Source organism: Papilio machaon, chromosome 7, assembly GCF_912999745.1.
Source record: "Papilio machaon chromosome 7, ilPapMach1.1, whole genome shotgun sequence".
NCBI lineage: Eukaryota > Metazoa > Arthropoda > Insecta > Lepidoptera > Papilionidae > Papilio > Papilio machaon.
In genome coordinates, this window is record NC_059992.1 from 2,557,387 (window position 1) to 2,679,282 (window position 121,896).

Sequence of the window (121,896 nt, forward strand, 5' to 3'; positions counted from 1 at the left end):
CCTTTAAATTTCTTTAGTGTTGAAATTTTAAGAAGCGTTCTTTTTTTAAATTTCATGGCGCAAGGCCATTTTGACAAGTTTGAAAGTTAATGAAATTCAAATCAACATTCGCAAGTAGTTTCATGATAAGGAATAAAAAAATATTAAAACTTTTAAGTGAACGTTTTTAGAAACATAAGTTAGAAGTATTTTAATTAATTAAAAGTTTTAAATTAATCCGGCATTGTGCAACCATGTTTTGATTTAATCGAACAAGTTTTAAATTATAGAAAGCCATTGTTTGGTTTCACTTTTAAGAATTTTGGTTAACTTCGTAATGTGGTTGCAAAATGGGGACGTGCAAAGTTATCAAAAATATCTAAATAAGACACGAAAATAATAAAATCTATATAAGACTGACTACAAGCTAAAATAGTATTAGGCTATGTTCCTCTCGTATACATTATATTAAAAGTCTCCTTTAAATCGGTTCAACCGTTTCAGAGATTACTCAAAACGAACACGGACAGACAGTCTGACAGTCATAAAAAACCTCTCATTTTATACCTACTTATCTCATTACGGTAATATACTCGTAAAAGCTTTTGTATTTTTTACTACTGACTAATATCCTTACGTAAGAATGCCAAGAAATAATGATTGGGTACTAAGGATGGAGCTTGAGGAAAATTACCTGTTCATTAACAGTCTTTTAGAAAAACAAGGATGAAATCTATCTAGTATATTATATAAATAAATATAAAAAAACAACCCTTTGTCGTGGATCTTCGTTTCGAGGGCACTCCCCTGGTTGCCTCAGCCAGTGTCATTATTCTCGGCGTTGAGATATCGAATGATGTTTAGTTTCGCGATCATTTGGAAGACAAGGCTAAGCTGGTTTCCAAAAAACTGGGTGTGCTGGGCAGAACGAAGCTTAAGCTGTATAAGGCGCAAGTTCAACCCCACATGGAATACTGCTCGCATCTCTGGGCTGGAGCACCCAAGTACCAGGTTCTTCCATTTGACCGCATACAACGAAGAACGATTCGAATCGTGAATGACCGAACTCTTACTGATCGGCTCGACACTCTGGCGTTGCGTTAGTCGCATCGGTATTTTTTGTACCGAATCTACCACGTAGAGTGCTCAGAACAATTGTTTGGAACAATTCCTGCCGCCGAGTTCCGGACGAGACGACGGACCGCCAGGTTCCATCTACACCATCTCGACGGCTGGCAATCCACAGCCGTGCAGTTTTCGCGAAGCTTTCTACCTCGTACAGCCGCGTTGTGGAATGATCTGTCCTCGGCGGTATTTTCAAACCGCTACGACTTAGGGTCCTTCAAGAAGCGAGCCTATCACCATCTCAAAGGCCGACAACATATCTGCGATTATTCTGGTATTGCAGCTGTCCATGGGTGTCGAGGTACACCTTGGTGTTCCCGCTGCGCGTTTGTCCCCTTCTTTTGTATAAAAAAAATTAATAAATAAACACACAAATTTAAGGTTGCTTCTGTTTGTATTAAAAAGACTGCTCTACATACGTTCACACGTCTATTATAATTAATAAAAAAGTAAGAGATAATTCTCAACATTACTGTAGAAATCAGGAATTATATTAAATTGTAACAATTTTATCAAGTTTCTTCAAAAACATTCCAGGAAAAAGTAGCTGGAAACCTGTAATTGTATCTATCGTTTAACCACACATAATACAAACTATACTAATATTAGTACAATAATATACTAGTAGTAGTTTTAAATAAATATCGTATCCAACAAGAAATAATAAAATAAAACAGTGTTTTATAATGTTTAAATATTTTCAGATATGTTGACGGGACTGTTGACTTTGGATCACTGAAATATTATAATAACTGAAATATTCTTATAACAATTATGAATTGAATTAACTCCTCGAAACTTATTAAACTTAATGTAATATCAATAAAGTATTTTAAAACTTTCGTAGTTTTTAAGGGTAAATAGAAAAGATAAAGAAAATTATTATTCTAACAAATAGAGCAGACATTCCATTTTATAGATTGGCAACTGCATTGTTGCGGTGCAGCTTTATTCTTGTCTTGTTTACTTGTATAGTATTGTGTTGTTCTTTAAAGGAGGCTTTAAAGATAAATTAGGAATTAAAATTTGTGGATATTAAAAGAATTCTTTACTATTGACATGATAACGTGTTATAAATCGATGATGGCCGCCTGCATGCACGATTATTTTATTTGTGACTGAGTAGTCACTGTTTGTCTTGAAGAGGTATTTACAGCTTGGCCTGGCTTGAGGTGACCGGGCACAGATGGCGCTTAGTCTAAACCTCATATAAGAGTAAGGTAAGCACGAAAAAGTATCACTTATTGTCACGTTCCGCCTGAACCGAACGTGAAAGCGAGAGCGTTGAACAAGCGATAGAGAGACACGATCGGCCTAAGCGATCGGTTTTTGACGCATCTATAATGAACCTAATGCCTTTAATGTTTTCTTAAGATAACACGTAAAATTTTCATCCGTAAATCGACTTTACGGACATTTTTTTAGACACAATGCGAGTTAAACACTTATAGAACATATCGTTTGAAAATAAAACTATTGGAAACCTGAAAAACCTTATTTCTCCTCTCATATAATGAAGGTCGTATGATTTACTGAGCTACAATTCATTCCGACAGTGAGGTTGGAGACAATATTGGTGCTAAGGTATAATATAAATTAACCGATGTATTTCTAAAATGCATTATTAGATTAGAGTAAAAATGAAGGATATTTAGTGGATTAAAAAAACAGATTACGATAGTATCATGCGCTCATATTTTCACTGAACTTTGAACTTATTGTTAATACTTATACAAAAACATTTTTAACTCTCTTCGCTTCAATAAAACAGAAAAAGCAATAAGTGTTAGCGCAGTGGAATTTCACGATTAGATTGGAGACAAAAGAATAAATTGTTATTACAAGTTGTATTTTCATTTTAATATGTAATTAAAGTAGAAAGCGGCTCCTTGGATCTCATGTCGGTACTTAAATGTATAAGTAATATGTTTTTTTGATATTATTCCAGTCATAATAGTTTAATATTGAACACAGTAATAAATAGAAACATTATACTCGTAAATGTTATTAAAGACCGGTTAAGCAGCTTTTCTTTTAAACGAGAGTCAATGGGAAACTCTACTAATGTCGATGTCAAAAGAATTTTCTAATTAAGAACATAAAATTCTCCTGAGTCTAAGTTCATTTGATTTTGCAAACGTATGTATTTATTTCACGGAAAAGGCAAAATATGTTCAAATAAATGAAAAAAAATTCCAGCATGCTTTGCTATCTATATATATAAAAGAAAGTCGTGTTAGTTACACTATTTATAACTCAAGAACGGCTGAATCGATTTGACTGAAAATTGGTGGGCAGATAGCTTAGAACCAGGAAAAGGACAGGATAATTTTTACCCCGTTTTCTATTTTTTATTCCGCGCGGACGGAGTCGCGTTTAAAAGCTAGTATAATATATTTCTGAACTATATTATGAAACCATTTTAATGTATATTACAAAAAAAAACTTACCTTCAAACTATTATGAACTACTTACCATGAAATTTTATAGTTGTGTTGGCGTAATATAAAATATGATTTTGACTACCCTATACCCTAATTAATCTATAAAACAAAGAGTGCAAAGTCTGATTGCATGCTTATAATCTTTTTATAACAACTCAACGTAAAATTAATCGGAAATTATTTATAAGTTATTTTTAAAGTCTATTAGACGTGTAAAATTGTCAAAGACCACGTTAGATCGAGTCTGTTTCTACTTAAAAGAAAGACGTTCTTTCATTAATCACCGCTTTGCTATTAGCTCGATTTCAAATGTAATAAATTTCCTAGTTTTCTCCCTCTCCCTCTGTGTATCAGTCCCTCATTACTGACGATCGTGGTCAGCATCTGTAGGGTCGCATCTGAAGCGGATGATATGCCCCCACCGGCCTTCAAAGTCTATCTTGACGAAGGAACAGTTTTCATTATACAAATCCCGTATTAGAGCGACGAGGTGCTCTGAAACTCCCATTTCTAGTAGCACATACCACAATTTGTTCCATTGTATGCAGTCAAAGGCCTTTGCGTAGTCAACAAAGCATAGTACTACAGGGCAGTTGAATTCTCTGCTCTTTTCAATCATTTGGCGGACGTTCAGTATTTGTTCCCGCGTTCCTCTGCCCTTTACGAAACCTGCCTGATCTTGGGGTATTTGTCGGCTTAAGAAGTAGTTACGTTTATTAGTCACATGGAGGAGGATTTTACTAGTTATCATGCACTAGTTCAATTTGCTTGCAAGAAGCTCATTACTGTTTCGCAGTAAAGTACGCGGTACAAAGTTATATGACAGCAATGTTTCTTGGAAGATATAATAATATTCTAGCATTCAAACTGCTGTAATTGGTAAAAGTTTGTAAGTTTGTTATCAAGATGTACGCTAAATGTTTCTTGTATTTGATTTTTTGTTTACTTTTTCTTGTATTTTTATGTACCAAAGTAAATATCTTACTTATATTATAAATGCGAAAGTTTAGATGGATGGATGGATGTTTGTTAGCAGGTATCTCCAGAACTGAGAATTCAGAAAACTGAGAATTGAACAGAAACTTCGAACAATATCACAAAAATAAAAGAAAAACACAAAAATCAATCAAAATTAATTTGAACACAATTACTTTTGTATACAAATATTAGGTCCTTACATATGAAATTGGCGTTTTTCGTACTGGCCACTTTAATCACGAATTTCTCCTCTTTGGTAAGGAATTCCAAATTCAAATTTGTACAGCTATAGACTCATGTATTTGTGGTTCGATGGCCGTCATTCATTTGTTTTTTTTCTTCTGTTTTTTTCTGTTTGCGTCACTCATTTTACAAAATGGAAAACTTAAAATATCGCATTGTTTACGAGTACGAGTTCCGCCGTGGCACTAGTGCTGCGGAAACGACTCGAAGGGTGAATGATGTGTATAGCGGGCGTGTTGTAAAAGAAAACACAGTTCGTTTTTGGTTCCAACGTTTTCGTTCTGGAAATTTCGATCTGCAGAACAAGCCCCGTGGACGGCCTGAGACTCAAGTTGATAATGAAGAGTTGAAGGCTATTGTGGAAGCGGATCCATCGCAAACCACGTCCGAGTTAGCTGCAGGCTGCGATGTTAGTGATAAAACTGTTTTAATTCACTTGAAGCAAATTGGGAAGATTAAAAAGCTTGAAAGGTGGGTACCTCACGAATTGACTGAAGCAAACCGGCAAACGCGCGTCGACTGTTGCGTTACATTACTAAACCGGCACAATAATGAAGGTATTTTAAACCGAATCATTACCTGTGATGAAAAATGGGTTCTTTACGATAATCTGAAGCGCTCAGCGCAATGGTTGGATCCTGGCCAGCCAGCCAAATCCTGCCCCAAGCGAAAATTAACGACAAAAAAGTTACTTGTAAGCGTTTGGTGGACTAGTGCCGGTATTGTTCATTACAGTTTTCTCAAATCTGGCCAGACTATTACGGCTGATGTCTATTGTCAGCAATTGCAAACCATGATGGAAAAGCTAGCGGCTAAACAACCTAGGCTGGTCAATCGCTCCACGCCACTGCTGCTTCACGACAACGCTAGACCACACACTGCGCAACAGACGGCTACTAAATTAGAAGAGCTTCAATTGGAAAGTCTAAGACATCCTCCGTACTCCCCGGACCTTGCTCCAACAGATTACCATTTTTTTCGAAATTTGGATAACTTCTTGCAAGGGAAAAAATTCAACTCCGATGGGGCAGTCCAAATCGCCTTCAAAGATTTTATTGATTCCCGTACGACTGGTTTTTTAGTAAAGGGATCAATGAACTACCTATGAGATGGCAAAAGTGCATAGAAAATAATGGTTCATACTTTGATTAATTAAATATATTATATTAAAAAATATTCGACTTTTTGTTACTCCCATACAAAACGCCAATTTCATATGTAAGGACCTAATATTATAAATGCGGATATGCTAATGATCAACGGATCTCGCTGAAATTTGGCATAGATGTAGATCATAGTTTATAAAAACACATAGGCTACTTATTAAGTTTTTTTTTAATTCTGCGCGGACGGACTCGCAGGCAACAGCTATTCTATTATGTATTAAAAGTTTTAAGGTAAACGACATAATAGGGTGTTATTAAAGTCGTAAACCAATTTGATTATTAAATATTGCCAGTACCAGTTTCACAATGGTAGACGCCAGTAACAACATTAGTTGCACGAATTGGCCAGTTCGCTCGGTAAAATACCACGACCACACAGAAGACAGGCGGGAAGTGGAAGTAGTTCCGCGTTTCATCTGATGACTGTGGTGCCGGAGGCCTAATTTTAGTGCTATTTCCCTTCCTACCCTTTTCTAATAAGGAAAGGATGGGAAGGGGAGGTGTATTTGTTGGAGGACGAGATGCATAGGAAAGTTAAATATTCTCTTTTGTGCGTCTCCTCCTTCGTCAATTAAGGGTAGGCAACGCATCTGCAATTGCGAATGTCTGTGGGCAGCGGTCGCTTCGTCATTTCGGCGAATTTATGCAGTCGCTTGCTCTTAACAATTTTAGCAGCCAATAATTTTAATAAGAAAATATGTAATATGAAATTATCAGTTTAATCAAAGATAACTGAACTGAAGGAATTTCATTACATTCTTTTAGATCTTATTGGAATTTCGGTCTCGATGAAATTCGACGGAACATTATAAAAATGTCTAGCGAACGTTTCGATGCGACATTATTGTATAATTATTTTTTTTTTTGATTCCGCTTAGCTATAAAATACTCTTTTATGAATATAGTTTCGTACTTATTGTCCTATAGCTTATGATGTTTTTACATTTCAGCAGGTGATTAGTGAAAGTAATAATATGCGAGTAGGAAAACAGCGGAAATTTTAATTATGAAAAAATCGTATGTAAATATAAATCGATAATCTAAAAAATACATTGGTACATGGCAGGACATGAACCCAGGACCTACAGATTACTAGTGCTTAACCCCTGAGCCATCAACGCTCTTTAAAACTGCTCGCCTTGCTCAAAAGTTATAAAGTATTAATAGTTTTAACATTAAAAGTCTTCCAAGTTTTCAAAGTGAATTTATTTTAAGAACGCCCCTCGCTTTAAACTTGCATTTTGGGTTAATCAGTCCGGAAATTGCTTTATGTTCCAGATTTAAGGTAACCGAAGGAATGTTTTAAAGAATGTTACAAGGAGTACAGCCTTTAATGAGGTCTTACAGTTTGACAGTCACGACATTTGGAGGATATTCTGTCCCCTGTTAAAAGATAATAATAATTCTGTAAGATTGTATTCTTAACTAGCGGTCGCCTGCGACTTCGTCGGTGCAGAATTAAAGTGCGTGCATCAGCTACCTTCCTGCAAAGTCCTGTCAATATCGGTCCAGCCGTTACGGAGATTACCCGGAACACACGCAGCCATGAGACATGCAGACAGTCGTAATTTTTTTTTTATGAGCAGCACAAATATATTATGTGTATGGAATATGATTTTTTTTATATTATATACAATATATAGTTGTTAAAATTAATGTCAACTATCAGTTATTTGTATACATTCAATTTCAAGTTTTGTGAATATACGACAAAAATGACATTTACCGTGATTTAGATAAAAGTATATTTAAAAATACATTGTTTCTACAGCCTATTTAAGTTGAAATATGTATACTCTTTTGTTCATTAAATTAACAATCGAAACGCGTAACTCAAAATCTACGAAATAAAATAAAATTCTTCGCTACAACATATTGCTTTGAAAGTCAGTATAGCGTGTTTATTGACAAATTATTAGATAGGAATGTGACGTCATGACTCCACATCCACGCCTTAGCGCTAGGAGAATGTAATGAAATTCCTCGTAAAACTTCTATGAACTTCACTTTATTAATACTACATATCTAAATATATAAATATCATCTGCAAATTTTCTACGTTTTCTATTCTGTGTATAAAAATATTTAGGGTGGACATTTTAACCACATTTAGAGCAAATGAACTCTAAATCTAATATATAAAATTCTCGTGTCACAGTTTTCGTTTCCATACTCCTCCGAAACGGCTTGACCGATTCTCATGAAATTTTGTGAGCATATTCAGTAGGTCTGAGAATCGGCCAACATCTACTTTTCATTTTTTTTTTTACTGCGCGCGGACGGAGTCGCGGGCGACAGCTAGTCTATATATATAAAAGAAAGTCGTGTTAGTTACACTATTTACAACTAAAGATCGGTCGAACTGATTTAGCTGAAAATTGATGCGGAGGTAGCTTAGAACTAGGAGACGGGCATAGGAACATTTTTATCTTGTTGTGTGCATTTTTTTATTCCGCGCGGACGGAGTCGCGGGTAAAAGCTAGTAGTGGATATAGTCAACTTTACTTGATTTCTGTGAGACCTAGAATCGTTTATCATCAAGTAAACTATCTATTTGCAGTAGTATTTTTGAAAATATATAATCAAAATTAAATTAATATTTAAAATTGATCTAAGCTTTAAAATTGTATATTGAAGTAAGAAGATATCATTTTGCGTAAGGAAATAGTTTTCAGAAATGTAATTTATTTATTTTCTGCGACAGACGTTTGAAGCGCTTTATTAACCAGTCATATAAATGTGTAATGAATATTACAATAAACATAAGGAAGTTGTGTGCAATTAAATTACTGTTAATACAAATAAATTAAAAAAGTGAACGGGAGAAAAAGACGGTGACGCGGCTCGCCACCCGTCAGGTTCCATCTCCCGAAATGGCGAAAAGTGGATTGCGGAGGTTCATTTGTCCACACTAAATGGAGGTCCGTGATCTTTGTCTACCATTCTGGGTTACAGGCGTGAGTTGTGGGTGTAAAAAAATGAGGTAACATTATTCTTATATACATCTGAAACTATGCTATCTTAAATATTATTCACCATATTAAGAAACTTAATAGGAAATAAATTTTTAAAACAAACTTTAAATTTCTTTTTAAACTTAGTAAATCACAAATATAACAAATCAAAAATTTTAGACATTTTATATTAGATCTTTATATGTTACTTCAACTTAAAACCCAACTTCTGCAGTTCATATAATCCTATAAATTACTACCTGTCACCCGCGACTCCGTCCGCGCGCAGTTAAAAAAAAAATTAAAAATAGATGATGGCCGATTCTCAGACCTACTGAATATGCTCACAAAATTTCATGAGAATCGGTCAAGCCGTTTCGGAGAAGTACGGGAACGAAAACTGTGACACGATAATTTTATATATTAGATGTGACAATTTTAATTACCTTGTTATTGGTAATTGCTAATAATTTTACAACGTTAGCAATCATTAAAGAAAAAAATTTTATGACAAAAAGGTGTTTTATTACACCATAAAACACGAATTTTCACTATATTTTCAAAATATATAATAAAAAATGTAAGTCACGCTAATAATTACATTTTTGGTAATTGGCAGCTTATATAAGGCTCTTTAAGATTTCTTAGTGTCATCAAATCGACATAATTGTTAGTAAAATGGGCCATAAACCTCGATATAAGAGCTTATTAACTTTCTTTTGTTATTTTAGAATGAAACTCAAGCACAGGGTTCGAGATCATATTGTATTATACTTTTTTAAAGGTAAAATAAACTTATTTCTTTGTCGAAAATTTGAACCTCATAATATTGATGAAGGTGTGTATGGATTGTTCGAAATAGGATATAGATAAGAATTCAGATATGCTGATGGAAATGTATAGATAAAGTGTGCGTAATGTCCCAAACATTCATAGGCAAAAGGTAGATAGTGATAAATTTCGAGATGAAATCTATATATATATAAAAGAAAGTCGTGTTAGTTACACCATTTATAACTCAAGAACGGCTAAATCGATTTGACTGAAAATTGGTGGGCAGGTAGCTTAGAACCAGGAAACGGGCATAGGATAATTTTTACCCCGTTTTCTATTTTTTATTACGCGTGGACGGAGTCGCGGGTAAAAGCTAGTATTAAATAAATATACAATTATGAGTAAACTAGCTATCGCCCGCGACTCCGTCCGCGCGGAATTTAAAAAAAACTTATTAAGTAAATAGCCTATTATGTTCTTCCAGACTATGTTTTATATCTGTGCCAAATTTCATTAAGATACGTTGAGATGTTCCGGAGGAACAAACATCCATCTAAACATTCAGATTTATAATATTAGTAAGATTAATAAAATTTATCCGGCACCTAAAAATATCAGTCCATTGAAAATCGATTAAAAAAATATATTTGTGATTTATACTCAGCTAAATAACATTGAAATCAACTGCACGGTTAAATTAATTTGAAAGAGCAAACTGGCGATTGAATGCATTCCATTGATATAGAATGAATGCAAAAATATTTTAATTCAATTGCTAGATTTATTGGAAATTTTTGCTTGTTAAAATTTTTGATTGTGATTTATTTAATATTTTTTCTTTCACCTCTCAAGGAAATTGTGAAGAAGGATTTTAGCTAAACATTACTGATCTGCTAAACATAACATTATGTCAAAAGTCCTGGGAACAAAAAAATATTTTCTTATGACATGGAAAAAATATAAAATGACAAAAATTACAACTCACAGCTTACCTTATTATTCACAACTAATAATTAAAAAAAAACTAAAATTTATACATGTGAAATACATTTTCTTACAGTTTTCAATCCAAAAATAAAATAACAAAAAAAACCATTGATTCTTTTTTTATTATTTTCAACTAAAACTACTTTAAATTAATATATTATTATGAGCAAATTTATTTCATACTACTTTATAATTTCAAACTTTACGCCGAGAAACGTATAAATTTGTCGTTGTTATGTATGTATGTTATATATGTATATATATCGCAGCTCTTGAAACTAATTAGACTTTCATACTTCCCTTTGGGCATAATTTTCCAGTCAAGTATTTCGTATCCTCACAAATTAAACTACGAACTAAATGACCAGGAATACTCTACATTAATAAGAACATTTTAAATATTTATAATTACTATAATCTAAAAGAGACAAATATAACTTAAAGTTCATGTAAAATAATTTAACAAATATTCATCATCAGCTCACTATATGTCCCCACTGAGGTGCTCCGAGCCTACCCCAAGTTAGGGGTGACTAGGCCATAGTCAACCACGCTGGCCAAGTGCGGGTTGGTTGACTTCACACATATCATTGAATTTCTTCTCAGATATGTGCGGGTTGCATCATGATGTTTTCCTTCACCGCAAGAACGTCAGATAAATGTACATATGTAAATCGAAAATCACATTGGTATATGGAGGGATTCGAACCCAGGACCTGCAGATTTAATTTTTTTTAAATGGTTACACAAATAAATTAATAAAGAAAATGAAAACTCTATAATTCAGTCAAACTTAATAACACTTAATTCACTCGTACTAATAATTATTTTAATTATCCACAACAGTGACAGTTTTCGATTACACAAACTGTAACACTAGATCTATTGTTGATTTACAATAATACTGGAACCATTACCTTTGATGTAGTTAACTGTGACGTATAGTAATGAAAAACCGTTGCCAATTCAATAGAGAGCAGTTATTTCGCAATATTGATTTTCTTTTGAACTCGTTCTATGCAAATTTAAAGACTACAGAAATGAATACGTAAAGTAACTTCGCAATCACAGATGTACTGTTTTTATTATTAAATAGGATCAGAAAAATATTAGTGAATATAGGTATGAAATACAATATAAACATTTCGGGCTTTACGTTACGTAAGTAATAAGTTTACAGTATTAAGTATGGATACCGTCATTAAAATTTATTTCAGAAACTATGTAAAGTTTCCTAAAAAAACTTGAAATTATATCAAATAAAAAAAATCCTACAAAATTTTAATTTAAAAGTTAATGGATTTGATTACCCCTTTTGTGGTTTCTTTCAATGTCAGACTGAGCTTAAGAAACTTCAATCAATCTCAAAGTTCTTTGAAAGTAGATTGATTGAACATTAGAGATTTCAATTAAGTTTTTGTACATAGGAAATAATTTTAATTGAACTAGGTTTAATTTTATAAAGTACTTTTATAATTACAGACAAGAAGCATTCAAATACCTACGATTAAAGACCACAATTAAACCTTAAAGGAGTCTGAAGGGTTGTGAGTAATAAACATCACAAAACAATATCTTGATAGAAATTTTCATAAAGTTGTATCTCGGTGATTATTATTTTCATGAAGAATTGTTATGTTAACGTTCATTAAATTAAAAATTTATTTAAATTAAATTTTTGCACATTCAAAATTGTATAAAGACTGCCTAGAATTCTGTAGGAACTTTATTTGCACGAAAATAGAATTAAACAAGCAAGTTGGCGCAACGCCATCCACCTGCGAACAGCAAAGCACAAAATAAACAAGCTCGGTAAAGCTAAACAGCTACAGAATGGAGTAAGGAATTCAGAAAAACTTTCTTTGTGCTTATATTTAATCATTTCATTCTTACGTCTCTTTATTAAAATAATTAATTGTTTTGTATTTCACCACGTAAAACTCTAACCATTATTGATTTCTGATACCAAAATCTCTGTATAATATCGTCATCCTTGTCATCTTTAACAAAAAAAGATAAAAATATAATTTGGAGAGATTTTTGTCTAAGAAACCTGCGGTTACTGCCTCTAATGATAGCTCAGAAAGTAATTTAAGGTAAATTGTTAGTAGTATGTTTTAAAGTAAATTATCGTAAAATCAATCTACACTAAGAGGATTTATAAGAAAAGATTAATCGAATGTGATAGTCATTTACTATATGGCAAATTGATAAATAGATAATGTGCCAAATATTTTGTTAGAAGAAATACATTAAATTTATAGACCCAAGAATTTTAAAGACCATATGATTAGGATACTCCATAAAAAGATGATCAAGCATTTTAGGTTACAGAAAGTCGTGCAAAACATTATCCACAATGGGCTCTATTTAGAAATGTAATTTAATTGGATAATCTAAAGCAATAGAAGAAAATATTTAGAACCATACACTAATAGAAAGTGAAGCTATCATTGCGTATTTACATCTCAGTCGAGTCTATTTGTTTTGGCTGAATGAGTCGTTGCAGTAAGCAAACAGAGGGGTACTCAAATCCCAGCCTGGATTTCTTTACATTCACAAGAAACGAATACACTACGGTACATTATTTTAACTTAAATAAACTAATATCTTATTCGACCGGTTAAGATACTTTTTAATATATTCGATGAAGTAAAAGTAAATTCCTTATTAAAAATCTAAACTGTAAAGCTTCGTAATATATATTTATTAATGTTTTTCACAAAATGTAATTGTTACACGAGAATAAAAATTTTGTATTGCAAATTAATGAAGTGTAATATTTTTCGAATACAAGTATAATTATGGTTAATTGTTTCCGTTTTAATATGAACCGAACACAACACATAACAAGGTAAGCCTCAATTAATTCACATGGTTGTTCTAATTAATATAATTTAAAAAAAAAAGATGTGAATTGTACAATGATCGTAGGTCAAGTGACATGAGTAGACAGATTTGTATGAAGAATCTTCAAGCGCCTGATGCGGGTGACGGCAATGTTCCCACGATGGTGTTTTGGCGTAATATTTGCGCAGGCGTTAAGTCTGAACAATGGTGCTTCGTAAGGGTACTAACAATCGATTTTATTAGATAAAAAAATTATTATTGCTTGATGACTGTTGAGGTTGATAAAAAGGAAAAAAATAAATAACATGATTTTGATTTTAACTTCCTCTTTTGATATAGAAATAGGTCAAAGTCTAACAACAATGCGGTCTAGGTCGCACGGGTCTACAGCGTAACCCTTTGAAGACATTAATCATGTAATGAATACGCGAAGCATAGGCGAGGGTACTAAAAGGGACAAGTACTACAAACATAATACACGTATAAAGAAGTTGTTTACGTGAAAATTTAAGTATGCAAAACAAACATGCACACTAACTAGTATACTACAAACACATCTCACTTTTTTCTAATAACAGAGATAAAAAACTATGAAAAATGTTTGACCAATGAAAAATTAAACTATAACATTCTTTCGATTGGCAAAGTTATATGGCCAAAAATACAAAAAGCTTCCCATAAACATCTACAACACCTTATTGTTTTTGTCGTTACATATAATTAGTGTTACAGATGCGTCACAAAAGAGAGGGTATAACGAAAAAAATATTTCCTTTGCCTATAGAACCTTTCGTTCATAGAGTTCATATGTTTCTCCCATCATTTTTTTATTTGACAAGGGTGGAAAGCGCTGTAATTTGATCTAGAAATGTACTGTACTAGAAATATACACTGTAGTGTTTGTGTCTATGGAATAGATACAATTCACTGTCTCATGTACCACACTGGAGGGGACAGCTGTCTCTGGGTAGTTGAGTGACGAACGCGGTACGAAGCGGACGTGCGCCTGCGCTCCAGTGTGGTAGTGGTGAGCCAGTGTCTGTCCTTAATCATCTTTAGGGACCCTATGGTCCTACATACACCATAACTATTCACAGAATATAGAGGGACTTACGTACCTTGTACGCTACTAAGGTATAAGCGTTTCAAACGACGTTTCAACGTGATATAATTCGAAATCCTAGATCGATGTTGAAAGCGCAAATGTAGCTGTTAAATGTCACAAAGGGAAGGAGATATTTTATTGAAAGCTTCAATAAAATATAGAACATTTGAGTTTTACATAAAATTATTAATAGTAATTTCTTACTTTTTTACGTTTATAATAGTTTTATTCGAAACGCTTTGACGAAAAATAACAAAATTAACAAAAATTTATGACGTATGAATTTACACTCTTATTTAAGCATTTTTATTTCTATACTCTCAAAAAAGAATAAGAGGGAACTAACATGTTTTTATACATGTGTTTGGACAATGGAAATCCACAGTAAGATGGATGAAAGAAGATTTTATCTTGTTTTTAAATAAGAAATTGTTGAAACCAAGCATATATTCTTAACAACGTATCATCAAATGGTGCTTCCGTTCCAGATGCCTTTGTTCGTATAAAATGGCCCGTTTTGACGCAGATGGAGCGTTGCATTTTCGCGTCAATTCACTGACTGACCTATTTATATATAACTGCTTTTATCCTAATTTTGTTTTCTGCAAACTCTACTCTAGTAATAAATACGTGATGTCACATAGACAGGAGCGAGCGGAGGAAGAGCGTCGGTGGGTGACTTGCAATCTGCAGGTCCTGGGTTCGAATTCCGCCATGTACCAATGTGTTTTTTGATTTTCGATTTGCATATGTACATTATCCTGCGTTCTTACAGTGACTCCTATGAAAACTACTTTATAACGTCCATCTTTGCCTAATCAACTAATACTTACATTACGTTAACATAATATCGATCCTGATTTTATTTGCACCTATAGAAAAAAAAATAACAAATAGCAAAAATTTATTTTAAATTTAATTTTGAAATAATTTCTCTAGCAAAAATGAATTTTAAATTTAATTTTGAAATAATATATCACATTATTTCGAGAAATTATTTTAATCCAAATTCAAACACCCTTTATTAATTCCAGTCATAACATATTACGGCTTCAATATAAAATTTCACTAAGATGAAAATTTTAAAAATATGTTTACTTCGTTAAAAACCTAGCTACGCGATTTGAAAGCTTTCTATTCAATCTTAATTAACTTGGCTTTGAACTTTGTGACTTCGAAACAACATTAAAATAAAAAAAGTAAAAATAGGGTTTCGCATTTATAATAATGCCTTTTATTTTAAAAGTATTGTCAAATCACTTTGAATAAGCCTGTGTAAGTGACTTTGTCTGAAGCCATTATGCCTAGCTTGACTGTATGATCGTGACTGATTTCAAATTAAACTTAAACTTTTGTTCTTTATTGTCTTTTAGTGTGTAACCTACACAAAAATATTTCGTCATCCCTCCCATATTAAACAAAAATGAGACAAGAAAATGTTTCATCAGTGATAACTATAATGATAATAATATGTATAACTTCGAAGCTTTGAAATAAGAAAAATTAAAAACATTCTCTGAAGGTAGAAAATATCGTTATAGTATTTGATACCGATGTATGAAAGAGCAATTTGTTGACTCTCCGTTAAAAGCAGTTTCCGAAAATAAAAATATAACTTCTATTAAGGAATTACTTAACTCTATATTATAAAAGACTAATGTCAATTTACTATACATGAAAGAGGAAAACAAGCAATTAAATTGTAACTGGTCAGTCGACAGGCGTTTAATCTTCAACGCTCGAATCGGTACTTTGCCTTAATGAAGTCCGATTTATATATCCGCCGCAATGCGGTTTTTGATATTACACAAAAAACAACTTTATCAAAATCTATCAACATTTTTTTATCGAAATTATAAAAAAAAGTAAATATAAGGCAATACTTTGTTAATTAATTACTCAAAATATATAACTCAACTACGACCCCGTATTTGTTAGTTTGAAATGATCGTAGACGGAGACCGTTTAAGAAATATATAGCATTAATTTATAAACTACCAGACAAGATCTAAAAATTGTAATTTATTATTTAAATTTGTTACCATTGCTCAACTTCTTGGTTAGTCAGATAACAGGGAAAATAATGTCTAAAAGTAACTTTAATTTGATGACTTAAATCAACGAATATAAAATTACCTGGCAAACATTTCCAAAGACTTTGTGTTCTAATAGTTACAATGAAATTCTGTAAAGTATATAATATGGCTCTATTATCTTTAGGATAGAATTTTAATGCTTAATTCAATCCATTTTCTATCAACGCAAGACACGTAACGAATTACCTGCCTTTTACTGTAGACGGACCGTGCATTCGATCAAAGCTTTATCATCCTTCATTTTACTGAAAATGGTTCAAACAATTTACCCGCATCCATCCTCTATCCAAATTTAATATAAGCATCTTTAAGATAACAGAAAATCGTAGTCAATGTAATAATTTACATATTTATGGAATATTTAACTTCAAAAAATAATTTAATAGAATTAAGGTCAGAAATTGAGAAGAAATTCAATGGTATGTGTGAAGTCAACCAACCCGCACTGGGCCAGCGTGGTTGACTATGGCCTAGTCACCCCTAACTTGGGGTAGGCTCCGAGCCCCTCGGTGGGGACGTATAGTGAGCTGATGATGATGATGATGGTCAGAAATTTATACAAATATTTCCATTCAAGTAAAATTACCCATCGCATTTTTCTATAGCACCGATAGACTCTTGACTTTCATATATATGAAAGTCAAGAGTTTTTATAAAACACAGCTCTTTTAGTATAAAAGATTATCTTTTGGTTCCTTTCTCTACTAAGAAGTAGCGTTAACCTGCAAGTACCTATATGTTTTTTGTTTTTTTTACCCAAACACATAATAGCATTATCCAATATTTTTATTTTATAGAGTATTTTTCGTGAAAATATAGTAGAATAGTTATAAAGCATGCGAGATCTCAATAATTCATCGCGGTAGGATGACTATATGTCACAATCCCTATTCTGTTCGTTCCGCATGAATTATTAAATGCAGAATATTCGATGCATCTTTGTTACATATTAGTTGCATGTAAATGCATTTCCGTACAATGTTATTCAAATTTATCCTAACAATATGTTGTAAAGACATAATAATGTCGGATATTATAGCGACATAGTTTGAAATAATTACATTGTCTTATAAAAAACTTATAAAAATTTGTGATAACCATCTGATTGATAACGATGACTGTTAAAGACATTTTGTCATCAGAAGTAATATGGCAATGGAATTTCAGGGTAATAACATATACTTACTATCTAAGCGAAAGAAGTGTTTTTTCTTTGTTTATACATTTTACAATTAAGTAAATTTTATATTATTACCATCACGTAACCAAAACATCGTACATCATCGTTTTACGTGGCGTCGCACGGCTGACTTTGTTTTTGAAATCACATCAATTCTGTGACTGAAAAAATGTACGCTCTCGTACTCGCCTCGTCGTCTCACCATATTTTAAATAATTGTATTTTTGAGCTATCATTATATAAAATATTAGTAAAACTATTTTAATCAATTTCACAAATATTGTCTTACACATGATTGCTTAAAAAATAAAAAAATGTTACATAATTCCGATGTAGACAGTTTTAACTGTAAACACACCACAGTCAAATATAAAACAATAATGCTTGGTTTCAAGTCCATTCCATTTAGTTTATATTCCATCTGATATAATAAAACGTTTTGCATTCCACTAGTACACATTCCAAATTCCAGTAGTCATCTAGTTCCTTCTAAACAACAAAGTCCGTTCCCTGTCTTAAATTCTTACCAATTCTCTTTTATCAGCACTTCTGTTGGTTTGCATACGTGGCAACAGCGAATCGTTATTATTTAATATATAAAACGGCTGCGAACGTGTAGAGGCGGTTGCGATACGTGACTAACATTTCTACACATGATCGGTTCCGTCATCAATTTTTTATATTACTTTTGAAAGGGACTGCTCGCATAATCGACTTATGATTATTTTATTTCAAACTGGTGTTTTACAAACTCCCTATTTTTTTTTTCATTATTAATTTATTATTTTCATTTATTTATAACACACGTTGTTAGCTTTAGGATAAAACTATACAAAATAATTTGACTGCAGGACCAAAAAAAAAAAGAAAAAATATTAAATTGATCTTAAAAAACGTTTTTATCATTAAATATTTGAGAATTCCAAAATTAAAACTGACAAACCGAACTCGAAACATAATAATTTAATGTTTTTCTGATTAATATTTAATTTAATATTTAAAAATATGTGTTAACCTAAATTTCTTCATATTTATTTAATAAGTTAAAAAGAAATTTTAATAACTAGTCTTACAAGAACTTCATAAGTAAGGACGGTTTAAGTGGCCGAAGGTACGCTGTACAAAATTCAACATAATTCCGAGCACGTACTTCAAAAGCTGTTGTGAACTATCTCATAATATGAGCTTAGTTTAAGAGGAAGCTTATAAATTAAAAAATTTATCTAAAGTATACCTTTTAATAAACAATGTTTTTAAAACTGTATACATAGATTAAATGACAATTCAATATGCAAGAGGAAACTTTTATTTTTTATCATAAAATTTCCAAACCAATCTGATGTTATTTTTGTACCTACAAGTTATTTACTAAATTTATTTTTCATTCATGTAATGACATATTTTAACCCTTTTCTTTATAAAGTTATAACAATAGGACAACTACGACATTAAAATATCCTCGCTGCACTAAAAAAGGTCAGATTTTACTAAACTAATTAGATATACTAAATGGTAGCACTAAAACGTTTTCGTAAGAGTCACTTACATCATAAAAATGTATTTTTGAAATAAGCTTAATTCTATTAAAAACTTAATTGGATTCTTTAACAACGTTTAATTTCTTAGCAAAAGATAATTTGTGGTAATTTACAAAATACGGTGTACATTTAATTTATTTATGTACTAATGTTTGCTTATTTCTTTATTATTATTTTTTATTTTATTTGTTAACGAGCAAAAGATCATAGGGATTTTTCGTATCACATATTTCAGATTTCATTTAAAAGAAGAAAATTTAATAAAGCCGCAAATAAATATTTAACAATGGGCATTTTGAAATTTTTGTTCATATTAAAAATTCGAAAGTCACGTACTTGTGCGAGGTAGCATTAAATAATTAAAGCCGAAATTCCATTCAGTAAATTCACTTCTCCGTATTTTATTTAATAAATCTCTCCTTACTCTACATTCAGCAAAATAACTAAGGCATGAACTTAAAACTATTCAGAACTGCCTAAGAAGCTGTACAAAACAAACGTTGAAAAAAATTTTACTCGCGAAAATGTTCTACGTTCAAAGGGTCTATCACGAATATTTGCGATATACGTTTTCGTGATGTCATCCACAAAATATATAAAAAATTGTATGAGATTAGTTGTATGTACTTTGCGCTGTACGAATCTAATACAAATTTTGTCGATAACGTTACGAATACCTTCTCGCAAATTTTCGTGCTTGGCCTCCAGTTCTTAGGATTCTTACGTCTTTACTTTTATGTAGTTAACGGGCGTTTAACTCTTAAAGTGTAAAGTAAAATCTAGCAACGATGTATACAATATTTTTGTACATGTGTTATATATACCTCTCACAATATCTTTTTGTACAAAAGTGATGGCAGTGAAAACGGTTTATTTAATTAGGATAGAATGACTTGCAAAATGTAATTATCTTACTAATGTTATAAATGCGAATGTTTAGATGGATGGATCGAGGGATGTTTGATGGTATCACGGGAACGGCTCAACGGATCTTGATTAAATTTGCCACATGTAGAATATAATCTGAAAGAATACATAGGCTACTTATTACATTTTTTTAATTCCGCACGGACGAAGAAACTAGTTGTTTATAAATTAATTACCGTATTAAATAGAGTAACTAAGTGCTAGTAATTTACAACTTCACTTGAACTAATCGAAACTCGATCAATCTTCTGAACATTTCTAAGAAACGAATAGCTTGATTGAAACTATATTATAATTAATAGAGTTTCTTTAATGCTTTAATAAGCATTGAAACAAAATATTGTTTTATTTCTAGCAAAGTGACATAATTATAAATAGGTAAAGACATAAAGATATCGTGTTACGATTTTACACGTAACAGAAAGTCTTTTTCAATCTGCATTTTATAATAAAACTAGCTGTCGCCCGCGACTCAGTCCGCGCGCAGTTAAAAAAAAACTTAATAGCGGTATGAATTTTTTCTCGCCTTTTAAACCTTCCCTAGACCTCCACGAACATTTCAAGACTAAGATAAGAGAAATCCGTTCAGCCCTTCTCGAGTTTTAGTGAGACTAACGAACAGCAATTCATTTTTATATATATACTAGCTTTTACCCGCGACTCCGTCCGCGCGGAATAAAAAATAGAAAACGGCGTAAAAATTATCCTATGTCCGTTTCCTGGTTCTAAGCTACCTGCCCACCAATTTTCAGTCAAATCGATTCAGCCGTTCTTGAGTTATAAATAGTGTAACTAACACGACTTTCTTTTATATACATAGATATATATTAGGGTGATTCAAAAAAAAATTTTTTTTTTTTTTTTTAACCGATACCCTCTCAAATGTTTCTATTTGATATAAAAAAAAATTTCACCAAACCCGAGCCCTATAGCTCAACTCTAAGGGGTCGCTACTGTTTTTTTATTTTCCCATTTAATTAACATGGGAAAAATAGTTTTTTGTTTTAAATTGAATTTACACATAATTAACGCAATTTTTTATAAAAAACGATTTTATATTCTTAAAGTAGAGTCTTCGAGCTTTCCAAAACTCTATTCAAATTTCGAAATTTAGTGATTTTTAAATAGCTGTAATTAGTCTTTATGTAAAGATAATTGTACTTTGTAATATAATATATATTAATATATATTATAATATATATTATATAATATATATTTATAATATTATATATATATATATATATATATATATATATATATATATATATATATATATATTATATTATATATATATATATATATATATATATATATATATATATATATATATATATAAATTAATAAATTCATGACGTCAAAGAGAGTTACATCTTAAGCTTACTAAAAAATACGTTCTGCACTATGCATCTACATTTTACTACGTACATAAATAATTCCATTTAATAAACTAAGAACATATTAAGCCTTTTAAATCTAAAAAGCCATTTTCCTTCTTCAACACCTGGCTAACAATTTGTTTTTGTAAACTGTGAGTTGCATCCATATTGTAAGACGCTACATATTCTGCGACTCTTTTGTCAACGCGAAACGAAAATTAAATATGTGTGTGAGCAATGTATGTGTTTGTTGTATTCTTTAACAATGGCTTTCTACTACATAAAAACTTCTACAAAAACACAATACACATTTAGATTAGGTTTCTTAAATAATATTAAATATCTGAAATTCCAACGTAGTAGGTGCTTTATGAAGCAACAGCAGAAATTCTTAAAATATTTTCGGTTTGGTTTTGTTCACAACATTTTTCATTATCGAGTTCTTGGTAAACCGACGTTTTAAATTGCAATTAATGGTTTCGTCACCGAGTGAAATTCATTCGCTATCGCCTGACCTCTGAGCTACCAATGCGTCAGTTTTAATAATGTCCATTATTTTTAATTGTTTAGAAATGCAATTTTACTGTACGCAATTTTTTATTGTTGTATTATGAATAAATACATTAATTACATACCGGAATCAGTTAAATTTCAGAATTATCTTACTTCTTACTAACATTATAAATGCGAATGTTTAGTTGGATGGATGGATGTTTGTTACAAGGTATCTCTAGAACTGCTCTGAATGGATCTCACTGAAATTTTGTATAGATGTAGAACATAGTCTGGACACATAGGCTATGAAATAACAAAAACAAATAAATAAATCGGAATATTTTTTCTATTATTGCCTATGTATAGCCTATTCAACAAATAATCAACGTTTACACTAACACTAAAACTAATTATAGGTTAATATCTTGAAATTCTATATTTATAACTATATTTATTTTTGTAACCGCAATCAACGCAAGTTCACATAAAATAACATAAGTAAGTTTTTTTTTTAATCTGAGTAGCCGTCTACTCCGTATTCGCGGGCAACAGCTACATTATATATTTTTTTATTTTTAATTGTTCTATTCATCGCGAAACAAATTAAAATACTCCTTACATAGCGCAAGTTTTTGCGTAATTAATATTTTGATTTAATAATATAATGTTGGAGAAAATCGTATTTTATTCAAGACCGCAAACGTTAAACATTGTTAAATGTAAAAATATTCATTAATTTCAAAAACAGTTCACATTTTTCAAACTCCACTTCATTCTGTTTACAAAGCCGTCTATTAATATAAAAATAGAACGAAACAAAATCTCTTTCTTAAATCTCACAGTGCGTGTTTATTTCTTATATGAGTATAAATATGAAAAAAATGGTTCACAAAATTTTAATGAAGAAACCGTATTTTGTATACACAATACCAAAATGGTACGGAATATTAAAAAGCGAGAAACGCTTGTAATTTTTTTGTAGAGTTTGTTGAATATTAAACTTCTTCACTTTGCACGTACGTGACTTTTAAAACATACATATCACCGGCAAATTGTTTATGTCGCCCGTTTGTAATTTAACTAAGCAAGCTAAAAAAAATCAGCAAAGTGTATATCCAACGAACGAAATGTTATATTCCGCAGTTTGTAAAAGTGACACTTCATTGGCTGTAATTTTCTGTACATCCAATAAAAAAATCGGGAACTGGCTGGCACTTATGACATCAATAAAATGTCACCTTTATAAATTGTTGAAATATAACACATATGTTTATGAATGAAATCATCCAATACCGAGCCTTTACTATTTTTATAGGCAATTTACAAATGGGCGTTGTTCACGATTTGCCGGTGACATATACAAGGACTCTTAGTGTAAAGTAGGTTGTTTGCAAGTTGCTCGCTCCTTTACGCTATAGTTTAAGCGCCATCACTTTAAAGTTACGTTTGAAAATCTTTATCACAAGAAAAATAAAAAAGCGACCTTATTTCAATTTAAATATTTCCTACCGAGAAAACCTCTCAACGTTCATAAAATAGTGTTTTTCGTATTATGTATTTCGTTTGTTATTTTTAATTAATTTAGTGAGAATTATTTACCTGTAGTTTTTCTTTGTGTATTATTGAAAACTTACGTAACTATTTAATATTAATAAAAGGTTTGGAAAGTTGAAACTAACTGAAAATACTCGTATATTTGAGAGTGAAATGAATGTCAATTAAAATCAGTGTTTGATTCGCTCCAAACTCACTATGCATTTGCTATGCCTTTGGACTGGACTGTAATAAAACTTTGACAGGTTATTCAATGTAAAAAAAATTAAAACCCAATCTTTTAATAAATCTTCTTCCTTGCACTTATTATTTGACATTATTTTAATATATAGTCTTTAGACATTGGAAGGTAGCTTGCAGCTAGTAGTTAATACAAATGAAATATACAAAAGATTGAGAAGTATTCTCAAATAATACGATCACTTCTTGTAGAACATTGAACATATATTGCAACAAAGACAGAAATTGCTATTCCTCGACGAAGAAAGACCCGGCCATAAGGTTTTATAGTAGCTATTTATTTCCTCGCATTTGGAAAATTAGAAACTGGGAACACGTTCAAGATAAAGTACTAAAAGAAAATTTAAAACTTGAATTTATATTTTAAAATATATTTAAAACATGAAAATTAATATTAACAAACGATATGAATCCCATTTAACTAACTATAGGTAACAACCCAATAAACAATAAGGTAACTAGGACAAGAACATACTAGAGTAAATTTCCATTGCATCGGATTTCGTCTATGGTTCAGATCAAAATAGAGCAGCAGAAATTTGAACCAGCCTTTCTACTTCTCGACAGCGCACTTTGATTTTAGCTATTTGCAAACTAAACCTACATTTTCGTAGCCATCAAACGGGAAGTTTTAACGAATGTATCTTACGGATTTTAATTTATGTTTCCCTAAGTACCCTTATCATCATAGATGTAGATAACAAACATCGAAAGAAATACGGAAAAAGGCTAAAAAAGAATTAGCCTTTACTGATATGAAACCAAAATCCTCTACAAGTGCTTGCTTTTTGTATAGAGAGTTAACGTTTTTAATTAGTTTAAATAAACTGTTCTAATAATGATTTTGTCAAGATTAAATTGGCAACAAAACTACAATTCTAATCAACCTTCTTTCTTCTCGATTTTTTCATTTTAAATACAAATTAAAAGTTGTTCAAAAGCACTCCGTTTTACACAGTTACTTTATCTGAAAGATTGTTTCAATAGCACAACTACGAAGCCATCGTTTAATTCTCATTTACTCTAAGCTATTTCAGAAGAGCCTTTTTGCTATTGTTGCGGGCTGATTGTTCGTCGGTCTTGTAGAAAGGAAATTGATATCTGTTGTGAAAGTGGAGTACGACGTTAATCTGTAACAGTATTTGATAGCTGTTTCATGTTCAATGAAATGGCTCGTTAGCTAATAATATTTTAGTTATTATTGTTTTGACCATTTTCATATTTAACTGTCGGATTATCTTAAAATTATAATGCTAAAGCTAATCTGAAAATGATCAAGTTACATATCTATACTTAGTTAAACGTAGACTAGAATTAAAATACGTCTGACAAACGGCATAAAAATCCGTTAAGAAGACCATGCTTAAAAGCCGATACGAAAAAGAAAAAAAATCCATGTGCCACAAATCGTAACCATACAAAGTATCGCTCCCTTTAACTATCATAGTAAACAGTAGTTACAATGAAATTAAAACTTACATTTTATATTTACATTATAAGGCGGCAAACGAGCAAGCGGCCACCTGACTTCACCGAGATACGAGTAGCTAAACGACCGCTTCTTTGAAGTTTTTTTTTTTGTGGCGACTACAAACTGCGGTTCGTGTATGGTGAACGTCAACTGCAGATGGTGCAAAATCGACCGCTTGTAGCCGAATGCTTAAAGCATTCCGTGTATGGAGTATCTTAGATTTCCTCTTAGAAATGGATACTCCATTGTCAAATATTCACAGAAGATATCTAGCGGAGCGAACGCCATTGTCAAAGTATTAATTGATTGGATCAAACAGAAATTGTACGAGTAGTTTAGCAAATTACAACCGGAGATTATAAGATTTATTCGAAACACACATTCTTCGTAATTAAATATAAACTTTAACACTGGGGCGTCTTTCAACTTGTTACACATGAGGTATAGCTATGAAATTTTTTATCACAAAATTATTTATCAATTAACTAACTTTTACCCGCGACTCCGTCCGCGCGGAATAAAAAAAATGCACACAAGATAAAAAAGTTCCTATGTCCGTCGTCCGTCTCCTAGTTCTAAGCTACCACCCCATCAATTTTCAACTAAATCAGTTCGACCGATCTTGAGTTATAAATAGTGTAACTAACACGACTTTCTTTTAAATATATAGATAGATAAATACAAAAGTATGTATGATATTAAGATTATAAAACAGAATTTAAAATTAAATCTTATCTTAACAATAAAGGACTTTAAGTGCCTCACATAGAGCTATTAAATGGTTACTAAGTGTCTCCATAATATAGACTTAGGGAATCTGCACTGAGGGAATATTTAAATATACATAAGTTACTTTTAAATGCAACAGTCAGATTATATTAATTTCATTTTAATACATTTGTGTGTTTTAGTGTACAAATGTTTTCATTAGTCCCGCTTTGCTAGAAAATTGTTTCTTCTATTTATCCAAGGAACGTTTATATCTCGTGCGGATGTGTAAGGAAATGCAAGTTCAGATCCCGGCCGCCCCCTGTTTGCTCACTGCGACGACTCATTCAGTCAGAACAAACAATACCGGTGCACGAACAAATCAGCGATTCAAGCGCTTTAAACCTAATAATAATTTTTACTTGTATTAAATTATTGCATTTATTATTTCGTGTTGTACTAATTATAGTTTCAGGTCTTTTTGCTGGATTTTAAACGTTGGAATTTGCGAATAAACTTTAGCAATATCTTGAAATGAAACGTTCACTGCAAGTGGTTAAATATGTGTAAAAATGTCCTTAAATGATGAAGTAATAAATAATCCAATATATCTTTGTAGATAGTGTAATGAATGATTTTTTTCATTTAATTTTATCTAATTATAATTATGCTTAATATAGTATAGATAAACATGAAACTTTATGTATAACAATTTATTTTACATGCGGGCATCGCACAGAAAATATCAGTATTTCGACAATTTATATCTTAAAATAAAACTCTGCGCTAGTAGTATAGAACTGTATTTATGAAATTAAAATTCATTATTCTGAAATATTTACTAAATAGCCGCTTTTTTCGCATATATTTAAAGCAGCTTAAAGCGCTCGAAGTGATAAAAGCATTGACGGGTGAGAGGCGCCAGACTGTCGACTAGCGCGGTTGTCTTTGGCACAGATATACGCTACGTGCGCCATAGCTACTGCCCGGGAACTTGCAATGCAGGCGAATTAATATTACAATTGATACTATTGAAATGCTAATTTTGCATGTATGCTAAGAAATACTTACCTTATTGAAGCGCCTATAGCCTAATGGTTAATGGTACGAACATCTGATCAGAACGAGGGTACGAATCCCGCTGTTCGAATATTGTGAACCACAATATTTTTTATTTGGAATGATTACAAGAAATGTTACCAACTTTCAAATAATCTTGTATAAAAATTTTAATTTTGTATTTTCCTATGTTTGTAACGAATAAAGTAAAAAACAACTACGTTGATTTAATGAACATTTTTTATTTTTACCATTAGTATCCTTGATTAACAAAGGCTTCCAGCTACCATATTTAGTGTTGAAATAAAATGTTTTCAAAAATTATTGAATTAAATAACTGTCTACATGTGCAAAGACGGAACGGATCCCAAGAATTCTTACAAAAATTCCCTGCTACATTGAGTGTAATTCTAGTAACATTAGTTATAACTTACAAAAATAAACAACAGCAGAATTAAATTCATAGACTTTCTTCGAAGACTTTAATAATTAATTTAAACCATTCCCAATAAATGCTTATAATGATTATTACCAAAACACTCGCTTGAAATTTATACAATAAGCCTAAAATTCATTCGACGACCCCTTAGTCATTACTTGCTTTTCAACGAAAATTTTAGTATAGAAAGGTAATGAGCTGTTACGACGTTCTAACTCATTTATAAGCCATTATTAATATTATATTTGAGATCAGTAACTTACCAAAAACATTCATATAAAATCATTGTTTAATAACATTAATACAAAACAACATTAAACAACACAATAATAAACATCTACAAGAAGTTAAAATTTGGAGATGATGTATTGCCTACTACTTTTACGACAAAAAAATAGGCCAAAAGCAAATTCATTCCATGCATTATATGTGAAACAAGCAAATTGTACTTTGTATTTCAAATATGAAAAGACAAAATAATGACCAAAAGCTGTGTCATTTTTAGCACTCGTTTTAAAATGACAAACACCACACGAAAGGAAAATTAAAAATTTTCGTATAATTTCGAAACGGACAGTCCCTCTTTTTACTGAGATTTTGTCGTTTTAAAAACTAAACCTTTGATTCTGGAATCCTTAATTAGTTTTTTCGTCAGTTCAAACAAAATATTCATCAGGTAAAAGAATGTAATTTAAAACAAATTCGACGAAAAATCGTGTAAAAATATTTTGATGTTCTTATTTTTTTAAATTACATTTAAAGGAGTAAAATTTAAATAACGTACCGTACGTTCATAAGTTTTCCTTCTATTCATTTTGATTTAACAATTTGGAAAATGTGAATCACACGTCACGTGATTCACATTATTTGTAGAAGTGTCATAAGAGCACAGTCAGTCACATTATTTTTTAAAATAAATAACTTGTTTCATTTCTTAGGATAGCTTTGTCGAATATTCAGACCGTAAAAATTAATTATTAGGTACAGTCAGAGCATTTCGCGGTGTTTTACTAACAGAAAAATTGCCTTGCTTCATGCAAGGAGAAAAACTCTGTCCCTTCTCACAAAATTAATCAACGCATAACAGTAAAAGCAATTCGTCCTCTACCTCTGACCAATCTGTTTTCCTACAAATACATTTCAAAGCTGTGACTATTGATTATTGTTTCTGTGTCGTCCTCTCTGTTCTCAAGAAACGGTCAAACGACTGTCGCTATTTAGGTAGACGTCAGCCACAGTGGTAGACGTGAGCAACAACATTTGTTGAACTAATTGGCCGTCTCGTCTGGTTAACACAGAAGACAGGAATTAAATGCAAGCAGTTCACCGTTTCCTCCTTACCCTTTCCACCCTTTTCTTATATGGAAATAATGGGAAGAGGAAGTGGATTTGATTGAGGACGCATAGGAAGTGAATATCCATTTACTGTGCGTCCCCTCCTCCGTCGATTAAACGCAGACAACGCATCTGTAATTGCGGATATCTTCTTATAAGAAATAAAAAATGGTGAGTTCCCAGATTCCTCGATAGTATATCTTGTTAGTTGAGCTTGTCATTATAAAGTACTATGTCCGTCATTCAAGCGGTGCATTTCAAAATAATTTCGTACAATATCCTGGTGAATAACCTGTTTAAAAGATTGATCATAAGCTAACAACGGTATGGCTGCAAGCCAAACAATGACTTTAGGCGCTAGTTCTACTCCAACGCTAAAGGAGAGAATTATTTACAAGTCTGCACCGAAAAAAAAGTTTTTAAATAAAAGCAATTAATAATTGAATTCCAGTTCATATTCATTTTTTTTAATATTCACTTCATTTTTAATGTACTACGATTCGTTCTAAAAATTAAAAAAAAAATTGGATACATCTCAACTTACTAAAAAAAAGATTTGTGAAAAATATAAATAAATAAAAATCCCAACCCTTTTATGTAGGCAAAAATATTTTTTACATAACTTATATACAACATATTTTATATTTTATTTAAATATTTACTGAAATAAAAAAAAAAGTTGCCGTAACAGACCCAATTCACTGACCGTTAAAAAAAACAACTGTACAGAAAATAAAAAATCAAGCTTATTTATTTTTTTATATATCCTGTGACTCTTTACGAAGAATTCTGAAGCGACAAGTTATAGCCTAATATCGATAGATTGAGTAATTTTCATGTGATGACGCAAAAATAAATCGAAACATTTTCGATGTAAAATGATTTATTTTGATTAATGATTATAACGCTATTCTAAACCACAGAGAACGTTTACACTGACCTAAATACAATAAAAGAGCCAATCGAATAGTTTAATAAAATATTATCTATTTTGTATTGTTAGGTAAAACGTAGGTAAATACGTGAACATTATAAATAATGTCATCAGAAAATTGTTAAATTATTTTTTCGTAATAAATGTATGTTTTTTGGTATTTGGAATTAAAAATTATTCGAAATTAGAGTTGATATTCTTGATTGCGTTCTCGAGTTGTTCTTAATTATAATGTTTGTGTAAACACTCCCTAATTTTGTGAAGGCAAACAGACAGTAATGATTTTACGTATGATAATATTTTTGGACATTTTAGAAAATGATGTGGCTTTTAAGTTATCCTTGTTATTGCGTGATTTGTTTTGGGGTTTGTGCACAAAAAACACTTAGTTATGTTTTTTTGTCTGTACTCTAAAAATCAGAAAGGTTAGGGCGTAATCCGACTCGGTCAGCGGACATTGATGCAATTGGTATAAAATAAATTGGTATAAAGTATATGTTAATTAACATTATATAAATTTGTTTTATTTGAGATCCATGGACAGTTTGAATCCAAAAATGTTTATTCGTCCGTATTAAAATAGTGCAAACATCTAGCAGTTAATCAACATTATAAATGACAAAATAAATAGAGAGAACGTATTGGGGGAATACGTTATCGAAAACAACATAGGTAAATAGACATAGAGATGCACATATTAGATTGAAACTATCCAGATTTTGAAATTTATAATTTTTTGGTGCATAACGGAAGATACTTTTATTTCGTTATACAACTATAAACTACAGTAATACGTTAGTAATTCCATCTATAGATAGTTTTTATATCTTATTATTCACAATTGAAACATATTTTACCAAAAAAATAGTGTTATTTCGTTTTTAATGTACGCCGCATTATATTCCATAAAAGACATCAAAAATCACTGAAAAGAAAATTATGGTAATACAACAAGACACATTAGAGGCATTTTGCGTTCACGAGACATTACAGACAATATTTTATGCATAAATATTTGGCATGTGAGCACAACGAAATCATCAAAAGAAAGAATAAAGAATTTTATTATTGGATCTCACAAAATATTACTAAATTTATTTATTATTTCAAACTTTAATCTATAATCTAAAAAGACGAATGAGTAATTTAATTTTTATTATATATATACACAAGTAAACAACATACATAAGTTAGCAACGTAGATAACAAAAAAATATTAATAAATTTCTTTCAATTAAAGAATTTATTTGAAATCGTTTCAGTAGTTTTTTTTTTTTAATTGTTATACGTCTCATATCAATTTAAGTATACATTGAAGTATTGCTTTAAATGAGACAAAAGTTAAATTGTAAATAATAATATTATAATAATAAAGAATTCTACGGATTATATTAAAGCATGTGGAATATTTGTTTGTAATATAAAATATAAATAGAGTAATTTAGCTACGCGCAGCTCTTATCCTCTCGGGTGCGGGCGTGCAGCAAACTATTGTTTTTCATTTTTAATCCCGTACAAAGTAAACATGTATTTTCACCAAACTATGCTTAAATAATGTAATTCAAATCGTAATATTCATGAAGGATGTACAATTGAAACTTTAGTAAAAATGCTAATAATAAACAATAATAATAGTAATAAGAATAACAATAAAAGTTCGTTTTAAAAAAGAAGGTCGAGAATATATTTTATAAAGCCATTTTTAAACTTTTATTTCCAGCTAACGTTTCCCGCAAAATAGCCCAAGTTACTGGTGCATACATCAACTACCTTACAGTCGAGTCCCCTCAAAACCGATCTAGCCTTTTCGAACACTAACGCTTGAGAATAGACAGAGAAACATTTATGAAATTGGATTTTCATTATAAGTAACGGAAAAACATCTCGAGTAATTATTTTTCGCTATTACACACATACACACCAACTTTTTTATGTATAGATTAAAATTTAAAAACTAAAATTACATACCTGCATATTTTCATCAATTTTTACTTCGACAAGAAAGAAATGTAAATAACAGCACACATTATTGCTTTCTAAAAAAAAAATCACAAAGATTTTCATTAGCTTTGTAAAAAATTAATATACGTATTTTAATTTAAAAACAGAACTCTATTTACACAGAAGAGACCAGTCAAATAGCAGTCGAATCGACTACGGTTATAAAAGTACACCTGACCCATTTCAAAACCGGAGATAACTAGTATTTTGCGAAATACATATTTAGCTGCAAAAACACGAAACACAGTTTAGCTCATTCGTGTTTAGATTTGATATACTTTGTTTGAACAGCGCAATTTTTAATTGTAAAACTAAAACATCTATAAGATTCATATAGGTGTTTCGCTGGTGGAATCTCTCACGGTAAAAAAAAACAATCTAAAGAAGTAATATTTTTTCGAAACTTTTGGATACACTTCTAAAAATATAGCCTTTACTTATCCTCCACAAATATATTCTTTCCTTAAACATCTTTGACTAACGTTTCTTTGACCAAAATAATATGAGATACGTAAATAAAATTGAGCAATATGAGATACGAATGTTTATTTTGTCTATGAGATTTCTCTTTGTAAATATCAAACCGTGTTTGGCCTTAGTAAAACCTTTCAATCTTTTGTACCACAAGGACGTTAGTCTCTTCAAGTTAAGCTAGAATTATTGTAATTAAATTTTGACAACTCTGGAAGTAAAATATGGATGAATTTGTGTTTAAGGTTTAAGCTTATAATTTTACTGAGTACAAAAACATACTGTCATATCATTTTACCCCTGCATACATGGACAGGCTGTAAGCCGTTGTATTTTGTGCTTATTTGATTTTCGCCATTTTGACGTTGATGATCGCTGTTGGTTGCGGATTCTAACTAATAATAAAGATAGAATAAATTGTCAGTAACGTCAGAATAAAACAAATGCTGTCGTTTCCAAGCAACAACCTATACACATAATAGATCTGAGTGTTTTTCCCAGACTGATAGAAGAGTAATGTCTTTCACGGGTACGTAATTGGTTTTCACGAACGTGGAGATTTAAAAGATCATATTTATGTTCCATTATGACAGTTTGACAGAGTAGGCAGTCGCGCTTATTTTTTTTTTAATAATTTACTAAGCAATTGTTTTGTCAGTGTAAACCAACGGTAATGCTACAATTTCGGAAGTGCAATTTGTATTACAGTAACTACATCCCTTTGTAACAGACAATATTCGGTCCATTTACGTTGGTTATTTGAACTGGTTGGCTCGGTGTACCAGGCTGCAAGCGGACCGATACAATTTTCATGAAAATGCACGTGAAATCAGCGACCTGTTTAAATTTATTGCTCAATCCGTGTACAGAATTCCATCAAATCATTTCTACATTATTTCTCCTTTTAAAACACGATATAATCATTTTAATTATGCGTCTATCTCGATAACATTAGGTTTAATTACAGAAAACCTGACCTAGTCTCGCTTTTATTGGTGTCAAATTTTGAAATGCCGTAGCGGCTATTTCTCCGCACTATTTCACAATAAATAAAATTCAATTTTTCAAAAAACATTCTTAAAATATTATATACTAGCTTTTACCCGTGACTCCATCCGCGCGGAATAAAAAAAAATGCACACAAGATAAAAAAAGTTCCTATGTCCGTCTCCTAGTTCTAAGCTACCTCCCCATTAATTTTCAGCTAAATCAGTTCGACCGATCTTGAGTTATAAATAGTGTAACTAACACGACTTTCTTTTATATATATAGACTAGCTTTTACCCGCGACTCCGTCCGCGCGGAACAAAAAATAGAAAACGGGGTAAAAATTATCCTATGTCCGTTTCCTGGTTCTAAGCTACCTGCCCACCAATTTTCAGTCAAATCGATTCAGCCGATCTTGAGTTATAAATAGTGTAACTAACACGACTTTCTTTTATATATATAGATTTATATGAAAACATATATTTCAAAGCATGTCGGAATGAGGTAGTTAGACCCGGTATGCCTTGTTTATCTTCTCCGTATAAAGGTTCAAATATTTACGACAAATAACTATTTATACGTTTAAGTTATTCTATTTGAAATAGCAAATGCTTAGGCACACATTGAATCTTTGCAGTCAATTCTCGTATTTCTTGTTTGCATTCCTATGCCATCTGCGTCCCTACTTTACTTCATTTCGCATGTTTATTTTTCATAAAACACACTTATACACTAGTGACTATGATAAAAATAACAGTTCATTTTGTATACTCAAATGTAATCTTACTGTTACTTATCTTACTTCTTATTAATACTATAAATACGAATGTTTGTATGGATGGATAGATGGATGTTTATTTGAAGGTATCTCCAGAACGACTCAATGGATCTCGATGAAATTTGGCATAGATGTAGATCATAGTCTGGAAGAACACATAGGCCTATAATGTTTTTTTTAATCCCGCGCGGACGGAGTTGCGGGCGACAGCTAGTGTTGACATACATATTATATTTCTCAATATCTGTTCTCACATAAAAAAAAAAACTTATTTATATAAAACCTCTTTGTACATCTGAAACGTAATATTAATCACTACATATCTTTGGAAAACGTTTAGTTATATCAGATCGTGAGTTTACACTGCCGAAACACCTGTTTAAAAACATACTTATCCTTGTTTATTTTAAAAGAAATAAGAGGTATGATAATACGATTAACGATAAATACGATAAACTCATGGTAAGATTTTCTCTCATCTTCTCTTTTAAATTAACAGATGTTGAAAGTTCAAGTATTCTTTATATTATTGTAGAATAAAGTGTCGTGTCGTATTTTAGTCTGTGAAATTTCATCCATTATCTAAAACTGGCCGAATTTAATGTTATAAATCTAAAATTCTATATTAGCGAAATGATAACAATAAAATAATACAATGGCCTATAATTCATTTCACTTAAAAACCGCAATCGGTAAAACAGCACAGAGATAAATTGTTGTCCTTTATTCACATCCACAGTTATTTAAACGCAAAACGTGACTATGAAATTGATTGTTATTTATTTTGAGCCACGTTGTTTAGTCTAAAGCCATTTTTCAAATGTGAACTAAAAACTACCTCTGATTGCTCTATGTTCATTTGGACGCTTCCCTCCTCTTAAAAATAACACAGAATTCAATACAAATAAAATAAAGTATTGTAATTCTTCAGATTTATCACTGAAGAATCGTTATGGTTCAGGGGCTTACGTGTTGTAATTTTAAATAGCTCTCCTATACCTCGTCCTATAAAACTGCTCATCATGTACTTATTTCTCATATAACATTTAATGTATGTAACATATTATAAATAGTATAAAATTAACTTCCAAACAAGCTACTTCCGCTAAAAGCCTTTGTATATATTTTCAAAGTCACGTAGTCGTACATGCAACGTGAAACAAGCTGGGAAAATTTTACTAGGGTTACGAGCTTTTTATTATTCTTAAAGCGAAAACTTGTCTTCAAACCTTATATGTAGGATAAGATTACCTTATACACATCTTAATGTATCTCATAAATAATTACAACTAGAAATTTAAACAATATGGTCACTCTTATAACACAGTGGGACAGGCAGAGATAAGATACGAGATCTGAAAATACTAAATTGCAGTAAAACGTTTATCATTTTCATATGGAACAATTTTTCCCTTGTTTGATTTCTTTGCATCGAACGAAATGGCGTATTCTGTTAAGAAAGCAACTTTTAACTATTATATACGTCCATAATCTGTAATCATTTCGAAAAAAAGTGCCGCGTTGTGTAATCCTCCGTCCTTGGCAGTATTTCCAAGCAGTTACGACTTAGGAGCCTTCAAGAAAAGAGTATACTCCTCAGCGTCGGATCTAATAATTTTAGGCGATCCGCTGCTCATTTGCCTCCTTCCTTTAGCGTAAAAATTGTTGAAGTCGTCAAGATAATAAAACTATTTATACATCTCTACCTATAGACTAAAAGCATAACAAAAAACTTGGCAGATACTTTTCAAAATATGGTTTTATTGAAGAATTTTAATATTTTAAAGTATATTTTTATAAGTGTAGTGAAACGTAAAAAATATATTCGTATAGTAAAAAACGATTGTGAATTACATATCGCATGAGTTGAACATCAAAAGTATGACCCGATTTTCGTTCGTAGAATTTTAAACAGGCTACTCATTTTTGTATGTTTTAAATCATAAAGATAAAAAGCGCAATAAAACAACTGGCCTTAATTAAATACAAAAATAATTAATTTTATACTAGAGTGTACGCGCTTTGAAAATAATTCTTTTTGGAACAATTAAAATTATATTTCATCAAAACAAAATTCATAATTTATTTTGCCGTGGTAAAAAAATTATAATAATGAAATAAAACAATAATCATATATAATACAAGCTGAAATTTTTGTAATTTAAATCTTGTTAATATTAGAAATGCGAAAGTTTACATGCATGGATGTATGTTTGTTATACGATGATCATTATTACGGATGTTATTTTGTAATAATTTGTTTACATTTTTTGGTTCATCCAATACAGTTATACAAAACCAAGCTTCATTAAAATTTAATTAAGTGAACTAAAAAATGAATTATAAGTTAGAAAATCAAAGAAGTTTTTTTTATTTATTGACAAAAAAATTCAATTCAGTTGACAGATCAATTTTAATTGGGTCATTGATATCACGAAAACTTATCTATGCGCAGAAACGAATTATTATATTTTAAGAAGAAGAGTCTGTTGACATGATTTTTACTTAACAAACGATACACTTGAATTACTTTTTTATCAATCTTATGTTTTTTTAAAAATTCTCTTATTTCCTTTAATAAGCAGTCAGAAAAATAATCTTTAGACATTTTATTTAAGGATTTCTTAAATAATATAGTCGCTTTAATGCTATGCACTTAACTGCCGAAAATGTAGATCAAATAAAGGCCAAATTTGATAGCACAGACGCTTTGTTCGCCGTTATAAAAGAAATGGGACATAGATCCCAAAATTAAGACTTAAATAAAAATTAGGATAACATAAAGTAAATTTAATATACTGCAAATATTCGTACACTGTCAACTTACATGCGGTAACCATAAACGTATAACCTAGTATAAAAAATCTATTAACTACTGTTCAAAGATAGACGAAAATATTTATTTATATAAATATTTCACCAATCTGCGGTTAGAAAAAATGTCTGAAGAAGAAGAATGAAGAAAGTTTTTTTTTTAACACAAAAAATGATTAAACCAAAAACAATAATAACACATACTTAACTGAATAATTAAACTTGATATTAAGTTATTTATGTCCACATTGTTTATTTACTTTTGTTTACCTTTACTTATTATTGGTACAAATTGCTTGCAGTATGTCAACAAGCCTAAATGAATACAATAACCTCGGATAACGATTTCGATCTACATAATTTGGTTGCTTAACTAATATAGCACAGGCAATAACTATAAAAATTGATAGCATATTGGCTGCATGACACGAAATTGCTTGAGCATAAAATGTGGGTCAATTTTGTGACTTTGCCGTTAAGTTATTTATGCACTGATCAATAACTTGATAACGAATGTATCACATGTAAACATAAACCTAAGACAGGTGTAATATTAAATTATTCAAAGTTTCGTGAGACATTATTATTAACTAATATAGAAAACGGGTAAAACAATCACGTACATTTGTTCGGTGTCGGTACCGACTAGTTTCGAGCTAGACCCTTCATCAGGGTGAGTGGGAATGGTATTATCGCTCACTGAACACTCGAGCCGCCGATGAGCTCGAAACTAGTCGGTACCGACACCGGACAAATGTACATGAGTGTTTGAGCCATTTTCTATATTAGTTAAGGTGTGAGATGTATGGTAGTAGTTTAAACCAACATACTTAAGTTGTGTATGAGAATAATTAAGATTTTTATTATCAAAATACACGAGTAGTCTAGTGTGTGCTTCAATATTATAATTTAATTTTTAGCAATAGATATTATCTGTGTGGTTTCCGCTTACTTAAGTCTTCAGTGTTCAAGTAATAAAGTCACAAAGTCACGTAGACTGATTATCAACGTGTTGTCAAAGACCTAAAGAAACCAAGGTATGTTGTAGTAGAAAAGTTCGGTAAATTAAATTTATAAAGACAGCTAATGTAAGGAAATGCAGAGTTTAATTTGTTTCATTTGTGTAAAATGTCATTGAATTGCTTGCTCTTTCTTCGAGTAAAGAAACTTTCTTTAATCCAACAGGTTACCTAAGTCTAAAGAATAAACTTTTGTTTCAATTTCGCTTTGTGTAATATTTAACAATAAAAGAGAATCAAATAGAATGAGCTCGACTTTTACTATTTTATTTACTTTCTAAGTCATCTTTGTACTTTGAAAAAAGAAAGAAAATACAAAGAGTAAATGTTATAGAGAGAACACACAAAGTATTTTAGTGCGGTCTAATTGTGATATATTTAATGGTCCATTTATTTTTAATTGTCCTCTTCTAGTATCTGCTTAGTACCAGCTAACAGTGGTACATCCCGCAACAACAATATTTGTTGGGTGCAGGAATGGACAGGGTCGACCGGTGAAATATCACGACCACATAGAAGACAAGCGTGAAGTGGAAGCAATTCCACGTTTCGTCTCATAAGTGTGGTACCGGACGCCTAATTTGTGTCCTATTTCCCTTCCCACCCTTTTCTAATAAGAAAAAGGTGGAAAGTGGATATTGCGGAAGAGAGGACGCATAGGAAGAAGAAATATCATCTGTATATGCGTCCCCTTCTCCGTTGATTAAAGGTAGGCAGGTCATCTGCATTTTCGGATGTCTATGGGCAACGGTCGTCTCGCTATTTAGTTGAATCCAGGTGGCCGTCTGCTTTTTTACCACTGTTTAATATAAAAAACGTAATAAGATTGCTTATGCTTACTTATTAGTTTTCCATTGTCTCGGCAGTGGTACCACAACTACCTACAACTACCAACAATTACCTACAACCTTTTACTTTGATTATTTTTCCATCTTCTGGGTCAATAACAAACAATCATGCTATTATGTTGACCTATACGATCGGAAAGTTGTTGTTGAGTTAAGCTCATAAATCTATGGCAGATCGTTTTCTAGACGCTTACGTGGGTTTTTGTTTCAAATTGTAAAGAAAAAGTGTCTTTACCAACGAAACTTACACTGTGCTGTGATATTTTTTTTACTTTCCGTGGCATCGTACATAGACCGGTTTTAATTAACCTTAAATTTATTAATTAATGTTATAAATGTGAATGTTTGGATGTATGGATGAATGGATATTTGTTACAAGGTATCTCCCGAACGGCTCCACGGATCTTCCTGAAATTTGGCATGGATGTTAAACATAGTCTGAAAAAACACAAAGGCTACTTATTTTTTAATTTTGCGCGGAAGAAGTCGCGGGCGACAGCTATATATTCATAAAACTAAAGAAAAGCACAGTAAAATTACAATTGCAGGAAACTTAAGTGTTTAATAAAATGCAAATGAAGTTGTGGAAATAACCGCACACGTCGCGTTCAATTCAACTTAGTACTTGCACATTTATTAAAGATTCTCTCACGTCTCGCACTCGAGTTGAGAGCTATTTGCCAATAAATTACTATGCAAATGCGTTCACGTTGAAAATTCGCTTGATATATGAGATATGATGCGGAAACGAATTGGGACTGTTACGTCATTTCGCTACGATAAATATATTCTGCTTGTCGTCAGCTTATGCTGGTACTCGATCCTAGTGTAAGTTAGAGTGAGTGATTAGACAATCACGCTGGCCCAGTGCCTATATCATTCACACATCTTTGAATTTCTTGGCAGTTACAATTTGAATCACGATTTTTCACTAATCGTAATAATTATATTTGCAAAAAATACTTTTAATTGTTTTTAACTTGTGTTGTGACTGCTACTTATGTCGTTTTCAAGGATTATTTTTTTAGAAAATCTCTATCCACCACGTATAAAAAGAGAGGAGAAATTAAGTATTAAAATTTTCTTCTAAGCTTAAAGCTTAAATAATATGAATATAAATATTTGCAAAGAAGGTCACATATCCTTTACATATCACCAAGTGTGTTATTAAGTGGCAATTAAGTGCAGATAATCATTTAATCCAATATAAATACACAAAATATTTTATACTATCGTAAAATAAACCCTTACTATACCTCTACAATGAGAGCTAATCAAATAAGTTATGGCTATTAAATGCAAATATATGATAAAATCAGAATTAAAATTATAAACAAGATTTTCGAATCCTGTGTCGTACGTAATCGGATTCAAGAGTTCCTGTCATTGGAGCAATTTCCAGTCTTCCCTCTCTTGTGCCATCCTTTTTACCTCAGAGTTCATGGTTGAGTCAATAATTAAGATAAATTACCAGAGTATAAGGTGAAAGTACCTTAAGAAATTGTACCTTATTCAATAGTACGGTACAATTTCTTTTGCAATTAAACCATTTATTTATCTTTATCAATATAAATCAGTGTGAACATATTCTAAGATAAAAGAGTTTTCTAGTTCAATACGCTATCTACGTGAAACTTTATAATGCTGTGGATTTTAACTATCTATAGTTCGAAAATCCTTGTTTCGTTATGGATAAGTCTTTAAAGCCCCTATCGCCAGTTATTGCCTGGGATATAGAACGAAGCCTAGTTACGTAAGAGTTGAACTTATTGTAAACAAAAGCAAACAGCGTGTATTTATGTAAGTTCGTTCCAATTTTTCACACATCAGCATAGATTTTGAAGAAAGATACAAAAATTTAGTATTATTTTAATTGTAAAACTTCTTTCCATGTAAATATTATTTAAACAATAGACACAATTTTTGCAAAATATAATATTTAAGGATTAATGACGCGCCACAGTGCCCGCAAATTCCTTATTCATCATTTGGAATCTGTCTACAAGACATTTGAAAAGAAGCTTACTGTTTAACAAAAATAATTATTTTGATAGCAAAAAAGAAGACGAAATTCTAAGTAAAAATTCCCATTTTCGGGTAAAAATAAACATGTACACGAAAAAAAAATTAAAGGATTTTTCCTAGTCAATTAGAGAGAAGATGCTCTATATTACATTGAGACTATACCTTGTCGTGTCAATAAAGAAGAATCGGTGTTTCCGGCAAACTAATCTAATAACAAAGGGGACAGTGCAACCTTAATTAATTCCCTGAACGTTGAACTGCTTCTTTGCTTAAACCAGTTTATGAATCCCGGTATTTAATTAGTTATATTAAAATATATGAGAACTTAAAATTAGTAGCTCTAAATACAGACAGAAATTATAAAACATTATTAAACCGTAGAATTTCACTGTTTTAATATATATTGGAACCGCTGTATTAACAAAGCGTGTAAAAGGGATTACAATCCTTACTAATATAATACGAAATTAAGTTAGTAAGGTTGATTGTCTGTCTGTCTGTCACGCTTTCACTTCAAAACTACTGAACTGTTTTAAACGAAATATGTTACACTACAACAACAAATGCTAAAACTATCCGGACATTTTCTGTTAACTGTAAGTTAGTCATGATTAACTTTCCAATGACGTTATTTTGTCTCTTACCCAGTTTGGAATTGTGTAACGAACACACTATACTAGATAACAATATTGTCTTGCTATGACAAAATAATCAATTAGACTACGCGAGAAATTGCGACAGTAAGGTTTGTACTGTTTATTGTTGTACGTATGAGTCAAGAGACACTTATGTTCATACAGACACTAGATGAGAGACACAAGAGACACTTCGATGTGAACACTAAGTGTATAGTGTATAGTTTCGAAGTTCAATTATACCATTATGGTCCTAACTTCCCGGTAGTGGGCAGAGGTCGTCGACAGTACCTACGCCGCCATCCCGTTCTATCCTGGGTTCTGCGCTTGGTTCCAAGCCGTGTTTGACCGTGCGTTATCGTATTAGCTGCTACTGATCGCCACCACGTCTATTTCAGCCAGCCACATTAAGTAATTGGTTTATCTTAAAGCGAACTTGATAATCTTAATATATATAAATCTCGTGTCACAATGTTTGTCCTCAATGGACTCCTAAACCACTTAACCGATTATAATAAAATTCGCACACCATGTGCAGTTCGATCCAACTTGAGAGATAGGATAGTTTAAATCTCAAATTATAGTCGCAATTTTAATTTATTGCTAATTATTTGTCTGTTATTATTTGACAGTCACAATTATCTGTTAACTCCAAATGATTCTAACAGATGTCGATACCTTTCGACTGGGTTGAGTAAGTAATCAATAGATGGCACTGCTATGGTAAATCTACGAACCGCGCGAACGGAGTTGCGGGCGACAGCTGGTATTATTCTAAAATTGATTGTTGTTATACGCATTTCAACGTAAATAGCAACCATGTAGCCTTAAATAACGCCCCCGCAGTCATTTCAGCGAGAAAGCTCTATCAAATGAACGACCTTACATTACGAACATGTGGATTGATGACGTCATATGTAAGCCTCTTTGTTTTTCCACAATTCTTTATTATTTGAAATTAACACAAATTTACTTCACTTTTAGAACAATTTAGACTGTTATGATGTTTAAATAGATTTTTGGATTATACGCTTGTTAGTGCGTATTATATTTATACATTACTAGTCTTCGCCCGCGACTCCGTACGCATAGAACTAAAAAAAAGATAATCGTAGCCTATGTGTTCTTCCAGACTATGTTATATTGTTGTGCCAAATTTCATCAAGATCCGTTGAACTGTTCCGGAGATACCTTCAAACAAACATCCATCCATCCATCCATCTAAACATTCACATTTATAATATTTGATTTGTAAAGAACACATGGCCAAGAATAAATAAATTATTTTAATAACTTTTTCGGTAAAATAAATAACGTACGCAATTACGTAGGACTTAGATGATAAGTTCTATGAAATAGTCGGATCAAACGAATTGAATTTCAATTTGGTTTCTTACAAATACAATTAACTAGTCACAATATCATTGAGCATATCAATTGTTTTTATTCTCGATATTATGGAACGGGATTTACATTCGCAGTTACGAAATAAAGTACATCGTTTTATTACAACTATGAACGTTTAAAAAAGACATAAAATGAGCAACGCAAAATGCAAAAAGACACAAAGCGTGAGGAGCTCACAAATAAAAAGATGGCGCTGAATTGATGTGCACTTCAATACTGACCTTTTCCTGTGCCGGAGGTGACGCAACCAGCTAAAATCACCGAAGCAAATGGACCGAATATTTTCGGCTTTCAAAGAATTTTTTGATTTAAGAATATAGTTTCTATTTTATGTACTTATTAGCTGTTGCCGGCGACTCTGTCTGCGCAAAAATAAAATAAAAACTTAATTAGTAGCCTATGTGTTCTTCCAGATTATGGTCTATCTGTGCCAAATTTAATCAATATACGTTAAACCTATCTAGAGATACCTTCTAACAAACGTCCATCCACGTAAACATTCGTATTTATAATATTAGTAAGATCTCTACTAATTCTATTTTTATAGCAAAGCAGTAGGCAACTTTATTTTAAGTGGCGGCTGAACTTTAGAAAGATTGATGATGCAGGAAGATTTCATACCATTCGTTTCTATCTTTGAAGTGATGGTACTTATCCGATGGAAGTAATGCTTTTTAATCTTGAAAGTAAGAAAATAATTCATGTCCGATAAGTACGTAGCTTTTTGTCCGAGATAGTGACAAAACGAAACGTATGCAGTATTTTCCAACCAATAATTCTTTAGTACGCGTACATATTGATGACGATAAAGTAGCTAAAAAAACAATGTAATTAATTACAAGTACTACAAGTTCATAAAATAAAAGCAAACTACAAGGACCACTACGAAGTAGTTTATTTACGTTTCAACCATTACTAGAACTTTTACATGTATTCAGGTTCCAAACACTACATAACTTTGTTGTTTCATTCTGTTTACGGGTTTCAAATATACCTTTTAGTGAACTTTTAACACAAACTAAAATAGTGAGACAGTAGAATACGGACGAATAGATACCAAAGAGTAAGTATAGTAGTACCAAAGAGTAAGTAAGTATATAGTGGTAGTAGTAAATAAGATCTCCTTTTTGTTTGCGTAAATTTATTAAATGTTTCTTTTTTTACAGAAAAGGCGGAAAACTTTAACCGCTCAAGAGAGCTTCATAAACACAATTTTATATAAGTTAAACTTTTTTTTATATCTTTATTGTAGAAGATTTTGCATAGCTTTTAAACTATTGTTGTGAAGAAAGCGCTTATGATTTTTTAATATTTCAGCATATTACCGCTAAGTAATACAATATAATTAATTACATTTCAAAGTTAATTATGTAAAAATAAAAAAATTCCGTGTTCATTCCAGGGCTGTGTTACTTTATTAAAATAAATCTTGCATAAATTGCTGGCTTCAATTTCAATTCTTTGTTCGATTTTCAGTCTTTGTTTGTTTTATAATTTTGATAAGAGATTTTCCTCATGATACATTCATCTACAAAACTACTAATTCTAAAAAAATCCATTCTAATATTTCTCAAAACCTAACTCGGTTGATTTGCAAAAATGTAGCGAGAAGCACAGTACTATATCATTTTAAATGACGGCATATTCAAAGTTTTCCACGAAAATTTATATCTTTTAATGCTATGAAATATATGATAAAATTATTTGATACCGACGATAGATAATCCTATAAAAAATCGCATTTTCCATTCCTCTTTCTTTCGGACATTAATCTCAAGAAATTTTTATGATTCAAATGTCTTACTTGCTTTTTATTTACTACTAGCTGTTGCCCGCAATTCCGTCCGCGCGGAATTTGAAAAAAAAACATAATAAGTAGCCTATGTGTTCTTCCAGACTATGTTATATAATATATATGTGCCAAATTTCATTCGTTCCGGAGATACCTTCAAACAAACATCCATCCATCTAAACATTCCCATTTATAATATTAGTAAGATAATCAAAGGTTTTGTAAAATTTATTTTTAACATCACCTAGAAATATTTTCTGATGAGATTTCGAAAGCTCCTAGAAGCTGACATAGTTATGCTAAAACGATTTTATAAAAGAAAATATACACAAAATATTCCTCTTATGCGTCCCTCTCACCATCAAATCCACTTCCCATTCCCATCCTTTCCTTATAAGAAAACAATGGGAAGGGGAAGTTAGGTAAAGTAGGTGTACTATGTTTGGTACAGTGAAAGCGATTGAACTAATAGTTATTTAAGAAAGTCAGAAGCCCTTTAGATATATAAACCTATGTTTAAATTGGAGCTTGTGTTTTGTATTTAAATTAATCTTAACAAACAACCTTTCAAACGTTAAAGTCAAAAACACTTGCGAATTAATCTTCAACACCAACAATCTTCCCTTTATATCGTCGAATGTTCTTAAACAAAACTTGGTTTCGTTGTTCGACAAACAAGCGAATTAATTCTGGTTCATTACATTAATTCAACATAAGCTAATACAGAATCAGCTTACGAAACGTTCGTTATTTGCCAGAACTTGATAAAATCGTGATTGCGCTTATATTTGTGTCGTCATTTGCACATATTTATTTGAATTGTGAGTACACGCATTTTAATAATTAAAAATTAAAGCAAAGTAATTAACAAAAAGGACTGACTTTACCCCAAGAAAAATAAATAAATATTTATTTGTAGTTACTTAACAAACACAAATTGCCGTGCTCATAAAAATTATTACATTAAAATTTCACTACATTTATAACGAAGAGTACGTCCTGAATCTGCCAACAAATAATATAAATAGATAAAAGGAGTAAGGAAATCGAAACAATAAATTTTACAACTGCCAGATTTTTCTGGACTTTCAGTTTATAAGTGCTCATTTAGCTATATTTCCCTGAAACCCTTTAACAGTGATAAGAAAACAAAAAAATGTAATGGCTGAAATACATTTTCCACAGGAATTTCATTATTCTCTGACTGCTTATTGATATGGAAGGCGGTTCTGTGGCACGCTTTATTAAGACATCGTAAAATGTGAGGCACATTCTTGAACGCGACAATATGTAGGCCATTCCAGTGGCTCCAGTACAGAGAAATGGCTTCCGAATTTACACGGAATGCTTTAAATGAGAAATATTAATTATAATAAATATGTAGTTCTTATCTATTTTTATTTCTTGGTAAATTTAGGAATTATTTTTTTATGCAATATTTCGCGTAAACCATCACAACCAGGCGAAATAATTTTCCAGAAAATCGTAGCCCAAAAACATGTTTTAGGTCCTTAGATCCTTTCTACAATGCACAAAAAAAAATATCGTGTTTCAATGCGAAACCAATGCCATCTGGTTATTTAGTGGATTAAAAACTTTATTTCTCCTTTATTCAAGTTTAACATGATCGTTCATATAATGAAATGTCTTAAAAATGAAAGTAACATTAAAACAGTTAAAGACAATGAAAACCCTAATTTCTAAATAAAATACAGAAATAGCTTGCGCGCAAATACCAGCGTACCCACAAATAAAGATTATCATCATTAGAGCTTCGATTCAAAAGCTTTAAGCCATTAACAGGACGGAAGCTACGCACGTGGCGCGCCGACACTTATCCAGTGGAAGCGCACTTAGCACGGATACGTTTGCATTTGAAGCAATATCGGATATTGCGAACCGTTTCAAACGCTACAACCCAGTCCAAGTAGAATATCGTATTTGCGTATTTCGAAATTAGTTGTGAAATTTTTGTCTATGGAGCAACATCCATTTGTTAAAAAAAAAAAACTACGATATGTACTATGTATCCATAATTCTGATTTAGTTGACAAAGAATTCCTAACTAGTAGTAAAAATATTTACTCTCCTAGTAAATTTTAATAGTGGTATCAGAATAAATAATTCAAAAGTTCACTTTCGGATTCTGAAATACATACACAAAATCTTATTCTATTATCGTATATCTTATTCTATTTAAAAAAAAAAAAAAACATACGCTTTTGTGCAGTGGAATCTCATGTGTAGATCCAAGTAATTAAAGCAACAAGATATTTTTATAGAAGTAACTCTGGCACGGTTAATTAAAAGAGCAATGTTATAATAGTAAGTGTCGCTGGTGTTTCACTATCTACTTTGGAATTCTCCCCTCGCCTGTTGACCGTAATACCTTCAAGCAGCGTTTACATTGCGAAGTAGGCCATGTTTGAAGTGCTGCAAATATTTCCATGCTTTTTTTCATACGATTTTCTTCTGTCTTCTTTTATTTTAATTCTGTTTTACTCTGTAAGTAGCACCTCACTTCACTCTTGCTATCAGGCGATGATTGCAAGGAGTGGTTGACTAGTAAATATTCTTCCAAGGGAAATACGTATTAACATGTGCTCCAATTTATAATGAAATACTAACAAGTGCTCTCTGTGTATCAATTTTACTTTTTTTTTCTCGATTCTAGTAAAGTGTAGCAGTCGATCCCTTCTTCCTGACAATACCCATGCCTACCTTTTAGCTTTTTTTAAGACTTAAACGAGCAAGCAGCTATCTGATTTTATCAAAATATCGAAATAATAAAAAAAGTCATGAAAATTGACCAAAAGTAAAAATAATATTCACAGATTAAAAGTTGGGATTTGAATTATCAAATCCTTTTTCACTAAAAAGTATACATTTTTAAAAGTTTCAAACGAAAATGTTACAACATAATGTATTTATTTGACATGTATATATCGAAACGACCGGTATAATTTCAACAAGCGTTACGTTCATATTCCCTTGTGGCTGAAAGCGCTGCAAGCTATTGTTTTTCGTTTTAAATCCCTTACTAACACTACTGTAAATAGATAACCAATTTTAATGTACCAAAAACAACGAAGTGTTAATATTTTTGTACATTTCAATTATAACAATTGTAAAAGGTTTTATTTCAGTTTATGATTTTATTATTTCGTTCGCCATATTCGGATCGCAGTATACAATCACCGGTAAAAATGTTGCTAGATTTTCGATGATCAGTTAATGCTGTCAGCAACGACTATCTAAACAGTTCTGTAATGACGGCTTTGATTCTTCTTCCAGTAAAACGTTTTGTAAAGTGGCAGCAAAGGCCAGATTTATTTATTTTAATTGTATTAGATCTCAATAAGTTGGTATTGTAACAATTGTAGAAAGACTGGCCAGAGAGAATATTCAACACGCATATAAAAAAAAAATTATTACGTTACGATAATTATGACGCAACTACGAACGTTCCTATTTTTTATCCATTACCACCGTTTGTGGTCATTGTCAATACTGTTTATATATTTTAATGACTGATTCTCAATTTATTTATTTATTATTATAGTACATACAGTGCAATTAATTCTTCATAAAATGTTAATCGGATTAGACATGATATATGCTACCTTCCTAACGTATCCACATTTTATAATCAGTTGAAGTCAAAATATCTTATTGTTTCATATTTCTTCCCTTGTTATCATATAATTCCATTGCTGAAACACTCGTACGGAAAAAGACAGTTCAACAATATAGGTACTCACCGATTACAATCTGACAAACTTCACAAACACATACGAACACTGACTTCCCGTAAGTCATTTCGTATATTTGCTCTGCTTGCTTTAATGGAACAAACTTTGATATTCTAATATCTGCAATTACACCTGGCGTCGGTTTCAATCTGCGTTAATTTAGGCAAGGAAATTGTCAGCGGAACTAATTACGTTCATCTAATAAACCTCTTCGATATACTTTACTATACGAAGTATAAGCTGGGAATCTTGAAGTTAAGATATTCATCTCTTTCACTAAAATTATGTCTAGTACACATAGGTCTAGCTAAAGTTATATACATTAAGAAATAAAGTATTACCAAAAATATATTCGTATAAAGAATAAAACCTCGTTAAATATAGAACCAGTTAACAAAACCGATCTTAAGCCCAACAAAAACTTAAATTTTTTAAGATCTGCTGTTCAATGTTTGTTCAGGGAACCGATTTATTCAAATTGACATATAATATTCGATGTAACAAAAATCTAGAGCTAAGTATTGAATATAACTATTGTTAACATTTTGTAATTGATTAGACCGTTTTTAAAAGATTTTTTTTAAGTAGTGGGATGACGCGATAAAATGTTATTCTATTGATTACGATACGATCTATCACTTTGTGTACTTAAACAACAAATTGAATCGATAATATTAAAAGGATTTTGAGTAAGCATTTGGTGTATTTGAATTGCTTATAGATTCCTTTTACTTATACGTAAAAGGATTGTAAATTTCCGCCAAGAACGTCGTTAGTTTTAATGATACACAACACCACTTTTACCTTCACATTTGCGAAGTATATAAGAGTACTTACGTAGCAACACTCGAAATATTGTTTGCTTTTTCATACAAATACTAGCGAAACAAAAACTATTTTTAGGGTCTCGGGTTCTAAATCTTTGAAGACTTTAAGACTACCGGTTTCTCACAACATCCATCTTATACATCATAACCGCAAACATTTTACATTTTTTTACTGGATGGTTAAAAAAAATTAACTTTTAAATTCAAATTAAAGTATTGTTTGCTTGGGTTTATTTAAGTATCCTAGATAGGAGATTTAAGTTCCTTTTCTATCATTTGAAGAACTAGATAAAGTGTGAGGAAACGTTTCTTTCTCCATTAAAATTATCAAACAGATCTCGCTACCTCTGAATTGTTATTATGGTCCGGGAGCCAGCGACAGATTTTCATGATCAATCCCCTCCCAATCGAAAATTCGGAATATTTTTATAATGAAATAAAAGTTTGTTTTTTTCTATTACTCTATGGTTTTCATCCGATGTTGGCAACTTTGACAGTCAGTTAGACGTTATTTTAAATCTTGTCATTCGCATATCAAATAACAAATCTAAACAGCTGTTTTGTGGATTACTTATTTACTTCTAAAAACATTTTGCTGTCTAGAGGTAAAACTTACTAATTTCATATAATCATGGACACCGATGATTACAACGAAATAACATCGCAGTTAGACGCAAGAGAAATATTGCGCTATCTTAATCATTTAGGAATACACAACATAAGCGGAGAAGTTTTAAAATACTTCATAACAGGTATTATATTAAATTACAACTAGTTAATTCAGTCTGGTTAGGTTTTTATTAACAAATACTAATGATTTCAGATTTAAAGAAACTAATAAAATACGACTTGCAACACAAATATGAAAATGAAAACACAAGAAGTCCATTGAACCTGGGAACTGAAAGGTTACACAGTGCTAGTACATTTTCGTCCAGAGCCAGATCAAGAGCCACAACCAGTGATATAATATGTTGTGCTAAACAAAGCCAAAGACCGAAAAAACTTCTAGACCTTCGCAACATACACTCAGCGCCTAATTTATTTCATGCAAAAGAGAAAGTCACACTGTCAAAAAAAGCATGCACATGCGAGCGAGAAGTGAAGAAATCTGACATTTTATCTAAAGACTCAAAAACTACACCATCAATCAACAGTAATTGTAAGTTTTCACATTTAAATATCTTTTTGACAGTAATAAATATTGTTTTTAAATTATAATGTAATTACATCACATTATATACAACACAAGAGTCTATTTTTCAGTTATTAGAAAACCAAAAGAGCCTGTAAAAAGAAAACACGACCCAGTTACTTTGTATCATTATTATTCATCATTATGGGAAAAATATAAACCAAATGTACCTGGAGAGAACAATTGGTCAGAACTGAGGTGGAGTATAAGACAGAAAATGGCAGGAAGTGCTGCCTCACAGTCTAGCAGAGTAAGTTAGATATATAACATATACATGCTTAAAAATATTACCTCTTGTCCTTCGGATAAAAATAGCATTTCTTTTAACTTAATTTTTCTCCATAAAAAAGCATCAACAATGTTCTTTTTGACTAAAACAAACCAGAGCTGTGTTGTATTAGAGTAGTCTATTAACCTTTAAATATTAACTTTAGTGCCATTGACTAGCTCGGTAAGTTCGCTCAGACAGAAGTTAATTACGGATCAACTCTTTTTTTAATTATATTAAGTCCCAGTAAATTCCTCTGTGAATTCAATTTAGTTATGTAAAATTTACAAGTACTTATCATGTTTCTGTATTGCACTTAAATAATATAACTTTTCATTTCAGATTTCTGTCCCCACGAGACCACTTATCCATAATAAGAAATTGAAGTGACAATCCTGCTTGTTGGTGAATTCATACATTCCCTTTCAAATGGCCTTAAATATGTAACTATTAGTAGTTCACTAGTTAATGTGATTTTAAAAAAACTGTTAGATATAATTAATTTAAATATAAAGGACTAGCTTTTACCCGCGACTCCGTCCGCACGGAATAAAAAAATGCACACAAAATAAAAAAGTTCCTATGTCCGTCTCCTAGTTCTAATCTACCTCCCCATCAATTTTCAGCTAAATCAGTTTGACCGATCTTGAGTTATAAATAGTGTAACTAACATGACTTTCTTTTATATATATAGATAACTAGTGACATAACTAAATATAATCTACAAAATTTAGTGAAAAAGGCACATGCTTAAATTAGGCTCATATTTAGAATAGCATATAGTTGTAAATATTATTAAGTGACAAAATGCCTTGCATAAAATTAAAATTAATAATCCATTTTGGTTAATTTTTATAATGTAACTTTATAGGCATCTATCTTAGAAATAATATAATGCTAAACTCTCAAACAATCCTCAGGTAAAATCATTTCCATCCATTTAACCATAAGATAAACATATCGACGCTGTAAAGCGTAAACGCTGTAACCCCGAAAGTATGAACTTTACAGGAGAGCCAAAAAATAATAACTCGTGAGCTGATACGCCTACAAGCATGCGGTATTTAGCAATGTTGTGTAGTTTGTGCTAACGTTTGTGTTTACGCTTTCCAGCGTCGATATGTTCTATTTTGATTTATCATTTATATTAAAGGAAATAAAACAATTTATTGATGTACTGTTTTAATTAAAACTTAATATTGATATTACCTATGCACATTTACATTTTAAAGAATTTAAACTTGACTTAATTTGAATTCTCTCTGTTGTTCCATTGTTATAGAGTTAAGATGATGCAAGATTCTCTCTTCTATCCTCTCCGCGGCAGCTAGAGTCAGTACTAATGTATCATGTTTTAACATTGAGTACACATTCAGTCCATAAACAGGCATTATGTTGACATGCGGAAGAGAATCAGTTGCCACTGTTATGTTTCTTGGAGCTATGTCAGTACTGAAATTTAAGAAAATTCTGATAGAAAAATGCACATTGTTATTACAACTAGTAGTGTAATCTTTGAAAGAAGGTAAAAAAATATTATTATTCAAGCATACACAATCATATTAATTGAAATACTTACTCATCAATTATTAGTACAGAAGGTCCCCAATTTCTATTTTCAATCAAATCTGCCAGATAATTTGGTTCATCAGTTGGTAGTTCTAAATTATTAACAACATGCAGATCATCTTGTGCAAGTTTGGCTGACAACATTGATGTCAGACCTTGGATTCTCAAGTGAAATGGCAGCATGAAGAAGTGTGTTTTACCAGATCGTGGTCCGTGGACTACTCCGCCGCCGCGCCACAGCGGTGAACGTATAGAGCCGTGTCGAGCACGGCCTAACCCTTTCTGTGGCCAAGGCTTCCTTCCACCACCTCGCACTTCAGCTCTGGTTTTCGTATGCGCCCACGACACCCATCTATACTTCGTTTGCCATACAAAGTTACGGTGAATAATATCTATTCGAGGGATTGCCGCATACACTGAAGGATGCAACTCGAATAAGCCTAATTTCTTTTCTTCTACAGTATCTAAGTTTTCGATCCATACCTCACGAGGTTTTGTGTACACAGGAGGATACTTCCATTCTTTCTGGGTTACATTTAAAGAATTCGAAGTCGTAACTGCAGTCGAATAACATGAAGAAATAACCTTAACTTGCGGCCTTATGGACAAATTGAGCCTCTTAAAGGCATTAATTAATAGAGAAGTCATGATGTTTACTTCATTAAGCAAACTTAGAATTTATTAATATTCAAGAAATTTCAAATCTGAAAATTATATCAATAATTGACATAACGTAAAACATAACCTACAATAACTTATGACAGATGACAGGCTCAGTTTTTTATTACTTAAAGACAAGGAAATTGTACCTATCGGCTACAATTTTTAAGGAGAAAAATATATGTTAGAAAATAAAACATTTCATTCACTAATTTATTCAGCTAAATTAATAAGATAAATTTTACAAAAACTTCATAAACTGTTATTCTTCATAAGTATTCTAACGTTCAATAAACAGAATGTCACAAAGAATAGGTGGATAGTTTAAGATTTCAATATGTTTTGTGGCGGTATTTCAGCCGATTGCAATGGAAGCAGGAATCGATTCCTTTCCTCTTCTTCAATCTTTAGAAACCATGTCACATTATGACACCCATGGGATGTGCTATTCTTTTATAAACTGCTACTAAGCGAGCTGTTTTGGTGTTTAGACGTCCCATAAGGTCATTACTTCGACATCATTCGGACACGATAGTTCTCGCTTATTTGATATCCTGTGCCTAGTGTTTACTTTATGCCCATTTCATTTATTTGGGACAATAATGCTATGTTACATCATTATGTCATTTCTTACTCTTGAAAATGAATGAAAATGGGGTGGGTCAAAGATGTATTCCGATTCGATACTATAATTTAGTCGTAGCTTTTACAGTTGAAACGGAAACTCCATTCAAGAACAGAACCTACATACCTACCGTAAAGTAAAAGTCCCTTGATCTACTACATGGAGTATTCAGTTTTAGGAGGCTTACTTAACTGCATGTTGTTTACCACTCCACTAAAAAGAAGCGAAAGTCAAATATGAGTTTCTCGATATCTTGCTTCACCTATATACACATAAATACAATAAACAATAAGATTAACAATAACCAAAAACGATCGAGTCCATTATTGGGTTGTGTAGTTAAATAATATGAGAGATTTACACTTTTATCTCCTCTTATCAGTTGATAAATAAATAAGACTATTATGTATGTTATTTACACAAGTTGATAAGACTTACAATTCGAAATTACTTCCAATTCACAACACATTCAAGCGGTCCTTTCATTTTAACGTTGGTTGCTAAAGGTGAATCATGTCGACCGCGTACAAAAATAACCCTGCTGTGGCGAATTTCGTAGAATATTTAAGAATACCATCGGTACAACCGAACATCGATTACGGTAAGAGTATTTTAAAAATGCAGTAGTCCAAACGCTCACCTTGCATAGGTCACCGACCCCTAAAGTCGTGAAACACAAATAATAAACATTTCTCGTTGTTTATTAGGTTGGAATTGAATTTTATTACTAAGTAGGATTGCATACATTTTTTTTAGTTTTATCATATAGTTGAATAAAAAATATTTCATAAGTACTCGAAACTTTTAGAAACTAAAAATTGTATTGTTAACGAAGCTTGCAAAACATTAAATTTAATATCAACTAATTTAAATGGGCTAAATTAAAGTCTTAACAATATTTTTTAATAACAATTTTTTGTATCTTTTATTCTCTACCTCCAAAACCGAAAGAAATATAATTAAAAAACAACATATGATTTAATCTATTTTAATTAGGTATTATAAGACATAAAGTATTCGTGAAAAAGATTACCAGCTGGTACTTAACATTAGGCGTACCTACGTATTCCTCAAGGGCATTGGCCCAGTTATCAAGAAACATTGCGATGCAAATAACGCCATCTACCTTTGTCAACAGTCATGTGGCTCGATCTTACTAATATTATAAACTAGCTTTTACCCGCGACTCCGTCCGCGCGGAATAAAAAAATAGAAAACGGGATAAAAATTATCCTATGTCCGTTTCCTGGTTCTAAGCTACCTGCCCACCAATTTTCAGTCAAATCGATTTAGCCGTTCTTGAGTTATAAATAGTGTAACTAACACGACTTTCTTTTATATATATAGATGCGAATGTAAGGATGGATGGAGGGATGATTTTTGAAGGTATCTCCGGAACGGCTCAACGGATCTTGATGAAATTTGACATATATGTAGAGCATAATCTGGAAGAACACATAGGCTACTACGTGTTTTTTTAGTTCCGCGCGGTTATCACGTTGTTTTTATTTTAAAAAAAAGTTTAATTAATGTAGCGAGATGTATATCTCCAACAAACACGATGTTGCTGCACAACTGTGTAGTTAGTTGTAACTGCATTCCGGGCAGCTATTTAAATATCAGAATAAACTTTAAAAAAACTAATTATCGAGCATAAGTAAATTATGTAAGCTAATTAAATGTACTTAAATACATTTCTGATATTTACATAACCGGTGATATTTATAAATGAAAACAATATACCAATGCAGTAAAGTAAAATACATAGGATTGTTTACAAATTATTTGAGTACGCTAGGCTTTAAGCTGTATTTTTAACGTAATACAATAGACTACGACTAGTGGCTACGAGTTTAAAAACGATTAGGGTTCAATAACTTCGACTTGTATCTTATTTAAACCGAAACACCTGCGTAAAAATTGTAAAAACTGAAGAAACTACATTTCGTATAAATGTTTGACAGTGGAAGCCCACAATAACACAGTGATACAAACAGATAGCAAGAAAGCATTGTAGATTGAGATAACTAATTTTCTTAACGTTATCGTAGTTACTTTGATAATGTGAAAGGAAATACATGTATTTATTTTATGAGTTTGGATTATAATTATATTTAAATTACGATAGGTTCGTAGCGTTATCAGAATTTGCTTTAGATATGTATGGTATTTGTATGATCCCTCTATTTATTTTTTTCTCACATTTTTGGAACTTATATGTTATAACAGTATTTTGGTGTACAGCTAGTTTATACATTATATCTAGGGTTACCAGAACTCATAATGTCTCTTCTATTTAAATCTTTTAATTATATATATATATATATATATATATAAGAGAATCTTGGTAAAAGCTTCGTATTTTTTTAAGAGCATCGGCTTGTTGGAAGTAGTCTTTACATTTCTGATGCAACGCTATTGGAATCTAAGAAAAGAACAAGGGTAAAATGCGGCCTTCCCTGTCAACTTTAATAACCAATATACTATGTAGCAGTATTAAATAACTGCTATATCCATCCGGTATATAACAAGGATACGGCACATTTGATTTCATTCTGTTCAATGGATGTCGCGCCATGCAACTACGAACGCACGTTCGCTAACTGCTTCCCGTAGTTATGGATGAATAGCCTGCAACCTTAATAATTTACAATTGTCCCTATCAATTGTAAAGACTTAACAACCTAGATGCTCTTAAACTAAACTGAAGTACCTGAAGAAAGGAAACCGTAATTTACATTATATGTATGCAAAAAAATTAAGTTGTAAAATAATAATAACTGAACAAATTCTGAAGACAAAAGTTTTATTTAATGCCACGTAGGGTTGCCAGGTCGCCAAACCTACTAGACGGACATTTGGGTACAAAGGTCGGGCACCCTTTATTATTTAGGATTTTGTCTCAGTATTAATAGTTACACTCTCGTTTGGGAAATGTAAAAAGCCTACCTATGTCCGGCTTTATCCGGACGCCTGGCAACGCTAATCCCACGCATACACTTTTAGGTGTTTAAAAATGGGTGTCTCAGCACGACGAACTAACACGACTTTTGTTGCAGATGAATGCGTAAACTTCCTAAAGCGACAGGCTAATGAAATAGGTTTGGATTTCAAAGTGTACGAAGTGGTGCCTCAGAAACCAATCGTGGTGTTAACATGGAAGGGGAAGGAGCCTACCTTGCCTGCTATACTGTTAAACTCTCACATGGACGTAGTTCCCGTGTTCGAAGTACGTATGAAACATGACAATTTAGGTTAGGTTAGCCCAATCTTGCCTTTACAGTAAAATTAAGATGAAGTAGCATTTTAGAGGGGAATAATTTGTTATTTTTGACGTATTATACTAAGGTTTATAATATATACTTAATATACTTTTAAAAACTTACGACATATTTTTTTAGGTACTGATAATATTTTGAGTTTTAAGGAAACATGTGCTGATGTATAATTTTTTTTTTAGAAAAATAACTCCATTTTTGTTTACAATTTGGCAGTGGTTCACTGTAATACTATTCGATTTCAGAACAGTTGGACTTATCCACCCTTTAGCGGACACATCGATGAAGAAGGGAAAATATTCGCCCGCGGCTCACAAGATATGAAGTGTGTCGGTATTCAATATCTGGAAGCAATTAGAAAAATAAAACAAGCTGGCTTGCAACTGAAGAGAACTCTACATATTTCTTTCGTGCCAGGTATATCACCTTTTTTATTCATTTAATTACAATAAAAAGAGCGGGTAGTTACAAAGAAAAAAAAACAACATTTTTATTATATTATATTATATTTGTATTATAACTTTTACAGATGAGGAGATCGGTGGTCATGACGGCATGGAAAAATTCGTTTTGACTGATGAATTCAAAGCATTGAACATAGGTTTTGCCTTGGATGAAGGCATGGCCAATCCCACTGATGAATTCATAATATTCAATGGCGAGAGAAGCATTTGGCGTACGTAATTTGCATAACAATAATTTGGTGCATTAGCATAACACCATGTGGCTTTAATACGCTCCGGCTACGGTGCATACAAACTCTACACACAGCCAAAATATTGCAAAGATAATTAATTTTCATATACTAGTATCTTCTCTAAAATAAATTCACTGTTTATGTAGGAAATTTGAATATGTACATTTATTTAAGATGGTGATTTACGTTTTAATTGCATAAGTAAACCTTCTTCCGACGAAAATGTAGGTACAGTCAGGGCCTTTCGCGGTGTTCCACTTACAGAATTGCCTTGTTCCTTGCAACGAGACAAACTGAGTCCCTTCTCACAAAATAACTGATTAGGTAGAAGTGACTTGCGTTAACGGCATAATAGTAAAAACAATTAGTTGTGTACTACTAACCGATCTACTTTTTCGTACTGCCACATTTAAAAGCTGCGTACTGTTCGTTATTGTTTCCACATCGCCATCTCAATGCATATGAAATCCCAACGACTGTCTCTTTTAAGGTGGAATACCGCCAGATATCCCACTAGTATATTTTAGTTTACATTAGCCATTCTTACTGATCATGCCCTCTGTCAAGTTCTCTCAAACTGTCTTAACATCTCAGTTTTATGTTAATTTAAAAAACTTTAATCTAAAAACATGTTTTGTGTTAATGTTTTGGACTGTGCCAACTCATGTCTAAATATATCTTTAAATTATAAAAATACATTATTAGAAAACATTAGTTGTATGGAATTACAAAATAGAGTTTTTAAAATATCGTTAAGTGTTATAACTCAATTTGCAGAAATGCATATTCACTGCACCGGGCAACCTGGACATGGGTCTTTATTGATACCAAATACAGCCGGAGAAAAGGTATAACATTTTATAATCATCATCATCAGCTCACTATACATCCCAAGTTGGGGGTGACTAGGCCATAGCCAACAACGCTGGCCCAGTGATGGTTGGTTGACTTCACACATATCTTTGAATTTCTTCTCAGATATGTGCATTTCTTTTCAGGTTACATCACGATGTTTTCCTTTCCCGTAAGAACGTCGCATAAATGTACATATGTAAATCGAGAATTAATTTTATAATAACCTAACCTAATCTTCCGCTTCTACTGAATAAATACCAGTAAATGACTGGAATGAAATGAATGGAAAAATAATTATTTCTTTCAGTTACGATACATAATCGACAAATTTATGGATATGAGGGAGGAACAGAAAAAAATACTGGAAAGTGACAATAAACTGACTATTGGTGATGTTACTACTATAAATCTAACCCAAATTTCGGTAAGTGTAATACTTGATAGCTACTTTCAATAGAGTTTAGGAACAGAAATAAATTTTTTACTGAAATTTCCTTTTTCATAATTATTTCCAGGGCGGCGTTCAGTCGAATGTAGTGCCTGAAAAACTGACGGTGGTCTTTGATATCCGATTAGCTGTCACTGTTGACCATGAAGAATTCGAAAATAAGGTATTCCTGGGAGAATTTTATGCATTTTACGAAGCCAGTTTTTTTGACCTATATTCCTCCAAATAAAAACCTACAATATTTTCAATCGAAATATGAAATAGCCGCTATGCAGTGCCGGGTTTGGCGACCACCCACGACACACTATAGATAAAGGCGCCACAGGTCTGTGAATTACCATAACCCTATTCATAATCCCCCCCCCCCTCCCAAAACATGGTAAATATGGTGCCAATCGTTTCTACAATATTTAAAGAGATAGAGACAAATAGAAACTAAAGTATGTATGTACAAGAAAACGGATTATTTAGAAATGGGATAACATAAAGTTTGCTTTTTTTGGCTTAAAAAAAAACTCAATATTACAGGTAACTAAATGGTGCAAAGAAGCAGGTGATGGTGTAACATTTGAGTTTGAACAGAAAAATCCAAACGTCGAATGTACTAAATTGGATAACTCAAATCCTTATTGGGTCGCTTTCAAAGGAGTCTGCGATGAATTGTAAGGCTTTTATTCTATGTATTTTTAACAAAGTAAAAAACCGCATACTACCGCATTACCTGTATAAAATATATTGTAATCCAATTCTATTTGAAAAAAAGTGATAATATTTTTAGAGGCACTCATTACTACCTATGATTAGTTTATTAGTTCTAGTCTTAGTCTGTCCTTAGTCTTAGTTATTAGTTAGTTAGTCTATTAATTCTTTTTTCACTTCAGGGGCCTCAAGTTAGACTGCAGAATATTCCCAGGAGGTACTGACAGTAGATATGTGCGCCGTGTTGGCATTCCCGCTATAGGATTCTCACCAATGAACAACACACCAGTACTTCTCCATGATCACGATGAATTTTTGCGCGCAGATATTTATTTGAGGGGAATCGAGATATATGAGAAATTAATACCCGCAGTTGCTAATGTTTGAACAATGAAATACTATTTACATTATGTACACTTGTTATCCCATATTATATTTATAAATACATACATTTAAAGTCCTAAAAAGTTTTGTTTGTTCTGCCAACATTGAACGTCCCAATTTTTGAACTTTTATTTTGAAAATGCTGAAATTAATTAGCAGTGTGAATGTAATGGATAGGTTATATTAGAATTAAGTACAAAGGAATTACTAAATCATAAATAAAAACAGTTTTTAATATTTTATTTCATTGTTCTTTTAATACATTTTTGGCTTTGAAGCACGATATCATCGTTTTACGCCCTCAGGCGCTCCTCAGAGACGCCATCGTGCAATGCAGATTTTAATTTTCACGTCCATGGAAAACTTGACGTTATACTTGTTACAAAATTACTATTAATATCCAGATTTAAAAAATACTGAAACTAGTTTTTTGGTTTCAAATCATATCGAAAAATATGGAGTTTGAAAAATCAAAATCTCTAAACTCGCTAGGGAAGCGTAGAATTTCTGTAGTGTACTATCGAATACTCCACATTACTCGTATTATATGACTCCAAATGGAAATGGGCCAATTAATTAGTTATCTTAACCCCATTTTATACCCATCTCGTTAGCAGTCGCAAACTTGTAACGTTTTTCCCACCACCAAACTGTTATACACCTCACTGGAAAATAACATTTATTTTCACTGCCACAAAGTTCAATTTATAATTATATACATTTATTAATAAAAGACTGCAGTCGTGGCTGCGCTACTAGTTAAAATACACACCTTGCATACAAAAATTAAAATTTAATAAAACATATTTAATTTCAGTTTGATGTACAGTCGCGGAAATACGCGGTGTTCCACTTGTCCTCCGCCTCTTCTTACAACCAAGTAAGTAGCAGTAAGTTACGCAAACGACACATTTAAAAGCTGCGTCCTATTGGCTATTGTTCATCGCTGTCTCTATGTTTACAAAATGTTCAAACGACTCTAGTTTAAAAGTGGAACACCACCAGATTCCCCAATTGTACATATATAAGAAAATAATACTTAACTAACTTCACAATGTATTAAAATTATTATTTTGTTACTCACCGATATGAAATCCAGTCAATTTGTGAGATGTTCAGATCATTCTGAGGCAAAATTATGATTTGTTGCCATTCTTCGATAAATTTTACGCGGCATTAGGTGATCGATCAATCTGAGAAACTAAGGATAAAACACGATAAACAAATTAAAAAAAAAACGAAAAAAAAATCAAAAATCATTGTATTTTTATCATATTGTTTTCTATTCGTGCATAGAACAGATTGTTATTAAAATTGTGGTATTCTTAGAATGCCAGAGGTTTGTGCATAAAAAATACACATAAAAAATTAAGTTTAATGCATTGTAAAACTCCTTTCTCGCTTGTGTTATCAGTCATTTGTCACTATAGCAGTTAATGTGTTAATGAAAGTAATTTGCATGAACTATAGACCGACAAGGCTATCTGAACCGGTGAGGGTAAGTCAAACTAAATTATGAGAGCTCACTAGTGCCCCCCTGTCCCCTTGTACTTTAGCTGTCCTATCATTGTCATATGTCCTAAGTATCTCCCGACAGATCCCAGCCTCTCATCTGTTCAGATATCCTTGTATGACTTTGTGTTTTATGTCACATTTAAAGATTTTGACATTTCTGACTTTTAATAGCGGTTTAAATATATTTGACATACTACCTTCAAAGTGTTCCATATTTCTATTGACAATATGAATCCCACACTCATATGCCTTATGAGTTTTCTCTGAATAAAATAAAATAATACGATTTGAAAATAAGTTCTCTATCAATTCCATTTCACATTTTTTTATTATTTCATAAAATTTACATAAATTTTAATATGAAATAAGTTTGAAGTGAAATAATTACCAATATTCATATTCCGTTTATATTTTCTTCTGTATTTAAAATATAATAGACATATTTCTTGATACAAGGCTCAGTGAACCTTGATTGCAAACTATTGCGATGTCTACTCCTTTCTTTTGTAGTGCTTGTTTTAATATGTTACAGTTATTAATTCCTTACCGAGCTTCATCTAGAGGGAATCTCGTCATAAATTCTCTTTTGATGCCAGGTTTTCGGAAAGCACGATATTTACATATCTCGCATGTAATAAATCGGTTTCTCCGTTTCTTTGGTGCATCGCTTTGTTCTCGCATTTTGATGCATATATATCAAGCAAATTAATATTAATTTTTCTTAAAAAACTATTTAAATCTTCAATATTTGAATAGCAAAGAACCTGTCAATGTCTAACAATGCCAAAACCCAAAATCAAAGAGTATAAGGTAAATATAGTGTAGTAACATCCAAAAGTCGAGCGTACGCGCATAACAACAAAAACTATGAATATGAACTAGTGAGAATCGGTCTTCTATTAAATTCAATCGAACAAGCAATAAACATAAACACTTTTGGCTAGAAATATTAAGTTATTTAGTAAGGTTGTAGACATAAAAAGATATAGAAATAAACAGCTTTATTTTTAAATAATCACGAAATTTTCGATTTCAAGTTCCATAGGAACCAAAAATCTAAATTATTCTTCACCGATTTTAGTCAACTATCTCTAGTGAATTTTTAAACTTTTATCCTTAAATCTGAATATGTGCCTTAAACAGATAGACTTATTTCCTAAACTACACCTACTCGTTAGTATCACTTGACTATACTTACTTATGTACTCTTTGATAAAACTGACAAAGTTAAAGAAATAGAAATCTGGTTTATAGGGTTTATAAGATGAAAATGTAAGTAAACAACAAGTAAAACTTGCGAAAACTCTTGAAAAATGGATAATGTTTGTAGAATTTGTCTGAAAGGGGGGCTCCTCTCCTCTATTTTTGTGGATAATTACTCAGTACCTTTACGAGAAATGATAGAATATTGTAGTAATGTTAAGGTAAGTGGAACTCATATTTAATTTCAAATTGTATTAATTGGCATATGAACAAACTAAAATGGATTTTAAATTAATTTTAACAGTGGTTTGTAACAGTGGTTGCGGCAGCAGATCCTTCACTATTTTAGTGAAGTCGAGTAGCCACTTGCTCTCTTGCCACCTTACAAAAAAGGAATATATGCATTTTTGAATAATTCTGTATTACATCTTTTATTAATTGCAGATATGTGATAATGATGGTTTACCAGAGCAAATTTGCAGCAACTGTGTGTACAAATTAGGAGTTGCTTATCATTTCAAACATTTATGTGAAAGTTCAGATATTCGTTTAAGGGAATACCATGGAATGCAAATAGTCAGTAGGTGGGTATTTGTTAAATACTTACATATTTAGGAGACTGATATGAAAAATTCTATCTTCTTTTTCTAATTTATTTAATACTTTCACAGAACTAATGATATTGGCATAATGACAGATTCACTGGACAGTTTTGTACGTATCTATAAATATTTACTCTCATATACATAATTTTTATTTAATATCTGTGTTAAATAGTTTACATGATGTATATTTTTGCAGACAAAAAACTGTTCTACATTGAAAAGAATGGGTAATGATAGAGTGACTAAATGGTACGTAAACTAAAATTAAAATGCTTTTGTAATTTTCTCAGATTTTAATGTTAGATTTATAGTGTCTTAATTGCTGTACTTGTCAAACATAATGTTTAAACATTTTACAAACTCTCTTGTAAAAGTCAAAATATTTTTTTTCATTTCACAAAATATTAAATTGTATTTCAGGTCCCATGATGTTGCTGTTATGACAGATCCATTTGTATGTATATAAGAATATATTTATTTGATTGTTAATTATGTTGTACATAATTTACTTACTTTACTATTTTTTAGACACCTCGTACTACATTAATTAAAAAATGGTACGTAAAAAACCTTTCAATATTTTTGGAGATTTTCAAATGGTGTATTATGAATATTTTTCAATCAATTTACTTTACTCGAATTTTGGATTTGTTGTATCTTAATAAATTGTTCATAAAAATATAGCCTAAGGAAAATTGAGGTTTCTAATACTTTGAAGGGGATAATTTGAATAGAAAAAAATATATGAATACAATTATGAACTTGTTTATGCATAAATTAATGTTTTATTTCACAGCAAATGCAAACTAAGTCAGAAAAAAAGTAGATCAAATTACAATAGGAAACCAGAATCGGAAAAAAAGAAGCGTGGTCCTAAACCAAAACCGAAGCAAAGTCACACTTGCCAAGAGTGTCAGAAAGAATTCCGATGCAATGCCCAACTGGAAATGCACATGAGGTAATAGAGTCTAATTTATACTTATCTTAATCTTCTTAATATATATAAATCTCGTGTCACACTGTTTGTCCTCAATGGACTCCTAAACCACTTAACCGATTATAATAAAATTCGCACACCATGCAGTTTGATCCAACTTGAGAGATAGGATAGTTTAAATCTCAAATTATAGTCGCAATTTTAATTTATTGCTAATTATTTGTCTGTTATTATTTGACAGTCACAATTATCTGTTAACTCCAAATGATTCTAACAGATGTCGATACCTTTCGACTGGGTTGAGTAAGTAATCAATAGATGGCGCTGCTATGGTAAATCTACGAACGTGTCATATAAGCTTATTAACTGCGCGCGGACGGAGTGGCGGGCGACAGCTAGTAATATTATAAATGCGAAAGTTTAGAATGGATATTTGTGTGTTATGGGGATGGGATGATCTTGATGAAATTTGGCAGATGTCAAACATAATCTGGAAGAACACATATGCTAAAAACTTAATAAGTAGCATATGTGGTCTTCTAGACTATGTTCTTATTAAGTTTCTTGTACAGTGTTTTAACTTATTTAATTTATTATAGCTTAATAAGTAGAACGGATGACCAAATTCGTCGACCTTCAAAATATTACAGGTCTTTCCACCCCCTATCACAGGGTCTTCAGTGAACCATTAAGAGGCTGAATCACTGAAATAGACTATTCAAGGGATAAAGAATTTTGTTTATCTTTTCGATGCAAAGCTTATATATGATTATATGATTAATTTCCAGGACACACACTGGTGAACAACCATACGTGTGTATGTACTGCCCGCGTGGCTTTTCACAGAAACATAACCTCACAATACACTTACGAACACACACCGGTGAGAAGCCATTTAAGTGCACAGTGTGCAGGTATTTCTAAATCTGTTTGATTCAAAATTTATAAACATCATTGTTTTTTTTTTTTCTACACAGATATCAATTTTTGCAGTCTCACAGAGATAAAACTTAATTTTTTCTTTTACAGTAAAAAATTCTCTGCGCAAAGTAATCTTCAGACACATCTTAAAATTCACACGGGCCAAAAAGATCATGTAAGTTTTTTTTTTATTTGCTTGTTCATATTGACTGGCGCGCTCGCTACAGTATCAAATATATCAACTTATGTAGGAATTTTCACATCTTATCGGCGACAGAGGTCGCTATTTACTCCCGATATTAAGTAAGACTAACGGATAATGTGAACACGCGGCCGTCACTCCAATATGAACAAGTTAAGTTAACTATGAATTTAAGACAATAAAAAAATACTTTTCTTCGGAATAAACAATTCCAATTTTTTTAATTCTATTTCTTAAATTGTCTTTTAGAATTTTAGTAGATAGTTGTCCACATCATTTCGTGAACAGTCAGTTCTTATATTAGTAAAGTTATTTCACAAAATCGTAAGATTTCAGTTGTAATAAAAAATATGTATTACGTTACATTGTTTTTGCAGCAATGTTCATTGTGTGATAAATCATTTATAACATCTAGTGAACTGACTCGACATATGAGCAAACATAAAGGTGTCAAAGACTTCAAATGTGATGAGTGTGAAGCTGCTTACGTGCACAGCAGAGATCTTGTGAGTGTCCAAAAATATCTTATTTCAATATAGTATATTTAAATCATTATCAGAGATAACAAAAAAAATGATTAACACTTTCAGTGTCACCAACATCTGAGGTCATTATTACATGAAAACTATAGTAGCATTGAATGTGTTGTTTTTATTAAGTGCTATTGGTCATTGGTGTCTAGCTTTTTTTTTAACTCTAACATCATTTTCAGAAACTGCACAAAATGAAAAAACATGCCAACATATCACAAAATTCTATGCAGAACGAAGTTTACAATAACAGCAATCATATTGACATAATAGGACTTGATGATGGAAGAGAAAAGCATTTAAAGAATGACAAAGACATCAATATCTACACCGGCCACACAATCGGTGTGAAAAATGAACCAAACCATAGTTTCTTGGATCTTGAAAAGGAAATATTTCATACATTCCCTAATTAGTACTGGAAATAATATAATGTAATACTATAGTGCACCAATTGGAATATATGTTACTGCACCAATCCTTACTTATCTTACTAATATTATAAATGTGAATGTTTAGATGGATAGATGGATGTTTGTTAAAAGTATATCCAGAACTAAAGCATGGATCTCGTTTAAATCTATATATATAAAAGAAAGTCGTGTTAGTTACACTTTTTATAACTCAAGAACGGCTGAATCGATTTGACTGAAAATTGGTGGGCAGGTAGCTTAGAACCTGGAAACGGACATAGGATAATTTTTACCCCGTTTTCTATTTTTTAGTCCGCGCGGACGGAGTCGCGGGCAAAAGCTAGTTTGATATAGATGTAGAACAGTTTTGAAGAACACAAGGCTACTAATTAAGTTTTTTTTTAAATTCCTCGTGGATGGAGTTGCAGGCGACAGCTATATTATAAATGCAAAAGTGCAAAACTATCTATCTCGCTTTCACGCCATAACTACTGAATAGATTAATATGAAATTTGGTACAGATAGTCTAAAGCCAGAGAAAAGACAAAGAATTACAGTTGGAAGCTTGAAACTTATTTTTTTGGCTATAGTTAATAAAAGTTTAACCCTCAAGGGTGCAAAGTAACAATAGGGAATAGGGGATGTGAAAGTTTGTATGGGAATATGTAAGGTTTATGTGAGTGTTTTCTAAGTTAAATATGTTTTCTTGTAATATTAAAAATGTTACCCGAAGACAGTATTTGACAGATGAAATCGCTAACACAGCTATTGTAATATATGTTATTGCACCAAACCAATGCAGCACTGGCTACGCTGCACATTGTGCTTGGAACAAGTGAGTCCTACCTACATTAAAAGCAATTTGACTAGTTCTATGCTTTGTCATACAAATTAGTACTGTGTACTACTTAATTTATCTTGTTAGGCAGTTAGCTTATTTTTACATATTATGTGTGGAAGAATATTGTAACAATTAATAATTAAATAAATACCAGACACCATGCGCTATTTTCACTATATCTGTATTGCTATAAAGTGCAGGTCGCCCCCGCCTGTCCCACACAGGGGTTGAACTGGATTAGGATTTGTTAATGGAGATGAGATGGCGAGGGGTTGGCAGGACTGGGTACAGGTGAATTATAAAATGCTTTATACCAAACAGCGATAGTGTCTACCATACTGGCTCAGATAGCTTGATGTATTATACATTTAACAGCTGAACTGACGCCTATGAAGTATTGAATTAATTATGCAAAAAAAATAAATTTCGTATTTAATGGAAGGGTATGATAGTGTCGGAACGTACACACTTTACGAACAATTGGTCTTGTTATGAAATTAATGGTTTACTTTTTGAATTTATTAAAGTTGTTTTGGTTTTCTATCGCACAATTAACTGTAAAAAAATATTACACACCACATAATTATTATGTTTGTCAACCTTGATTTTTGGTTTAAGGGTTTTCTCTGTTTGAAGAATATAAGAGGAATAGTGAGATTTTTTCCTTTGGGCTAATATGCCATTAAATTTGCATGTTACCACATTGTCTTTGCATATTATAGACCTTAAAGTTGAAATAAATATCAGGAATTGATTTTTTCCAGATTTGCAGGAAACAATTCATAATTAAATAATTCTAAAACATATTATCTAGACTTTATTGACTAATAACATGTTTACATTGCCACTGAACATATAAATTAAGCATTTACTGAATCTTCAATTTTATATTTCATTAAATCTAACATTTACCTGATTGGCACCCAGGGTTCAAAAACATCTGCCAATTTTTTTCTCTCTGAAACAAAATACTTACAACTGTGCATTTAAATAAAACCTTGCAGAAGTGAGTTTTTGTGATAATATGTGTAATCTTAGTACTCATCAATATAGAGAAACATTGCAATAATTCATATCTGTAACCGAGGGGTAGGCAGACCATGGACCTCCATTTAGTGCAGTCCCGACACACCAAGCCATTACATACAATTATTTATAAAAATCTTAGGGATTCAAAATTAGTGTAACAGACCTATACTACTAATTGACACTGTCTTTAAGAACTAGTAGACATCTATTGAATATTCATTTAACTTACCTGGAGTAGGGAAATCTTCAGGATGTAACTCAATGTAATGGCGATAGACAGCGTCCTTTTCAGCAAAATAAGCATCTCGTTTGTTTTGCACGTAATTTAAAAGCGCACACCAACCGGCCACTCCAACGACATGTTTTTGAATACCTAAAAATTCAATGAAATATTTTTTCTGTTATATAATCATTTTTCATCGATCAAAAATTCCACAGAAATGCTTTAGTTTGTTATTGTTATGTAATAAATTACCGCTAAAGACTGGACGTCTTGTGCCAAAATTGATCATAACTCCCGTCCCAATTCCAAAAGGAACTCCAATAATATATGGCCAGTATTGGTTTAAAAAGGGTTTCTTCCTATCTTCATCTCCTAATTTAAGAAGATCTATCGCAGACAAATGTGCAGACATTTTATGCGCACAATATTTTCACCACTTTCAGTAGAGATAAAATTCGATCGAAAAATAATAAGAAAGGCGACAAGTTTATGAAATCACAATGACAGATGACATAATCAAAATTGTCAAATTGTAAACACAGATTAAATATAGATAAATGAATAGATGTTGCAAAAACTGTTCTCTATTTTCAAATGTTTTTTTAGCATTACATTTATGGCCTAGTTACAAGCCACTTAAATAGGCTTGTAACTAGGCCTAACCGGAGCTGAAGACAGTCGCCGTGGCCGATATCGGCCGGGATTACATCATCAACTAGGCCATAAAGTTTTCAAATAAAAAAACTGTCAAAACTTTTTTTTCCCGGATGTCAAGCTCAGCTGTCAGTGTCAGTTTGCTTTAAACTTTATAATGCAAGCGTGGTTTTGATTGTTTTGCTGGAGGTTATTAAAGTATTTTATCATAATATAATTAAGAAATCAACTTAGTAATAAGTGAAACAAGATTAATAAGTGGTCATAGTATTTTGTTACATTTTAGAAGACAAAATGGTGAGTGCAATGGTCTTTAAAATAAATGCATGCACAGTAAAGAGAACTAAACAGGGTATTTATTATTATTTTGAAAATTATGTGGTTTCAGGGGAAGCAGCGCAAGACAAGAAAAATAGTAGAAAAAAGATTCGCCAAAATGAAAAAGATTATTAGTCCGAGCGATCCACGAATTAAAGCTAAAGATCGTGCCGAACCCAAAAAGAAGAAAGCAATCGATCCTCATGAAATGAAAATCCGCGAAGTGCCTCAAACTAGCTCTGCTTTGTTTTTCCAATATAATACACAGTTAGGCCCACCTTACCACATACTTATTGATACTAATTTTATTAACTTTTCAATAAAAAACAAATTAGACATAATACAGAATATGATGGATTGTCTATATGCTAAATGTATTCCATACATAACAGACTGTGTCTTAGGTGAATTGGAAAAATTGGGTAGAAAGTACAGAGTTGCACTAAGGATCATAAAAGACCCACGCTTTGAAAGGATAGCCTGCCTCCATAAAGGAACATATGCAGATGACTGCATTGTGCAAAGAGTCACGCAGCACAAATGTTACATAGTAGCTACTAATGATAAAGATTTAAAACGAAGAATAAGGAAAATCCCTGGAGTACCAATCATGTATGTTGCAGAACATAAGTTCACTATAGAAAGAATGCCAGATGCTTATGGAGCTCCTAAAGGAGCCATTTAGCATTTTCATTATTAAAAACTTATAAAGAATTTTTTACTTTTATTCACCATGAAAACCAACTTGATTTTATTTTTGAAAAAGATATTGTTGAAATAAAACTAAAAATAAAAAATCACACATTATACAATGCTTTATTTTCATTACATAATATTCTTACAATAACACAATACCTAGTATACTTGACATTATAATCAAATTGATCCATGTACTTTAATTATATCTTAAACATGTTAACATTGAAATGGCAATCATTTTATTCACTTGATAAAATACAAGATGGATATTATTGTTCATTAGACATTTGTTATGATTATCACAACACAGTCACCATGTGAGATTGTCTTTACAAAGCTCGATTGAAAGCTCGGCAGAGGCAATACTAGATGGTGTTGTTGTGCGAGCCTGGAGAGCCAACTACATCGATTATTTCACCGAGAGGCTTTGTGTCCGCTTCAGTCGACATATTACAAATTGACGGCGGGATTGTCAAAGTCTGAAATACAGAGTTAATTTAACATTACATTAAATTCTATTATAATTTTTACGTAACAACAACTGGTACAATGTGTCTAGTGTTGAATGTGTTATAATAAAATCAATATTTATTTATTTATTAACTCATTGCTAATGCAAATTATGCAAATTTACATCGCAAGGGCGGCCTTATCGCTATAAGCGATTATATTTTTTTTTTTTAGTCTTGGTCATAATTCAAAACAATGGCTGAACTTGTCAAATAAAAAAAAAGACAGTAAAAATTTGTAAAAAGAACTAATTTTACCTTGCCAGGATTGAGAGCTTCATACTGATGTCTTAGTGCCTGCAGTTCAAACTCATATGAAGTCAATGCATTCTTGAGGTCCAAAGCTAAAGCAAGGTCTGAGCGCAGCTCATTGAAATGTTTGCATATGGCCTCCGTTGGTGTTGGGGCAATATCTGAAATGTATAACTTCATTAAATAACGAATTTATCAAAGACTAACTGGTTTACAATTTGTTCATGTTACATTAAAAAATAAGAATCAGTAGCCTAAGGGAATCGACACTGTTCTCTGTTCTAAATGTCATCCTATTTCGTACAGCTATTCTGAAGTTAATAAACACAATTCTCTGGTCAAGGTTATGGGAGTATCCTGGACGAAGGCAGCACAAAACCGTTCACATGTCTGCAGTATCAAGATGATGATCCATAAAACTATTCATCCGTATTACGTATACGTATTTATAATATAAGAAAAGTAAGATAGTAACAATTTTAATCCTTTTATATTATATTTATATCAAAGTATTTGAAACATAAATACCGATATTCATGAGTCGCAACTCCTGCTCAATGGCCTTGGTCTTCCTCTGTCCTACACCAGGAGGCAGCTTCATGCGCTGTGAGCGCAGCCACACTCCAGTGCCGCGAGCCTCCGGGAACTTTATACCGGACCATTCTACTGTCTGAATTATTTTGAAACAAAAAAAATATTACACATAATTTTTAACATTGGACTGCTTCAGTAGTTAAATATTTCTGCAACTTTGTTTTTTCCTCCACTAAAGATAAATGTGACAAGCTAACAATATTGGTGGTCATTTTGGTGGATAAAAATAACATTGTACTTAAAGGAAATCTTTACATTGAAAATATTTAAGTCAGGTACATTAAAAGAAAGCTTACTACAGTTTCAATAGCTCGCATTGGTCTTTGTTGTGCGGCCAGTTTCTTCTTGTGAAGTTTTCTATCATGTCTCCTAGCAATGCTAGACGACACAGTAGATGGTGTGTTCATTCCATCATTTGTTACAGCCGTTTGGTTAGCCGCAGCACTGTTCCCATCCGCTCTTGATATCAGCTTTTGTAGGTCTTGTGTCTTTCTTTCTCTTTCACGTTTTCTGGCTTCGATTTTTTTAAGTTCAGCCAGTAGTGTTTGTTCTTCTTCTATCTGTGATAAAAAAAATCATTTGTTAAGTTCACAACTGGAACAAATAATTACTTATTTTTAATTTTTTTAGTGATGATTTCAAATTACCTGTTCTTTTGTCCTGTCAAACAATCTCCGTAACTGTTCTTTTCTCTTCCTCTCGTGTTCTGCATCATAATGATACACCCGTTTCTCTCCATTAACCATAGTCACCGTGTTTGACCATGGATTCGTTTTTACCTATGAGTTAAAACAGATTCAAAATTTTAAGACTTGATTGCTTACTGTATATATTTATTCTTTATCTTATTCTTTCAAGTTATCTTTATCTTATTTTATTCTTTCAAGTCTAATCAATTATTTTAATTTTAGAACATGTTGAAAGTATAAAAATCATAAAGTTTTGTTTCAGTAACATAGATAAAGCAATTAAAAAATTATTTTTTTAATAAACCTTGCTTAAAATGCCGCATATGTTGTAGTAGCGCTCCTTTAAGTCTTCCACACTTCTATCCCTAAAAGCAGCTCGATCCCATCTGTCATGGATAACAATGAAACGGAGATCAAAGCGCTGACACAGATCCATCAAGTGGTCTGTCTCTGCCTGACTCCAATCTTCAGATTTTAAGTATTGATTGTATTCAGACTCTGAATAAGATGGTATTGAAACTTGCTGAAAGAAAATAGGAGCCATAATAAGTACTACAATTAAGATAAGCTCGACTTAAAAGTAACTTCATATCTAAAATTTTAAAAGAATAATATTGGATAAAAACATTTAGTACTAACCTTATTAAATTGTGCAAATGGATATTCCTTACTTTCATCTGTTTTTCTTTTCCAATGATAGAAGACTGCATTATCTTTACGAGCTGGATTGGTAAATGGGGCCCATACCCATTTCCTCACTTTTCTCATACCAAGCTTTGCTTTTGTTTGTTTATATGCTTTGCCTTAAATAACACATAGTTGAGTTCATAAAATATTTAAATTAGTAAAACTAGCAATTAATAACTACAATTATATTAATAGAATGTTTTCCAATTTAAGATGGATGAAAGTACTTTTTTATACAATCCTTTTTTTTTACGGCAAACGAGCAAATGTCCACCTGGATTCGCCGCAATAGTGAGGCGACCGTTGCCCATAGATATCCACGAATGCAGATGCGTTGCCTACCTTTAATTAACGGAGAAGGGAACACACAGAAAGAGGATATTTCTCCTACTACTACTACTATTGCTGGATCCCAAATGTTTGATTGACCTAATTTGATATGGACCCATTCAAATTTGGATACTAGTACCTAATTACATTTTAAGTATTGCATATATGGTGCTAACTTACCTGTATCAGTTGGTAAAAGAGGAGGCAAATCCTTGTTATCATTATAGAGTAATGCAAAAACTTCCCGATGCATTCCTTCGGGTCTACGAGCAGCTTTGGCCGTCACATACTTCTTTTTTATTTTATCACCATGTAAAATGCTATCTCTGGTGATTTCTGCAGTCCCAGGCTGTTCAATATCTAATATATCGAGAATATCAGCCATTTTTGTTTATAATTTAATAATACTAGCTGGTAAATACTTCTTAATATTTTTTTAAATTTGAAAACTTTACGCTATTATGTGTATCATTTATAGCCAATTCATTTTACGACACCAAATTATCCGTCCGTATCCAATACGCTGAATTGACAATTGACAATTGACATAACAACAATGACATTGACTATTGCATTTGCTTGGCTTGTCCTTTGGCATTTGGCAGTGACAGTTTGAGGGAAAAACTGTGTTACCAGGAGTCAAATAAAATGCTGCAAGAAAGAATTGGTAATTCCACGTAGGGTAGGGCGCATAAAAATTTAACATTTGGTCAAATTATGAAAAGCCTTCGAAACAATGTTCTTGTAACGCCAACAACAATAATATTAAAAAAAAATCGTTGCCGTAACATTGACATTGTTGATTGGCGGATGTTGGAGATCGTGGCGCCCTCATGACAGGGATTATTTTTTGTTAGTTATGAATTGGGTCCGTGGTTAAGTAGTTATTATCTATCTATATACTAGCTTTTACCCGCGACTCCGTCCGCGCGGAATAAAAAAAAAGAAAAGAAAACGGGGTAAAAATTATCCTATGTCCGTTTCCTGGTTCTAAGCTACCTACCCACCAATTTTCAGTCAAATCGATTCAGCCGTTCTTGAGTTATAAATAGTGTAACTAACACGACTTTCTTTTATATATATAGATATATATCTATATATATAAAAGAAAGAAGTACTAGTAAGTAGTACTTTCGAGATAATTAAGCCGATGGAACGAATATTTTCAGGGATAATAATTTTTTATTCACTTATGAATTTTCTAACTCAGTATTTGACCTTTTTTGCACTAGAAAATTTCACTAAAGATTAACACTCATATAGAAAGTTAACTTATGTGTTCAATAAAAAAGAAATATTCTATGTAATATACTGGGTCGTGGTATTCAATTGAGATGAAACGACGCCGTCTGAGAAAAATAGCCTTGGAAATTTACTAGTATCTATTACGAGAGGGCTCCCCGATCTGTTCGAGAAGCCATCTTGACCCGGCCATTGTAGATTCTCAAGCCACTGTAACTGACCTAAAATAACATTCTTCAAAGGAAAATTCGAATAGTACTTTGTGCATTCTAATATTGGATATACGTGGCTCTTGAATATTTGCACATAATAATAAGTAGTATGCAAATATCTTGCATTTTAAAAATAATTTTTTTCATTGTATTTCAAATAAAAAATACTAATTAAATCTTTATTTTTAATAATATTATTAGTCGCATCTTTAAAAATTATCCAAACGTAGTCATATCACGTAGAACAGCACTAAGAGCTTCGGGGCTGGATCTTGGTGCCTGTAACAAACAAAAAAGTATTTAAACTTTACCGATTGTGGACTTCATTGTTTTATAATCTCACTAAGTATAACTAAGTATATTATAAAGTGGCACCAAATGAACTGCCTCCAAACAGCAATTAACGAATTAAATATTCGTTTTTATAGATTATTTGACAAACAAGTTTGATTCGACAAAACTTGCAGGATACAATGCAAGAAAGGCAAAGTTGATTGTTCTCTTGTGTCGGCGGTCAAGAGTCAGTATGGGTCACAGAGCAATAAGCAAGTAATATTTGTAAACATGTTTCGGTATCAAACTTACGCTGTGACTTCCTGTATTGATCCAGAAGAATCTGAAGTTTCCATGAGCTTTGTAATATCCTTCGAGACGGTCGTTCTCCCAGATGGGACGACGAGGGGAGTTTTTATATTGTTTAGCTCCCGCCCATTGAAGTCTATCAACCCATAGTATTTGCCCTGTAATATATGGAAATAAGGTTTGCAATATAAAACAATTTTATTTTGATTTAGAACTTTCAATATAATGTTAACTGTTTTACCTGGAGTGGAACAGATTAAATCAGCATTTCCATTGTATTTCGTAAGAATAATGTCTGTCTCGTTAAGTAGTTTTTCAACTGAAATTGAAACAAAAGAATATATAAGTGAATACTACGGGACAGAATTGGTCTATAGAAAAATGTTAAGTTCAACTATCAACTGTCGTATTTTCCCTCTTTAAACCACTTTATGGAACGCTATGCTTCCTTAGTACTTAGGTATATTGATAGTAAGTTTTTTTGAAATTTAAAAGTAGAACATTGCAGGTTCGTTTAAACAAACATAGATACTTACTACCGTCAGTGACTGGTTTCATAAAGTCACCGTTTTGAGCGTTAAAGACTGCATTTGATGATGCTTGCCAGCGGACTTTTTCGGGAATTTTAAGGGCCTGCTTGACTCTGGTATTCATTAATATATGCGTGTCCCATTCATCGCTTTCGCGGCGAGACCGAAGAGGTGAGTCTCGTATCATCATTTCTCTTGCAACCTCTATAAAATAAAGATATTACACTTAGAAAAAATTAAGTATGTCTCAGAAAATCAATAGCAAAAGGGAAAGTAATTTAAATACAAAATATGTATTTGCGTACCATAAGCACTCTTTTTTGTATCAGGAAGTGATACATTTCTTGGCGCTAGAATATCGTAAAAATCAACACTAGTTGTGGCGGCAAACACCGCACGTTGCGTCTGCGCCCATTGGTTCGTAGATTCGACATAGGATCCTTCGTTGAAAAGCCTCTCAGCTTTTCTAGCAGCTGCTTGGATACTCTCGTAGCCATCTTGGTCAACCAGACCAGCAGCTAACAGTAACGGGCCCCAAGTTAATGTTGCATCGACTGGAGATATCCATGCGTTACCCATAGCTATGCCGCGAAGATTTGACTTCAATGTGCCCTCTTTTTCTGCCTATAATGTTCATTGAAAGCTTTGAAACCGACATAACAATAAAGTAAGTAACTAACTAAAATATTTATGATGCAATTTGGGTTCAAATATGTATTAAGATTTATTAGGATTTTTTCCGATTTTCAACAGCTACATCGATCCTTCTTAAAGTATGTTCAGTAGTCGACTTAATAACAGAGTCGTGTAGAATGAATGATTTTTCTATCATTGTATTTACCTTATGCATTTCAATACCAATGTCAATTGCCATTTTGCCTCCATACGACTGGCCATAGATGTATACGGGAACTCCTTCGAATTCTCGATGGGATTCATAGAATCCTTTCATCAGTTCAACAAAGTCTGTCGCTGTTGAAAAGACATTAAGTATTTACTGTGGGTTCCCACAGGCGAAAAACATATGCGAAAATAAAAAACCATCCAGCAATATATTTTAGTACAGATGTTTCGAAATAGAAACTCATGTTTACATACATAAGCAATTCAGTAACTATTTTTAAACAATTAGTCTATTTTACCTATTTCTAAATTAGTTTTAGTCAAATATTTGACATCATCAACATAACTGAATCCTGTACCCACGGGATTGTCGACGAACATCACGTTGAAATTTTTAACCTGAAAACATACAAAAATGACGAAGGTAAAGTTTTTATTATGCGGGTAAAGAGGGTAATGTTTTTTGCTGGTTTGTAAGTATATTTTTATGTATTAGGTCCTTACATATGAAATTGGCGTTTTTCGTACTGGCCACTTTAATCACGAATTTCTCCTCTTTGGTAAGGAATTCCAATTTCAAATTTGTACAGCTATAGACTCATGTATTTGTGGTTCGATGACCGTCATTCATTTGTTTTTTTCTTCTGTTTTTTTCTGTTTGCGTCACTCATTTTACAAAATGGAAAACTTAAAATATCGTATTATTTACGAGTACGAGTTCCGCCGTGGCACTAGTGCTGCGGAAACGACTCGAAGGGTGAATGATGTGTATGGCGGTCGTGTTGCAAAAGAAAACACAGTTCGTTTTTGGTTCCAACGTTTTCGTTCTGGAAATTTCGATCTGCAGAACAAGCCCCGTGGACGGCCTAAGACTCAAGTTGATAATGAAGAGTTGAAGGCTATTGTGGAAGCGGATCCATCGCAAACCACGTCCGAGTTAGCTGCAGGCTGCGATGTTAGTGATAAAACTGTTTTAATTCACTTGAAGCAAATTGGGAAGATTAAAAAGCTTGAAAGGTGGGTAACTCACGAATTGACTGAAGCAAACCGGCAAACGCGCGTCGACTGTTGCGTTACATTACTAAACCGGCACAATAATGAAGGTATTTTAAACCGAATCATTACCTGTGATGAAAAATGGGTTCTTTACGATAATCAGAAGCGCTCAGCGCAATGGTTGGATCCTGGCCAGCTAGCCAAATCCTGCCCCAAGCGAAAATTAACCCCAAAAAAGTTACTTGTAAGCGTTTGGTGGACTAGTGCCGGTATTGTTCATTACAGTTTTCTCAAATCTGGCCAGACTATTACGACTGATGTCTATTGTCAGCAATTGCAAACCATGATGGAAAAGCTAGCGGCTAAACAACCTAGGCTGGTCAATCGCTCCACGCCACTGCTGCTTCACGACAACGCTAGACCACACACTGCGCAACAGACGGCTACTAAATTAGAAGAGCTTCAATTGGAAAGTCTAAGACATCCTCCGTACTCCCCGGACCTTGCTCCAACAGATTACCATTTTTTTCGAAATTTGGATAACTTCTTGCAAGGGAAAAAATTCAACTCCGATGGGGCAGTCCAAATCGCCTTCAAAGATGTTATTGATTCCCGTCCGACTGGTTTTTTTAGTAAAGGGATCAATGAACTACCTATGAGATGGCAAAAGTGCATAGAAAATAATGGTTCATACTTTGATTAATTAAATATATTATATTAAAAAATATTCGACTTTTTGTTCCTCCCATAAAAAACGCCAATTTCATATGTAAGGACCTAATATTTAGTTTTGTATATAATATTTAAATTCCATTTTAACCCTACAGGTCTTTATCTACATTGATAAATTTAAAGAGATTAACCAATCTGTTAAAGCAATCGTTCATCTATCATAGATTAATATTACAGATTAGATTAAAGTACTTTCTCAACATAACCTAAATAATAAAAAAAATAAAAGTAGCGCATCAATTTTGTTTGTAAATTTCATTTAAGAAGGAATCTGTATGTATGTACTAGTCTCTATAATTTGATTGTTACGCAAACTTTTTCGTACACCGTAAAAATTTCAATTTTGGCCCTCAACTGTGCATCAATCGCTTTTATGTTTAATGCTTACCCAAGTATAATTCCTGTCTTTCAGTGACAGATCTTGTGGTCCAAGTATTTCAAAGTTCCCGATGCCAGTGGAGGAGCCGCCAGGGCCCCCTTGTAGCCATATTATAATAGGGCGCTCGGTGTAATGTTTGACTGGAGCCGTTGTGTAGTACAACCAGTAGAACATGTGAGCTCCTTCGCGTACGGTAACATAGTCAAAAGCTTGCTTGTACGGTCCGAATTGAGCTGAAAATGAAAATTAACTTAGCTCTCTTTTTTCTTACCGTAGTGATTAGTGTACGTAGTGGGTACTTAGTATTAATTATTGTTACGAAAATGATTCATTATATGCGTGATTTTTGTGTTTTGAGATAAATTTTGTCTATTAAATGTTTAAAAGTTCGACACCAGATGGTGTTAGTAGCAAAGTAAAACACATTGTTGAGATATATCATAGCTATTGCCAAGTGAAGTTAAAAATGTATCGTAATTACAAGAACTTTGGAAAGTTATTATTTTTATGAACATGAGGATGACGTACCTTTTTTTAGCCATTTTTTAATTGAGCGCAACGGCGTTTTATTTGGTCCAGTTAAAAGCGTTATATATAAATATATCTTAATAAACGTCAACATATGTATTTATTTTCAACAAGTTTGTTTCAAGTGATTAAGATCCCTTTTAAAATTGATAAAAAATTATAATAGTTGTCTGACGTCATGTCTAAAGATGAAAGCGGAGGACCGCATACTGTGGTAGGCATTAGGCCTACATTATTATGTCCTACAATAGACAGACAAAGGCTGATCATGATGTTGATAGCTAAAGAAATTATTTTAGTGGTAGTTAATATGTTCCAATTTTTCTTCACGTCAGTGAGAAGAAAAGTTTCAGAGTTATTTTTATTACAATGGGTATTATATTCAATGCGTAATAAGTCGTACGAAATCCTTAAACGACGTGGCATTAAAGGTGACATGAGATTGTGCTACCAAATTTATGAAAGCCTTATATTAATAATATGAAACCGTTTATTTATGTGTTCATTATGTTTCATATAAATTATAATATAAAGTAAAAGTAAATATTCATATAAATAACTTTATTAGATATGTATGTTTATTAATTTTTTTAGAGTAACAGTACAATAAAAATGCGAGAGTTGTACTTAGAAACTTGTTAATCAAATATTAAAGTTTAAAAGATAATAAACGAATAAATCTAAGTGAACCATTTCTCTACGCTATCAACTAATTTTTGTTTTATCAAAATGTAAAACGAAATTTGAATAAAAATACTACGGTTGTTTTTATTTTACAAATACTTAGATTTCATTTTATAACTAGGTAAATAATAACCAGGTAATAATGACTATGAAATGTTTCACTCACCTTCAGAGCAATGACTTACGAAAGCGGTAATTAAAAATATATAAAACAACATGTTTGCGTAATTGCTTAGTTGAAACAAAAAATCTTTCACGTCAATCTTATTTATAAAACGATTTAGAATCGGCAAAGTAATATCATAAACTACTTAGAACTTATTGATATCTGATTTGTTTGATTTATTATCGAGATTGCTATCGTAATTATAAAATATAATTACACAGCTGTCGACCGCAACTCCGTCCGTGCAGTTAATAACAAAAAAAAAACTGCCTATGTGTTCTTCCAGGCTGTGTTCATCTATACCAAATTTCATCAAGGTCTATGCAGCCGTTCTGGAGATACTTTGTAACAAACATCCATCCATCTAAACATTAGCATTTATAATATTGAGATTATGATCCTAAACATCAAACACGAAAATTACGTCTCCAGGTCATTTAATAGTTTTTATTAATTTCAACAGATTAATTGGAAATATTAAGTAAAATATTTAAAGTGAAAACTTCTAATTATGCAACATTTTTGATATAAATTAAAAATTAATTAACTCTAAATTTTACCGCCCAACTCTTTCTATTATGTCGACCTACACTCTAAACTCAGTTTCCTGAATCTTGTTGTTAAGATCTGACGTCTTCCCGCTAAGTATATTTGATTTCTACGTGCGATTTCGACGATGTTCTATTTTTTTTGTAAAAGCATTGAATTAACAAAAATATACGGTTATTTACTCTATGGTTATTAAATTAATACTCTGATGAGCAATTCAATGCGAGAAATTTTTAAAAGTTATAAAAAAAAAATAAAAAAAAAAATGCAACCGAATTAGCGGTATTAAACATGTTATAGACACGACCTTTTATTTCTAATTGAACTGATTTGATTATTTGATTATTGATGTATTGATAAAATAATAATACTTATCTGATATTCCACAGTTAATATATTTTGCAACTTTCCTTATGACTTGCTTCTATTGAACACTGTTAAACAATGAAGAAGTGTATACTGGTTTGTATATCAGCGCTTGCTATCCTGACAGGATTTGCAGAGAGTGGCAATTCATTTGAAACAATCAGTAAGTAATCTTAATAAGTATAAGCTTTAGTATTTTCTAGGCAAGGCAAGAAAGGGGGAGTACTTACATAATTGTGTGTTATCGCCTTTAGTAATGGTTGTTTTGTGTACAGTTATGTCGTTTGTTTTTTCTTTTTTATTAACGCGTAATGTGTATATACACATTAGTAGAAGTCTATACTTAAGGTATATACAAGTCCTCGCCTGATAGTTTTAATTTTAATTTTGTATCTTTCAAAAAATTATATGTGAAGCGTTTAAAAAACTTAAGCATGTATGATTTTTTTGTAGAGCTTCAAGGCATAGGATTTAACGGATTCAAACATACAGCTGCGTTTACGAGAATATTAGGCGTAGGAGATCTGTTCTGGCTATTCTGGCCGAGCCTTGCCGATGACTCCACCACTCGGCCTTTGATAGTATGGCTAGATGGCGTGACAGGCGTACCGCCAAGTCTACGGGCTAATTTCGAAATGTTCGGACCGTTTGGAACAAATTTGAGAAGACAAGATTCATGGGTATATTCTTACGCATTTATTTCTACATTAGTTATAATACAATTTTGTCTGTAAATGCTGAACTCCAATCCAAATCTCTACGACAATTTTGCCTTCACTGACAACTAGTATAACTACATTTTATGATAATTTTATTCCCTATCATTTTTTTAGGTTAATTACTTCAATTTGTTGTTAATCGATGCTCCAGTCGGCACAGGATATAGCAAAGCGGAAGATGAGAATAACATATCCACAAATTTTGAGGATCATGGTACCTTTAAATACAATGTTTTTGAAAGTAATATTATATCTTCGAATAAATGTAGACTTAGTTTTTTATATTTTTTCAGTTGATGATTTAGTTAGTGTTCTAAAATCGTACTATGAGATACATAAGGAGTATACAAACACACCAGTTTATGTTTTCGGACAAGGACACGGAGCACAATTTGCGGTTGCATTAGCAGCTCGTCTCGCTGAGGTGTGTGATTTTATTATTACTGCTAATGGAGTTAATCGTAGAAAGTTTTCAATATTTTTGTAGCACAAATTTGTATTTGATATGCCTACTCTGTCCTCTTCTGTTTGTCTATCAACTGTTTCGTTGGTAAGAAGCGGAATATCAAGATCTTATTCTATTAGTGTGGTATTTACTATGCGAAATTTGATTTGATAGTTGACATTATTAAAAGTTATGAAGTGATCAAAACGTTATGGATATGATGCAAAACATTGATAGTCAGGGATAGTTTTTGGGAATGCGCTTTTATCGATGTTTTATTAATCTCCCATATCCTTGTAAGTGTATAAAATTCAATGTAACCAATTGCATTACAGAAAAGCCAGTTTAGTAATGTTATAAAAGGTGTTGGTATTGGCAATGGAATAATATCTCCAGCGCTAGCGTTGACTAAAATAGGTTTCTATCTTGAAGAGTTCGGAAAAATCGATGGTGATGGACGAAGAGTGGTCGAAAATTATTCCAATAAAATAAATAGACTTACTAATAATGGGCTGTACGGAGAAGCGTTCGACTTATTTTTATCAATAAAGAAAGTCATTAATGTAAATGCTGGTGCGGCTGGGATAAACCTTGATGATATTGCTGAAAAATTGACTCGTGATAAATTACAAGGTGAGTGATGAAGTTTTACTTTGGAACTCCAGATTTATTTATTTAATTTCCTTACACAAATAAGAACTCAATAGGAACTAATACAAAAGGAGAAAAGTTTTGCATCAACAGATTAGTTCTCTTACAGCTGACTCTTCGACAGAGAAGGGCTATTTGGTTTGTTTGATGATTTTACTCCTATATAAGTTTTAGTTATACCAATTTTCAAAACTTAACTATACCAAAATATTCGTAAGTTCCCAGCGATAAAGATAACTCTTAAGCAAAATGGGGAAGTTTTAGAAAACTCCTTAATTTCAGAATACTTCAACAGACGTCTTAGTGCAGAACAGTACAGGCTTATGGAAGAAACTGTTCCACCACTTCTGGGTCTGTCTGGCAATGTGGTATACGATGAACAACGAGAGGCTGTCTTAAAAGCATTTAGGAGTTCTTTTATGAAACCAGCAGTTGAAAAAGGTACACTTTTTTTCTAATTATATTATTGTATAGCGGCCACTTACACATCGATGTCAAAGCATAACGTTTCTTGTTTCAGTGGAGTACTTACTTCAAAACACAAACATATCAGTGACTATTTACAATGGAAATTTGGATGCGATATCTAATACACCAGGCGAGTACTTAAAAGTTTAAATGTATTTTTGAGTTTGCATTTCCAATTATAAAATTACTAATTTTATGTGTAGTCATTTCTTATCATCTACTCGAGATGGATGATATTGAAAAATAGATGGCGTTAGTTGTATTTTGATACATTCAAAATAAAATTCTCTTTTTTACCAGGTCAATTATTATGGGTTGACAATCTGCGTTGGTCTGGTCAAAACGATTTCTTGAATGATGCAAGGAAGCCATTTGTAAGAAGCCGTGGTCTTCAGGGTTATTTCAGAAAGACGTCACGGTTGCATTTTTACTGGATGAACTCCGTAGGCCAATCGGTAATACTAAGTTTGAGGTTGTTTGGTAAATTTAACTCACCTTAATTCACATTCCTAGAATTTTTTTATACTTACAAAAGGCAATTCTTATGACTTAATTATTTTCAGGTTCCACTTGATGGTTACTATGGTATGACGAGAATTCTTCAAATAATTACAAACACTGTCTGATGAAAAGAAATAAATCAATTTTATAAAAGTAATCGAGTAAAACTCACATTTTTTATTAATATCATAACTTGACATTAAACTGACCTTTTTCCTATGAAGTCAAATAATCTAGTTTCGAACGGAGCGTCAAAACATTAAAATAGTTTAAGATTTTTGTGATTTTGTTATCAGATATCTCGTTGCAGACGTCAAAGAACCGGTTCAATGCATAAACTACGAACATCTCATTTATTTAATTAATCCTTCCGTGAAATTGACACAGACAGTCGAGACTTGTTAACTAACGTTAGATTTCCTGATTGCAGATGTCTATGGGCAGCGGTCACTTCGATTTTTTTTATCATGTGGCCATGCTTTGCCACCTTGTACTATTAAAAAATTTAAGATCTATCCGTATTATTAACGACGAAGATAACTAGTAATTGATTAGACGAACAAGAATCCCGATTGACTGCTGCTGTAACATTCCGTAAAAGTATAGGAATCTTTTTTGTAAAAGTATTGGGAGCAAACGTGCACCGGGAACACTGAGATGTCACACTTCAAATTTAGGTACAGGTGATCATAGTGGAACATACTAATGAACCGATTGAAATTTTATTTTTTATACGGAAGCAAACGAGCAGCGGATCGCCTAACATTAATTGATTCGACGCCCATAGATATCCGCAACACCAAAGGACCAGCGTTGCCGGCTTTTAAAATCAGAGAGTACAGGATTCATTCAAAATAAACAAAAAAAAAAAAAAGATAATTAATCTAACTAAATTATTTAGATGGTATTGTAAAATGAACTTTATTAGTATTCAAATAGATTTCATTTCTCCAACAATTTAGTAAACCTGATAACACAATTATATCTAAATGCTATATAGGTAACTATACCAACTACAGTTTCGTAGTGAAATGTGAAACTTGATGAAGATCTCCCAGACCTTTGGTAATAAAGATGTTTTACAAAAGGCTATTTATAATATCGCTCTTACGCTCTTAAGATTCAAATTTAATTTACATAATTATTTTTCGTTCGTTACGAAATTCATTTTAACCGGATTTAGTCTCTTGATATTTCAAAGGGCGAAACCTTTGTAATACTGAATTAGTTAAATGGTTATTTAGTCTCAGTTTGTTCTAAACCTGTTTGGAAATATTTATATACCTTAGTAGTTTTTTTTTCATGCTACAGATTATTTAAGTGCTGAGTGTAAATTTCATCTGTGTTCCTACATTTAATTATATTTTTGTCGAGTAATCTAACATGTAGAGACATATAGAAAAAAATATGTTAGTCGCTTGGTTTGATATCCAGAAGTAAAAAATTAGTTTTCGTGTTTGCTAACTCTACGATAGCCGGAATTATTAGCTATTTACACCAAATGTCGGTTCTGAATCCGTCAGAATGTAAAATATTCGTTTTAAATATTATGTGTTATTTAAAAATATGATGTCCGACTCATCGTTGGCTAATATCAAAGTAATATAATTACAGAAATATATTAAATACATAAAAACACTCCTGTTACAGTGGAATGAAGATACAAAGTTGGTACGTGACAGTAGAGTGAATACTCCTTTAGGAAACCCTTCTACTGGAACAAATTACGTCCGTCTTCAAATACGGTGTAAGTGGGATATCTAAAATAGGTTACTTTTGCCTCTTTCATCTGTCACATTGCCTCACTTTGAGATTTTCTCAGCTCTTGGGGGATTTACTAAAAGCCTCTCAATAAACAAAATTGTACACTCGATATAGTCCCCGCTTTTGTACACCGTGTTCAAAGGGTAAAGTAATTTTGGTTGCAAACAAAAGAATTGTATGAAACAAGATCCAGACACCTGATGAATAATAAAATGAATACGGCCTCAAACTAAAAAAAAAAACTTAGGAATACACGTATTGCTAGTTTTATTATTTTAAAGCTTTATAGGTTATACTTGTTGATTGCTGAGAGTTTCTCTACATCAATACTTGATAAACGATTTTTTTTATTATAGACATAAGCATAAGTATAATAAGTGTATTGTTTAGAAATTCTCCCAGATTTCATATGAATAGTATTGTCAAAAATCAAGATTAAAATTATCCAACAAACACCGTGTCACGTGATTTTTCTGAAAGAAAACGAAGGCGACACAAAGTGTCTACTTAATGTACTTGAAAACTTAATATATAATTTAGTTTGGACTTTTTTAGAGGTCAGAGGCTCTAATGTCATTATCCAGATGTTTATTTAAGTAACCTTTTTATTAATGTTTCTTCTGCATAAGGATAATGTGCAATACACGAATTTAAAATAAAAAAAACATGTCATCACATCGTCTTCCTTTTTCATTGATGCATTAAAAAGGTCATTATGAATGAAATTTATTGCAAGACGTTAAAAAAGTAAGCTTTTTCATACAAAGAACACTATCTGAATCCAGGAAAAAAAATACAAAGTATACCCCTTTATAATATTCACATAATTAAACGATTACACATTAGTAAGAAAATAGAAAGCACGTGTTTGTTAAACAATATTTAACTAACATATTGAATAGCTGAAAACTTGTCATGCGTTAATTATTTGAAGTAAATATTATCAAGTATTATGTTGTGATGATGTGATCACTAATCACAACATAATACTTGATAATATTTACTTCAAATAATTAACGCATGACAAGTTTTCAGCTATTCAATATGTTAGTTAAATATTGTTTAACAAACACGTGCTTTCTATTTTCTTACTAATGTGTAATCGTTTAATTATGTGAATATTATAAAGGGGTATACTTTGTATTTTTTTTCCTGGATTCAGATAGTGTTCTTTGTATGAAAAAGCTTACTTTTTTAACGTCTTGCAATAAATTTCATTCATAATGACCTTTTTAATGCATCAATGCAAAAGGAAGACGATGTGATGACATGTTTTTTTTATTTTAAATTCGTGTATTGCACATTATCCTTATGCAGAAGAAACATTAATAAAAAGGTTACTTAAATAAACATCTGGATAATGACATTAGAGCCTCTGACCTCTAAAAAAGTCCAAACTAAATTATATATTAAGTTTTCAAGTACATTAAGTAGACACTTTGTGTCGCCTTCGTTTTCTTTCAGAAAAATCACGTGACACGGTGTTTGTTGGATAATTTTAATCTTGATTTTTGACAATACTATTCATATGAAATCTGGGAGAATTTCTAAACAATACACTTATTATACTTATGCTTATGTCTATAATAAAAAAAATCGTTTATCAAGTATTGATGTAGAGAAACTCTCAGCAATCAACAAGTATAACCTATAAAGCTTTAAAATAATAAAACTAGCAATACGTGTATTCCTAAGTTTTTTTTTTTAGTTTGAGGCCGTATTCATTTTATTATTCATCAGGTGTCTGGATCTTGTTTCATACAATTCTTTTGTTTGCAACCAAAATTACTTTACCCTTTGAACACGGTGTACAAAAGCGGGGACTATATCGAGTGTACAATTTTGTTTATTGAGAGGCTTTTAGTAAATCCCCCAAGAGCTGAGAAAATCTCAAAGTGAGGCAATGTGACAGATGAAAGAGGCAAAAGTAACCTATTTTAGATATCCCACTTACACCGTATTTGAAGACGGACGTAATTTGTTCCAGTAGAAGGGTTTCCTAAAGGAGTATTCACTCTACTGTCACGTACCAACTTTGTATCTTCATTCCACTGTAACAGGAGTGTTTTTATGTATTTAATATATTTCTGTAATTATATTACTAATAATAATAACTTTGTACAATAATCGATTCAATTTAAAATATGAGTATGTAGTAATGGGTCGTTACTTAATATTAACAATTAAACCCGTGGCTGAGATTTTCCGAGAGTTGAATATTTTGTGTGGTTGAATTTAACACATATTCTTCCGTGATCTACATTGTAAATCGCGAAATGTAATGTCCTCGATAAGTTTTGAAGATAAAATCACAATGTGTGAGCAAATATTTACCATCCTTGACCTATTAGTATATTCTTCAATTGTATATATTTTCATTGACAAGATGTTAGCAAAGTACTTATAAGAGTTTATTGAATAAAAAAATATAACACAATATGATTGACAAGTAGTACTTAACACGATATGGATTATCATATCTCACATGACTGTACTGTAAACGGATTGATGATAGGTTTTTTTTTTATTTATTTTCTTCTTTCGATTGTCAATAATTAAAAGAGTCCGTGTGGCCAGCTCGCGTCTGCATTCTGTGCCGGCAGTCGGTGACGCCGGAGTGTCGAGTCGCTCCACGGTTACGTTTCCTTCTTACGACTACATTTTTTTTTTGTTTCTTTTTTTTGTTTTATGCAATTTTATCAACAATACTGGACGTTTAGTTGCGTATTGAACTGGCTTGTTTGTGTTTAATGTGCTTTTAGTTCGGAGATATACAAAATGACTATTATATCATCGTCTTTTCTCAAGCAGGTTTGTTTTTTTTTTTAATTTATGTTGTGATCTTTTATTTTCTTAATGTATTTTTATTTTTTAAATATAAGTAAACACATTTATGTAACATGTGTATAATGATAGAATTGTAGTTTGAAGGAAGTTTTTTCGTATGACTTTACAAACATAAATTCATAATTTCAAAGTATTCATAGTATCAAATCAATCGTAAACTATTACCGTGGATTTTTACTATAGAAACAATTGTCCAAAAATGTATTTCTATCTCTATTCTTTCAAAGGGAACGAGTGATGTGACAACATGTTTTTGTATATGTATACAGCAGTGCAAACGCATAACTATACATCTGTGTAACAGTTGTCGTTCAGTGTTTATAGTATTGAGCAAGACGTATGATAGGTGTATGAAAATGTAAACATACGAACTAACCGCCATTATAGTTCATTATTTCATTTTGTTGCATTATTTGAATCTAAGGTTATATTTATTAAAGCATATATGAGATATTTTTTTTTTTTGTTTAATAACTGTAGCAAAATGATACTTTATAATTCTACGAATTGACGTATCCTAAATTTAAGTTTAGATGATCAAATTGTAATTAACTATCTGTAGATGACATGTAACGATACGCAAAGTATAGGATCATTAGACTTAAATTTGATACAATTATTTAAGTTGAACCTCCTCATAAATCAAAATCATCCGTTGCACGAATTGACCGGCTCGCCCGATGAAATACCACGACCACACAGAAGACAAGCGTGAAATGGAAGTAATTACGCGTTTCGTCTGATGAGTGTGGTACCGGAGGCCTAATTTTAGTCCCGTTTCCCTTCCCACCCTTTTTTTTATAAGGAAAGGATGGGAAGGGGAGGTGGATTTGATGGAGGAGGAGATGCATAGGAAGGTTAAATATTCTCTTTTTGTGCGTCTCCTCCTCCGTCGATTGAGGGTAGGCAACGCATCTACAATTGCCAATGTTTATGGGCAGCGGTCGCTTCGCCATTTCGGTGAATTCATGTGGCCGCTTGCTCGTTTGCCACCTTGTAATATAAAAAAAATGTCTGCAAAATACACAGTGTTGAAGCCAAATCATGTATACAATTAATGAAATTGAAGTGTCTGTATGTTATATCGAAAAAAAAATCATATTTTGTGAACATGATGTATTTGTCTTGATTACAATGCAGGACTTTATTGGCAAAGGCCATCTTTCTATCCCCATGATTCACAAATTCCTTTTCAATTAAGCAATCAGAATGAGTGCATTAAATAAAGATTGTTTTGTATTAAAACAATGGTAATTTCTCGTAACATCTGTTCTTACAAAATGTAAACATTTCCTTGTCATTATATAAGTTGGCTTGTGTAAAACTTAAGCGATGATTGAACAAATGAAACGACGTAAGGCTACATTGTATGTATAGTTTTACAATTTGCCTAGGCAAATTACAAACGTGCGGCATAATTGTAATAACTAAAACTTATGTAAATTGGCAGTTCTTTTATATATCATTTCGCTTTCCTAGAATCTTGAACTAACTAGATCTTTTTATAGACACTACTTATGTAAAACAAATATGGTTATTGTATTCAATAAAATGTAATTTATCAATAGTTGGTATCAATAATTAAACTGCAAACACATAACACTTTAAATAATTTCACACGTTTCTTTATTTGCATCTTTTGATAAACTTGTAAGAAAATTTTTAAAAATAAAAATAGTCACATTTGAACGCTGAGACCAATAAGAAAATTGAATATATTATTTCGCCTGTTTATTTTTTGAATATTCCAATATTTTAAAACTCTCTAAGATTTAAAATCTATATATTCTGCTAAAGACAGTAAGTTTATTCAAACTGTATTTTGTATTAAAGGTTTAAACATTTATGGCATTACGAATCCTGCTACTATATTACATTTTACTTATAATTTTATTCATTCTTAATTCGTATTGATTTATTCTTTTTACGTTGTACAAACAAGAGCAACTTAATTATCCTAGGAGTTATCTTCATCATCATTATTACCGACTTTGTCACCATTATCAACAATGTCAAACGTAACATTTCGCCTTACAACTGGACTTACTTCCATATCGGGGTTCTTTGGCGAGCTGGGCTGGCTGGAGTAACCTACAGCCTGCCTTCACGCAAAATACGCGCTTGTTGTGGAGTTGCGGATAACTGAGCTCCTACTACTAACTAACTAACTACTTCAATATCTTTTGTTATATACAATTTCCCGCTTTTTTACAAAACACTCCCCAACCCATCCTTAAAAGTCATTAGTATTTACTAATTATTTGGTACAGGGTACATTCTCAACTCGTTTACTCAGCACCGTCAAGCTTAGCGATCACCGTAGCGTTACTCTATTATCTTATTTGTAAATAGATAAGCGAAAAAAGCGAGCGTCGGTGGCTCAGGGGTTAAGCACTTGACTTGCAATCTGCAGGTCCTGGGTTCGAATCCCGCCATGTACCAATGTGTTTTTCGATTTTCGATTTACATATGTACATTTATCCGACGTTCTTACGGTGAAGGAAAACATCGTGATGCAACCTGCACATATCTGAGAAGAAATTCAATGATATGTGTGAAGTCAACCAACCCGCACTTGGCCAGCGTGGTTGACTATGGCCTAGTCACCCCCTAACTTGGGGTAGGCTCCGAGCCCCTCGGTGGGGACGTATAGTGAGCTGATGATGAATGAATGAATGAAGCGAAAAAACTCTACAAGCGAGAGTCATTGTCCGGTCCCGATGGACAAATACATAAGCGAGAAACTCGGTTTAAGGAGAAACCTCTATAAGCCATAAAATTACCAAGGTCCGTTGGAATCTCGCGGGTTCGATGTGATTGTTTGGGAAAAAAATAAATACGCTTTATACGTATTATTAATAGTCATCTGTATATTTGTCATGTCTTCATCTGTATGTATGTCACATAGTGTATTTGTAATATATTATCGAAGAAGTGTCTAAAAATATGCATTTTAGTCCTTAGTTTTCTACAGATTTACTTTAATATGGCTAAATATTCTGATGTGTTTTTATCTCACGCACACTTTCTCATATCTTTGAGTTTGCTACTTGATAGATCAGCTGATATAAGTAGTTGAAATGAGTTGGAGTAAATTACGTCACCTTGCAATGATTTAAGTGATTTTTTTTTTTGTATTCCTCATTAATTTGGACATAATAACTCCACGCAATGCCACTGGCAATTGCATTTTCTAAAATACTTTTTTTTAGTTCCTTACCTTTGACGCCACCAATGTTACTTATTTTTTTATTATTATAAATACGAAATTATCTCCAGAACGTCTGAACGGATCTTGATTAAATTTGGCACAGATGTAGAATTGAGTCTGGAAGAAAACATAAGCTAATTTTTTTTAATGTCGCGCGGACCGATTCGCCGGCGACAGCTAGTTACAATATAAAAATAGAAAATTTGTACATGTATGGTATTTGAATTTATATGTTAGTAAAAAAGAAAATACTGCGATGTAACACAATCACGTACTTTTTTGTTAGTTTTGCGTTTTGCGAGAGTTTTTTAATAAAATCTACGGCTCAGTGTCTGCTTCGAGTTTTATATGAAAAAAAAAGTTGTGACCCGCTCTGCTAGTTTGGAATTTCTGTCAAATAGTAAATCTGAACACGTAGAAACAACAACTTTCGCATAGCACAGTAAATGTTTATATGAAAGATTTTTTTATTGTATTACAAGCAAACGGATAACATATTGTTTTCCTATACTTTTTAAAGTATATACAAAATCAATATAATTCAAAGAATAATGAATCTAAATAATGTTGATATTTAAAATATCAATGTCATTAGTTTCTAGGTTTGTAAATGTATTGTAATCCGTGTCATAATCTTACTAATATTATAAATGCGAATCTTTAGATGGAAGGATGGATGTTTGTTTGATGGTATCTCCGGCATAACAACTCAACAGATGTAGAACATAGTTTGGAAGAACACATATACTACTCATTATGTTTTTTTAATGGCGCGCGGACGGAGTCGCGGGCCATTAAAAAAACTTAGTAACCTTAGTAAACTTAACTTAACTACTACTAACTTAACCTAGTAAATAGATAAACTTAGTAACAGACATAAATAGATTGCTATCCTTTATCCTAAAGTATTGACCACATGATATTTATCTGTATTGTCACGAGTGATTCTAGCAATTTTTATCGTGATCCCCATATAATGACAAAATCGTTATCACGTGAACGATAGCAAAGTAATTTGCTCTCCCTCCTTAATGGCGGTGCTTCGGACACATCAAGAACGGCGATTACAATGGCCGAGTTGCGACTAAATCACTCCTGATCACTACCATCCGCTCGCGCCAATCACATCACACCTATATAAGACTACGCCAATTTCAAATGCTTATTGTATGCGGAAATTTTTTGTGACTCTATTTTTGGCGTTTAGTATATCCGCTATTATACTAATGATAGACATTATTTGACTGTTATTTTGAGCGTTTTAACGGATAACCTGTTGTGTTTTATCACAATAAAGAAAATTTATTCTTAAGAAGCTACTTATATCATACTAATATTATAAATTGGATGGATGGATAGATGGATGTTTGTTTGAAGATATCTCCGAAACGGCTGAACGAATCTTGAAATCATGCACTGATGTAGAACATATTATGGAAGAACACATAGGCAACTTATTACATTTTTAAATTCCGCGCGGACAGAGTCGCGGTCGACAGCTAGTGTCTTATAATTTTCAGTCTGTTTATTTGTACTACTGTCTTCATTTGAAGGTTAGGTAAGGATAAGAGAAGAAGGTCATTTACGATGTTACCCTACAACTACAATGTTTAAATTTTATGTTTAATTAAGTTAACAAGTGATATCACTTGTAACCTAAATATTTGCAATGACTTACTTTACTTTAATTATATATCAATAGTAATTTCGATGTATGTTTTTTTTTTGCATATTATTAAAAACTAGCTGTCGATCGCGATTTTGTCCGAGTTAAATTAATAATTAATAAGTAGCCTATGTGTTCTTCCAGACTATGATTTACATCTATGCCAAATTTCATTGAGATCCGTTAAGCCGTTCAGGAGATACTTTCTAACAAACATCCATCCATCCATCCATCCATCCATCCTTTCATCCATCTATTAAAACATTCGTATTTAAAATATTAGTAAGAAGTGACACATGCACCTTTTCTAACTGTTCGATTTGATTTTTTTTATAATAATGGCATTTTCTGTCTGTGTGTGTCGATTTTTGATACAATAATGTGTTGAATTTACGGTTTCATGTGTAATTTAAAATTCCATAGAAGCGAATAGATCGCACAATTTGCGATTCGGTTAAATAACATAGTTACTATCTATAATCTAGTTCGACCCTGTAGGTGGTAGAGCGACACAAATTGGCCAGACACACGACGCGTGAAAGAAGTCGTCGATCGGTATGATTATACTAATTGGTCGAGAAAGGTAATGCAGAATTTTAAGTAAATAATAACTCGTGTCAGAATGTCTTATAATATGCATTTAGTTTTTATTTACTTCTTAAAACATTATTCGTTCTTATTCCCTTTTTGTCAGCGTGTGCGTTTGTGTGCGTGTGTGAAATAATATATGCACATAGTAATAAGCAGTACCTACATTTTTTACATAGTACGGTACCAACGAAACATTATTGATAATTTTCCTTTTTTTAATATTATCCTTATTTGCAAGGTTGGAAGAATATATAAATAAATAAATTCTTACAACCTTGCAACCAAAAATATAGGCACTAAATTGTTTTCAGGTTTATAAAGCGGGAAAGACCTCGTTTTACTTTTTTGAATGACAGAAGGAAAAATAAAATCGACAAATATAATTCGTAAACTTATACGCAGAAAGAAAACTAAAATATTATATGTGTATAGGTATATTGTAATTTAAAAGATGTTTGGTATCGGTGTGATCGATAGTAATAGAATCGCTCAATCATCTGTTTTATTCTGTCTTTGAATATAATGAACGATAAAAAGATAAAAAACATAAAATTATAAAAAAAAAATAGTGTAAGACCGCAAGCACGAAATTAGAAACGGCGCGCTGGAGCTAGGCAAAGCAAGCGAAAATTCTACTCCGCTCCCGCTCGTTTCGTGCGCGTCGCTGTATTGTCCTATACCAGTGTTTCCCAAAGTGGGCAATAGCGCCCCCTTGGGGGCGTTTGAAACCTAGGAGGGGGCGATAAGGGGCCCAAAAATTGGGGGGCATTGAAATTAATTAAAGTTATGAAATTGTGGTTTTTAAGTTTTAGGGCTGAAAAAAAATTAGGGGGCTCTGAAATATAATTGATTTTCAAAGGGGGCGGTTGAAAGAAATAAGTTTGACAATCACTGTCCTATACTTTTGATTACATTGCCCCGCTCCACCCCGCTTGTTGCAAATTTTGTGCCCGCGGCCTAATTGTTAACTACTTCAAAGGGTCCTTAAACTTTAATTTCCTAACTGAATTAATGCTGCAATAATTCAATTAAAAACCGAAAAAGAACATTGTGCATTAATGAATGATTCAAATCAATTAATTATGATTAAATATTAACTAGATAGATATGAGATTTAGACAAGTCAGTTTTGTCAATAAGAAATATAATAAATATTAACTTTGAGTAATAGTAATATTCTCTACTAATACTACTAATACTTAATCTAATTCTATCTTTTTGTTCTTTTCTTTATTTTTTATTATTAATATTATTTTTTATAAAGGTGCCAGCTGAAAACCAGTGCAGGGACAGTTTAGTCTGTCCCTGCTTCGCTGAGCTGGCTCCCTTTTGTGCCTTGTATGTGTGTGTTTTTTCTTTTTTGAGTGGCAATAAATATTTTTTCTTTCTTTCTTCTTTCTTTAATATTTCTGTTCAAATTCTGCGCTGTTTTTAAAACAAATAATCGGCTTGGCTTGGTTAGGTTAGGTCAGGTACAAAAATAAATTAAAGATAGTATTTTTCATTTCTAAATTAAGACTGTAACGAAACATATATTTACGGAAGTAACTACACATCACTACACACTATATAAGGCAAGTCCCTGGTTTAGGCACTAACAAATAAATATAGATAAACTTAATAAAAAAAATGTCAAGATTGTACGTGACCGAAGCAAGGTTACACCGTTTAAAGACCCCTTGGACGCATTGTAAATGAAAAGGATTTGTTTGCTTAACTCACTTTGACTATAGAGGAACGGATTAGGCAAAAAAAAAACTGCCTCTTATAGGGGGGGTGAGGTAAAAACTAAAGATGACAATCACACATGCTGACACTTAATAAAATTGTAATATCTTGGCACACAAACAGACAAGTTTAGAACTGTGCGTTTTTATTCAACAGTGGGGAATGTGCAAGCTTGATAGGTCCTGTCTCTTAAAAGCATTATCAATGTTAACTAACATACACGATGTGGTCAAAATTTACTTTGAGTTCATTGTTCGTCTATATTCAGAGCTTCCGGCTCGCCAATATTGATCAGGCCTAAATTGGGTTCAATGCGATTATCGAATTTTCAACCACAAACTTTTGAATTCACCCTCAAATATCAAATGTTTATCTTTAAAACTCGATTAAGGTTAAAGGGACTCTGATTTATTTTGTAAACAATGAAATTATCACGAAAAAAAAAATCTGAGAGATAATAAATGGACGTAATAATAAAAAACTGTCGTCGCTTATGGGTTATATACATTGGCTCATTATTTATGTTTTTTGTGTCTAAATCTAACTTCCTAGATAATTATTATTTCTGTTTTTTAAGAGATGAATTTTAAAGCGATATCTTCGTTGGATAGAATTTCGACGAGAATTTACAGTTAGTCTCAATTAGTATAACTGTCCAATATGTATTTTGATTATAAACATGTGTCTATTGTTCTAGCTATGGCTGACGTTCGGAGCGTCTCTGGCATTTCTAATCATCGGTCTGGTGCGGGGCTACTCGGCCTCCTCGATACCGTCAATTGAGAGTCTCGACCCCTCCTTCATACAGCACAGCGAACAGAAATCATGGATAGGTAACTGTTTTACAAATAAATCATTCACTCCCCTCGACTGTACCTAGACTTGATACGAATTTATTTTCATCTAATACGACACTATGTTTTCATTGGTAGACTCAATCAATGCTGAATCTTTGTGTTATTTCTTAGATAACTTCTTACTATGTATAGTAGAAAACATGCAAATTTCATGTTCACGTAGAACATAAATCAGCAACTTCTGACTGACAACTTTTTAACATTTATGTATCTGAATAATTGCCTCGTGATGCGAAATTACTGGTCTCTAACAAAATCGTCCTTTTTACGAATTTTCTTCATAAATAGATAGATTTTATTACTCTGAATCTATTTCTGTTACTAGATTTTTAGCGTCACATCAATCAGGGCGAAAATAGATGTCATATTTTTTTTTACGAAATCTGTTAAATCTTTTTTCGATCAACTTAATTTTCGATAAGTACATGATTTTTTTTATTGTACATTTTACTATTATATTTCGGAGCATCGGTGGCTTAGGGGTTAAGCAATTGACTTGCAATCTGCAGGTCCTAGGTGCGAATACCGCTATGTTCCAATGTGTTTTTCGATTCTCGATTTACATATGTACATTTATCCGACGTTCTTACGATGAAGGAAAACATAGTGATGCAACCTGCACATTTCTGAAAAGAAATTCAATCATATGTACAATTTATCTTGATATTTAAGTTCACTAAAAGATAGTTATATTGTTCGAAGCCAATGAAACTGTTTTGAATAAAGCACAAGCGTGCTGTATTTGTTTCCATCTTATATTTAGATCTTTGAGTACCTAAATTGTTAAGCATCAAAATCTATATATATCTATGACTGTTAGAAAAAGCATGCTGCTGTACATGACCTTGTTGGCCACGACCACGTGTGGTAAAAAAAAACTATAACTGGAACTTATTGTCTGCAGGAGCTATCCCACCGTTAGGTGCGTTCGTGGGCAGCATGCTGTCAGGGCCACTGATGCAGCGAGCTGGTCGCAAGCGCACTCTACAGATGACAGCTCCACTCTGGGGCGGCGGTTGGCTGCTACTAGGCTTTGCTCCTGGCTTCGCTCTCATTCTTGTAGGCCGGTTCATGTCTGGACTATGCGTTGGCTTTGTATTAGCACCCGCACAAGTTTACGTGAGTAGATTTGAAGAGAAATTTTACTCTTACAACTTATTCGATAATTAACTGCGAACGAAACTGATTATGATACTTTTTGTTCCAAAAACATGTTCTCTGAATTAACAAAGTAAACGACAAGTAGATGTACTAGATCATTTCCTATGTTTTTAAATAATATGGTTTCAAAGAAATTTAAAATGAAACTTAAACAGTTTGCCAGTTACTGAGACGCGAATAATAAATTATAAGAGAACGCGTTTCTTCAACCGAATAAAAAAACAATATCTGAAAAAAGTTATTTGATAATAAAGTCATAAATACTCAGAGTTGGGAACTTGTAAAGAAACCATAATCAACGAATTTAATTTTTTTAATAATAATTACATTCAGATTATACTTCGAAACTTAAAAATTACTCTTCAACTTTTTTGCAAATCAAATCATTCCAGACTCCACAAATGACCTGAAACAAAAAAAAAATTGTTCACGTGTCAATATTTTTAATCTTTAATCCATCATTCTACTCGTATTTGTAATTCATATCAGTGTATTCAACTCCATTTTAGGCGATAAAATATATCTTTAGTAGATATGATTACATAACGAGTTATATTTGGTTACCTTTGATAGATACATCAATGACGTTTTTATTAAAAAAAAAAGCACAGAATAGGAGTTCGAGAAGGTCATCGCACGACAGGATACCATACCACACCATCTTGATGGCTGGAATTCTTTAAATTTTTTAAGTTCTTCTGGTGCTGCAAATATAGCTTTAAGTGACTTGATAAAATAACAAGCTATTAGTTTTAGCATTCTTGAAGTAAAACAAGTAGTATTGTAATAAATTATCTACGTTTGAACGGATCGATACACTAACATAGAGTTTAATTTACAAACAAACAAGAAGCTGTTGAGCCTAATTCAACACTTGCAACGTGTTAGTCTCATGTGTTACACAAATACTTTATTGTAGCTAATGACAACATAACTGCGCTAATTACATTTTTCAATTGCTTATTGTATAATTTGTTAATGCACTTTGGTTTATTCATGTTAAAATTGATATCGAAAGTATTAGGCTACGACACAATTTCGTACTAAATATTAAATAATGTCCAAAATTTCTATAGTTCACATGTTCACACATTTTTCACACTTATCCAACGTTGATTCTGTTCGTGTTATTATAATTAAATTGATCTTGTCATTACTATTTTCATTATCTACAATTTGAGTATTAATAACTTTAATTTTGACATTGGAACATTCCCTTTTTTCAGATAAGGTGGCTTATACTATAAAAATTATGTAAATAAAATAAAAGTGTGCATCTAATGCGTTCTAAACTGATTTTGATAAAGCGCTGGAAAGGAAACTGTTGATCCAGCGCTATTGACCATCATGTAATTGTGCGTGTTCAATTATTTCAAATGTCCGCTCTATACCTATTTTAATCTCTTCATTCTAAATACCCGATCAAAAATTTCCAATGTCCATGTTTCTTTGTTATTCAGGTGAGCGAGTGCTGCGACCCCGAGATTCGAGGCCGGCTAGGCTCGCTGCCCACGCTCTCTATGTCTCTGGGTATCCTCATCTCCTACGTGGCCGGCAACTGGCTTTATTGGAGACATCTCGCTTTTTTGTCCGCTGTCTTTTGTGGTAATTATAAAAACTTACATTTTATATTATTTCCAGTAATACATACTCTTTTGTTAACACATTACACAGTATTCGTTAAACTTTTATGTTTATTAGTCAAGCAAATGAACGAAGAAAGAAGTTTTCTTTATTCATAGGCCCATATGAGTTTGTCCTTGGTTATTAGTGCTGTGCTATTCTTAATGAGTTTTTTCTTTTAAGTACTTTTAAGTTATGTGCCAAAATTCTTGCACTACAGATTAAAAATACGTGTATACAAAAATGCTTTTAGGAAGTAAAAGAAACGTTAAAGTACATTAGTTTTATAGAACGTAATTACATACGTAATATTGGAATAGTATCAATCGAATTCATTTGTATTACCGCCTTCCGCCTCTTTTTAAAAGACCTCCTCCGCCTCTTTTCTAAAGTATAGTATTGGAGGGGTAACAATACAATGTATAATGTTTTTATTTCGATAAATTGGGCAGTATTAAAATCACTAGACAATGTAAGAGAAACCAGAAGTAATCATTTGTATAATCTTTTAGCGGCCCTCTTCTTAGTTCTCCTTCCACTGCCCGAGTCTCCAGTATGGCTGAAGGCGCGTGGTCTGGACGCCGAGCCAGCAATCAAATGGCTGCAGTTGTCTAATCGCGCCGTTGCCATTGTCAAGGATGATGACAAACATCCTGAGTAAGTTACAATTTATTTAACTAGAAGAATTTTTTTAACTACAACAATTTATTTAACTAGAATTATTTCTGTATCGCTGCAAAGGAATTTGCAATAGCTCCTTATTACTCGTAGAGAGGGTCGAGGTAGCGCAGCACAACGAACGACAAAGACTGCCAATTAACAAGAAATACAGTCAACTAATTTTTTTGCAGACCAGTATATAAACGTCGTTTATAAACGAAGTTTTTACGAGATATTAATTTTGTTTTATGATTTCATTTTATTAATTTTCCATTGATTTTCAGGTTTAGTAATCCTTTATTTGTAGAAATAATGACCACTTTTTGAAAATATTTTTTTCTTATTTCAGAAAAGCGCCTGAAACAGAACCAAAGAGTTTATTTACGAGGGAAGTGTTCCTATCGTCAGCGGTTATGAAGCCTCTCATTGTCGGCTTCGCTTTGCTCATCTTCCAGCAGTTCAGCGGTATCGACGCCGTTATATTCTTCACTGTTGAGATCTTCCAGAGTGCAGGTAACAATGAATTTAAATTTTAAGCTAATATGTACCATTTTTCTTTAACAGTAGATAGCAGTTATACTCGTAACTATTAGGTGATTTATGATACATATATTGTAATATCATCTCGTGCATGTACTGATTCTGAATTACATAGTACATAAGTATTGATTTTGTTACCAGGAACCGAACACTCGGCATCCAGTAGATAGATCAGATTACAGATTAATTATTTATATTATTAATTATAATTATAACTTCATATCTTTAACATATATATACATTCCCTTTCGGCAACTTTCGTTCAAGTTATTCTGATCTGAGTAGTTATTACTTTATATAATTCAAAAGAAATTTAAGCTTATTGTAGAATCCAATTTTTAAGTAATTTTAGTTGTTACTGCTTTATAAAATGTGGGGATAACTTCTATTGCTAAATATATTTACTAACAAGGTTCAAGGTTTCTTAAATTCTTATATGAATGTATATTAAATATAATATTTCTGTGCGTTGTCAAGCGTGAATTACGTTAACAATTTTCCTATTTTCATAATATTCACAACATCAACTGTATAAATATTGTTATGGTAATTAGGGTGAACATATTAAAAATTGTGTCTGATATCTGAGATCTTTTAAACCTGCTTTATACGATCTTTTTATGACACTTGTTTGCAATGTTATTCAAAAAATACTGGTAATCACAAATTAACTTTTTAAGATTCCATTAGTAATTTTCTTGGCTTAAATTTTCAAAAAATGCTTATTTTTTTAGGAAGTAAGTTAGACGCAATGACGGCGACGATAATAGTCGGTGCAGTTCAGTTGATCAGCAACGGTGTGAGTACGATGCTCGTAGATCGCGCAGGGCGGCGGCCGTTGCTGCTGCTCTCAGCGGTTACGATGTGCGTCTCCATGGCCTCCATGGGAGCAGCTTTCTACTTCCAGTTCGAAGCCGAATCCTGGCTGGGGTAAATTACATGGAAAGATCTCCATACTTTTATATTACATCAACGATGATATTCTGTGCAATAATTTACTTATCAAGCGAATTGACTTCATGACTCTTGTCAGGTACTTCTTTTGTTTTACCTTTAGTCACAAATATTTTTAAATTTCAATGAAAATAGAAATATATTTGAATTTGTTAATCAAGAATATCGTCGTGTTGATTTCGATGCCCTTGCAAGTTTTTTCCTGTCCTAGAGATCAAAGGTACCGGTTGCATTCAACAGTAATTCCTTTCCAGATACCTGCCTATCGTCAGTCTAGTGGTGTTTATGCTCGGTTTCTCCCTCGGCTTCGGCGGCCTACCGTTCTTACTACTGGGCGAGCTTTTCCCGACTCAATATCGCTCCCAACTTTCAGCCATGGCCAGCGCTGTCAATCTCCTCTCCATGTTCACCGTTATCAAGTCGTACCATGCTTTGGAAGTAAGTTGAAGATTCTTTTTTATTTGTACGGAATATTATTTTTAAATATTTACTAAAGTAAATGAATAGTGTCAGAACTATGATTGGTTTGATCAGGGAATTAACCAAACTCCAAAAAAGATATGCCAAATAGAGTTTTCTGCGTTTTGTTTGATGAATAAGATGCGGGAGACCTTATTCTAATCACATACCTCTTGCTGATCTTTAATAAGGCATAAATGATGTCATGTGAGCTGGTTGTTTCCGCCATAAAAATCTAATATTGTTTAATATAACAAAAGAATTTAACAAGACGGATACAATACATTTTGTGCCATAGTGTTACTATCCTTGTACTGTGTAATTACTATGTCACGATTTATCTTCCAGACACAATAGTTTCATTTGTGACAATGTTTTACTCGATACATAAAACCTAAAACTTGACCTTCGTTTACGTCATAACAAATGTCCGCAAAATAATGTTTGAAATTATAAATCTCTACTTATTCTTCTTGAAAAATAAAACGCTTATTTATATATAAGATGTCATATTTCATTTATTTAGAATCTACGATTATAAATATTTAACAGTGCGGATTTTAATTACATTTTTCTACAGCTATTGATGGTAAATTGCAGTGCTTAATTTCGATATTAAAGTGCATTGATCTCACTGAAGTCATATTCCTCACGTTTTGTCACTTTAAGGCTTATACGGTGACATTAATTAATGAGAGGTATTAAATATTATTAGTACGTCATTAGTTTGGTGTTGTAAATCCGTCAAGCATGTATAACACGAGCATGTGTAGATGTATGAATGAAGAAGATGCGGTAGAGATATGCCAGGATTCTCCTAAATAGATGTCCATAATCTCTACCTACCCCTTTGTGTTACGGACGTGAGTCGCGTCTCTATGTGTCGTCTATAACATCAATTCCTGGAACAAAGTTTTTCTGGGACATTTTATTTGCAACACAGATTATTCTTTTTCTAATACGAGTATAATATTGAACGTAAAATTTCATTGGCGTAACACTTGCAATGTATATTGTCATTACTTTGAATCTCTTAAACAAGACAGAGAAAGCACCACGTGTGTGCCACTACAGTAGTATTCTACGGTGATATTGTATTTAATTCTGGTATTCATTTCAACTAGGCTGTGCTGACGTCAGCGGGCACATTCTGGATGTACACCGCGTTCTGCGCAATGGCGTTCTTTTTTGTCCTATTCATGGTCCCCGAGACGAAAGGGAAATCGCTCGCTGAAATCGAAGAACATTTCCGCGGTAAGAAACGCAACGAGATCGTACATTTGCAAACGATCTCGTAATCTCTAAGAAATTATTGGAAAAGATATAGATTAACAAGGAATCATGTTTTCCTATTTGTTAATATCTGGTATTAATTGATCGAGAATTGTCATAACCTATGTAAAGAAAAGTGATGGAGTTAATTTATGAACAATTAAATTGTTGACATATTTATAAAATAAATAAATAATATGTAGAGTTTCCAATTTGTGTCTGTCAGAGATGTTTCATAACGTCTTGTATTCTTCATACCATCCAATAGTTATTATTGATAAATAATTTATATGAAAAAAATCAGGAAAAAATTCAATCCACGTGAAAATATTGTGGTATCAAATATTCACAACAGCATTTGTTGCTCCATAAATAATTATGGTGTTTATATTGTAATCGAGTAATATAAGTCAATTACCTTTAGTGTTCTTCAACCGCAGAACAAAAGATTACTAGTATTTTGTAGTAGTAATACCAAATGATTTCATTACCTATAATATTAATTAAAATGTAATAATGTAATGAATTGGTATTGAACATGGCCTAACCCAATAATCGATCTCCAAGATTACAAAAATAGATCGATCACCGTATAAAATACAAATTATATATAAGGTTACATAATATTTAGATGTAAAATTTCTAATCTATTTGCTTCAAATTTTGTGAACGTAATAGCAATAAAAAACATCCTTATTGTAAAGCAATCGTAGCTATCTATCTCCTATTGCGGTTTGATTATTGAGTTCGGCCGTAGAGCGATTCCTCTTCCTATATAAATAGAGCTGTGATAATACGTAGGTATCATTATATTGTTAGAAATAGCTAAATTTATTGATATTTATAAATGTAAATTCAAATGTTTAGCATTGAACAATATTCTAATATATACTTTATACAGGCTACGACCTGTCCAAATGATATAGATTGATTTTATCATCCCTTGATCTTCTACCGTTTTTATCTAGTCTTAATTAAATTAAACTATAATTATTGATCATCATACGAATTTTGATTTCTCATCCATTTTAAAAAGAATTTCGTTCATAATAAGTGTTACAGATTATTTGATATTAAACACGTGGCTATAAAATATAACAAAAAAAAATTAAGATTAAAATAAATGGGCTATGCAGAATTAAAATTGTTTCATTTACATTAAAAATGTTGTACAAAGAAACATCATAAATATTTTGGAGTTCGTAATAAAATTCCAACCAAATTTGACGTTAACGAAACAGATTTAGCAGCTATAAACCAAAAAATAAATAAGTTATGAGAGTGTCGGTAGCGCAGTTGTTAAGTGCTAAACTGGACCGGACCGAAATCTACGCGTTTGATCGACGTGTGTATATTTTCGATTGTGGAATTACACCTGTGCAGTTATCGGACGTTCTAACGTTCTGGTATAACATAGTCATGCAACCTGTAACATATCGGCGAAGGAATTCAAAGATGGGCGAAGTCAAGTAACCGTCACTGGGTCATCGTGGTTGACTATGGTCTAGTCATCCTAACTTGGGATAGGCTCCGACCACCTTGATGGGCTTACGACAAGAAGCTATTGTGTAATCGGTATAATATAAACTACATAGTAAAAAACATTTAGAAAATTTGCTAAACATGAAAAAAATGTTATTTAGAATAGGACTGAAATATTTACGAGTGTTTTTCTGAAACATATTAATAAAAATTGTAAGTAATAGAAATATATACATGAAGATACTTCATAACTCAGAAATAAAAGAAAAATTCTTCGATAATATAATGAGAATTCTTTATATATTCTATTTCGTTTTTTATTATCGTAATATTCTATTTCAGGACAAAGCAAATTGTTTTTGACTGCTTGTCACTTTTCTTTGTTGTGTACTTGTATTTTTACACAGTAACAACGTTATAAAATTATCTACAAGATGGATGTACTTTTGTACAAAAAAAGTCCAAATCATTCATTACTTTTGAGATCTATTAGAATCTGATAGGTTATAAAAAATCAATTTAATAGCTACAATGCTTAAACTTTCGTGTGTGATGGTTCCGACGTGATTGTAACCATTTTTATTTAGTTTATAATTTTATTTTTACAACTTTCAGAATACTGCATAGTCTTCCTTCTAGAAAAATCTATACCTTTATTGCTCACAATATAGCATAGTGTTATACTTTACAGGAAGTATCAGACTCGCAAAGTAAACTTAGACTCTGAACAAACATCTTTGCATCTCATAAATATTTTTGTTTCAACTTGGAAACAGAAACTGCAAGATCACATTGTTTGGAAAAAGGTACAGGGAAAAGTTCTTATTTGGATTTTAGTTGTCAGTCCAGAGCGGGGTCAACAAATAAAGCGAAACGAAAGTATAATTTTGCTGAGGAATTTATACACCTCTATCTCTCTAAATGGCCGATGGGGAGGTGGACATGAGTTGGTTACTTGTGGACTCTTTGGCGACATAGCGCTGGGTTAACGATATAATCACTTACCTGTATGCACATCGCGGTACCAATAAGGTCAGCCTCCCCTTTTTCTTAAATTCTTCTTTTTATACTTATTGAAACTTCTTTTGTTTCAATTAGTATAGTCGGTCCTCAGTAAGACCACCTGTAAACTTTTATTCTTTTTTGCGCCTTATTTAATCCGTTTAATTATTTTACTTCTGCAATTGGATTTGGAAACAAAACATTGGATCTAATAACTTATGATGAGCTTGTACTTCCTGTATTATGACAATGTACAATAAATTGACAAAAATAACTGGGAAAATTTTAGATTTGTCATTGTATGTAATGTGTCTGTGTGTGATTACAAAAATAACGCCAATCATTTCGCTAAAGTCCTCAACGATCACATGACATGCGACCGTGAAATAAATGGAGCTTGTCATTCAACGCAAATAATAAACCACATCTGTATAGATTAATTCTGTAATAATGTGATATCGTATATAATTTTTAGTAAAAACCAATATGCTTAGTTCAGGAACATTGATCATTGAACATCATAACGTCGGTGACCTCTTTTTATTAAGGATCCTACTAACTGATCCCACCACTAAGGATCGCTGGGCTGAGGCAGATTTCATTACTAGTTTGTCTTTTGATGTGAAACATCTATAGGATCACCGAATTGTTGGCGTGGCGACGCTTGCCGTGGCGACGGGTCGCCACGCTATACTAAGGCATACATATGTATACATTATTATTATTATCATTATCATCATTATTATCACTATCATCATTATCATTATTGTCATTGTCATTGTCATTATCATTATTATTATTATTATTATTTATTTATTTATTTATTTAATTATATTATTTAATATTTTATGCATATTACTTGTACACACACGATGTTTCACATCTGCCAGGCGTCCCATGACGACTCACATTTTTTTTTTCCCTAAAGCAGGATATCTGCAAAGGGTTATCATAGATACCAAAACTAGATAGACACTCGAAAATGTATTGAACTTCTGGAATCATGTACAGAGAACTTTCCAAGATGTTGTTAAGATTAGAAAAAGATATTCTTTCGCGTTTGACCGAAACGATTTGAATTTTGAATGCATAGAGCGTATAGCAAAGGAGTGGAACAAGTTGCCGGCGTCAGTGTTTTTGTCCATGTATGACGTGCGGACTTTCCAGAGTAGATTGAATAGTTACTTACTAAACTAGCGCGTACTGTCTTTCAACTAAATCACCACATATCAGGTTAGATTAAAGCACTAGTTTATTCGTTTATAAAAACTTTAAGAATTATTTAATTACAATTATATTTATATTAAAGTGTTAATAGGAAAACGTATTAGCCTAGATAAATTGGATCCATCGTAAAATGCAATCGGCAGTAGCATTGCTGTCTCAATAAATATTACAAGTTAATTAGCAATAAGATAAATAAAACAAGCAATTTGTCTAAATGCAGTCCAGTCCCAGCAGCATCTGAAACAAAAGAAATATTTTCAACTAGGATAATATTCTCTGTTATTGTTAGTTGTTTTTTTTTTCAAAGACTATGTTAGCGATGGCAAAGTTGTTGTAATACCAAAACTGCAGACTTGCCGTTAGAAGAACAACGTTGTATCTGAACACATGAATTTTCAGCACTGTCTATGAATCTTATATCTCTGCCTATATTTTGTACTAGAGGTTGCCTGCGACTTGGTCAGCGTGAGATTAAATAAATAACTAACCTAAGTTACACTCACATACATAAGTTATCTTCCTGTAAAACTTCTGTCAAAATGAGTCCATCCGTTTTAGAGATTACACAAACAACGTGTATTTATGGACGGACAGACAAACCAATAGACAGACTAAAATCTACCCACACAATTTTCGCGAAATATAATTTTAGATTTTTTGATATTACCAACAGACACTCCAATTTTCTAAATTGTATAAACATCAATAGCTTGGTGTATAATTTACTAACCTGTTTCATTTTCTAATGGCAGTTTACTAGTGTCGCCAAAATGTGGAAAAGTCGGTAGCGGCTGTTCACCCAGCTCCGGCATATCCGTGAAGGAATCCAACGGCGGAATATCTTTTCGTAAGACTTGATACACAGTCTCTTGTTGATACAATGGTGCTATTGTTGCTTGACACTGGAATATGAGAAAAATATATTTTATATATTAAATACAACACGATCCTGCAGAAAACTGCCGACTGATAAAGGTCATATGGAGACGGGACGCTTAGACAATTGTCTCCTTTCATAAAAAATACAGACAAATTGATAACCTCCTTTTTGAAGTCGACTAAAAAGTAACTGAGGAAATATGGTAAGATGTAATATTAAATGTAATATAAATTACGCTGTTAGAAGTATTTGCCTATAGCGAATTTTAAAAATTGATTCGTTACTTTTTAAGTTAATTGAAAAAAAAAGACAATCTATTTTTCATATTTACTTACTTTAAGTTCCATTGTATCAAAATTAAAATGGTGCGATCCCACTGTAAACTTCAGTTCTAATATAGTTTCTGTGACGTCATCTCGCATAGTTGCCCGATACCAGGGTCCTCGTATATAGTTTTTGCCAACTAATTTGTTGTTAATGAGCCATTTTAATTGAGCTTCTGGTCGAGAACCCGATGATGTGCAATTTGCTCTTATTCGATCACCGACGTCGTATTTCTCTTTTAAACCCGTTAATATGGGCTTTGTTTCAGGTAATACTAAAAAGAAAACGACATTTTGAGAAAAAAATACATAGAATTGCAAAAAATGCCCCTGTCTAAAATACATAGCAATTGTTTTGTTTATCTAAATTGCTCACATTTAATTAGGTTAAACTTTTTCAGTAAATGTTATTTTAGTGAATTCATTGATTATTACCTAATGTACTATATTTTATTTATACTGTATTTAGTTTTGAATGAAATGTTTGAAACATTTGAATATGAATACGTGTCTTTGTTTGTACAAAGGAAATCCCGATGGCCACGCTCTGTAAGTTAGCAGCGTATAGCAGATAATTAATGTCTTCGTAGTCGTCTCTTAATTAATATTCCAGGTTATTAATACAAAATGAATATTTCGCGAAATTCATATAAAGAAAACGTTGTACTTAATGTTTATTATTAATAATTTACACTTTGGTATTCGATTTAACCTACATAGAGGTAGACTACCAGATTGCACAAAACGAAAAAGTTTTTTTTTCAATTAACATATTCCATTCCATTACGCGTTAAAGTGATTGTTGGCAGTTAACTTGTTAAAAGAAAAAATATTATTTCGTTCAAGCCATCAAACTTTTTTATCACCGTGGTAAATTAAAAAAATATTTTTTTATATATATAACAGACAAACTCACAATATATTGTAATATATTTCTCCTCGTGGACGGTGGCGAAGAGCGGCGCCTCCCCGGACACCTCGCACCGGTACAGGCCGGCTGATTCCCGTGTCAGGTGCACTAGTGTTACCACCGTACTGGACGATCGTCTCACCTGCAAAGCAATAAGGGTTGTCGCTAATAAGACCTTCTTGCCATAGCGAAGTTGATGTGAATGGGGATTAAATACATGATGGGCGAAGGCAAAGCTGCACCGGTTTTTCTACTGAGCGATAACCTTAAAAGTGCACTAGTTGTCCTCCTGTTGTCGAAATTCAGCCATTATTTTGTTTATATCGGACGACCTGTTTGTTTAAATCGGTCACCTCTTCGTTCGTCTGTAAACTCACTCAAGTCAACTTACACACTGATTATAGAAAATCTATTCCATATTCAAATATAAATTTCATTTCAAATATTAAATTCTAGCTGCCGCACGCGACTCCGTACGCGCGTAATTAAAAAAAGTAATAAGTAGCCTCTGTGTTTTTCCAGACTATGGTTTCCATCTATCCCAAATTTCATTAAAATCCGTTTCGAAGGTACCTTCAAATAAACATCCATCCATCCATCCATGTAAACATTCGCATTTATAATATCAGTAAGGTATTTTTTTTATAAAATTAATTGCAAAAATTTTTTATAAATTTAAAATTAATCTGTTTCCCTCGGTATTAAAACTTTGAATATAGGTCAAAATTGACATGTTTCAAAATATATACACCTTGTATATGTTTAATTGCTGTACGTAAATGTATGAATTAAATAAATTAATTGGAAACGAGTATTATTTGATAATAAACGAGATGGTAGCGGCGCGGCATTCAAAGCTTATATTACAACTTGTAATTATAGTTTCTCTTGATAAATTGTAATGTGAATCTTTATAAGTTCGTAAAATTAGTGCACGTGAGAATTACATTTATATTATGTTTACATATAATATCCCAGTGATCACCCCAACTTAGTGTTTGTACGTTATGTATATTTCTGTGAGTTCCTACTGCCAAAACACATCTATAACATACTGTGTTCTCTATTATTCTTTTTGGAAAAAATTAGATAATATGTTTTGATATCACTTTTTAGTGAATACGAACAGTTTGTTGACAATTGCTACGTTAAAGAATTACGAGAACGTCGACGTATAATATTAATCTAGAAATAATTATTAACAAAATTTAGACACTCCAATTTTATATGTATGTATAAATTAATTTCATATGTAATATAAAAAAAAAATGTTTTGCACACATAATATGTTTGCGTTGCTAATTAGGAGAAATCATTTTTTTTATTTCTCTCAGTCTGTCTGTCTGCCCGCAAGGCTACTTTTGTTCCTGGTTATTCATATATATTCGAATAATGTTTTAGAGTTCACAAACGAGAAATATTATTACAAATATTTTCACGTTGACTGTGAATAGTCGTAAACAAAAATTTTCCACTCAGAAGCGTTCATAAAAATGGGATTTTATGAAATGTGTTAGGTTAACAGCTGCGATCCAGCTGTCTGTTTGCGGTTTTCAGCGATTGTCTAACTGAATAACGTCACAGCAACATGTTCTCTTAGTTGTCAACGATATATCACTAGAGGGCGTTGATTGTCAGTTCAATATTTTGCTTATATTTTTATTATTACATTTTTCTTAGATGGTCAGATGGATGTCGTAAAAAGTTATTATTTATTTTTTATTTTATATTTAGCATGCACCATGATCGATTGAAAACTGTAAACTTACGATTTAAAAGCACGAACCGACTATGAATATTTTTAAGTATTTCTATAGAAATTTTAAAGTTCTACAATTATATTAGGTCCTTACATATGAAATTGGCGTTTTGTATGGGAGGAACAAAAAGTCGAATAATTTTAATATAATATATTTAATTAATCAAAGTATGAACCATTATTTTCTATGCACTTTTGCCATCTCATAGGTAGTTCATTGATCCCTTTACTAAAAAAACCAGTCGGACGGGAATCAATAAAATCTTTGAAGGCGATTTGGACTGCCCCATCGGAGTTGAATTTTTTCCCTTGCAAGAAGTTATCCAAATTTCGAAAAAAATGGTAATCTGTTGGAGCAAGGTCCGGGGAGTACGGAGGATGTCTTAGACTTTCCAATTGAAGCTCTTCTAATTTAGTAGCCGTCTGTTGCGCAGTGTGTGGTCTAGCGTTGTCGTGAAGCAGCAGTGGCGTGGAGCGATTGACCAGCCTAGGTTGTTTAGCCGCTAGCTTTTCCATCATGGTTTGCAATTGCTGACAATAGACATCAGCCGTAATAGTCTGGCCAGATTTGAGAAAACTGTAATGAACAATACCGGCACTAGTCCACCAAACGCTTACAAGTAACTTTTTTGGGGTTAATTTTCGCTTGGGGCAGGATTTGGCTGGCTGGCCAGGATCCAACCATTGCGCTGAGCGCTTCCGATTATCGTAAAGAACCCATTTTTCATCACAGGTAATGATTCGGTTTAAAATACCTTCATTATTGTGCAAGTTTAGTAATGTAACGCAATAGTCGACGCGCGTTTGCCGGTTTGCTTCAGTCAATTCGTGAGGTACCCACCTTTCAAGCTTTTTAATCTTCCCAATTTGCTTCAAGTGAATTAAAACAGTTTTATCACTAACATCGCAGCCTGCAGCTAACTCGGACGTGGTTTGCGATGGATCCGCTTCCACAATAGCCTTCAACTATTCATTATCAACTTGAGTCTCAGGCCGTCCACGGGGCTTGTTCTGCAGATCGAAATTTCCAGAACGAAAACGTTGGAACCAAAAACGAACTGTGTTTTCTTTTGCAACACGACCGCCATACACATCATTCACCCTTCGAGTCGTTTCCGCAGCACTAGTGCCACGGCGGAACTCGTACTCGTAAATAATGCGATATTTTAAGTTTTCCATTTTGTAAAATGAGTGACGCAAACAGAAAAAAACAGAAGAAAAAAAACAAATGAATGACGGTCATCGAACCACAAATACATGAGTCTATAGCTGTACAAATTTGAATTTGGAATTCCTTACCAAAGAGGAGAAATTCGTGATTAAAGTGGCCAGTACGAAAAACGCCAATTTCATATGTAAGGACCTAATATATACGTACATCTAGTTTTTTGCTTTCATAACCGGGTCGACAACTAGAGTGCCTCTTCAAGAAACTGCTAAAATATTTAACATAATTTTAAAAAGCATAAGAGGCAATTCAAATATGTTAATGTTCCGCTTTGAAATAATTTGTAGAAATAACTCTATTATGCTATTTAACGCTTAAATTGATGTTAGCAATTTAACTTATACATTGTTATGGCTTCAAATCTTTTAAGGGCTGGATCTGGATGAAAATTGAAAGAGAGAAAGTTTACAATGAGTACTACTAACTTTTTAAGAGACGCAAATGGCGCCAATATTTAGTATTAAAAGTTAAACAAAAGTCCAACCTACATACATCAACCATGACTCCCGGAGTGGCGAAGTGGTTGATGGGGCGTTGACTGTCGTGCACGTATCTGTAGAATTCCCTTCCGTCCTTGTACCACTTGACGGAGTAGAGGATGTCTCTTTCCATATCAAACTGACATCCCAGTATAGCCTCGCCGCCCTCCGCCGCTTGGGCCGGCACCTGCAGCTCTAGGAGACGGACACAGCTCACTGGAGCTGCAAGAATTTTGAATGAATTGTGAAAGATATCGCCTCAAGATCAGAACCCTTCGTACACTTCCTCTTTCACATAATCCACACTTCCTTTTCTCTTTCTTGCAGGTAAAAGGATTGTTTAGATGTTAAATTAATTAATTTTTGTATATTATTTGAATAAAACATTATTATAATGTTTTTGACTTGTATCTATTATCAACTAAAATTATATTTACATACCTTGTTTCGTTAATAACAACGTGGCAATTAGTAAATATATTCGCATTTTCACTAATTAGTTACACTGTTTACACTTTTAATCAATTGTACAAAACATTATCCGCATATTAATCAGTCGCGTAACACTTCAATTATTATTCACAATAACAAAGTGAGTTTTCTTTGGTCACTAATGTAAATAATCGCAAAAGGGATGTGATCACAAATCTGCCGTTCGCGTTGAAATTGAAATAGGCCAGCGAAATTCTGGACTAGGCTAAAATTAACTGTCGCGGCTCTCTCACTCATGCGCAGACCGCACCGAATAAACTCGAGTCGCGAAATGTTCACGCGGTTATTTTTTATTTTATACGCCATTGTTGATTTGTTTGGGCTTCGTTAATGGAAGGGTCCATGCCTTGGGGGTGATATCGTATGCAATATTTTTTGCTCCAATGACTCAGTTAAAGTTCATAAAATTGTGTTCATTTTTGAAACGTGAGTAATTGGCATTTTAATTTTTGAATAAGGGTTGACTCATTAAGAAAGTACATATAATTAGTTAAATTTTCTATTTGTATTATGAATCATCGGTTTGTTTTTTTAGCTTCGTAAACTTTGTTTTCAATCAACACGCGTGTTGTCGGTTTATTTGTCAACAACTTGTTTTTTTTTTAAAAAAAAAACAGAAGGGGTCAAACGTGCAGCGGGAACACCAAGGTGTTCATCGACGCTCATGAACATCTGCAATACGAGAGGAATCGCAGATGCGTTGCCGGCATTTTAGAAGGTGATACCCTCGATTCTTGAAGGACCCTAAGTCGTAGCGGTTTGGAAATACCGCCGAGGGCAGACCATTCCACAACGCGGCTATACGAGGTAGAAAGCTACGCGAAAACCGCATGTTTGTGAATTGTCAGCCATCGAGATGGTGTGGATGGAACCTGGAGATCTGTCGTGTTATCCGATGACGGAACTCGGCGGCAGGAATTGTTCCAAACAATGCTTCTGAGCACTCCTCTTCAATCTGTTCTGTTCTGTTCTCTGTTCAATTTTTCCTACTATTCCATATCAAATAAATAAAACATGATGACAAATTTGAAACAATTAAATGATAAACCTAGAATAAAGTATGAATCCAGTCGCTTCCGAATGACCTCGTGCTCAATCTCGATATAGAGACGTCGAAATTGTTTAACCTTTAACTACGGTTATAGGCTAAATTGAACTGTTTCGTTGCTTCTGGAACTCGAAAGTCAAAATAGAAATATTAAATGAAATTAAAAAAATACATAAATTTACTTACACAGTATTTCCTTATTTTTTTCCAAATCATGTTGTGTGTCATCATCTCCGATTCTCGTGCGTTATTATTTAAAAATACTTATGTAGTATTAATATTGCTTCCAGAAAATTTAAGCCAAACACACGCCCTAATTTTCTGGCTTCCTATTTCTAGAATTAAGGCCTCACTGTCTTACTGAGGTATTTAATAATTAAATAAACATCTTTAATATCTTACAGCAAATCCTATATCCTACACATAGGATCTTCCTTAGTGGCCAATTAATAATTCTGAGTGGTGAGCATTTAGAGTTTACTTAAAAACAACAATCGAATTTATCGTATACACTAAAAAAAACAATCGGTATACAGCATGTTTTAATATGTCAATAAATGTCCCTTTCGGTTGTCTAAACATAAAACAGAGGTAATATCGTGCAAATAAGTGTATTTGTGACGTTTAATATTCACACCGGGCCGGCGGAGGGTTAATTAAGCCGATGGAGGGTTTCGGACAGTGCTTTCTGCTTACCCTTCTAACGATGCGATAAATTTCCTTCATTCGTAGAGTTGAGTTGCTTTAATTGATTTTTACATAAAAAGTAATGTAAAATCGGAGTATAACTATCCAATTAATGTAATAGTAAAAAAAGAATCATTAACACTAAAAGGGTTATATTTATAGTTAGTTGTAACTTTTTTTATTACATTTACAAAAATAACCGCGTATCCTCATAAAATATGATGGTAAAATTACGTTTGTCTTTTATTAAAATCCTACACAGCAATTGACCAAATAAACTTTATCAATTGATTATTCCATAGGAATTTTCCACCGTCTTTTATTAAATTAAATCTCAAACAAAGGCAAGGCGCGTCTTACGACACCGCCTAATAATGATTTACCGTTGCTTCCTCCCTCGGGCGACGTAATTCTGCCTCGGATGTCGGATAAACCACACACGGCCGACGTGTCCGAAAGTGAGAACAAATGTAGAACGTAGTTTAATTATTCATTGTCTTGAATCAAGACGATGTGATTCTTTCATTAAGATTTATCACTGATTTTTAACAAAAGTTATTGTTGTAAATCTTAATTTCTTTTCATCCAGCTTGGTTTAAAAATAATTCGATTTGATTGTCTATTGTTTTATTAATAACTATGCTCTAAAAACGTAGTCAACGGACAGGACAAACTTAAAGGAGCGTTATGAAATTTGAAAACTATATAAACAAACTATTCAGGGAACTGTCGGTGGAGAGCAAAGTTTCGCTAATCTAACGCGCATCCGTCGTTCGCCGCCGCCCGCTGGCCAACAACGCCATGTTCTCCACTTTATTAACGCTACTATATTAAATTCACATACACAAACCAGTCATAAACTTACTTCATCTAAATTCTAAATGATCACTAAAAAGTTACTTATGACCTCTATGCAGCAAATAACTTCGTAATCGTAGCTAGTTGAAATTGACTTAAGGCACACAGTTGGATTCATCTTTGTTATTCAAAGGTAACAACGTCAACTTACACTTTAGTACTAAAGAAAAGTGAGACCAAGGAACTACGGATGGATTGTATGATAGGATATACGTAAATTGGGGGTGAATTACTGAAATCTCGCCTAATTGTAGAGAAAAGTATAGCTAGCCGTGAAGCTGATTTTTTTTATAAGGTTGCAAACGAGCAACATACGTTATTGTTGTTGGCGTCTACCACTGTTAAATGAAGTTAATTAAGAATACTGTTTTTATATATCAAGCCAACTTTAGTGTCCTCAAATATAAGCAAGTTCAAAAATAAGCATATATTTTGAGGTGTTTGGGAATTATTATTCATCTCAAAAACTGACCAAATTTACACGTATAAAGTCCAATATTAATTATTATTATATTTTTAAATACAAAAATATATTTCTTGGACATGTTTGTAAAAACGGCTGTACTCCTAAAATTCAGCCGTGTGATCTCTGTTTTGGATTAATTAAGGCAATGTCGGCCCGGAGCGAAATTTAAACGTTCACAAATAGTATTATTTGCACGGCGATGCCGCAGTTTTATTTGTACAGCCCGGCAGGACATCGAGCGTAATGTTTTACAAAAAGATTTTGTATGAGTGTAAGCTTTTTGGTTGGCCGCTTTTCAAATTTATATTAACATTGCAGGTTATGTTGGAAGTGATTAACTTAGTTACATTAAATAGCTAGTGGTCGGTTCTGGTTCCGCAAGAGATTTTGTAAACCTATAGCCTATGCTATTCACGGATATTTTACCATTGTAATGGTGAAAGAATCTTTGAAATCAGTACAGTACAAACTAACAAATAAATAAATACTTAATCCTTTCGTTTCTATAACTAACAGTAGTTGCCCACGACTTCGGGCAGACTTAAAAATAAATCGAGTAACAAATATAGCCTATGTCACCCGGGGATGGGTAGCTTCCCAACAGTGAAAGAAATTTTCGATTCAGCAGTTTCGCAGCCTATTCAATGCAAACAAACAAATCTTTCCTCTTTACTATAGTTTAGATGAATTGTAGGATAATTTATGTAATCAAATTTAATGTTCCTAATTTTGATATTCCAGAATTCTCAAGATAACTTTTGTCGGCTGCTCTATTAATCTATTTCAAATTAAGGTATTAAACCTACAATAATTCGCATGCAGCTGAAAATTGGTAGAAAATTAATCTATCTTAATTTGATTGGGCTATTAATAAGATCCGCTACGTTACGGTTTCATCCAAAAATTTAGTTGAAGGTCTTAAATAAATACTTACTCTGTACTTTAGTATATTAAAAGTCATGAAATCTCATACAATAAAATAACAATCAGGATAGTAAGTCACAAATCGTCGTCCTAACACCGTCGCTAACGACCTTATATATTTATAAGAAGGCTCGCTAAACTAAAAATAAATCTTAATAAAGAGTCTCCTCTCCAGTCACGCAGCAATGAATCATTAATGTATAGAAGGTTTTGTTTGTTTTCACTTCACCAGAATCTGGACTAGTACACAGTTCGTAAAACTTTCTTTTTGATTATCTTATATTTTGAAATTTGTAGTTATAGTTTACTGTACTGGGTAAAAGTATGGTTGATTTTTCTTTTTCTTTCAAATGTCGTTATTGCTTTTGGAGCAAATAGTTTAGTTGCAAACATTTCATTCCATTTTTAAAGAATACTTTTTTTAACGTAACGATTAAAATTGTCTTTTCCTCCATCGTAGTATCTTAAAAGGCTAAATATTTTTAGGATTATTTTTTTCAGGTAATTGATAGACAAAACTAATAAAAATGTATGAAATGTGTTTTCAACATTGTCTTAAACACAATCTACCACACTTCAGAGTTACGGATATGATTTTATTGTTGTTGATGAAATAGCCAGATTCTTTGAATAAAATACCAATAAACTGTTTTGTGTTTGTTTGGTACATATTTAATAAAGTCAGGAGTCCAGTAAGATCAGGATTAATGTACATTTACCGGTCCTTACCTTTTGGTGACGCATCTTCCTGCTTCCTTACAATCAACTGCACACAATGTGCTTACACGAAAACAAAGGGAGCTTAACTTTAATCATTTCTTCTTTGTTCCTGCTAAGGGATGTTTTACTAAGTCTTTTTTTGAAGCTTCATTAGCAGCATTATTTTGTTGATTTTAAACTGTATTAAAAATGTATGTATGATTTGTTTAGTTATGTAATCTATTTTAAATTAAAGTTTATTTGTTGTTTCCTTAACGTAAAAACAATTATGACGTTTTTTCTTTTAGTTATTTTTATAACATTTTATATAAAATAAGTCTTTCTCAAAATGTGTGTTAATTATTTGTCAGTTTAGAGAGTTCACATTTGCGACATTCAACAAAGAATAAAACGATTCTTACCAAAAAATAACCATGTTAAAAAACAGTTTTTAAATTACATTAAAAAGATACCTGGTTTTAAAATACAATCGCTAGCAACAATTATCTGTCTAGACACAATTTGCTATTATTAAATTCACGGAAACTTTTATGAATTTCGATTATTTTCCCCTTCGAGGGTGTGCCAATAATAGCCCCGAGCCTGACATTATTACAGCTGCCTTAAATTAATAAAACGCGGTTCATCGCTCCTCTGCTAACTACAGGGGGCTGTGGGTTCGAGTCAACCGATACAATACCTAGATAGTTTGAGACCTAATCTTACTAATATTATAAATGTTTGGATGGATGGATGGATGTTTGTTTGAATGTATCTCAAGAACGGCTGAACGGATCTTGATGAAATTTGTCATAGATGTAGATCATAGTCTGAACGAACATATAGCCTACTTATTATGTTTTTTTACGCGATTCCGTCCGCGTGCAACAGCTAATTATATTTATACAAGTAACAAGTTCGGTAGTCTTAGGGGCTATTGTTTCCGCAACTATTTACAAGTAAAATGTTTATTTTGTATTAAATTTTATTGCAATAATATTTAAATGTTGTTTTTATTAATTCTTCGAAATTAATTGCTTTAAATACTACGCCTAGAGTCGTTAAGTTGTCCATTATTGAAATTAGTCTATTTTTTCTGTAAAATAGCGTTTAGAATATTAATTAAAGGACTTTGAACCTATCCTTGTCTTGTTCACTGTCCAGTATTTATCCTAAGGAAAATAGCAAATGGATAGATATTTATGATAGAAATATACAATATTGTCACTGAGTGTTGTGCTTCAATGGATGCGATAAATAACATAGCAGCACATATTGGAATAGAAGTTTGCGTACGATGCATTATTTAGGCTTTTCGGGCGTCTGCCGGGTCTAGACAATTAACTTAATTAACAGTTAGCGAAGTGCGCTGGTATTGGGCCAGTATTTAACGGAGAGCTTCGCCGAACATTGTTGCGGCAGTGTGTTCTAGCATATTCGTTATTGGTGTGGAAACGGCGTTATGTTTATGTTATTTTTGGTAAGGCAAAGGGCGTATTGTAAACAAATATTATTAATTACTTTATTGTTTACACATTTTATTAATTTTCTGCTTTTATTACCTTGTATTTTATCTACCTTTTTTATCTTAAAATTATCTTTACTCAGGTTGATTATACATAGCATAGATTTTTATTTGAAATATCTTAATTAGGAAGCAATGTAGTACGTCAAAGATTATGAAAAATGAAAGGGGATTCTGGTTTGTTATGGGTAACAATGCTTCTTTCAATTTACTAACTTAACACTCAATAAATACTGTACACCTGGTTACAATTTTCCTTATTCGAAAGCTTTTATGTTATCAAAAAGCGGAGAGATATGACACTTAAGTTCTTGACTTAACCATAGGTTTCTACTGCATAAACATTGGTACAAAAACATTAATGCTATCTCAGTTTTATCTATGAAAAATGAGGGAGAAAAGAACATGTCTTTGCATAAGTGTTTCTGCGCTGTACAAGGAAATTGTTATAATATGTTGTTTTAAATGAAGGCGTAAATACTGTTGTCGTAAAAAAATTATTCGTAACATTAGCGCAGAACACTTTCCATTACTTTAGTTAACTATTTTGTACAATTTGACGTCACTTAATTTTATATTTAATATAGAATACCCGTAGTTTAAAAGTAACCTTCTGTTAAGTGATAAAAGTTTATTTTGCAGTAACACTTTGATATATTTCTAAGTATTCTAGTCTATATATAGTTCGATTGTAAGAAACGGTTCTAATGGATTAGTTTCCTGTATAATGTGATGAGAAACTTTCGTACAAATTTTTATCCAGATTCCTGGAATAGATAATTCCCAGAGTTAACAAATATGTTATTTACATGTCGAAATAAATACAAACATGTTGGTATATTTATTTAAGTTGCAACTCAAATAGTTTTCATGATATTTTCGTCAACGTATTAAATATTTCAATTTGTTTCTTTTTTTTTGTAACATGTTTTTGACATTTATTCAAGGATTCTGTGTGCAATGTGAAACAGAGAGGTGAAACAATTTAATTTTTAGGTGACTGGCACTTTCGATAAAGCACATTTTTATATTACTAAATAATGAACTTATTAAAGATAGTGAACAAAAAAAAACTTGAGAGGTGTCAAGGGACTCCCGGATGGAACGAAGTTCCTTTCGCTTAATTAGTGAAGGAACCAATGTTTATTCTATGAATAAAAAACTTAAGTCTTCACAAGAATTTTATTTCTATCAATTTTCGTTATATATTGTCACGTCGTTGCCATGGTGAAGTAGCGCTCATTCGTTGTTAACATACTTACTATAGCAAAAAGTGTCGTGACAACTTTTCGTAAGAATTATCTCCGTCTAGCCCCCTTTCACAACGCGCGATAAGGAACTTCGTTCCAAAAAATACTTATTTATCTAAATGCAAAACTACACAGATAACAATTCGGTATCTATATAAGTAACAGTATTGGTTGTTTTGATTGTCACACACAAAATAAATACGCTAACGATTTGTTATGAAGATATTGGACCCTCGCTATCTACCCTCAGGGAATCGGACAATAGCGTGAGCCATTTTCAGGCATTTCCCATTTAAATACGTTCCCTCGGTTTCTTATCGACAGGAGGGTTAGCCGGTGATGTGAAAGACATGCGCGACGGGTGCATTACACTGGGGGACACTAATGACTCATACTGCTTTAGAAAAACGCTGATCAATGGAAATTATGCGATGAGAAAGAAAGTCTGCAAGTTTGTTCGTGTTTCTGACGTCAGTTGATACTAAGGTTAAGCATTGATGGTTCGATTTCCAGCCTTGTTCTAGACGTCGGTTACTGCCTGTTGTTTATATCATTAAGGCGAGTTTGTCCGTTCTATGAATACGCATTCTTATGTGTTCTTATGCATTTCAATATTGTTATTTCTGTGAACGCTTCAATATATAAGTTAAGCGCGGAAACTCAGATTTTTTTTGCTTTCGGGTAAAATTTTCAAAAGTTGTATTAATTATTTGTTCTTAAATATATCTTTGTTTAAAAAATTATTATATATTTGAGTAAACGTTGATTACATTGACTCAGTTATCAAAATCGGATTTCATATCAAATCTTTATTGTCATTTAGTTTGTGTTAATCGCTATTTGTTCTATTGTTTGAACACAATAAACTGGTGTTGTTAAAGTTAATTTTCTAATAATAATTAACTATTGTACAATGAAATGAATAAACGTGACTTAATAACGGATTTATGTGTCATTTGATTAGATTATAATTGAGACATTATTTATCTGTACTTATTCCACTATCAGAAAATCTTTTAACATAATTGTTGGAACGATACTACAAATATATGCTACGAAGTTAACCACGATATTTTACTTTGTATAGTACTATTTTGTAAAAGCTGTCAATTGCACAATTTTACATAGAATAGAAATTTTATTGCACGATGCTGAGAGCAGTTTGTGGAAGCTTTATTCAATTAATTAAGCACGATCCACCACGGAAGTTTTCACGTCAAATGCACGGATACATGGAACAAGTGACCACTTACCCTGTAATAAATATTAAATACATGAGTCGGAAATTAATTTAAAATTCATTAAATCGACATTTTACAGCATTTTTGCTACAATCTATATTTTTTGTCAGTGTATTTGTAATTTTAATCTGTATTTATTGGGAATTAGACATTATTGTGATATTCACACACAAAACACTGATACAAGAACATATTGCCTCTTGTTTTTTTTTTCTCTTTGAAGAAACAGAGACAAGAATAAGAGCTTAAGTATTCTAGTGGAAATACAAGATTAGATTAGATCGTCTCCTGTTTTGTTTAGGTTATGATTTTAATTTATATTTATTTATCCACTTGATTTCTTTAAAA

General features: G+C 32.3%; 11 protein-coding genes and 1 long non-coding RNA gene across 13 annotated transcripts; 6 read left to right on the forward strand and 6 right to left on the reverse strand.

The window, feature by feature from the left end:
* Window positions 1–49,843: 49,843 nt before the first annotated feature.
* LOC106719409 lies at window positions 49,844–51,166 on the forward strand. Its single transcript, XM_045678615.1, has 4 exons — window positions 49,844–50,065; window positions 50,137–50,475; window positions 50,580–50,758; window positions 51,119–51,166. Exons 1-4 carry the CDS (start codon window positions 49,945–49,947, stop codon window positions 51,164–51,166), a joined length of 687 nt encoding a protein of 228 aa, XP_045534571.1. The 5' UTR covers window positions 49,844–49,944.
* A 787-nt stretch (window positions 51,167–51,953) lies between these two features.
* On the reverse strand, window positions 51,954–53,084 carry LOC106719471 (39S ribosomal protein L4, mitochondrial). The gene is made up of 2 exons (XM_014513818.2): window positions 52,356–53,084; window positions 51,954–52,228 (listed from the first exon to the last, which is right to left on the reverse strand). Exons 1-2 carry the CDS (start codon window positions 52,991–52,993, stop codon window positions 52,012–52,014), a joined length of 855 nt encoding a protein of 284 aa, XP_014369304.2. The 5' UTR covers window positions 52,994–53,084; the 3' UTR covers window positions 51,954–52,011.
* A 988-nt stretch (window positions 53,085–54,072) lies between these two features.
* Window positions 54,073–60,101, forward strand: LOC106719537 (aminoacylase-1). The gene is made up of 9 exons (XM_014513897.2): window positions 54,073–54,231; window positions 56,690–56,859; window positions 57,154–57,325; window positions 57,438–57,584; window positions 58,383–58,453; window positions 58,768–58,884; window positions 58,976–59,071; window positions 59,437–59,570; window positions 59,790–60,101. Exons 1-9 carry the CDS (start codon window positions 54,144–54,146, stop codon window positions 59,992–59,994), a joined length of 1,200 nt encoding a protein of 399 aa, XP_014369383.2. The 5' UTR covers window positions 54,073–54,143; the 3' UTR covers window positions 59,995–60,101.
* Window positions 60,102–60,216: 115 nt separating this feature from the next.
* Window positions 60,217–62,287, reverse strand: LOC106719539. 2 transcript variants are annotated; one of them, XR_001357422.2, is made up of 3 exons: window positions 62,054–62,287; window positions 61,076–61,192; window positions 60,217–60,656 (listed from the first exon to the last, which is right to left on the reverse strand). It is a non-coding gene; the product is annotated as an uncharacterized LOC106719539 (long non-coding RNA). The 2 variants fall into 2 exon arrangements; XR_006756157.1 differs by having other exon boundaries at window positions 60,217–61,192.
* Window positions 62,288–62,680: 393 nt separating this feature from the next.
* On the forward strand, window positions 62,681–66,443 carry LOC106719473 (zinc finger protein 737). Its single transcript, XM_045678689.1, has 11 exons — window positions 62,681–62,930; window positions 63,154–63,293; window positions 63,381–63,423; window positions 63,511–63,563; window positions 63,735–63,768; window positions 63,843–63,871; window positions 64,111–64,272; window positions 65,040–65,165; window positions 65,281–65,347; window positions 65,752–65,880; window positions 66,087–66,443. Exons 1-11 carry the CDS (start codon window positions 62,820–62,822, stop codon window positions 66,318–66,320), a joined length of 1,128 nt encoding a protein of 375 aa, XP_045534645.1. The 5' UTR covers window positions 62,681–62,819; the 3' UTR covers window positions 66,321–66,443.
* Window positions 66,444–67,962: 1,519 nt separating this feature from the next.
* LOC106719486 (NADH dehydrogenase [ubiquinone] 1 subunit C2) lies at window positions 67,963–68,937 on the reverse strand. Its single transcript, XM_014513831.2, has 3 exons — window positions 68,663–68,937; window positions 68,417–68,560; window positions 67,963–68,116 (listed from the first exon to the last, which is right to left on the reverse strand). Exons 1-3 carry the CDS (start codon window positions 68,820–68,822, stop codon window positions 68,067–68,069), a joined length of 354 nt encoding a protein of 117 aa, XP_014369317.1. The 5' UTR covers window positions 68,823–68,937; the 3' UTR covers window positions 67,963–68,066.
* A 257-nt stretch (window positions 68,938–69,194) lies between these two features.
* LOC106719481 (rRNA-processing protein FCF1 homolog) lies at window positions 69,195–70,117 on the forward strand. Its single transcript, XM_014513829.2, has 2 exons — window positions 69,195–69,361; window positions 69,453–70,117. Exons 1-2 carry the CDS (start codon window positions 69,359–69,361, stop codon window positions 70,065–70,067), a joined length of 618 nt encoding a protein of 205 aa, XP_014369315.1. The 5' UTR covers window positions 69,195–69,358; the 3' UTR covers window positions 70,068–70,117.
* Window positions 70,118–70,223: 106 nt separating this feature from the next.
* LOC106719435 (DNA methyltransferase 1-associated protein 1) lies at window positions 70,224–73,676 on the reverse strand. Its single transcript, XM_014513774.2, has 8 exons — window positions 73,323–73,676; window positions 72,765–72,928; window positions 72,430–72,648; window positions 72,084–72,215; window positions 71,733–71,996; window positions 71,371–71,512; window positions 70,849–71,003; window positions 70,224–70,560 (listed from the first exon to the last, which is right to left on the reverse strand). Exons 1-8 carry the CDS (start codon window positions 73,525–73,527, stop codon window positions 70,447–70,449), a joined length of 1,395 nt encoding a protein of 464 aa, XP_014369260.2. The 5' UTR covers window positions 73,528–73,676; the 3' UTR covers window positions 70,224–70,446.
* Window positions 73,677–74,785: 1,109 nt separating this feature from the next.
* On the reverse strand, window positions 74,786–79,297 carry LOC106719543 (retinoid-inducible serine carboxypeptidase). Its single transcript, XM_014513904.2, has 9 exons — window positions 79,187–79,297; window positions 78,668–78,891; window positions 76,851–76,950; window positions 76,550–76,680; window positions 76,014–76,332; window positions 75,715–75,912; window positions 75,420–75,497; window positions 75,182–75,336; window positions 74,786–74,875 (listed from the first exon to the last, which is right to left on the reverse strand). Exons 1-9 carry the CDS (start codon window positions 79,278–79,280, stop codon window positions 74,813–74,815), a joined length of 1,362 nt encoding a protein of 453 aa, XP_014369390.2. The 5' UTR covers window positions 79,281–79,297; the 3' UTR covers window positions 74,786–74,812.
* A 1,667-nt stretch (window positions 79,298–80,964) lies between these two features.
* LOC106719544 (retinoid-inducible serine carboxypeptidase-like) lies at window positions 80,965–83,861 on the forward strand. Its single transcript, XM_014513906.2, has 9 exons — window positions 80,965–81,114; window positions 81,405–81,631; window positions 81,785–81,884; window positions 81,964–82,094; window positions 82,451–82,748; window positions 83,049–83,207; window positions 83,287–83,364; window positions 83,535–83,689; window positions 83,798–83,861. Exons 1-9 carry the CDS (start codon window positions 81,030–81,032, stop codon window positions 83,858–83,860), a joined length of 1,296 nt encoding a protein of 431 aa, XP_014369392.2. The 5' UTR covers window positions 80,965–81,029; the 3' UTR covers window position 83,861.
* Window positions 83,862–88,102: 4,241 nt separating this feature from the next.
* On the forward strand, window positions 88,103–103,213 carry LOC106719452 (facilitated trehalose transporter Tret1-like). The gene is made up of 9 exons (XM_014513795.2): window positions 88,103–88,310; window positions 96,240–96,375; window positions 97,304–97,518; window positions 99,021–99,165; window positions 99,696–99,840; window positions 100,193–100,356; window positions 101,118–101,313; window positions 101,592–101,775; window positions 102,921–103,213. The coding sequence occupies exons 1-9, from the start codon at window positions 88,278–88,280 to the stop codon at window positions 103,092–103,094; spliced, it is 1,392 nt and encodes a 463-aa protein (XP_014369281.2). The 5' UTR covers window positions 88,103–88,277; the 3' UTR covers window positions 103,095–103,213.
* A 3,655-nt stretch (window positions 103,214–106,868) lies between these two features.
* LOC106719465 (cell adhesion molecule 2) lies at window positions 106,869–113,009 on the reverse strand. The gene is made up of 6 exons (XM_014513809.2): window positions 112,800–113,009; window positions 112,372–112,580; window positions 108,899–109,034; window positions 107,995–108,257; window positions 107,510–107,681; window positions 106,869–107,016 (listed from the first exon to the last, which is right to left on the reverse strand). The coding sequence occupies exons 1-6, from the start codon at window positions 112,843–112,845 to the stop codon at window positions 106,946–106,948; spliced, it is 897 nt and encodes a 298-aa protein (XP_014369295.2). The 5' UTR covers window positions 112,846–113,009; the 3' UTR covers window positions 106,869–106,945.
* Between the last annotated feature and the right edge of the window lie 8,887 nt (window positions 113,010–121,896).

Excerpts from the sequence above, each read along its gene's own strand:
- LOC106719486 (XM_014513831.2), bottom strand. The coding sequence starts at position 68,822 with ATGTCTGCACATTTGTCTGCGATAGATCTTCTTAAATTAGGAGATGAA. Across the intron at positions 68,561-68,662 it reads AAGACGTCCAGTCTTTAGCG|GTATTCAAAAACATGTCGTT; the intron begins GTAATTTATTAC and ends TTGAATTTTTAG. Across the intron at positions 68,117-68,416 it reads TGAAGATTTCCCTACTCCAG|AGAGAAAAAAATTGGCAGAT; the intron begins GTAAGTTAAATG and ends ATTTTGTTTCAG.
- LOC106719465 (XM_014513809.2), bottom strand. The coding sequence starts at position 112,845 with ATGCGAATATATTTACTAATTGCCACGTTGTTATTAACGAAACAAG. Across the intron at positions 107,682-107,994 it reads TTGATACAATGGAACTTAAA|TGTCAAGCAACAATAGCACC; the intron begins GTAAGTAAATAT and ends CTCATATTCCAG. Across the intron at positions 107,017-107,509 it reads GCCATTAGAAAATGAAACAG|ATGCTGCTGGGACTGGACTG; the intron begins GTTAGTAAATTA and ends CTTTTGTTTCAG.
- LOC106719473 (XM_045678689.1), top strand. The coding sequence starts at position 62,820 with ATGGATAATGTTTGTAGAATTTGTCTGAAAGGGGGGCTCCTCTCCTCT. Across the intron at positions 63,294-63,380 it reads GGAATGCAAATAGTCAGTAG|AACTAATGATATTGGCATAA; the intron begins GTGGGTATTTGT and ends ATACTTTCACAG. Across the intron at positions 63,424-63,510 it reads CAGATTCACTGGACAGTTTT|ACAAAAAACTGTTCTACATT; the intron begins GTACGTATCTAT and ends ATATTTTTGCAG.
- LOC106719544 (XM_014513906.2), top strand. The coding sequence starts at position 81,030 with ATGAAGAAGTGTATACTGGTTTGTATATCAGCGCTTGCTATCCTGACA. Across the intron at positions 81,115-81,404 it reads CAATTCATTTGAAACAATCA|AGCTTCAAGGCATAGGATTT; the intron begins GTAAGTAATCTT and ends ATTTTTTTGTAG. Across the intron at positions 81,885-81,963 it reads CACAAATTTTGAGGATCATG|TTGATGATTTAGTTAGTGTT; the intron begins GTACCTTTAAAT and ends ATATTTTTTCAG.
- LOC106719409 (XM_045678615.1), top strand. The coding sequence starts at position 49,945 with ATGGACACCGATGATTACAACGAAATAACATCGCAGTTAGACGCAAGA. Across the intron at positions 50,476-50,579 it reads ACCATCAATCAACAGTAATT|TTATTAGAAAACCAAAAGAG; the intron begins GTAAGTTTTCAC and ends TCTATTTTTCAG. Across the intron at positions 50,759-51,118 it reads CTGCCTCACAGTCTAGCAGA|ATTTCTGTCCCCACGAGACC; the intron begins GTAAGTTAGATA and ends TTTTCATTTCAG.
- LOC106719471 (XM_014513818.2), bottom strand. The coding sequence starts at position 52,993 with ATGACTTCTCTATTAATTAATGCCTTTAAGAGGCTCAATTTGTCCATA. Across the intron at positions 52,229-52,355 it reads TCTGTACTAATAATTGATGA|TACTGACATAGCTCCAAGAA; the intron begins GTAAGTATTTCA and ends CTTAAATTTCAG.
- LOC106719435 (XM_014513774.2), bottom strand. The coding sequence starts at position 73,527 with ATGGCTGATATTCTCGATATATTAGATATTGAACAGCCTGGGACTGCA. Across the intron at positions 72,216-72,429 it reads TATGCGGCATTTTAAGCAAG|GTAAAAACGAATCCATGGTC; the intron begins GTTTATTAAAAA and ends TTTAACTCATAG. Across the intron at positions 71,004-71,370 it reads GTTGCGACTCATGAATATCG|ATATTGCCCCAACACCAACG; the intron begins GTATTTATGTTT and ends TATACATTTCAG.
- LOC106719452 (XM_014513795.2), top strand. The coding sequence starts at position 88,278 with ATGACTATTATATCATCGTCTTTTCTCAAGCAG. Across the intron at positions 100,357-101,117 it reads TGAGATCTTCCAGAGTGCAG|GAAGTAAGTTAGACGCAATG; the intron begins GTAACAATGAAT and ends TTATTTTTTTAG. Across the intron at positions 101,314-101,591 it reads GAAGCCGAATCCTGGCTGGG|ATACCTGCCTATCGTCAGTC; the intron begins GTAAATTACATG and ends ATTCCTTTCCAG.
- LOC106719537 (XM_014513897.2), top strand. The coding sequence starts at position 54,144 with ATGTCGACCGCGTACAAAAATAACCCTGCTGTGGCGAATTTCGTAGAA. Across the intron at positions 54,232-56,689 it reads ACAACCGAACATCGATTACG|ATGAATGCGTAAACTTCCTA; the intron begins GTAAGAGTATTT and ends CTTTTGTTGCAG. Across the intron at positions 56,860-57,153 it reads ACGTAGTTCCCGTGTTCGAA|AACAGTTGGACTTATCCACC; the intron begins GTACGTATGAAA and ends ATTCGATTTCAG.
- LOC106719543 (XM_014513904.2), bottom strand. The coding sequence starts at position 79,280 with ATGTTGACGTTTATTAAGATATATTTATATATAACGCTTTTAACTGGA. Across the intron at positions 76,951-78,667 it reads AAGACAGGAATTATACTTGG|GTTAAAAATTTCAACGTGAT; the intron begins GTAAGCATTAAA and ends GTATGTTTTCAG. Across the intron at positions 75,337-75,419 it reads TTTAATCTGTTCCACTCCAG|GGCAAATACTATGGGTTGAT; the intron begins GTAAAACAGTTA and ends CATATATTACAG.